Here is a 144,179-nt window from a genome sequence, read left to right as displayed (position 1 = left end):
TCTTGTCAATGGAGCTATCAAGAGGGTCGGTTTCTGTCCTCACAAGTGAGGTGGAGTTTGATCACTTAGTTAAGGTGGTGTCTGCCTAGTTTTTCCACTCTGAAGTCACTATTTTTCCCTTTATAATTAATCAGTATCTTGTAAGAAGATACCTTGATTATTGTATAGGTTTCCTATTCTTCATCGAACTTTTACCCACTAGCTTAGCATCCATTGATGATTCTTGCCCAAGTCTGTAATTACTGTGATCATTGCCAAACAATATATCTTATGACTTTTGAACAGAAAGAAACTTCTGGAATTGGATTATGTCAGTCAAAGGAGGTAGAGAGCTTTAGAAAAATAAGTAGCAAGGATCAAACAAAAAAGCATAAAAAACCACTTAATTTTCAGAGCAGCCTCATGATGTCGTTTATTTATTTATTTATTTATTTAGTAATCTCTACACTCAACGTGGGACTCGAACTCACAACCCCGAGATCAAGTCTCACGCTCTACTGTCTGAACCAGCCAAGACATCCCACGATATAGTTGAATCAGAGAGCTTTCTTAGGAGATTATGGGCATTAAGACTGGCAGTTTGGATGAAGGTGGTGGTGGGAGGAGCGATGGTCAGGGGTCACGTGGCACCCAGGACCTCATGCAGAAAGAGGTGGGCTTTGAGGGAAGTAAGTCTAGAAGCAGGGCTGGAGCCTGTGGGAGGTGCTGGGCAGGAAAGGGCTGCAGAAAAGAGACTTCCTCACCCCCTCCCCCTGACCCAGGGCAAACCTTGGAAGTCCAGGGGTGCATCGTACATACACTGATCTTGAAGGCTTTATTGTATAATTAAATTTCCTCCGGAAGATGCAGCTCCTCTAATCACCTTTAATGTTCACAGCAACACAGAAGCCATTAACAAAGGGGGCAGTGGATGGGGTGCCAGTCTCAAAGAGCGAGCAGAGGCCAGCAACCCCTCTGTCAGAAACTGGGCAGCATCTGGCTCAAGTGGGCTGGGCCGTGGGTACAGACGCGGTCTAGCAGTCAGCGCTCAGAGGCAGTGCCTCTAGGCCCTCCCACTGTTTCTCCTCCATCTTCTTTTACGTTCTCCTCATCTAGAAGGCAAAGGTTACCTGAGTCAGTTGGATACCACCATGACGTGAGTGTGTCTGGAAGAGGGCTTGCCCGGTAGGCTGGATTCTGGTTTCAGAGCTGTGGGTGGAGGCTTTGGTCCAGGCTCACCTGCTTCTTCTGGCTCAGGACCTGGGTTTTTCTCCTTCTTGGAGACAAGGCTCTGCCCATTCCATCCCTTCTCGCTTTGTCTCTTCTCTACGTACCAGAGATTTTCTTCTATTCTCGTATTGGGCTCCGCCATACCCCCACCTGGAAACCAGCTGTCCTAACAGCAACATCCTCACCCAGGGCCTCCCCCGGCCGCAGGACCTCCACTTCTAAGAGACTCAGTTTTCCTAGTCTCCGTTACTCACCTCCACCTCCAGAAATGTCCAGAATATATACATACATATGGGTGAGTAAAACGGTAAGCTTTAAAAAAATCAAGCCTGTGTTACCAGCAAAAAAAGAGTGACTTTAGCACAAATCCTTATTAATAAAGGGAATTATTAAAGAAAAAAGAAAAATCATAAAAACCCTTTCAGGCTACAAAAATCTTTCATAAAATACTGTTTATGCACAAATTACCACAAAGCAGAATTTCTTGAACTGCTCATCAAATATTAATAGATGTTACGTGGAAAAACTTGTCATGGTTAAATTATCTGGGGGATCTTGAGATGATCCCAGCCTCAGAGGTTCCAAATAGCACAGTGATGTTGCTGTGGGTCTTTAGGAAGGGGCCCAAGTATGCGCGTGTCCTAACTCATGGACCCAGGGGATGCATGTGCTGAGAAAGGCACTTGGGACCAGCTGTCAGAGAGAACACAGCTGCATGTGATCATGGAGAGCCCTCACTGACACCTGGTGTGAGCAGGGAGATGCATCAGAGGAAGAACCCCGGGACTGTGCTGCTGCTTTGCCCACCACCACAGACATGACAGCAAAATAGTTTAAACCGTGAGCATGAACAAAGTGCCCATGGATGTTTGGACCCCTTTCCCAGTATGAAAACAAACCCAGCCTTCTTCCCAGAGATCTATGTCAGTCCATTTTGACAGAATTGTCCCTCAGAACTTTTCACGATGAGCCAGTCCCCTGGGGTCTCGCTATGGCCATCACCTCTCATTCATACCCTACCCTTGCAGTCCCGCCTTGTTTCTGTTCACCGAGTACTTGTCATGGACCAGAAAGAAGCTGTGTGCTGAATACAATTCCCCCAAACAGCTGTCTTGTGAAGACACAGATTTGGATGTTTGTGTCAAGTCGATCATGATTTTACATTCTGGTTACATTCTTTAACTGCACTGACCAATGTTGTGTCGTTTTTATGAACATTATGTATGTAGTTTGGTAACCGCCTTGGATGTTGTCTCTCAGTCTGTGCTGCCTTGGAATGAATTCTGCTCCAAAGCCGACTTCTGTTTTTTGCCCTGGTAAGGGGCAGGGCAGCTGAGCCCTCCCAGTTCTCTGGAGAGCCAGCCTGATAAGATGATTTGGTTATTACCACCACTATGAGAAGGAAAGTATTTCAGAGGAATCTATAGATTCTAACTATGTGGAAAGAGGTGTTGGTGTGCTTTATTTTTTTATTTGTTTGGGGTTTTTTAAATGATTTTATTTATTTATTTGAGAGAGAGAGAGAGAGAGAGCAAGAGCATGAGTTGGGTGGGGGCAGAGGGAGAGGGAGAAGCAGGCTCCCTACTGAGCAGGAGCCTGATGTGGGGCTCTAATCCAGGACCCCGAGATCATGACCTGAGCTGAAGACAGATGCTTAACCGACTGAGCCACCCAGGCACCCCTGTTGGTGTGCTTTAATATGAGCCCCATTGACTTGTCTTCACAGAGTAGTTCATACCAACAAGCTAGTGATAGCTGAAGTGTTAGGGGGGACCTCCATGGCCTCACTGTGCTCATTTTCCGTTACTCACCTCCACCTCCAGAAATGTTCAGAAAATGCAAAGGATTCCTACAGGTCACTCAGTAAAATCTCAACCACCCTCTAAAGGTAGAGTTCATTCCAGGGTGGATTTATGACTTTCTCTGACTTGGGTGTGTCTTTTTGTTGATCTAAATAGTTTATGTGTGCCTGTTCCTCTGAAGTCCTGTTTATTTTGATTCGCTATTGTTAAGCTCTGAGGATACCACTATCCTAAACATACAGTGTCCTATGAAATATAATATTTGGTTCTTACTTAAGGATTCTTCAGATCTGATTGTAGATAAGATTCCAAGTTATAAGAGAAAAAATTCACATTAATTTAGAATTTGAGAGTATATGTATTTGCCTTACCACCCAATGGGAGAGTTTTGATTAAAAGGTATGATGATGAGCCTGAATTGCTCATCTACATGACCCAAGAATATCAGAAGAAGTCCTTTGTGATTGCTGGGTAGACTACACTGTAATTCGATTCTGTTTGCTCATCCATAAAGTGAGTCACATCTAGCTCATCCAGGTCCTGTGAAGGCCGGCAAGTGACTCAGTTTTCCTAGTCTCTGCATAAAGCAATGGTAGGAGGGGAAGAGGTGGGAAAGAGGAACTAAAGCCCAACTAATACTTTAGGTACACAAGATATTGAGAATATTTTTATGTGGTTTAGTTCACACTGACATACAACTTTATGTCTTTCTTTTCACGTGTTTCCCTTTCCCTCCATCTTCACCTGAACAATTTTTACCCATCTTTCAAGGACCAGTTCAAATGCCACCTCATCAAAAATTCACTAAAGCTTCTTTAGAGTCATGGCATCTCTTAAGTCCTTAGCATCCTATGAAAGGTCACCTCTAGCTCTGTTGACACTTGTCACTTTATACTTTTCTTCTACTATTGTTGTTTATCTACATGGAGTTCCTACACCGGAAGGCGAGTTCCTGATGGAGGATCCAGGCCTGTTTCTTCTGTCTTGATTTTGTGTGTTGTTACTCTCAGCACTAAGCATGGTGCATAAAAGCAGCAGGTCCTGAGAGCGAGTTTGCCAAATGAAGAGTTAGTGTGGCAGGAGAGGCTCTGTTGGAACCCAGAGAAGCAGTATTTTGCTTTGGTTCAGCAGTATTTTGCTTTTGGTTTGCTATGAACTACCTATGAACTACCACCAGCTAGCAGTAGTTGTTCTGGGTTGAATTGTGTCCTCCAAAAGATGTTGAAGTCCTTATCTCCAGTGCCCATGGGTGTGACATTTTTTGGAAACAGGATCTTTGCAGGTCATCAAGTTAAGAGAGGTCATTAGGGTGGGCCTCAATTCAGTGTGACTCTGTCCTTATAAAAAAAAGGAAAATATGAACCCAGATAGCCACGCTTGCACACAGGGGGAATGCCATGTAAAGATGAAGCCAAGGATTGCCAAATGTTGCCAGGAAACCAGCAGAAGCTAGGAGAGAGGCATCCCACACACTGTTCCTCACAGCCTCAGAAGGAATCAAGCCTGTCAACACCTTGATCTTGGACTTCTGACCCCCGGACCCAAGAGACAGCAGATTTCTGCTGTTTAGGAACCTAATTTGTGGGACCTTGTTACAGCAGTCCTCGCAAAAGTATCTAGTTTATGAGTCCCTACCCTGCTTTAGGAGCTGGGCAAGTCACTTATAGACATCATGTATGTAGTTTTCACAGCAATGTTTGAGACCCATGCTGTTTCCTGTGTCTTACATGTGATGAGAATGATGTCAGAGAGGAGTTACAAGCAGTTTTCAAGATCACGTGGATCATTTGCTCACACCTTGTGGATAACAGAAGCAAAATTTGACTTTAAGTTTAATTAGCCAAGCCTATGGCCTTCCTGCTGCACCCTACTGCCTCTTTCCCTCTCCTTCCTTCCTAGATTCTTCTGTAGCTTTAGTGTCAAGATTTGACCATCTGGTAGCAATGAGTATCTATGTAGCTCTTGCTACACTTAGCTAAAGCACAGATATTTAGGACCCCTGTATTCACAACATGGGAACTGCAGACATATTCAGGCTCAGTCCTAATATTTGTGGGACCATTTGCGAGTGGCCTAAATAATACGTATCTAACATGTCTAGTCTATATAAAAACCAGTGACAGATAAAATATGATCTATCCTCTTACCTTGAAAAATAAACCTTTATATTAGTCAGGATGCTTCAGAGAAACAGAATCAGTATCATATAATATGAGAGCAAGAGAGATTTTAGGGAATCAGCTCATGCAATTATGGAGGATAGCAAGTCCCAAATTAGCAGGGCTGGCCAGTAGGCTGGAAGCCAGGGAGGAGCTGATGTTGCAGCTTAAGTTCAAAGGCAGTATAGGAACAGAATTCCTTTCTCAGGGCGCCACAGTCTTTGCCGTTACGGCCTTCAACTGCTTGGATGAGGCCCACCCACATCTCGGAGGGTAATCTGCTTTAATCAAAGTCAACTGATCGAAACTTTCATCTCATCTTAAAAATGCCTTCAGAGCAACATCTACACGGGTGTCTGACCAGATATCTGGGTACATGGGCTAGCAAAGTTGACACATGAGACTAGCCATCACAACCTTCAGAAGGACTTGGAAAGTTAGAATCAGAGTGTGGCAGTACCAGGGCTGGCTGAAGGCCCTTCCTGTGCACTGCCACCCACCCTCTGCCTCTCACTCTGAGCAGCCTTGCCTGCAGGAGTGTGGCCCTCCTAACCCACATGTCCAAATACCATCTGCATCTCTGCAGACACCGGTCTCTTGGCCACCTCTCCACATAGGGTGATGCATGCTACCATCCTCTGTTCTCTGGGGGAGGAGACCTGAACATCTGGTCTGCCCAGGGACACTTGAGCAGGGACTCTGTGGTACTTCAACATGGGTTGGGAGGGGCACAGGCTCCAGGAGGGCATGAACTCACAGTCTCCTCTCTGGAGGGGCATAATGTGCCAGGGACAGGGCCTCTACCATGTGGGGCATCAGGCCAGGCTCTCTTCTTGCCTGGCTCCAAGAAATAGGCATAGGTTTCTTCTGCTGGGTGTGAGGGCCTGCGATTCAGAGAGCTTCCATGATATGCCTCAGGGAGTCAACTCATTCGATTCATGGCAAACACTACTAGCTGTATATCCTAATTCCCTTGAGAGCTTGTTTGGAGGTTCTAGCAGGGGAGTGCAGCTATTCATATGCCCTTCACTGAAGAACGGTCCTCCTCTATCAGGGAAGGTCGTCCTCTTCGACTGAGCGTGCAGCTTCAGGAGGGATGCACATGGAGTGGTGAGGGAGGAAGAGGACACCCGCCTAGCCAGCCAGATCAGCCGAATCAACCTTGGCGATCAATGGGGTGACAGATGTCACAGCCAGATCACCCTCACATCCAGTGTATCCTAATTCCCAACAAGTACAATATACATTATTCCACTCAGCATTCCACTCTAGACACTGGAGTTAGTTTCATCCCAAATGGATTGTTTGGGAGATCCCTATAAGCTGCCCTCAGGTATGTTATGAAACCACCTTATAGCTAAATGTATATCAAGGGAGAATCTTTCTTTTTAAAGATTTTATTTATTTATTTATTTATTTATTTATTTATTTATTTGAGACAGAGAGAGAGCACAAGCAGGCAGAGGGGCAGAGGGAGAGGGAGAAACAGACTCCCTGCTGAGCAGGGAACCCAATGAGGGACTCAATCCCAGGACGCTGAAATCATGACTTGAGCCAAAGGCAGACACTCAGCCGACTGAGCCACCCAGGCGCCCCAAGGGAGAGTCTAATATTCCCATGACCACTGCTCTTGAATAAAATATTGGGTTTGACTATATGAAACTGCCATTTTTACAGATTCAAAAATGGTTGTATATTGGCAATTTTACATGGTTCAACATATTACAAAATTATTAATATCTTTATTAATCCTAAATATCTTAGTATCTGTGATATCTTTATTACAAATATAGACTAGTCTTTCAGTAAACTCCACAGAGATAAAACAAAAAACAAAAACAAAATCTTGATACAATCAAAGACTGGAATTACTACCTAACTTCTCTGGGAACTTAGTGAGTGCAAAAATAACTTTGAACGAATAGCAATGGGGTCAGGCACACAGAAACACAACTTCTTCCTTAAATTATCCTCTTCTTATTCTCCTCTTTGTGGTTTTTGGAAGGTAGACAGATGGATTTTGTTTAAGTGGTTGGAATGCTTGAGCTGGAAAGAAACAAGGAGTAAGCTAACAGTCATGATCATATTGGGGTGAAAGAAACATAATAATAATATTTTACATATTATTTTAGAATGCATTGTTTCATTCAACCTAAAAACAGAGAGAGAGGAAAACCATAAGATACTCTTAACTCTAGTAAATAAACTAAGTGTTACTGAGGGGAGGTTGGGGGGGTGGGAATGGGGTAACTGCATGATGGGCATTAAGAAGGGCACTAAACGTAATGAGCATTGGGTGTTATATGCAACTGATGAATCACTGACCTCTACCTCTGAAACTAATAATACACTATATGTTAACTAACTTGAATTTTTTTTTAAAAAGTCTTAGAGGTACAGAGGGTAGATGTGATTACTACCTCTGTTTATCATCAACAGGGAAAAGGAAAGGTAAGTAACAATTATTGAGTTCAAAGTACGTTGCATGTATTATTACATCATTTAGCCCTCAAATTCGCCCTGGTTGCTCTGACCCTTATTCTACAAATGAAGGAAGCATGACACGGAAAAATTAAGAGACTTTCTCCAAGTCATGTAGCTTGTGAGTGGGAGGCTGGGACTCAACTCAGGTCTTCTGAGCCAGAACCAGGTGCATTCCATTGCTCTCCATGATCCACTGGTCTTCAGTGACCCCCCCTTACCTGTCCATTCCCTGCCTCAATGCAGATGGACCCTGAGCTTTCTTCAATCGAGGACAGTGTTTTCCACACCTTTCCATCCCTGTGCCTAGTGCAATGCCAGACACGTGAAGCTGCTTAATGAGTATTTGTTAGATATGAGTTTTCCAGTGTATTAAAAATGAATTTTATAAACAAAATAATTTTGTGTTTTTATGCATTAATAAAGCCTAAGTTCTCTGGGATTTAAGCTGGTGATAAAAATAACCTTTCTTTGGGTGCCTGGGTGGCTCAGTTGGTTAAGCGGCTGCCTTTGGCTCAGGTCATGATCCTGGGGTCCTGGGATTGAGCCTCACATCAGAATCCCTGTTCACTGGGGAGTCTGCTTCTCCCTCTGCCCCTACCCCCCTGCTAGTGCACTCTCTTTTTCTCTCTCTTTCATAAATAAATTTTTAAATCTTTAAAAAAAATAACCTTTCTTTGAGAGAAAACACTGCATAGAAATTATAAGATCTCTGTTTCAGTTCTGGCTTCACCGTTCATTAGCTATGAAACCTTGGTTTCGGGGCGCCTGGGTGGCTCAGTTGTTAAGTGTCTGCCTTCGGCTCAGGGCGTGATCCCAGAATCCTGGGATCAAGCCCCACGTCAGGCTCCTCTGCAGTCTGCTGGAAGACTGCTTCTTCCTCTCCCACTCCCCCTGCTTGTGTTCCCTCTCTCACTGGCTGTCTGTCTCTCTGTCATATAAATAAATAAAATCTTAAAAAAAAAAAAAGAAACCTTGGTTTCCTCACTTTTAAGCTTAGAGGCTGGTCTGCATGGCATCTATAAGAACTTCCAGGTTTCAGAGTTTATGTTTCTGACAGTAAGACGTGGTGGGAGGACTTCTGTTGCCTGTTCAGGGGATTTTACCCCAGACGATAATTCACGGGACCTGGAGCAATTACATGAGCAGTATAAAGCACCATTTTTGCTTTGGCCAATCGGAAGCACCTTTTTGTTTTAGTAGGAAAATAATTTGAGGGGCATCTGCATGCAAAAGAGGTGGTAAGAAGATTGCTTGTAGTAGGGAGATTAAACCTTCACCAACTATTATGAGCTCTTACAAACCAGTCCAACTAGATGCTTCTGTTAAATGGAAACAAAGAGAACCTTACAGGGCGACTGAGAAGCTAAGGCTGCATCTTCTAAGGTTCATTTACATGTGAATGTTTTTGTGATCTGAACTTGAAAGTTTAGAACACTGCTCAAGTACACGGTTTGATTAGGGCACATCCCCGAGAGAACACAAATGGTCGTGCTTAATGTTTACTTATTCCTCTGGCAGTGCCTGGCTTTCAGCCCTAAGAGAAGGGGCCTCCAAAGAAATGGGCTCTGGATTGAGAATGATTGGGAACCAGTCAAGCTAGAGCCGTCAAAGACGTTAGGCTAACATAACAGACAGATGTGGGGGGGATTCAAATTTTAGGACAATTTATTAAATGAGGTTGAAGAGACTGTAATTGTATATCTGTGTACGTGTGTGTATGGCCTGTATTATGACCTATGTGTGGTATAAGACTGGAAAAAGGAATAAGAAATATCCCCCATCTCCTATCCCCCAACCCCACCCCCCAACACCGAGAGGGGGCTCCATGGGAAGCGGCCAGAAGATCCAGCAGGTCTGAAGTCCAAGACCTTCATTGGCACAGCTCTGTCAGGAAGTGGGAAATTCAGGGGCGCCTGGGTGGCACAGCGGTTAAGCGTCTGCCTTCGCCTCAGGGCGTGATCCCGGCGTTATGGGATCGAGGCCCCACATCAGGCTCCTCCGCTATGAGCCTGCTCCTTCCTCTCCCACTCCCCCTGCTTGTGTTCCCTCTCTCGCTGGCTGTCTCTATCTCTGTCGAATAAATAAATATAATCTTTTAAAAAAAAAAGGAAGTGGGAAATTCAAAGATGTGATGAGATTTCTGAAAACTGGATTCTGTTTCCAGCTTTTCTTCTTTTTTAAAGATTTTATTTATTTGAGAGACAGAAAGAGAGAGAGTGTGGGTGTGTGTATGCAGAGAGCGAGAGGGTGAAGCAGACTCCCTGCTGAGCAGGGAGCCCCATGTGGGGCTCAATCCCCGGACGCTGGTATCACGACGTGACCTGAGCCGAAGGCAGCCGCTTAACTGACTGAGCCACCCAAGCGCCCCGTTTCCAGCTTTTCAATCAATGTGTACGTCTTGCACACCTCGCATTACACTAACCAGGGCACAGTGGCCCAGCTCACGTAAGCGAGGCTGATTAGTTATAGGATTAGTGATGGCGTGGATGTACAAGCCCCAACTATCATTCACTCTCGCTGCGTGTGATCGTTCTGCATTTGCCACACACGCTCTCTCAGGCACCTCTTAGATGCCACCTATTTTTCATACATGCTTCATTTGTAGAAAACTATGATCCATCTTGGGGAATACCGCCATTCTTCTTACAGGCTGAAAGCACCTATATACGCTGATGATACTACTTATTTTCTCTCCCAATAAAAATCTGTCAGGTTTTTTGTTATTTTTCCCTCAAATATTGAGTAAAGAGTCAGAGAGTAGGAAGTATCAGGAAAGGGAACCCGGTAGCTGCCTACCAATGGCCAGCAGTGTGCAAGGGGCTTCACATGCTCATTTGTGTTTCATCTCATCCTAAGAAAACTGAGAGGCAGAAAAGAGAAAGTCCTTGTCCGATATCAAACTAGGAAATTGGTGGTTCTGGATGGAACACAGGCTTTTTGACTCCAGAGCTTGCTGGTCATCCCACTCACCATGATTACTTTGTTTTCATTATGTGCTAAGCAGGACACGTGCTGGCTGATGTTTTATTTACTTCTCATAACAATGATATGCTGTTGGTATTGTTAATCCCTAGGTTGTAGAGGAGGAAAGTAAGGCTCAGAGAAGCTAAGTAACTAGTCCACTATCACAGAGCCAGTAAATGTCAGAAAGAATAATTATCAGTCTTGCAGTACTTATGTATAGATATGTTAATATCTATAGTTAAATGTTTAATTAAGCTCAACTAATTGCATGTTTATCTTTTGGGTTAGATTGATGATTATAACTTTTTGATATGAAATAAGATGCTTAAGATATTTGAGGGCATTTGTAAAAAAACAAATACAATTCAATTTGTTAATGTTTACTAAGGGTCATTCTAGCCAAAGAAACTCCAAAGTTTATTCTTTAAGTAAAACCTAAATAATAACTTACTAATTTCTTAACTGCTCATCCTGTTTAAATGTATTAGCTGACTTTTATTCTATGCTAGTGAATCCTGAACCATTTTCATTGGTGGCCCACAGTCTACTGTCTACTTGATCTGATGATTCTGTCACCACTCCATTGGGAAGAAATGTAAAATCATTTCAAAGTAGATGTGGGAACTCTGTAGAAAACAGCATGTTAGCAAAACAAAATTAAATTATATCTCCTTTAGCCTTTCAGAGAAGTCCCTTATTTCCCAGTAAAAGAAAAAGAAAAAAAAATTGCCAATACTAAGCACATGGCAAAAGTAAAAGTAAGGGTAGAAAAAGTACAAATGAGAAAACATAAATAGAAAGGGGATTTGTGCTCTTAAAAAAAAGTCTGTTTTGCAGAGATGTTATCAAACACAACAGTCCTTCCAGAGCATCTTTACAACTCTTTCTTTTTGTATACAATTGCAACTATCATTATAGCATGTTTTAGAATTTGGTTAAAATTGGGTTGCCTTTGTGTCTCATGCAGAGCCAGAAAAAAAAAAATAAGGAAAGAAAAGAAAAGAAAAAAAGAAAAACTTAGAAGCATTGGAAAAACTGCATGGTGCCTGCAGGATGTCCTGTTACATTTATCTGTTTAGACAGACCCATGACTCACTATAAAACTTGACACATCGGAAATGGTTTTATTGTGCATAGTACTTTTCTCCTCATAAATATTAACGCGTAGATTTGAGGATAACAAAGTATATTTGTCCTAATATAAAAGTATCTACTCTCATTCTTTTAAAAATGAAGGAAATTTAACCTCAGACATATAGTTGCTGAGAACCCAGAATGTGCAAGCAGCATGAAGTCAAGCCTTTTATCTGAACTCTCAAAAACTCTAGTAGTTCTACCTCTGTGAGTGGTTGATAGTAAATGGTCTGAGGAAGATACCTCTTGATGGAATCTCTGTGTTTTACCTTCGCTTTGCAAAGCCAGGATAGCACTTGCTCTACTGAAAATCTTCTTAGCTCTGGAACCATACAAAGGTGACCTGTTGCAAAAACTCGCCAGTAATTGAATAAGAAGAGCAGCCTCACATCATAAGGGCTGGCAACATTTTCTCACTGTAATAAAGAAGAGCAAATTCCATATTCTATTCAGCCATCAAAAAGAATGAAATCTTGCCATTAGCAATGACGTGGATGGAGCTAGAGAGTATTATACTAAGCAAAATAAGTCAGTCAGAGAAAGACAAAATACCACGTGATTTCACTCATATGTGGAATTTAAGAGACAAAATGGATGAACATTTGGGTGGGGGAAAAAGAGAGAGAAAGACGTAAACGAATCACGGGAGACTCTTAACTATAAAGAACAAACTGGGGGTTGCTGGAGAGGAGGTGGGCGGGAACATAGGTATTAAGAAGGTCACTTGTGAGGATGAGCACTGGGGGTTATATGAAAGTGTTGAACCACTGGACTCTACTCCTGAAACCAATATTGAACTGTAGGTCAACTAACTAGAATTTAAATTTAAAAAATAATAATAAAATAAAATTTAAAATTTTTAAAGATTTTATTTATTCATTTAGTTGTGAGAGAAAGACTGGGCGGAGGAATAGAGGAAGAAGGACAAGCAGACTCTGTCCTAAGCCTGGAGCCCAATATGGGTCTTGATCCCACGACCCTGAGATCATGACCTGAGCCAAAATCAAGAGTCAGACGTTTAACCGACTGAGCCACCCAGGCACCCCAAAATAAAATTTTAAATAAAAAAAATGCATTCCATAATCTTTTAAAAAAGCAAAACAAAATGAAGACACACAACGGTGTCTACTTCTTCCTCTTTTTTTAAATGTAGTTACTTACACCATCTTACTTAGGTGGCCTAAAATGTCTCTTCTGCACAAAAACTTCTTGACTACATTACCTGAAATGATCTTTCTTCTCTTAGGATATATTAATTGCCAAATAACACTGTTAAAAAAATTTAACAAAGAGAGAAGATTGCCTTTAGTCCCATCATTGGAAATTTAAAATGGTAACACGTAGCCTTAGTTTCTTCCACTTTCATCCATATTCAGATCGTGGCTGAGTGATTGCGTGTGTCAGGTGTGCATCTGTGTGCAAGTATCTGTGTGTCTATAGAGTATGTATTTAGGGGTGTGTGTATGTGAATGGTATTTGTATGTGTGTAAGGGTGTGTATATGCAAGGGAATGTGTGTGTATAAGGGTATGCATGTACATAGATGAGTGTGCAGGGTGTGAGTATGTGTAAAGACATTTGTATGAGTAGGATGTCTGTTTGTGCTCAGGGGTGTGTGGGTAAGGATGTGTATGTAGGAGCGTGTTGTAAGGATGTCTGTATGTTTATGCAGGAGTGTGGGTATGCAAGGATGTGTGTGTACGGTGTGTTATATTGCATGTGTATATGTTTGTGTGCATGCAGACGGGCTTGTGTGTGTGTGTGCATGTGTGTGGAGTATCATGTCTGGGGAAGAAATTTTGAAATGTGAGTCAGCCATGGGGAGGCACTGAGCGAAGTTTGAAAAAGAAAGAAGACAGGATGGTTGAGGTCTGATTGAGCTCTCTTGAATACTAACGCAAGGAGTTGTGACTTCATTTAGTGAACAGCAGAGTCACTGACCATTGCTAGGAAGGCAGGGAGGGGACCACATGAAGCTGTTTTGGGAATTACTGCAGTCCTGCTGCCTCTTGTGGATCGAGGTGTGAGAATTTGATGGCGGGGCTGGGAAGCTTGGGTGAAGGAAGGTGGACACTGCTCATCTGCATCTGAGTGATCACATCATGGGGGACCAGGGGCTCGGTTGTGTCTCAGCCAGAATTGAAGCTCGGGAACCTTGGAACGCACTAAACTCCAGTTTCTGATTTTTAAAATGGGAAGACTATGACATCGATGAGACTCAACTTGTAAAGGATTTGGTGTAGCTTGGCTCATGGGAAATTCTCAGTAGACGATCTCAAAAGAGAAGGAGAAGAGGTGGAAGAGGAAGAAGAAATTTCAGGGAAATGCAAGGAATGCTTTATTTTGGTATCGAAAGAGGAACGATTCTGTTTTTGACTTTTCAAACTCTTTCTGCTGTGTCTAATTCAGAGTCAAGGGATGAATGCCTCCAGACTGCAGGGAGGAAAACTTAAAGCATAATTCAGATACGAGTTGCCGGTGTAGGGTAGGAGAACAATGCCGGGGGGAATTTCGCGCACTTTTATTCACGTGGGAAGGTGCACGGTGGCCATCCCGGGGGAGTGTGTCCCCCAAACTGCTTCCTACTGCTGTGGCAGGGGAGATGTGACTCAGGGGATTTCGGAGGAATTGCAAATGCATCTCCAGGATGAAAAGCTGGGTCTGAAGACTGGATGTCCGTCCAGAGTGCAAAATGGAATAAAAGAAAAGTGTGATGGTTTGTGTAATCTACCATATCAATATAAAGATACAGGATGGTTTATCTAAAGAAAATGAGTGACAGTTCCCCTAATTTTTGACTTACCTTCTTCCACACCAATTACTTAATCCTTCATCCTATAGATCTACTGAGAGAAATAATTAAACTTGCCATTTATCTCTCTTTTTTTACTGCCTTTTTTCTCGATTCTTCTCTTGGGCTAAGGAGCACTGTTGCAGAGGGTTTTGCACACGTTATCTCTTTTCAATTCTCACATTTGTTCAACATTGTTATTGTTGAGCATTTTCCGTGTGCAAGGAGCCCTATTGATAGTGGCGATGATCCCATTTTACAGCAGAGGAAACTGACTCTCAGCAAGATCAAGAGTCTTTTCCCAAATGGCGCAGCTGGAAGGTGGTGGAGCTGGGCTCTGCTGCCTGAGCCATGATACTGAGCATGCATCCTCCCCGAGCTTGTTCAATAGAGCCTGATGCAGAGAAGCTCTGTGAAAATCCCTCGTGACAAACATACATTACCGTTGGCCAGAGGAAGATCAGATAACACCCTTGTGATATCCAGCATAAAATGCACGTGGGTGTGGGGACTCCTCCAGACAGTCAGCCCCCTTGGTCACCCTTATTTCACACCCTCCATGCCAAACACTGTCTGGTTAGAAAACTGAAACCCAAATGGGAGGGAATATTCTCTGGTCTTTTTCAAACATCGTGCCACATGAAGGAAAAAAGAGACTGGGAAAGAAAAGGAACAAACGATGTGGTTAACCAGAAAATCAAGTTTTAAATTCATTGTAAGATGAAATTACTTTTTTCCTAAAAATCACGTTCTGGTTGACTTTGAGGTTGCTGGCATGTTTCAGATTAATGAATACTAATTTGTGAAAAAAGTAAGATGGAAGTAAGTGGAGAAGAAATCTGTTTCTGTTCTAAACCAGTTTAGATGTTAAGAAAAAAAAGGGGATCTTCTGGTTAAATGTAGAACTGATGATACTAAAGGAAAGAATGGAATTTTTGAGAATAGAAATGTTTTGATGCTGTTTTTACTTAGCTTGAGGGTCGGTCTTAAAAAAATGGCTTTTTAAAAAATCAATGAACTCTAAAAGGACATTTTTTTCAGGACATTACAAGTAAAATTAAAATTAAAAATTGAATATAACTGCACTACAGATATTATGGAGAATAGAGCCCCCACAGACCTATGGGAAGTGCCTAGAAGGAAAGGTCTTTAACTGAAGGTAGTCGTGGCCCATTGCAATTTAGACAGTCTTTCCACTAAAGAAGGGGAATTATGATTTTTAAAAAATCTTCATTACTGTTTGTTTTGTTTGAGCTTGACTTCTCCCGATTTAGAACATACAGACCTTTGCCAAGTTGCACGCTGATTTTTCTGGTAAATTAACTATTATAGGCTAAATTGTATCCCCTCCCTCCCAAACTCATATGTTGAATCCCAAACTCTGAGTACCTCAGAACGTGACTGTATTTGGAGATAGGGTCTTTAAAGAGGTATTTAAGTTAAAATGAAGTCATGTGGGTGGGCCCTCATCTGATATGACTGGTGTCTTTATAAGAGGAGATTAGGACACAGACATGCACAGAGGGACGACCATGTGAAGACATAGGAGAAGGCGACCATCTTCTAGCCAAGAAGAGAGGTCTTGGGAGAAACCAGACCTGCTGACACCTTGATCTCAGACTTTCATCCTCTACAACTGTGAGAAAATAAATTGCTGTTGTATAAACCACCCAGTCTGTGGTATTTTGTTATGGTAGCCCAAACAGGTTAATATACCAACCAACCAATACACAAACGAAAACCAGGAAAGAACCGAACTCTCGGGATCCCATACCTGTTGGCAGCATCCACCCTATCATATCCTTGTCCAAAGATAGAACCACACGTTAGAGAGATATGGATAGAGAAATAATTTATAAACAGTGTGTGTGTGTGTGTGTGTGTGCACATATGTGTACACGTGCACATAGGTACAGCAATGCTTCCTATTCTGCTCACCAAGATGGCCGGGGAGCAGCAACACCCTCATAAAAATGAACACATCCAGTGCTAAGATTTTTACTTCTAAATACCATCACCCTCTGAAAAGATATGTGACTGCTTGGAGAAATGGTCAGCTCCTGGGCTGGGGCAAGGAAAGTACAAGACAAGGCTGGAACATCTTGTTGAGAGAGCAAGCCAGGAAGTACTTTACAAAATTATGGGGGCATGGCAAATGGATATTGGGGCCACTTTTTAGAAGCACACACTTGCTAAATCTGGGTCAATCTGAACATAAAAGGAATAATGAGAGTCACGAGTTATAATGGACTGTAGGTATAGATTATAACCTACTGAGTAAAATAGAAAGGAAGAGTTTATGCAGATACATAAATGGGAAGTTTGATGAGGAACAGGGTATTTACATAGTTTCAAAGTTTTTTTTCTCCACAAAATACTGATTAATTATAAAGGATAGGAGTAACTGTTCCATGGAAAAGCCTGGCAGATACCCATTTCTTCAAATGATCCAAGTCACCGGGCGAGCTGAGGCTGTGGTGACCCTGCTGGGACACGCTGAGGACGTGGAATCATTTCTGTGATATTTCACCAAAGATTCAGAGCCTGAGTCTAATCATGAGAACAAACAGCTGATGGCTCCAGTGGAGGGACTGCCTACAAAATAACTGGCCTGTAATCTTCTAAAAGGTCAAAGTCATGAAAGCCAAGGAAAGACTGAGGAACTGTTGTGGTCTAAATGATACTAAAGAGGCCTGATAACTCAATGTGATGTCTGATTCTGGTCTGGATCCTTCGGCTCTAAAGGACACGATTGGGATAACTGGCAAAACTCAAAAGGAGTCTGAAGGTTAGATGGTAGTAATGTTATCAGTGTTCAGTTCCAAATTTTAAGAGTTGTTTTCAGGGCACCTGGGTGGATCAGTCAGTTAAGCATCTGCCTTTGGCTCAGATCATGATCACAAGGTCCTGGGATGGAGCAAGACAACAGGTTCCCTGATCAGCAGGGAGTCTGCTTCTCCCTCTGCCCCTCCCCCACTCGTGCACGCACCCGCTCTCTCTCACTTGCTCTGTCTCTCAATAAATAAAATCTTTTAAAATAAAAGAGTTGTTTTGTAGTTATATAGGAATTATACATGAAGTATTCACAGATTATTGTGGTTTAATAGGTTTTATTATTATTATTTAAATATGGTAACAGTAACAGATCAGGAAATGACTTGTCAAAGAAAAGATATTTTGTTACCGTTTGGGGGGGGCGCCACACCACACAGGCCCACAGGGGAAGCACTCCAGGCTATAAGGAGGCAGAGGGAGCAAAGGGAAAATGTCAACAAGAGCTTTTATTGTGGTTTCCATGGGAAGAACAGGCAAGGCAGGGCAAGCAGATGTGGGATTGGCTATTTTGAATTATTTCAGTGGGCTCTAGGGAATAGGACCTGTCCTTGCATGTCTGGACCTGCCTTGGGGTGATTAGGGTAGGTGTCTAGTGGCCCAGAGTGCAAGAGTTGTGGGTGTGGACTCTGGGTTGGTTGGTTTGCACTGAAAAGCACGTTCGATGGCAAGTTGTTTGTTTTCTTGAGAAAGGGGGCTACCCTGTTAGGGCCAGTCCCTCCAGGGTCAGCAAGACCCCAGCTGTCAAAGCATCACAATATAGAAAATAAGAGACATGGTTATTATAAATGGGACAACAGATCAGCAACTTAGTGTAAACCGATGGAAGAAAAATGTCTTCCTATGGTACATGCAACATTTCTGTAAGTTTCTGATTATTTTGAAATTAAAAGAAAAAACAGAGAAAGAGAGAGAGAGAGAGAGAGTGAATGATATATGGATGTGTCCACCCTCTCTACAGTGAACTTCTGGAGGACAAAAGGGATGCTTATTCACTTTGCATTCCCAAGGTGTCCAGAACACTCTAGCAGTCAGCAAGTGTTCAACAAGAGTGGATGCACTAGGGGCGCCTGGGTGGCACAGCCGTTAAGCGTCTGCCTTCGGCTCAGGGCGTGATCCCAGCGTTATGGGTTCGAGCCCCACATCAGGCTCCTCTGCTAGGAGCCTGCTTCTTCCTCTCCCACTCCCCCTGCTTGTGTTCCCTCTCTCGCTAGCTGTCTCTATCTCTGTCAAATAAATACATTAAAAAAAATCTTAAAAAAAAAAAAAAAGAGTGGATGCACTAATGAAGGAAACAAAAAGGTCTTGCTGCTTCCCTTTGTGTGTTCCCTCCTCTGATGCTTCCATTAAAGAATCTGTCCCTTCCATTTAGGTGGAGGACAGTTTAATGTTATAGATTGTGCTTCCCTCCAAAATCGAAGTCTGCTGCTTTCTCAAGATTCTCAAGCAAGTACGAGAAGTCCAATGTAAAATCATTGCACCTTAACTTTGTTACTCCCTCCTTCTTCTTTTGCTGCTTGACATCTACTTAGACCCTAACAAGTACAAAATCAGAGTTACTTTTACAGGTGCTACTAACAGGCTTCCATTGTTTTCTGTACTAGACAAGTGTTCATATTTTCTCAAAGGGGAGTTAGGTCTTGGCAAACAAAGTTTTAAATTAGAACTTTCTGGAAAATCAGGTCATTGTATTTACATGAAACGGAAACAGTTTTCTGGCATGAGTTATAGAACAGCCATTGTGGGGAAAGGGACATGAGGGCCAGAGATGCTGTGATGTGCCAGCTTTGAGGCTGAGAGAAGGCAGAAGGGAAGGTGATTGGTGGAGGGTCATCCATCTTCCCTTTGCACTGACCTCCCCTCTACTTAGGTCCTGAGGATAGGCATGGGCTCAGAGAGGAGGGGGAGAAGGAGGAAGAGACACTCCAAGGTGCTGAGAAGAGAAAGGAAAGGAAGTCCTGTGGTTGTGGAGCCACCGGATCTGGGCCCCACTCCCCAGTCTGCTACTGTTTAAAGATGATGATGGGTTAGGACCTGGAAGTCAGAGGCCACCAGAGCTAATAGGGGACCATAGTGCTACCTCTGGAGATACCAGGGGCGACAGAAACCAATGAACAGAGTGTCCTTTTCTGTGAGGTGAGGGATATGAATAGATGATTTTCTCACTGTAGGTACATTCGTGGGAGATAAAACTGTAATGAGATATGTAGGAAATTAGAGTTTTGGGGTGGGTGATTTTTTGAAGGTGACACCAAAGCTGCTGGATTATTCAATAGACAGACTATGTGGGTGCACAGGGCACCAGCAAAAGGGGGGCGGGATCAAGAAAGAAGGAAGAAAGATAGGGAGGGAGGAAGGGATGGAGAGGGAGGGAGAGAGGAAGGAAGGGAGGAAAAATTACCTCAAATTTCACAATAGAGAAATTTAGAATGGAAAAATTTTGTTTTAGCATATATGTACTTCTGTATTGTATGGCCTACTTATCTCTCATTGCTGTTTTGCATGACATATGAAATGTGAGCTGAACTTTTCGGTGCCGTGGGGCATGGAGACAAGAGGAGGTGAATGACAGAGCCCATCATGGCATGACCAGTGATGCAAAGTCAGACATCCCACCAGTGTGACCAAGTGAGGCACAGCTTATGTGGACAAAGATAACTCTGGCCTTTCAAGCATTTTGAATAAAAACCCTCCCACTTGGGAGAAAGGTTTGAAAAGGTCTGAAAGCTTCGCTTTCCTCAAGCCTTTGGAAAATGAAAGTTACTTGCCGTGTGCTGTCATTCTTGTCCAGTTTGTCTTGAACCACCATTCCCGGGCCTGTCTACTCACATACTATTAATATGAGACTATTCCTTTTTTTTTTTTTTTAAGATTTTATTTATTTATTTATTTGATGGAGAGAGAGACAGCCAGCGAGAGAGGGAACACAGGCAGGGGGAGTGGGAGAGGAAGAAGCAGGCTCTCAGCAGAGGAGCCTGATGTGGGGCTCGATCCCAGGACCCCGGGGTCACGCCCTGAGAGACTTTTCCTGGAAACAATTGTTTGGGAAAAGATACAGTCGTCTGGTCCTGAAAATAGACAGCAAGGCAATGTGTCCCAGTTTCCCAGACACAGGGACAACGGAGGCCTGGCCAAGGCCCAGCGGACATCTGCCACTGTGGAGGTCCCTCAGCTTCATCCCTCAGAGGTGCCTGGAATCCCTGGACCTCTGAGCCCTTCCCTCGCCATCAGCTTGGGGCATTCGGGGACCTCTGGCGTGTCCCATGGCCGTGCTGGAATTCTGTGCTCTCCACGTATGACCAACTGAAGCTTCTCCCAGAACCTCAACAGAGAGTTTGCTCTGTGCTGCGCTCCTGAAATAACGCTCGTGGCCGCTCGGAAGGGAGATGGCCGGTTATCAGGAGCCATCCGTGTGTGGGTGTTGCCATCCATTTCCTCAAACATCTGGAATCAGGAACTGCCCCCCCCCCCCGCCCCGTGCTGCACTATCAGTGGTTGGTGTAAATCTAGTATCCTCCAGCCTTCTCTGATAACTCGACCACTTTCATAAATCTACAGCTGTCTTTATACCAGGCCCATACATTTGAAAGAATAGTTAAAACCCTTCACCTGTGCGTCAGATTTTTTGGCGTAATAACACCAACCATTTGGATGTTCTTAGGTTCCAGCTGTTCGGCACCACGCAGATGCCTTCTGCGATCTTGTTATTTCCGTCTGTCTTTCATCACTTACCAGGTAGTGTAACCCCTACAAGGTAGGGAAAGTCTCATCCCGTGGGAAAGAGGATTGCTCTTTATAAGCATCAAAACAATGTGAAGTCCATTTTCCTCTTTTGTAGGCACAGAGGAATGTGAAACAGGTAGAAATCTAGACAAGATTCGAGCCAAGATACCTGGTGATTGGAATCCGTGTTTCTTTCCCTCTGCTCTGGGGTGCTGGGCAAGCCACGGTCTCCAGCTGTCAGGTTATTCCGTGAGATCTGTGATTCTTCCAGGCAGATACTGTTGGATGCAAAGACTGTCTCAGAAAATTGGGGCTCCTACCTGTTTAGTAATAAATACCCATCCTGGATGTTACATCACCTTTGGAAAAGACCTGAGATGGATGTGGGGTTACGATGGAGGGAGATATTATAATTCTCGTGGTAAGGCCTGAGATTATTATTGAACAGTGAAGTTGACTTGAAGGGGCAAGTCCATTCTCCTCGTTATAGGAGAGGGTCCTATCTGACCACGATGGGCTGTTTGGTTGACTGTGGATGATGTAGGTGACTGTTTCAGACTGAAGAGCAGAATTGAATGGGAGGAATATGGGAGGTGAGAGGCACAGAGAACTTTTGTCCTGGATTGGTCCCAGGAAGTAAGCAAGTCCCCTGGAGAAGGCTCCCGCGAAGCAGGAGATGAGGCCATTATTTGAGAAGCCACATCCAATGGAAATATTACGGTAGTCACAAGCATCATCGTGAATGTTCTAATAGCCACTTTAAAGAAGGCAAAAAGAAATAGGTGAAATTAATTTTGACCATATTTTTTGCTTCTCTCCAAATATCCATAATGTTATCATTAAACATGTAACCAATATAAAAAAGTATTCATATATTTTGGATTCTTTTTTGGTACTAAGTGTTTTGAAATCACGTGTGTGTTTTCCACTTAGAGTTCTGACCACTCACATTTTCTCGTTGACCTTAGCCATGTACGTACGGGACAGGGAAGCTTGGCAGACTTGCACAAGACTGAGTCAGTAACCCTGGGACCCCGAGCTTGTCCTCTGGAAGCAGAGGCTATATCATCGCCACTATTGGCAACCTGTTTTTTTGGTTTGGTTTGGTTTGGTTTGGGTTTTGGGTTTTTTTTTTTTTTAAGTTATTCCTTCTTTGGTCGCCCTTCCCCCATTGTTTTCGAAATGCCAGGCTGCTGTGCTATACTAAGTAGAATTCTGAAAATTCATGTGTTTGAGTCCCCAGTGGGAATACTTAGATAATGTAAAGAGAAGGAAAGAGAAACGGCTTTGAGCTGGGGACCACGGGTGAGGAGGGAGTCACAGAGAGAGATGCCCTGCTGTCCCTGGGCACTCAGAGCTCTTCCAGCATGTTCTGCGGCTGTGGCCGGGACAGTAACAGAACTGGTGCCTTCCTAGGGCTCAGTTAAGTGGGGTCTGGAAAGGGATGAAGATGGCGGGAAGAGAGCCTGAAACAAATGGTCACAGATGGGAGATAACAGATACAGAAACATCAAGCTGTGGTTTGTGACTCAAAGGCTACAGAAGCCACATACCGGGACTGCCCTGCCTGTGGCACGAATGACAGGGTGTGTTGTAAACTTTTGAGAAGTAAGGAGAAGGACAGATCAATAATTACAATAGAAGATCCCCCTCCTGGGCCAGCGCAGGTGGTAGCAGCCCCTGCCCTTTGATCCGTCGTTCAGCATGAGTGCATCTGGGGTGGCCTGGAAATTAAAGCACGAAGGATTATCATCGCCAGTAATAAAGGGAATAATTACACAACTCAGTTGGTTTGGGGCCAGACTTTTGGCATGCCTCTGGTAATCAAAAATAGTAGCACAGACAATTTAATGGATAAAATAAAAACAATGACAAAATATAATCCCATTGAAAAAGATAATCCTTTTCATCCAAACTTCCCTGCAGCCAGGTAATTTTTTTTTAAAGATTTTATTTATTTATTTGACAGAGAGAGACAACCAGCGAGAGAGGGAACACAAGCAGGGGGAGTGGGAGAGGAAGAAGCAGGCTCTTAGCAGAGGAGCCTGATGTGGGGTTCGATCCCAAAACGCTGCGATCACGCCCTGAGCCGAAGGCAGATGCTTAATGACTGCGCCACCCAGGCGCCCCAACAGCCAGGTAATTTTTAAAAAACGTCCTGAACCGCTTAAACAGTCATTTAAAGTGCTCCTGGGGACAGGAGTTGGGACTAGAACGTTTCTTAGCAAACCAGCAATTTTGAGCTGAGGCTCCTCGCTGAGAAATTCCATTCCAGCAAAAAGCCCTCCTCCGGCTGCTGGTGCTCGGAGGCCTGCGGACAGGTGTGTGTCAGGTAGTGTGCGGCATGGCATTTCTGAGAAGCCAGGGAAGGGTCGAAGATTCCAGTGATGCCCTGCCCTTGGCATGGAGAAGGGCCCCTGGCTGTGCCGAGTCCTCTCGCATTCATGGGGAACAACAGAGCCGTGTTGGGCACGTTATAATGGGAAGCTTGTAGGGATGACAGGGATACTGTGACACCCCATGGGGGTTTCCCTTTGAAATCCCTCTAGGGTCTGAGTCCAAAAGTGAAACAGCAAGATCTCGGGGGGAGGGGTCGTTTAGGTGGGGGCATGGGGATGCCACAGGGGAGGCATTCAGAAACCCATGCTTATCTTCACTGGCCTCCACCCTCTCCCTGGAAGCCTGTCTGAGTGGCAGTTGGAGCCACTGTCTTTCCGCATACTATCTCTCCACCCCTGCCCCGGATTCCTCTCCACTCAGCCTGAGGCTGTGAGATTAACACTTCAAACTGTGCCATTACCCCTTTCTTCAAGTGCATTTCTGCATATTTCAGATATGTGTGCAGAGAGAGGTTTACTGAGCTGGACAGAGTATTCCCCTTCTCTCTACATAGAATAGTCGGCATCCACGCAGGACGGTCATGCAGACAGATGCTGAGTGGGAAGGCATATGGTAGCTTTTTTTTTGGTTTTTTATTTTTAATAATGCCCCCCCCCGCCACTTTCCTTCCCAACCTTACTTCGCACAGAAATCTTGCTCCGACTTCATTCATTCGGCAGCCTTTCGTGAGCCCGACTTTGTTGGAGGTACTGTGCCTGTGCTAGGCTCTGGGGACACAAAGACAGCCGCTAGCTCTCCCTGGAGGGGAGCCAGCTCTTCATCAAAATGAGGTCTCCATGAATTACAGGGCTCAAGGTGCCTGTGAGTTACGGTAGAAATGCAGTCCGCGTGCTGCCCTATTACAGATGTGCATAATAGCTGTGCGACATGTGTTTGGTGGGTGACTAGGTTAGGAAAATAAGAGTAGAACACTAATTATGGAACAGAGTGGAAGCTTTTAACTGGAAGTTGAACAGTGTTGGACTTTTATTTTTAAGAAACTTGCAAGGCACATAATATCAGGTCCTAGAGACGGAAGCCTGCAATCGAAGAGGTAATTTAATGATAAATGAAATGCCTTCATCCAAATTAGGAACAAGCCCAAACAAGACAAGACTGGGGGAGGGGCCATGAGTGTGGTATTCCCCGCAGAGTGAGAGCGTCGGAGCCCTCCTGGAGCTCCCGTCCGTTCAGCATTGCTGGCATTTTGCATCCCCTGGAGCAGGGAGGGCATTGGCATTAGGTCTTCTCAGCACCTTGGGCGGCTCTGAGGTCTTTCTCATTCCAGGACCTGGGGCAGAGATCTAATTTTCTTTCATTGTCCGAAATAGTTCACTAATATTTGGAGGAACTCCAAAATCTCATCCACCAGCATGTAAATCCTTCCTTGCTCCACGTGTTCAGCAGCTTCTAGCTGTCTGCTTACGGTGTCTGTGACCGGGGAAATCTTGCGGCCTTGCAGAAAGGCTGGACAGACCCCCAAGAGCCAGGGGCCCGGGAGCCCAGAGATAGAGTATTGTTAAGTCCTCTAACACCTCCTGCCTGGAGGGCCTTATCAGGGCTACAGAGAAAGGGCCAGCTGTTAGCCAGCTGGTCACCCAGGAGGAAGCCCAGGGAATGGAGAAGTGAGAAGTTTCAGCCCTGTAACTAAGGGCACAGCTCCTCTGACCGTGGCCGGAAACCACGAATGGAAAAAGAAAAACTGCCCTGAGAAAACTTTGAGAACTTGCATGAAGTGCACAATATCAGTGCCTGCACTTGATTTCCTCATCCGAATTCAAACAGGCAACTACACACTTTTCTTTTGGACTGCGGAGACCCCTCTGCCTGGCTAGTCCAAGCTTCTGAATCGTCTGACAACGGGCTTCGATGAGAAAGACTGGACTCGTGGGTCCTCCCCAGTCCGGTTTCCAGGAAGGCCTCTAGGAGTTCCCTGCTGGCAGCTTCACCGAGGCCCAGACTGGGACCCTCCAGCTGTGCCCTGGAGTGCGACTGCCTTTCCAGGCCCCCATCCCCCGGTTCTGTGTGACCTGCCAAGTTAGGGGCCGACTCCGTCCAGGCTCAGTTTCCTCGTCAGCGAAGTGTAGCCACTGGGGGCGCCTCTGTCCCAGGCTGCTGTGATGAGTGCAGGAGATGAGATCCAAGAAAATCATTTTGGAAAGCCTTAAAGCACGATTTCAATCTTTGGGTTAACTATTAACTAAACGAATCACTCACATAGAAATGTCAGTGTCTACCCCAAACTAACTTTCCCCCACTCTTTTCTCACTTCTTCTTTTTCATAGAATCGTTACACATTTTGCTATTAGGTGAAGTCAGTAAACATCTAGTGAGTTCTACAAGGACACTGGGCTATATAGGTTTGGGTTGAAGTGCCCCCAAGAACCTTACTGTCTAGTTGGGGAAAAAACAAAGCACACTAGAAGTTTTAAATGGTACTCATGACATATAAAAACAGGTAAAATGTAAAAAATATATAAAAATTATATTAAAAAACTCCCTAACGCACCATGAATTACTGTATTAGTTTGCTAGGGCTGTCATAGCCAAGTGCCACACACTGGGTGCTTGGAGACAACAGAGATTAATTTTCTCATGGTGTCAGAGGCTAGAAGTCCAAGATTAAGCTGTTGGCATTTCTTCTGAGGCCTCTCTCCTTGGCTTGTAGATGGCCTTCTTCTCCCTGTGTTCCCCTGTGTCCTCACCTACTCTGTCATCTGTGTGTGTCTAAACCCTAATCTTTCATATAAAGACACTAGTCTTTTGGGATTAGGGCCCACCCTAATGACCTCATTGTTACTTAATTACCACTTTAAAGACCCTATCTCCAAATACAGTCACTGTCTGAGGTACTGGGGACTAGTACTTCAACATAACATTTGTGGGGACACGGTTTAGCTTGTAACAATAACCGAGTAAACGGTGTAGAGGAGGGATCCAGATGTTACCAGGGGAGTCTTGATGAGCCACAAACGGACTTGCGACAGCAAGCACAGACAGACCCAAATGCAAAAATCCTTCTTTGGTTCTCTTGGTGATAGGTTGCCTGCAAATTAGTGCTATTTAAATAAATTACTATCTTCTAGTTAAATATGTTCAATAAAATTCCTAATGTAGTTTTATCTCTACAGGCTATTGTATCAAATATTCAAATCCAAGAAGAAAGTTCAAATAATCATTTGAATAAATGACTTTGTGTGCGGAAAACGGTAAATAAGTTTATTGCAATAAAATTACTTTTGTCTCTCCCCTCTCTCTCCCTTATTCCTTTTTAAAAAAAAGATTTATTTATTTATTTTAGAAAGAGAGAGAAAGAGTGAGCATGGGGGGGGAGGGGCAGAGGGAGAGAGAATCTCAAGCAGACTCCCTGGGGAGTGTGGAGCCTGATATGGGGGCTCTATCTCAGACCCTGAGATCATGACCTGAGCTGAAATCAAGAGTCAGATGTCTGCTTAACCGACTGGGACACCCAGGTGACCCTCTCCCTTATTCCTTGGAAATGAGGGTGGTCCACAGGCTGTGGAGACTTTACTAGAAGCAGGCCATAGTTACAAAAGAGGTGGGCAGCAAAGCCAACATGGGGCAGGAGAGATCTTGGGAAACTCGGTGTTGTGGAGCCTCCATATCTAGGAGGTGGCCCTGAAACTGGGGACTGGAGTGTGCCCCTATATCAGTAGATCTAGTTTCACCAGCTTGTCATAGGGCTGCACAGAACTTCTCAACGGAGTTTTACAGACTGCTTCCACAATAGTTCTGCATGGTTCTAAACTGTGTTTTTCTATGTGTATGCACCACAGTCTATTTAAAAATTCACTCTTTAAAAATTTTTTTGATATCTACACTGTTTTCAACTGTTTACTCAAAAGAGCACTGCAGTGAACATCTACATGATGAGTTTTATTTGGATTTAAATTCTTACTCTCTTGTAGCCGGACTTTTTTTTTAGTACAAGCAAAGTTTTGGCTCTCTGGACCTATGATGGCTTGCTTCTGGTACTTAGTCATCAGGGTTATACTCAGTTACTGAGCTGGTGTGGCTATCACACCCTTTCTTTCCTCACACACACACACACACACACACACACACACACTTCACTGACTGCTTTCTTCTGTAGGGGGACACAAGGCAGAAGGAAGGAACAGCAAAATCAGAGGCTAAAGCCACCCCAGAAACTGGAACACTTCAGTAAGCCCCAGGAGGCTTGTAAAGGAAAGGCTGTGAAATTCTAGGTTGGATATAGTCAACGATAAGGCCTGTCTTGCCACCAAAGTAAAGTAGAGAATTAAGGGAATTATTTCAACAGTTGCTAAAATCTTGAATAATTTAGCCAAAGCCCCCAATTTCATCCTCTACAGTATCCATCTCAGATTAATGTCTATTCTAGACCAATTGTTTTGTTTGTTTGTTTTGCATAAGTATTTCAGAGACCACCATGGGATAGCAAGTGCTTATTTGACACTTGGTTTAGAGAATAAAGATTAAATACAATACTTTTTGACATGCTTTTCCCCTTTGTTCAAGTCAATTCCTAAATATTTATAGATTAAATTCTGGAATTAATTTTTAACTTCTAGCACTACTGGCAAATCAGAATTTATCATAGTAAAAGGCAAGTATTTCTTGTTTTATTTATTAATCTATCTTTGTTCAACTAAAAGGTAGTGGGAACTTCCCAACTAATAGTGGAGCTCTGCCTCTGGGGTGTGAAAAGCTCTCATAAACAATATGTAAATGAATGGGTTGTGTTCCAATAAAACTTTATTTATAGACACTGCAATTTGAATTTCATTTCATTTTCATTTCTCATGAAATAGAATACTCTTCTCCTTTAAAAGCGTATTGATAAATGTAAAAATCATTCTTCTCTGACAAGCCTTACAAAAAAAGGTGCTGGGCCAGATTTGGCCAGTGGACCATAGTTTGCTGACCCCTGACCTAGAAGAACTGAGAAATTGCGAATATTCACCACTATCCTTTGGTTAGTTACAGGAAATTGAATTGCTGTAAGATAAGTGAGATAAGGTGTAGGAGCCAAGGAGTGAAGTTTTCTTGCTTTAAGTACTTCTAGAGAAGCTAGAGCCCTAATAAGTCTGCAATTGTCGTGTCCCTCCCAGGTTGCACTGGTGACTTGTTGCACGGTGGCTTTTAACAAGGGCCACAACATGTTTTGAATGAAAAAACACCTGCTTATAATGCTAACCAGACTCAAAGGCAGAAAGCATAGCAAATGAAATCTTTCCATCCAAGCAGGCTTTTCCGGTAGTGAAACTAAAAATGCAGCAGCACATACTGGTGAATCTGTTTTCACATTTGTACTTGAGGGCACGACGTGGTGACCCCACCTGGGAACTCTGCTACTCTGAGTGGCTGTGGCAGCAGAAACCACCAGACTTCCCAAACAGGGAAGCTAGCTCAAGAATGTTTCATGTAGTGGGCCCGTAAGTGCCTCTAACCTTGAATCCTTTTTTTTTTCCCAGTCGTGTTACTACAGGAAGTAACAGAAATGATAAGCTGTATTTTCTTAGCGCCTTTACAACATTACAGCGTCATTTCATCAACATCCCCATCATAGTTCTGATGTTTTGAGGCAAAGTGTTTCTGGAACAGCTGTGTGCTAAGCCCTACATCACCTATGAGAACCTCTCAAGCAAAGGGGCTTCATTAAGACCCTGGGCTGTAAACACAGGTGCAAATGACTCTATGACCTTTAGCCTCTCTGTGACACCGTCTCTTCCTTTCTTCTCCCAATTATTTTGTGCACCGGCAACTGTCATTTCCATTTTAAAATGCAAAGGGTCAGGGATGCTGAATCACTTGCCCAAACTGGATCACATTACCGTCTTATGACCTCAAGCCCAATACTGAGGCTTCTTTCTGACTAAAACAATGTGATCAGGAAGGTGAGGGTTTTAGGTTCAAAAACGAGAAGACCTAATGACCCTAATGTTCACACCTCGAACTTTACTCATTTGCAAAAAGAAGAAAATTTAAATTTACAAAATTCTTAAGAAGGTAGTTTTTATGTAACAAAAATAAAAGTTTCTCATCAACATTCTGACAACCATTTTTTATATTGAGATATAACTGACATGTAACATTATATTAGGTGGACAGCATGATGATTTGGCAGATGTATATATTGCGAAACTATCACCACAGTGAGTTTCATCATGGATACAACTCCTGTTTCTAGTGATGAAACTTAAGATCTACACTCTAAACAACTTTTTAAAAAATATTTTGTTCTTTTTTTAAAATGAGATTTAATTGTTTTAACACATGATATTTGTTTCAGGTACACAATGTAATGATTTGATATTTGTATGCATTGTGCAGCGATCACCACAATGAGTCTAGTTAACATGTCACCATTGTTACAAACATTTTTTTCTTGTAATGAACACTTTCAAGATTTACTCTCTTAGCAGTTTTCATATATGCAATATGATATTGTTAACGATAGTCAATATGCTGTACATTATTATATCTCTGGGACTTCTTTATCTTACAACTGGAAGTTTGTACCTTTTGACCATTTGCCCACCCCCTATCTCTGGCACCATCTGTTTTCTGCATCTATGAGTTTGGTTTATCTTTAGATTGCACATATAAGTGAGATCATATAGTTTTGTCTTTCTCTGTCTAATTTCACTTAGCATAATGTCCTCAAGGTCCATCCATATTGCCACAAATGGCAGGATTTCCTTCTTTTTATGGCTAAATCATATTCCATTATCTCTATATCTATCTATCTATCTATCTATCTATCTATCTGTCCATCATCTATCTATCTCACATTTTCTTCATCCATTTATCTGTTGATGGACACTTAGGTTGTCTCCAACCTTGGATTGATTCCAATCTTAGGTTGTTTTCAACTCTTGGCTATTGTGACTAATACTGCAATGAACAGAGGGTGCAGATAACTTTTCCATGTAGTGATCTTGTTTCCTTTAGATAAATTCCCAGAAGTGGAATGGCTGGATCATATATTAGTTCTATTCTAAAATTTCGGAGGAATCTCCATATTGTTTTCGAGTGGTTGCATCAATTTACATTCGCACCAATGGTGCACAAGTATTCCCTTTATCCAAATCCTCACAGACACTTGTTAATCCTTGACTTTTTGATAATAGCCATTCTAATAGGTGTGAGATGGTATCTCATTGTGGTTTTGATTTGCATTTCCCTGATGATTAGTGATGTTGAGCACAATTTCATGTACCTGTTGGCCATTTGGATGTCTTCTTTGGAAAAGTATCTATTCAGATTCTCTGCCCATTTTTTAATTGGATTTTTTCTTTGAGCTGTATGAATTCTTTATATATTTGCATATTGAGCACTTACCAGAGATACAATTTGCAAATATTTTCTCCCATTCAGTAGTTTGCCTTTCCATTTTGTTGGTTTCCTTTGCTGTGCAGCTTTTTGGTTTGTTGTAGTCCTTTCTGTTTATTTTTACTTTTGATATCAGGTACAAAAAATCATTGCCAAGACCTGTCGAGGAGCTTATCCCTATGTTTGCATCTGTTCTTACGGTTTCAGGTTTTATGTTTAGATCTTTAATCCATTTTGAGTTGATTTTTGTGTATGAGGTAAGAAAGTGGTCTGGTTTCATTTTTTTTCTGCATGTGGCTATCAAGTTTTCCCAGTCAAGCTTTCCCTTTGATTGAAGACATTGTCCTTTCCCCAGTGTATGTTCTTGGCTCCTTTGTTATAAATCAATCAACCCTGTATGTGTGGACTTCTTTCTGGGCTCTTATGCTGTTCCATTGATCTATGTATCTGTTTTTATGCCAACACCATACTGTTTTGACTAATATAACTTTGTAATATAGTTTGAAACCACAATGTATGATGCTTCCAGCTCAGTTCTTCATTCTCAAGATGGCTTTTGCTATTCAGGGTCTTTTGTTGTTCTATCAAATTTTAGGATTGTTTGTTCTATTTCTGGAGAAAATGCCATTGAAATTTTGATAGGGATTGCATTCAATCTATATATTGCTTTGAATATTATGGACATTTTAACAGTATTAATTCGAGTATAGAATATTTTTCCTTTTATTTGTGCCTTCTTCATTTTCTTTCATTTCGATAGTTCATTATTGGTGTATAGAAATGAAACTGCTTTTTGAATATTGGTTTTGTATCTTACAACTTTACAAATTTATTAGTTCTAACAGTTTTTGGTAGGGTTTTGGGGGTTTTCTATATATGATATCATGATATCTACAAATAGAGACAGTTTCATTTCCTCCTTTCTGATTTGGATGCCTTTTATTTATTCTTGTCTAAATGCTCTGCTTGGATTTCCAGTACTATGTTGAATAAAAGTGGCAAGAGTGGGCATCCTTGTCGTGTTCTTGATCTTAGAGGAAAAGCTTTCAGCTTTTCATTGTTGAGTATGATGTTACCTGTGGGCTCATTATATATGACCTTTATTTTGTTGAGGTACACTGCTTGTATACCCAGTCTGTTGAGAGTTTTTATCATGACAACCATCTTTGATTCCTAATTTTTCCTTAAGAACAGTGACTAATACTAGATAGTCCTTACCACATGCCAGACATACACAGCACTTTACAAAGTCATGTCCATTAACTCATGTAATCTTCATGACCACTCTATGAGATAGATGTCATTATTATCTGTTTTTCAGATGGAGAAACCAAGGCACAGAGAGAGAAGTTCCATTTCTAGATGTATTTCTGTAGCCTTATAGGTCTGGGGCATAGAGAGATCCCCAGTTTGTTAAGTTTCATTTGGGCAGAAGAGTACAATAATTCTGGAGACAGAGTACCTGGGTTCGAATCCCAGCCCTTGTTTACTAGCTCTCTGAACTTGGGATAAGTTACTAAGTCTTCCACTACTTTAGTTTCTTGATCTACAAAGTGAGCAAAATACTACCTATTTCATAGAGTTCTTATATGTGTTAATGAGTTAATATATATAGAGTTTTTAGAAAGCTGAAATCATCAAAACAGTATGATACTGGCACAAAAACAGACACATGGATCAATGGGACAGAATAGAGAACTAAGAAATGGACCCTCAATTCTATAGGCAACTAATCTTTGACAAAGCAGAAAAGAATATCCAATGGAAAAAAGACAGTCTCTTCAACAGATGGTGTTGGGAAAATTGGACAGCCACATGCAGGAGAATGAAACCAGACCATTTTCTTACACCATACACAAAGATAGACTCAAAATGTATGAAAGAGCTAAATATGAGACAGGAATCCATCAAAATCCTAGGGGAAAACACAGACAGCAGCCCCTTTGACCTTGGCTGTAGCAACTTCTTGCTAGATACATCTTCAAAGGCAAGGGAAACAAAAGCAAAAATGAACTATTGGGACTTCATCAAGATAAAAAGCTCTTGCACAGCAAAGGAAATAGTAGAAAAACCAAAGGACAACCTATTGAATGGGAGAAGATATTTGCAAATGTCTTCTCAGGAAAAGGGCTAGTGTCCAAAATCTATAAAGAACTTATCAATCTCAACACCCAAAAAACAAATAATCCAGTCAAGAAATGGGCAGAGACATGAACAGACATTTTTCCAGAGAAGACATATAAATGACCGATAGACACATGAAAAAATGCTCAACATCACTTGGCATCAGGGAAATACAAATCAAAACCACAATGAGATAGCACCTCACACCAGTTGGAATGGCTAAAATTAATGAGTCAGGAAATGACAGCTGTTGGCGAGGATGCAGAGAAAGGGGAACCCTCTTACATTGCTGGTGGGAATGCAAGCTGGTAAAGCCACTCTGGAAAACAGCATGGAGGTTCCCCAAAAAGTTAAAAATAGAACTATCCTATGACCCAGCATTGCACTACTAGGTATTTATGCAAAGAATACAAACATAGTGATCTGAAGGAGCACCTGCACCCCAATGTTCATAGTAATAATGTCCATAATAGCCAAACTATGAAAAGAGCCCAGATGTCCATTGACAGATGAGTGGATAAAGAAGATGTGGTATATATATGCAATGGAATATTATTCAGCCATCAAAAAATGAAATCTTACATTTGCAACCACGTGGATGGAACTAGAGGGTATTATGCTAAGCAAAATAAGTCAATCAGAGAAAGACAATTATCCTATGACTTCACTCATATGTGGAATTTCAGAAACAAAACACAGGATCATAGAGGAAGTGAGGGAAAAATAAAATAAGAAAAAAATAAGAGGGGGGGACAAACCATAAGAGACTCTTAACTATAGTGAACACACTGATTGTTGCTGGGGGGGTGGGGTGGGTGGGGGGATTGGGGTAATTGGGTAATGAGCCTTAAGGAGGGCCCTTGATATAATGAGCACTGGGTGTTATATACAACTGATGAACCACTAAATTCTACCTCTGAAACTAATAATACAATATATGTTAATTGCATTTAAATAATAATAATAATAATATGGGCTGCCTGGGTGGCTCGGTTGGTTAAGCAACTGCCTTTGGCTCAGGTCATGATCTCTGGGTCCTGAGATAGAGCTTCGAGTCAGGGTCCCTGCTCAGCCAGGGAGCCTGCTTCTCCCTCTCGCTCTGCCTGCCGCTCCCTCTGTTTGTGCTCTCTTTCTCTCTTTCAAATAAATAAATAAATAAATAAAATCTTTAAAAAATATATATACACAGAGCTTTTGGAGCAGTCTCCACCCATGGTGAGCACTGTATTATTTCCTTTACCACAGTAGGGATTGGCTCTGTGGAGCTGTTTCCCAGCCCTGAAGATGACTTGTGCTGATGTCACCCATTTCGAATCTACTCTCTGGAATGAGCAAGGGTTGGGCAGGCAAATAGCTTAATGAGGAAGTGAGACAGATAAAGCCACATTAAAAATGATAGTTATATAATTATGTAACAAATACTACATATTGATGTATACATAATTATGTAATAAATACTACATATTGATGTATGCTACACACACACACACACACACACACACACACTCTTTCCCTTTTTTTATTGTGGTAAAGTATCCATAAAATTTACTATTTAAAATGTGCAGTTCAGTGGCATTAAGTACATTCACATTGTTGAGTAATCAACACAACTGTCCATCTCCAGTTTTTTCCATTATCTCCATCATAAATACTGTACCCATTGAACAATAACTCTCCAATCCTCCCTTCCCCGAGCCCCCAGTACCCACCATTCTACTTCGTGTCTCTATGAATTTGACAGTTCTAAGTACCTCACGTAAGTGGAGTCATACAGTATTTTACGCTTAGACATATAGACTGAGCACCAAGAACTGTGTACATGAATTAGAGGTTATCCATATGCCACACACCCATTATTTTCCCTTCTTCTTTTTCTTTCTCTTCTTCATTTTAAAAATAAACAATCTTTCTTTTTTTTCATGTGGACAAATTTCCCCCAAATCTGGCGAGGAGGCACATAGACTTTGGGGCAGGGAAAGAGTGGCACAGAAGGATGAGCCTCATAAGAGAGGAAGAACAGGAAATCATTAAGACAGGAAAATTATCCCTCTAAAAAGAGTAGTAACTCTCTTACTTTAGAGTCTTACCTTCCTGCTGATTGAAGTGACTTAGACTGTGTGTCCACTTCTAATCCAGTTGTTGTGACAGGGCAGATGTGACTACACTGATTTGCTTTGGCTCCTCTCAGCCCACCCTTGGAACAAAGGCTGGTGACCATCCTCCTAAATCCCATGACAAGGAAATTCAGGATCCTTTCAGAATGACTGGTACGTTGGTAACCATTAATAATATCCTCTATGATAATGCATGGGTTATTAACACGAAACAATGTGTATTATACTTCATAGGGCAATTAAGGGAGTATTAAGTCAGAGCTTAAAATACTCCAAGTCCAACTGGCCTTGTTTTGATTCAAGCCCTGACTTGAGAGCCTTGCCCCCTGGCTATGATGTGACTCTGATAATTGAGTGTTAGATCTTGGTTTTAAAAGATACACATTGTGGCTCTAGCTCTTAATAACAAATCCACTCCTAGAACCATGCCATAGGCCCTAAGCTTTAGACGCACCACATATCATCAACACCAAAAGGTGCACAGTATGTGGACCTCCACTGTACTCTTGGCCTGGGTCCTGCAAATGGTAAGTGGGGCAGGCCATGGATTCATTGAAACTCTCTCGATCTCTGCTCATGGGCAAGACAGGGATGATGGTTGTCACACATCATCCTGGGGTGTCAGGCAGACTGAGGTAGTAGCTATCTAGAGGTACATGCTGAACTCTGAAAGTACTGTACGTAGATATGAATTGCTACAACATACAGTTGTTGCTCTATTCGCTGGAAGGATATAGATTGGTTTATAGGTTTTGTTTTTTCCAAGTGCCCAAATATTTAGTTTTGATTACAGATTTTTTTTTAATGATTTATAGCTCACTTTTTCAACTGTAGTAGGTTGCAATTTTTAAAACTGGTCACATTGCAGGCTTCCAAATTAAAAAACTAAAAAAATAATTTAAGAAAGAAATTTAAAAAGTTTAATGTAAATTTATAAGCATTTAAAAAGCAGTAAATAGTAAAATTTCATCTTTAAAACTGTCCTTTCACGTACAAACAGTAAAAAATCTGGCAGAGCTAGGCTAGAAATTAACTTAAAATTAGTACTTTAATATCGATCACATGGTGATGTGAAAATCTCACTAATTTTTTTTATTGTTTTCATCAATAAAATAGAAAAAGTAAGTTTATCATTCAGATAAACTTGAATGGATATGAGTTTTCCAGTTAATGGTAAAAATATTTATGTAAAGACTTCTCTGGCCAGATGTATTTGGGGCATATGTAGTGTTTTGTAATGCTGGCTGGGTGTTGCCTTTCTCGTAGGCAGAAAGGAGAAGTCAATGGATTTGTGAGCATGAGTAGAGAGAGGAAGTGTTCGTAAGAGCTCAGGGCAGAAGTCAGAGATTCAAGAATTGTGTGTGCTGTTCTTGATTTTGAAACTAACCAATCACGTGATTGTGGGTCAGTCTGCATTTCTATAAATGGAAAGATTAGATGATGTTACAAATCCTTACCATATATTGGATGGGGTAATTTGTAAGAAGAATTTTTTGTCATCTTCCCACAAAAGTAAAAGGACAATGACAACCTAACTATTTTAGCTGAGGGCACAAAAGGCTGTGATGAATACAGGGTTTTTTTTACATTTTAGCAGAGATTTTCTCCTCAATGCTTCAACTCGAAGAAGGGGTCCAAAATCTGTGCGAGGACACTGTGAGGGGTCTGCAGGTGAGTAGGGCAGAGAGTCACAGGAGCTCAGGGAAGGGACTGGTCCACAGAGGGTGGCAAGAGGGGACTGGACGGCAAGGCAGTGATAAGGGAGGCCTCTGAGCTCGGAGAGCTAGGCTGAGTTGGTTTCAGTCAGATGACCACGGTGTGTTGGGGGAATGTCCTAGCCGAGGAAATGACCTGTACAAAAGCTGGAACTGAACAGTAGGATCAGGGCTGGATGGTAGGATGAGTGCAGAGTGAGTGGTGTGGCTGCGAGATGAGCAGGAGTGGGCTGGCTGTGCTGGCCATTAGGCCATGGGAAGGCTTTACGAGGGCAGCATAAGAGAGGGTTCAGGAGTGATACTCAGGGTTTTCCCTTGGATGGAATAGCCATTAAAGAATTTTAAGTTGGGAGAAATGTGATCAGATTTGGAATTTAGAAAGCCTTGTTCTGGCTGCAGAGTTAGAAGACCGATTGATGGGAACAGCCCTGGAACCAGAAAGAACAGTTAGGAGGCCTTGTAGAAATTCATGCTAGAGGTGGCCCGAACTAGGATATTATCTGTGAGAAACAGTAGAGAAAAGATGATTCATTAGTTATTTAGAAATTTGAAATTCTTGCTTATAAGCTATGAACAAAAAGTCAAAATGTATTTTGTCAACCACGTGGCCATAGTAGACTTCATTGCTCGGTTAGTGTGTTAGTATCTATAGCCATGTAACTATTATCCCCAAATTCAGCAGGTTAAACCAACATACATATTTACCTCACAGTTTCTGTTGCCTGGGAACCTGAGTGTAGCTTAGCTGGCTGTCTCTGATTCAAGGTGTCTCCTGAGATTGCAGTTAAGCCTTTGGCTATGGCTGTGGTCTCATCAGAAGGCTCCACTGGGGAGGGAAGTGCTTCCGAGCTCACTCATGTACTTGTTGACAGGCGTCAGTGGCTTGCCACACTGCCTCTCAACATGGCCTCTGGTTTCTCTCTGGGTGAGCAAACCGTGTGAAAAACAGTGCCCAAATGGAAGCTACAGTCTTTTTGTAACCTAATCTTAGAATCAGATTCTTTCACTTCTGCCAAATTCTATTTGTTTGTCCCCTCACACTAAAGGGGAGTGTATTTACACAAGGGTGTGAATACCAGGCAGGGATCACTGGGAGGCCATCATAGAGGCTGCTTACTAGTTAACAATTATACTTTACATTAAAGACATCATTTTAGGGGTGCCTGGGTGGCTCAGTCAGTTAAACGTCTGCCTTCGGCTCAGGTCATGACCCCAGGGTCCTGGGATCCAGTCCAGCATCAGGCTCCCTGCTCAGCAGGAAGCCTGCTTCTCCCTCTCCCTCTGCCCCTCCTCCCTGCTTGTTCTCTCTCTCTCTAATAAATAGATAAAATTAAAAAAAAATGAAGACATAATTTTAGGTTGCCCAACAGTAAAAATTTTACAAGGTACTACTGTAAAATGATGGAAAATTCCAAAGGGAAGGAATTCTGAAGATGCACGTCTGTTTTTAATGTCTCATTATTGGTGTTATTAAGAAGCACTAATGATTATCTGACGACAGTGCAAAGATCTACCTCTCACATCCTTTGTAGATTTTATCCATCTTTTCTATGTCTTTTCCCGCTACACTGCTTGCCTGATTTATTATCATATGCTACAGTATAAAATCTCAAAACAGATGATGTCTCAACTGTTAATAGTTGTCTGGTAAAATGCAACTAGAAACAATTTCTCTCTAGAGAGAACACTGATACCAAATGGTGAGACTGTCAGTAGAATGTGATGAGCAATTTAAAAAAAATTAAAAACTTTTTTTGTGCAATTTAATTCTGGGGAAGTGAGCCATAATGGCTTCAAACTGTGCTTTACACTTTCTCCAAGAGAAGGGCATGGGACTATTCCAAGGAATGCTGTCTTCTCTAGCCCAGGTGTTAATTTTGTGGGCATAAATCAATACACGCAATGATTCCATGCAGTGGGGCACAGAGAGAACAAATGGCCCGAGGGGCTGCAGTCCCAAACGGTAGAGCTTGAAATACCCTTTACAGCCCACTCTCAGTTATCCAGGGCTCCCCAGTGTTTGTCTTGAGGCTGAACCAGAACAGAGCAGGACAACATATTTGTGCTGGCCCCTGCAAGCCTGAGCAGACGGGGCTCACAGGATCTGCTCTGATCAATGGAGAGGGGGTAGGAACACCTAAGAAGGGGGACTCAAAGTGCACTGCTTTTTGTTAGAGAGTATGCTGTGGAGATTCTCTTGAGCTGTAAATGCATTTATGTGCTTTCATAGTCTTAATAGTCACAGTGTAAAAAACCATTTCTCTTTAGAGAATATTTGGGTTGTTCTCAAAATTTTCCTTAGATGCAATGAACATCTTCATGTATATGCCCCCCCCCCGCCCTTAAGTATTTATTTCCGTAGAGTAGGTCCTCAAGAGTCAGGTAAGTGACAGAGGGAGTATATTTGGACTCGACTGAGGGCTGAAGATGAAGAGGCCAGGATGGATCAAAGCCATGTCTAGAGGTGAAATGTAAAGGAACTGCTGTGAGGCCAGTCCAGTCAATGCATCTGGAGGAGCAGCAGAATCCGGGGATAAGCTGTTAGACCCGAGGGACATGAGACAAGAAACTGTGTATTTGGACCTGGAGGTACCTGTTGGAACTTAAAGTCTGAAGCTGTAGTCACCAGCTTGGGTTGACAGTGAGCGCTAAAGGATTCTGAGCCATCTCATATTCCATTCCATTGCTTTTGCAAAAGGTGCTAATGATGGACAGCTCCTGAATGAGTGAAGTATTTATCATAACAAGTTAGCATGGGATGCTACCACTTTTAAACTGCTAATTGATGAGATAAAATCTGTTTCTAAAGGTTGTTTTAACTGGTATTGTGAATTCCCAACATCTAGCTGTGCCCGCGTACTTATTTGTTTAATAAATGATTATTCAGGAGAAGTACATTTCTTGTGTTTGCATACAATTTGCATTTCCTCATGTACATTAATGTTTAGATGCTTTTTTCCTATTTATTTACTAGAAAGGTAGTTTAAAGAAAATGAATTTGAATAAAGGGAGCATACGTCTTAAAACTTAGAGTAAAATGCTTCTTCTGTCTCTTGCTGTGGTGCAGGTTAAGAAGGAATTCCCCAGAATGGCAAATTCCCCAGAGTTCTCGTGGAGCCCGAGCTATTCATTGGCTCCCAGAGAGAGGCTATCAGGCCTAAAAGAATTAAAGCAAATTCATCTGAGATCCATAGCTCGTCTAGGCTCAGAGACAAGTCACTGTAACAGTTATAACAAAAGCCTTCAGCATATGTGTTCACTATTTTTAATCTCAGTTTTATTATTGCTAATTATTTAAAGGATTAAAATCATGATTATACTTCATTTGGGACAATTAAACTGTCATAACCTTAATGTAGGACTTTCTAAGCTCTTATTTGAAATACTTTAAAAGAATCTCCATACTTCTAGTTGTAAAGAGGAAGACCTGTGCACTATTTCATCCTATGTTATAAATTGCAAATCTGGTCATTTCCCTTTCCAGCTTCAATTACTATGTCTCCTTATCAGCTGAGGATGAAATCTGAATTCCTAAGCATTTGGGATTTAATTACAAGATACCAAAGCCTCAAAATTAAAGTGTACTTTTTTATTCTCTAGAAATCTAGATCCACAGTCATCAGCAACTGGCCTCATGTAGGTACTGAACACAAGAAGTGTAGCTGGTACCAATGAGATGTACCGTAAGTTTAAAATACACACCAGATACCGGAAAATTAAGGGAGAAAATAAAATATCTCATTAATAAGGGTTTATATCATTTACATGTTGAAATAATATTTTCAATATAGTTACACGTATTATTAAACTAATTTCACTTGTTTATTTCTACCTTTAAATGTGGCCACTAGAAACTTTAAAATTACGTTTGTGGCTCATGTGATAGTTCTATTGGACAGTGCTGATTTAGATGATCCCCATTAATACTCTTCACTATTTCCACAGGGCATCTTGCTTAATTACAGAATGCCTTCCCCATTCAAAGCTGGAGAATGAACCCACTCTTCTGTTGCAGAAAGGAGAGTTTTGTCTTACAGAGTCTCCAGGAACTGAGTGTCTCCTAGGAAAGTAGGGAATTGCCCATGGGGCTGATACTGGCTTGCCTCTCTCGTGCAAGCTCTAAACCTCTCTTAGATCCGCCTCTGCCTTTGATCCTCCCTGCCGCACACACATCACTGATGTGGATGAGGGCCTCCTCCTTGCCTCCGGTTCCTGGTCAGGCTCATTCCTGAGTCTGAGAGCTCTCTCGAAGGGAGTTCATCTGGAGCCTGTGGTCGCCACAGGGATCAGGGCTGGAACTCAGGCAGTCTGTGAACGTGCATGGCATACACAAAAACAAGATCCTAGAGGTACCTGTGCTCTGGACCAATAGACATTTTACGTTTTCATGTAATATTCCAGTTGTTGCTGCTTTCTTGAAATACCATTTACAGGTCTATTTGGAAACCCCAGTAGCTGGAAGATCCTCCAGCGGATTTTATTTAATGTGTTGATTTAAAAAAAAAGCTACACTGTGTTCAGGATGTAGTGGGTACTCCTAAGCCCAGCATGTTTATTCTTCAACAACTTCACCATGGGTTTGACATTTACTGGATGCCCAAACACACTCTGCATGCTTTTACCTTTGTGCCTTCTAAATGCTGTTTCCATTCTTGGGGTCTCTTGTCCTGATTTGTTAACCTGTGATAACCTACCACGCTACTCAAAGGGCAGCCTTTTCATGGTACACATGTCACACTTCTTGGCTCCTTGAGGGGACAGTGTGGGTCTTTATCATTTGCCATCCATCCTATTGTTCTCAAAGTGTGGTATCTAACATTGTTTTTGTTAATAAATGGATGAACATTTTTTATTTTTATTTTTTTAAAAGATTTTCTTTATTTATTCAACAGAGATAGAGACAGCCAGCGAGAGAGGGAACACAAGCAGGGGGAGTGGGAGAGGAAGAAGCAGGCTCACAGCAGAGGAGCCCGATGTGGGGCTCAATCCCATAACGCCGGGATCACGCCGAGCTGAAGGCAGACGCTTAACCGTTGTGCCACCTAGGCGCCCCTGGATGAACATTTTTTAAATCTTAGTATACAAGTATTAAAAGGGAGAGTGATTTTTCGTTTATGGCAATATTTGAAATTGTTTTTCATATACATTTTAAGAAAATTAGCTGAGTTAAAAAACAAAACAACTAACCCTACACATTGACATGTTAGACATTATGATGGTAGCAGACAACTGCCTGAAGTCTGGGCAGCCCTGGCCTGGCTCATGTCTTGCTTCTGTCTGGTTAGGCTGTCATCTCAGTGGCTGAGGGCTTGAGGAATGTTTCATGTTTTCTCTTAGACCCTCTGTTATTGTCTCCAGGATTCACCCAGGTCTATTTCTGAATAGTAGCCTGAGATTAGACATTAACCTTTGGAAAATGAGTGACCTGTACACACACCACACAATTTTTTTAAAATTTTTTTAAAGATTTTATTTATTTGACAGAGAGAAAGAAAGTGAGCACAGGCAGGGGGAGTGGCAGGCAGAGGGTGAGGGAGAAGAAGGCTCCTATTAAGCAAAGAGCCTGATGCAGGACGGGATCCCAGGACACCACGATCATGATGTGAGCTGAAGGCAGACACTTAACTGACTGAGCCACCCAGATGCCCCCAACAGAAAAATTTTTAATGCTAGTTTTTCAATCTTTTTATGACAGAAATTGTCAAAAAAAGTTAAACAAAGCAAGTGCAAGAACATTATCATATGAAAATGTATAACTATATATCAATAAACCAAAATCTAAGTGAATGAGTATTTCCTAGGAAATTATAAATTATTAAAAAAAGACTTAAGAAAGAATTAAAAAAAACTGAAGAGGATTTAAAAAAATGATACAATGAATATCTCTCTTGAAAAAGTATCAGGCCCAGTTTTCCTGGAGTTCTAACCAAGGGTTCAATGAACCAATAATGCTAATGTTATTTAGGATTCAGAAAAAAATGGAAGCATTTCCAAAGCATTCTGCTGGAATAGCCTAACTCTGATACCAAAACTAGGTAAGGTGAACAGAACAAAAACCAAACATAAACAGAGCAAACTTACCAAGTAAAATCCAGTAGTGGACTAAATAATACATTATAATAAAGTAGGATTTAATGACAAATGCACATATGGTTGAATAATTTGAAATTTTAAGAGTAATTTACTACTTTATTAGGTTAAATAAGGACCAAAAAAACCCCCTAGGATAAAGCACTATCTCTAATTTTAAAGGCACGCTCTAACATTTAATAGAAATGCTTCTAACTTTTCACTGCAAAATAAAAAGCAAGGATAAGTGCCATTAGCACAACTTTCCTGGCAGTTCTAACCAGTATAATAGGAAAAGAATAAGAATTAAAAGTCGTACATACTTAAAAAAAAAAGGCATACATATTGGCAAAGAGAAAAACTCTTACATGGATGTCATGACTGCCAATTTAGGAAATTAAAGTGAATCAGTTAATAGAACTATTAAAAAGAGCTCAGTGAGGTGACTGGAAATAAGAAAGTAAAAGCATTGTTACATGCAAACAATACATCCAAAGGAAATGTAACAACAAAAAAGATCCCCATTCAAAATCAAACAGTAAGTGTGAAATACCAAGCAATAGACTTGGCAAAAATATGCAAGATTTATACAACTAAAATAATGAAGGCTTACAGAAAGACGCAGATCAGAAAGGGACATACAGTTTAAGTCTTTGTATAGAAAGATTCAATGTTGTGACATCATTCTTCCTAAACTGAAAATTTAAAATCCTAAAGGGGATTTTAAAAATAGAACTGACAAATTCAAGCTCATCTGAAAAAGTAAAAAAATGCTCAGGAAGGGCCAAGAAAAATCTGAAAGACTAATGATAGGGCTATTTGCAACTATTAACATGTACATTGAAAACTATAGTAATCAAAACATGGCACAGGAATGGACAAGTGATCGATGAACAAAAAGAATTTCAGACACGGAATTACACACACACACACACACACACGATTGATTTCAAATTAATGGAGAAAGGTTAGTTCATTTACTAGAAAATGGTGAAAAAAATTAGATGCCTAACAACACATGCATTTGAATAATAATTATATATATGAAAAACTGCTCATACCTCTCTGGTAATCAGGACATGCCAATTAAGATAACTTTATTGATCAGTTTGGCAACAATAGGAAGTGAAAACATGCCATGTTTTTGAAAGTCTGGGAAGTGGCCCCTTTCATGCACAGTTGATAAGAATACATAGTTTTCTACGGCAACTTGATAACTTGACCAAATATAAAAATAAGCATGACTTTTAACCTAAAAATTTCACTTCTAGGATCCTACCCTACTTAGAAATATGCACTGCAGTATCATCTGTAGTTGCAAAAACTGGGAACAATTTCAATGTTCATAGTAGGGTAATGGTTAAAGAAATTCTCAGATCTGTACTATGTGATGGTTAAAAATGATTGTGCAAATGTGTATGTATGCATGTGGAAAGATCTGTAACGCATATTAAATGAAAAACAAAGTCAGGTGGCAAAATAATATAATCCCATCCCATCCCAGCGTGTGTGTGCAAGTGTTTATTAGATAGGGAAACGTCTTGAAGCACACATATCGAGGTGCTGACGATGGTTGACTTTGGGAAGTGGAATGGAAACGTGGGAGAGGAGGCGCTCCAGACAGAAGGTGAGGGTAGGGGTGTCACTTATTGAGTTGTTCACTTTGTTTTGAAATTGACAATACATACTCATTTTTTACAAAAATGTCTTTTAAGAAGTTTAGCAATTTGGGGCGCCTGGGTGGCACAGCGGTTAAGCGTCTGCCTTTGGCTCAGGGCGTGATCCCGGCGTTGTGGGATCGAGCCCCACATCAGGCTCTTCCGCTATGAGCCTGCTTCTTCCTCTCCCACTCTCCCTGCTTGTGTTCCCTCTCTCGCTGGCTGTCTCTATCTCTATCAAATAAATAAATAAATCTTTAAAAAAAAAAAAGTAGTTTAGCAATTTAACCAACGAAAAAAAAAGAGTTGGATTAGAACAAGGGTTTCCTCACTTGTCTTATCTGAAGCAGCTCCAGCAGCTTTACTTTTTACCCATGTTATGTATATTTGGCTTTTTGGTGAGACTTTATTTGAACACAAGGGCTGCACAACAAAGTTCTTTTGAGCACTGATAATCTCTGAACAAGTCTATAAATGTTGTATCTGTGTGTGATTAGTGGAGAGAAACACTTTAATCTTGGTTAGGGCTCCTTTTCTACTCATTTAAGGTTATGTATGTTCAGAAGGATAAATTAATTTTAATATTAACAATACATAAATAAGAAAATATATTGTGGGGGCGCCTGGGTGGCTCAGTTAAGCGTCTGCCTTCGGCCCATGGCGTGGTCCCAGGGTCCTGGGACTGAGCCCCACATCGGGCCCCCTGCTCCGCTGGGAGCCTGCTTCTCCCTCTCCCACTCCCTCTGCTTGTGTTCCCTCTCTCACTGGCTGTGTCTCTCTCTATCAAATAAATAAATAGAATTGCATGAAAGGTTAAGGGACACTAACAAACAACTGGTGATTTTGGAAATCTGCTTTTACTCCTCCACCTCCTTCCTCAGTGGCTAAGTCACGTTCTAGTTCTAAAGGCCACGTTTACGACCAATGTTGCCTGCCATTAATTTAAAAACGATGACAAATTCATGACACATACACTAATGTTCCATAATGGCAAAGTATAAAAACAAAGAGCGCTGACAGATTTTGATGCTGCAAATCAATAAAAAACTAACCTTTCACAACTGGCTCTATTGCTTCTACAGTGCAGGATAATCACACACATTGTAAAGTTTAAAGAGACAGCAGTTAGCACTGCTTCTCCGTTCTTCAACAAAGTTGTTTTTATTTAATAGTTATTCTTTCCAGGACTTACTGAAAATTCCCCCAATTTATTTCAATTCCCCAGCTCCATCCCAGCCCAAACCATGTTTTGTTTAATGTTTAACATGCTCACGATATTAAAAGATAAAGGCCCCAGATCCCTGCCGGCCAGAGTCCTATGTCCCTGTCTTTTTATCTACCTATAACTAACCAAACATACTTTTTTAGACGAATCATTAAGCACCACACATTCTTCCTTTCATTGCCATTTTAATAGAAAAAGAATATAAATCCCAATGTTACAAAATATATTGCATATTGTTCTTGTAATGGAGATTAAAAAAAAACCACACTAACTTTATAAGAGGATGTTAAAAAGCAAATTCCAGATGCAGCAAAGACACAGAAACAGTAAAATTCTAGAAAAAAGCCTGAAAAATTGTATTTGTATTCTGCCAATGCAAAAGCTCTTTCAAAAAACCATAAACCCAGAAGCAACAGAGAAAAAGACTGGTAAGTCTGACTACTTGAAACTTAAAAACTTATGAATGGCAAGTAAAAGTCACTAAACAAGCAAAGGCCAATAACAAACTGGAAATACATATTTGCAACACCTACTGAAGACAAAAGGCTCTTTAATTTATGAAGAATTCATGAATATTAATAAGAAAAATAATCCAAAAGGAAAATTGATAAGATAGGGCAGTCAGTTTAAAAGGGGAAAACTATTGTAAGACCAAAATATATGAAAATTATGTTCAAATCTCATTCATAATTAAGGAGTACTTACAAACACTAAGATACCATTTTTCTGACACGAGATAACAAAATATAAAATGCCTGATGATGCCCACAATAGTTGATAGTTGCAAAAAACTGAAAACAGCCCAAGTGTCCATCACCAGGGGACTGGTTAAATTAATTAATTCCATCTTCTAGATGGAATACAAGATAGCCATGCAAGGTATGAGGTAGATCTCTATATATGTAAGCACATGGAAAGGTCTTCAAGATTTATTCATAAAATGGACATAGTTTAAAAAAAGATTAAGTAAAAAAAAAAGGAAGGAGTATTGAACAGTGAGTGCATCAACTAGAGGGAAAAAAGTATATTAAAGTATACTGCAGTTCCTTTTCTGTTCTCTAAGGGAATTATAAAATACTGTTGGCTGTAGTTATCTTTAGATAAATGAATAAAGGGTAGGGCCAGGGGGTGAGAGAATTTTACTTTTTATTTTGTACCCTTCTGTACTGTTTATGTTTCTACCCTTAAAGGTTTAACATTATTTATTTCAGCAGGGGTCAAATGGGCAGACAGACTATGGCTCACTCATTGTTTTCTTATATCTCTGTTAGAAAAAACACAGTAATTATTTTTTATATACACTTACAAAGATGTTATACCAAAACATATGCAATTATAAAAAAAAACCAGACAGACACACACACATAAATATACATTGTCTGACAGTAAGCACAGGAGAAATCTACCTTTTCCATTTCAGATACTTACTATCCTAATGTATAATGTACAGTTAATATTATCCAAAGATGTCAAAGAACTTCATTAATATTCCTTAATCTACCATAAGTTTCCATTTCATATGGTGATATAAGATGGTGGGTACAAAGTATTAGTGAATACAGAAAGAAATTCCAAGGGTCTCATCTGAATAATGTTCTGACCACACATGAACTTTCTGTCCTTGTACCACCTCACAGTTATGATTCAGAGGCTGATCTTCGAATCAGGTCCCCAAAATAAGCAGTGATTGTTTTCAATTTATTATTAAGAAAGTTTTGTTCTATTTCCACTTGCCCTCCAGGCCCAGCTAAGGACGCCACCTAAAAAAAGGAATGGAAGAAAGTTACACATAACATAAACATGATTTCAAAATAAATCTTTTACTTATATGCTTTATCAAATAATAAGACTCTGGCTTTTCATTTAAGTTTTTCAAATAATGAGGCATCTCAAATGTTCACTGTTACTTTCCAGGCAAGCATTAATGCAGTTGTTTGGTGGAGGAAATACTTGTTTCAAACACTTTCGATAATATGGGTAAGGCCATTGTGCTATGTTATTTGCACAGGAGCTAATTTCTCCAATGCCAGAAGCTAAAGAACTCAGAGGAAGAGAAAATGAACGTATTTTCCCCAAACATCAGTTTTATTTATTAAGATAGAAACTTAAAGAATAACTTTCTTCCCTGAAAACTTTTGTCCTCTTCACCTTACCATCTCACTCATCGAACAATATTATTTACCGAGCACCTGCTACATGATGCTAGGAATACATCAAAGAGGCTAGACAGACATGATCCCACTCTCCTGTGAGAGTTCTAGTCTCTATTATATACTTTTTCCTTCTCTAACTGGTCTCTTATGCTGGTGTCCCAACCAGAACCACTTCATCTGTTGCTCTTGTGTGTGTATTTTTAAGTCCCCCTACTTTTTGAGGTCTACTAGAATACAGTGACCAACATTTATTATTTTTTTAAAAGATTTATTTATTTTAGAGAGAGCACATGGAGGGGAGGGGCAGAGGGAGAGAGAGTCTTAAGCAGACTCTGCGCTGAGTGCAGGGCCTGATGCGGGGCACGGGGCTCGATCTCTCGACCCTGAGATCACAGCCTGAGCTGAAACCAAGAGTCAGACACTTAACCGATCGTGCCACCCAGGCGCCCCAAACCAACCTTTTTATTAGGAAGCTAAAAGTATCACCTCCTTTCCATCTCCACACAGTTAACATCAAAAGGATGCTTCAAGCTTGCAATGCTTTCCCCTAAGTTCTTATACAGATAAAAGTTTTGTTTTCATCCAACAGCTTTTCATGTGACCTCTCAGGTCTATTAACTAGCAAATGTTACCTTCTAACCCCATGATTATATTACCAGAGATAAGCTTCATCTTGGTAGCAGTGAGAATGATTATGGGGAAGGACATTGCATCAGGAAAGCCCTGGGAGTCTGATAACTGAAGACGCGCAGTGATGGAAAGAGGGATACCTAAAATGTCAGAGGTAGGTTCCAACAAGAGGAGATGTGTAGTTTTGTTTTGTTTTTTTTTTTGAGAGAGAGCGAAAGAGGGTGAGCAGGAGTTGGGGTGAGGGGGAGAGGGAAAAAAAGAATCTTAAAAGGGCTCCATAGGGCTCGATTGCACGAACCTGACATAACTTGAGCCGAAATCAAGAGTAGGATGCTTTACCACCTGAGCCACCCCGGTGCCCCAAGACATGTAGTTTCTGTAACTCATTCTGTGATCATAATTGGCAAAACTGTGTATTTTGCAAAGAAAGGTGCTGTTGATTTATTTTGGTCTGAAGGTTCAGAGATCTAATCTCAGTGGTATTATACATGCTACACCAGCATCTGGCTGAGGGGAAGATTTATTGTGCATCACCAATGAGGATGTATTTTAAAGCATTTCAACTTCCTCTTAGAAAGAAAGTCACTGATACAGAAATAGGGAAGAAACCACAGGTCATTCTAAAAGAAGCTGTCAGTAGCACTGTCAATATCAACCCCCATCTGCAAAAGAGACACAAAGAGATGGCTGTGTTTTTATCAACAGGAATAGTTGACGACTGGAGTCAAACAGTACTTGTCATAATGATAAAAAGCACATGTGTATCCACTATTCACTAATAAGGAATATATTAAAGCAAAACTTTTGAAATTAAAAGTATCCAGCTAGTCTCAGAGTGGCAATTATAGGAATAATTGTTTTATTTTCTATTTTGGTATCTTTATGCCAGTCTGATTTTTTTTTTCTTTTCTTTTATAGTGGGCTCCACATCTAAAGTGGGGCTTGAACTCACAACCCCGAGACTAAGAGTCACACGCTCCACCGCCTGAGCCAGCCAGGTGCTCCTGCCAGTCTGACTTTTCATAAGAAAGGGCAAAATGAAAAATTTTGTCTTTAACCAATAAAAGGCATTCTGACTGGTACATCTAAAATATAATTATTTCACAGTAATTTTTCTAGGAGTTAGATATAACTCGGGTGCAGTATTTCTCCTGTTCCTTTAAATAGTGATTTATTTAGAGGAAGTAACATTGGCAGCAAAAGCTCTAGTTTTCTCTGGGGGAATAGTGTTGGTTGGGGAGGACAGAGAAGGAGAGGGGAGGAGAGAAGAGGGCAGGTTAAGAGAACCAAAGCAGAGCTGAAACCATAGCAAAAATCTGCTAGGATAGGTCTAGCAGAAAACCAAAAGCAAAGTCAGAGGCATATCTTAATACCGGTTCGACCATCAATTTAGAAAGATCTGAAAAACAGGAATACTACCTATCTCCCTAAATGGTATATTTTGTGAGCCATAAATAGAATTACATTAAAACAAATATCTGAGAAGGTGGGGTACTTTCTTTTCCCTTTTCCCCCACTTTTTAAAGGGTTGCCTGGACTTGGGTGCTTTGGATTGAGAAAGGAGTTGAGATGTCCTCAACGTGCGGGGTTTTCCCCAGGTCTGTTGCAAAACAGTTAATGAATTATTTATTATTTTATTCAACAACTATTTACTGAGCACTTAGAGGTTTTTGTCCCAGGCAGCTGATAATCTCTGCCTTCATGAAGGCTGGAGAGTCAGATGACAAACTAATAAAACAAGTGTGCACCGTTCCTGATATTGGAGGAAAAGGTGAATCTATGTCAAAATACAATGAGAAAACTTGTTTCTACTCAGTGTTTAGACAGAAAATTAAAAAAAAACAACCCAACTTAATATGTTACTTTCACATGTTCTAATTAAAAACATTTTGTAACTTTAGCTTTTTGTACTTTAAAAGGTTAGCATTCTGAGGTTGAAAAGACTATAAAGATTATGTAGTTCAAATCAGTAATGCTTTGCTTCTAACTTAATGCCATTAACTTCCAGCTGTCTTTATTTTTCACTAGCAGGCTTAACTGGCAAAATACTATTTGATTCCTTACCCTTTCTTAAAGTTTAATAAATTGAGAGAGACAATGAGGAAAGGAGGGGGTGAGACTGAGGGGAGGGAGAGAAAAACATAGGTAGGAAAATATAAAGGTTAACAACGGCTCTGGATTACACTCTTATGTTTTTGGCATACTACCCAAGTATACTAACTAGATTCACCAAAGAAATCCCAATTATTTTGGATTGGAACTAGAACTAAGGCTGAAACTCTCATCAACTAGATTTTGTAGTAGTTGTTCCTTGGGGACTAGGAAAGGAGAAACGGGTAAACATCATGGTAAAGGTGAAAAGTTTAGTAAAAATGAAAGGCTTCTAAGATTTAAAAGCCAACTAAACATTTAAAAGTGCATTTCTTTCTTTCTTTTTAAAAGTAAACTCTACACCCAATATGGGGCTTGAACTCACGACTGACCCTGAGATCAAGAGTTGCATGCTCTACCGACTGAGCTAGCCAGGCACCCCTGCATTTTTTTTCCCTTGCAAACTGATTTGAAGTAAAAATGTATGGCAGCTGAACAAATGAGAGAGAGTAACTACCAAACTGGATCCTAATGGAAAAACATAATCAATATCAAGGACAGGAACACTTTATTTCAAGAAAGATACAGAAATATTAGAGCACTGAAAACAGTCCTATTATTACACTGGAGAAGGGTTTATATCTGCAATATGCAAAAACTTGCTTAGACACAAATTACATCAGGTGAAAATGAAGAGCATTTTTTATGGGGGTCTATAGATTTCTGTCAATTAGTGACCAGAACAGCAAGCACCTGAACGATTATTGTTTGTGATTAGAAACCTCGTGTCCAACAGGTAAGTACCTATCTATGGTTCCTTTTGCCTTCATGTTCTTTTTCTGACATCCCATTAATAATTATACACAAGTGAAAGTAAGTTGGGTAAAATATTTCTGATGGACGGTTGTCCAGGAGACAAAAGGAAATATTTTTTATCAGTAGAAAACCAGGCAATACTCAAAACCTGTAGATATTTATTAAGATTAGTTCTATTTAATAGCACATGGTAAACAGAAATGAGATTTTTATGCTTAAGTGAATGAATCTTAATTTTCTGCTAATAGTTTTTCAGATAACTTGAATGCTACCTCAGGTTCTCACACATCATTTCCTGTTTCTTTCCTTTTTCAATATTTACTTGTTGATTAAAACAAGTATGATTTTTAAAAGCCACCGTTATTAACAGAAGGGCAGTGGTGATACGTCAAAAAAATTCTCCTGGGCATTAAAAGTTTACCTGCTTTAGTCTCTTAGGAGAAGACTACCAAAAATCAGTTCACTAAGCTTTACTTCTTACCTGTTCCCAGAGCTGGAACCTGGAAACACGAAGACTTCTCAAATTTAACTAGTTACATAAAGCACAACAGACCGGAGAATCAGGAAGTCCCCAGCTATTAGCACAGGACTTGTTCGTAGCACTATGCGTGGTATCCTCTATTTATCTACATCATTTACTGAAAAATTTACCCAAAGGGATGAAGGAAATATAAGCTTATGTTCAGAAGCATTTGTGCCTTTCCTAATTCCACTTACGAGGCCAGGTGCACAGCCCCTGTGGAGAATGAGAATATATGGAGTACAAGAACGAAAAACACTGCTCTATTGTCCAACAGCAAACTTCACAAGGGAAAAGCCAGCTAATAAACATGAGAAGCTGGTCAACTATGTACTTAACTGCAACATGTGTACTAAGCAGTGGGGTTCGCTAGGAACACAGGTGGTCTAGGAACCTGGGTAGCAGTTACTAGATGAGATAAGAGAATACCTGTAGCAGACAAAGCTCAGCAGCAAGTGCCTTCTAGTTTGTGGTGAATTTTTAGCCTTCTTTTGCTTTTCTCACCAATCAAGAATGGAACAGAACTGATTCAGCAGAAATTCTTCATAATTTCTTTTGCTTCTCTTGTCACCTCAACTTCTATTCATTGCTCCCAATTTCAGGGTGGGCTAACTCAGTGATAAGAGATGGATCTGTTCCTTTTGGTAATGAATCCCTTGTCAGTGGGAGAGAGTAAGGCACTGCCATTGTGAAACAGAATGACCAGGCAAATCACTGAACTCCCCTAGTTCACTTTTCTATAAACTTTAGGCGGATAACCTGACCTTCTACTTTAGCTGCTGTGATAATCCAATGAAATGTGCAGGGGAAGCCCCAAACTCTTCAGTATGACATCCAGACAAGAAACATTTATTAAACATTTATAATTAACAATTGTGTTGTACACAAATGCAGGGTACCGGTCCTTTGTAGTATGAATGTACTTTTGAGTGTTCGGAGTCTTAGAGGCTGGTTATTTTCAGGTTCAACAGTTTGAGTTTACTATTCCTACACATACCAGAAACCCAATCCAGTTCTTGGCCCTCCTTCTATTCTCTCATGCTTCTGGTATCTACACCTGGACTAAGGGTCCTCCACTTGTTGGGATGACTTCATTGTATTTACCACCTGGATACCGTTTTGGCTATCTGACGGTGCTGCCCTTAGACCAGATTTCTACTATGGAAATTTCATTTAGAAGAATCTGACACAAATTTCTTATCACTCTTAATATTCAGAAACCAGTAAGGCCCTAATTTTTCATTTATTAAATAAATAGATACTATAATAGCTTATAACTAATATTTGCAAAGAAATTAGTGGTAAATTTTTATTGTACTCAGCTAAAAACAAATACTAAAAAATGTTAATGAACTGAATTATATTTAAAATATTTTCCCAAATAACATTACTTAATAGTTTCCATATTTATAAATAACTTTAATTATTCAATTGCATAGCTGTATTCTTCTATGTGGTTTTAGAAATGTTACCTATAAATAAGTACTCCTTTCCTTCCTTTCTCCTTTCCTGCCTGCCTACCTACCTAATGAAATAAACTATTAGAAGTGTGATGACTGCTCTAATTAGGAACCTGCCCCTTCCTAGACACGACATACTGGCTCCAGTGGGAGCTTCAAGAACTCTGCCCACTAGAAAGAGCCCTCTTGATTAAATCTCATAATTTCTGTACTTAAGGATACAACTTAAACAACTGCAGGTTAAGTTTTACCTATGGTATTAGGTCAGTTTGCAAGTATTTTCCTGTTTTATCAGGAAATAAAATAGGTGGGGTCTGGCTTACTTGTTATCATGATGTCTGTGTGAGGGAAGTAATGGAAGGGTGGAGCATGGCTACTAGACAAGTGCCAGGAGTTACACGATATAGGGCCACCTCCCAGTTCACTTACCAACACAATTCTTAGGGATGCTGCTCAATGTTGCCCTGCTTTCTATACTGGTTTAAACAAATTATAAAGGGAAGAGCTTTAAATTAATTTGACCTGAAATGCATAAATGCTATCACTTTTCTGAGGCCAGACATTTTGAGAGAGAAGGATAAGGAGGTGCTGTATCACCCCAAACAGCAGCCACTCCTCCCCTCATTCCAGTGTCTGCCTAGGAGACAGGGCTCCTCCTGGTTTGAGCTTCTGCTCACAGGGACTTCACACAAACATTCTACTCTGCTCAGAGACCTCTATCCATATTGTGTATGTTTACTTTTTAAAACAGAAGTTTTCCATATTTGGAATGCCTGGTGGATTCAAAGCTAGTATTGGCTGCAACTGGATGACTGTCAAAGGAAAGAAATGAAAGAAAACACAGCAAGAAAGAGGCATCCAGTAGATAAATACATATATTCTGGGCCACTGAACTGAAGCCAATCAGTTCCAAAGTTTCACTTGTGATTTCCCTCAAGAGCCTAGCACAAAAAGACTTTCTACATTAGTTCTTGTGTTGGATAGTGAGAGTTTGGGTAACAAGAGAATTCGTGTCCTGGAGTAACCCCTACACGGAAAAAGGGAATAAATGACTGAGATAATAGGGGACCTAGAAAAATATTTTGCTAGATACAGAAAACAACTGGCCTCATCTCCCATGTGGAGAGACTACAGGACAAGCTGTATCTGTATTGGGCCCATACTCAGTTTAGTTACCCTAAATATAAATATAGTCCAGGGTATAAGTCTCCCTGGATGGGAAATTAACTGCTCTTTATAGACATTTCTATGGGAAAAATGAAGTCTGAGTTTCCAACAGCCAACTCATAAACTTGGGGAATCCAGCCCATTTGTAAGTTCAGGTTGCTGTGACATTCTAAATGTTCCTTAATAGAAAAGCTGACTTCTCTGTAATGCTGCTTTCTCTCATTCTTGCAGTACTGCAAGTTTTCTCATTTAAAAAATCCTACATATGGATAGATTTTCCTCATTTTAAAAATACCAAACAATATAATATACTTGAAATCTCATTTCCTTTTTGACTTCTATTATTCTTCAGTGTCATTACTCCCTCTACAGGTAGAAAATGTGAATGAACTACCAACCATGATTCTAGCAGGTTTCTGAAGTAAACCAAAAATCCAAGTTAAGGAAAAAAGTTAACTTTCTCCTTGGAAAAGTGTTAATTTAACTAGAAAAAATGTACTCATTGTAACTTTTGCAATAAGTAGTAAATTTCCTATTGTAATTCAAGTATCCAAGTAAGCTCATCTAATATTTAATTTTAGGATATATAACCTCTTACGAGACTAGTTAGAGAGCATAATTTTTACATGGGCAAATAAGAATTATGGAATCAACAGGCTCAACCCTATCTGGGAGTCTAGGATGCAGATCAGAGTCACATGAGTAGCAGATACGGTTTAATAACAAATCTGATATAAAAAATGCAGTGAGCAAGGGGACGGTGCTTTTTCTTGTAACTGGTACAGCATATAGCACACGGTGTCTGGGAGGTCTAATGTTTAAACAGAGCAGCTCATAAATAGATGACAGGCGACAAGATCTAATTTCCTTTCCTTCTAACCCACACAGTAACAGCTCAGGGTTGTTCATTTTATTTATCCTTCTCTTAACCCAGAGAATCTCAGCTCTGGCCGCACATTACAATCATTTGGGGCCTTCTAAAAAATTTATGCGTGGGCCTCATCCAGAAAATAAATCAGAGAGAATCTTTCCCAGGGGACCAGGGTACTGGTAGTTTTAAAAAGCTAGTCAGCTAAAATGATAAAACTCTCAGAAGAAAACACAGGCAAGAATTTCATGACATTGGATTTGGCAACAATTTCTTGAATATTACACCAAAAGCACAGGCAATACACAGAAAAAACAGCTAAGTTGAACTTCATCAAAATTAAAACTTTGTGCAGCAAAGAACACTGTCAAGATAGTAAAAATGCAACCCGCTGAATGGGGAAAAATATGGGCAAAGCATATACCGATAAGGGATTAATATCCAGAATAAACGTATGTGAATAGATGGTCAACATCACTAATCATCGGGGAAATGCAAATCAAAACTACAATGAGATACCATTTCATACCTGTTAGGATGGCTATTATTACAAAACAAAAACAAACAGAAAAAACAAATGTTAGCGAGAATGAGGAGAAACTGCAACTCTTAAAGAACTGCTGGTAGGAATGTAAACTGGTTCAGCTGCCATGAAAACTGTACGGTGGATCCTCAAGAAACTAAACAGAATTACTCTATGATTAAGCAGTTTCAATTCTGGCTATATACCCCAAACAACTGAAAGCAGGAATAGATACTGTGTGCCCAAAGAAGCATTATTCACATCAGCCAGGTGAAAATAACCCAAAATGTCCACAGATGAATGGATTAACAAAATGTAGCATATACATACAATGGAATATTATTCGGCTTTAAAAAGGAAGGAAATTCTGACACATGTTGAAACATGGATGAACTTTTAGGACATTTCGCTCAGTGGAAAGAGCTAGATACAAAAGGACATATACTGTATGATTCTACTTATTTAAGGTTCCTAGAATGTCAAATTCATGGAGACAGTAGAATGGCAGTTGCCAGGTAATGGGGAGTCAGTGTTTATAGAGTTTCAGTTTGGGAAGATGAAGAAGTTCTGAGATGGATGGTGGGGATGGTTGCACAACAACGTGAATGTATGTAATGCCGTTAAACTGTATGTTTACAAATAGTTTATGGTAAGTTTTGTTATGTGTATCTTACCACGATTTGAAAAAAAGCCACTCAGGCAATTCCAATTAGCATCCAGAGCTGAGGGCCAATGTTCCAAAGACCAAGGAAATAAGCCAAGATTGGGAGAGTGTGACAAACTGACACAAGAGTATGTCCTTTCAAGTGAGTGTACGTCTCTGATAAAAGAGAAAAACATATGATCTGGGAAATGTGTTTATAAATTAAATTCTATCATTTCACAAATATAAAACCTTCTATTCTATCTTCTAGAGAAAAGATGTTATCTTTCTGTACTGGCCCTCCTCAAAGTGTTAGTAACATCTACATTCTTCTCACAAAAACTTTGTAACAGGATCTTCTGAATCACATACACAAGACTTTATTGAGAGTTTACCTCAGAACCACTGCCACACAGACTAAACTAGGTCTGTGTGACTCTTAATCTCTCTCTCTCTCTTGTTTTGAGCCCATTAACTGAACATTATCCACACATGCTCACTTCCATGTCATTGGTGCTTTTGCCACCTTCTCAACTCCTACAATCGAAGCTTCTTTAAAGTCCAGTTTACATCCTAGATCAGAACCTTGAAGTCATCCAATGAGAGACGGGGCATTTAATCTCCACCTTCTTAATGAGAAGGTTGCACTGTTATTTATGTCCCAATGACCAAAGCCCTAGGAAGATGCTGAGCTAGCATGAATGTTGGCTACTGCAAGACAGCCCTAGAGACACAAGAGAGGGAAACCACCAAACAAAAGAAACCTCTGGAGACTCAGGATGGTCTGAATGTGTGTGTGTAGGATGGAGGGGAGTGCCTCTGGCCTGGGGAAGGAAGGAAGTGCTTGTGCTTGTGAGAACCTAAGACAGTAAGAAAGAAAACAAGAACTTAGAAATTCTGCTCTCAGGGCACCTGAGTGGCTCAGCTGGTTAAGCGGCCAACTCTTGATTTCAGCTCAGGTCATGATCTCAGGATTGTGAGATCGAGCCCCGCACTGGGCTCTGCACTCAGAGAGGAGTCTACTTGCAATTCTCGCTCCCTCTCCCCACACTTGTGTTCTGTCTCTCTAAAATAAATAAAAAAATTAAAAGATATTCTGCTCTTGGTGCTCCCTCCCAATCACCCTGTATTTGGTATAAGCTGCCTCACTTACAGGAACTGGGAACTCTGGTCTATGTTCAGGAGTAAAGTTAGGGCAGTGTGCAAAGAAACCCTGCTGTGAAGAGCTGAGAGGAACAGGTGGGAATTAATCCCTGAAAGTCACTGTCTCACTCTTCCCTCTCCATGCCAGTGAACTGATGAATGACACTAGAAGATTAAAGAGTATAGCCTTTAAATCTGGTTTTGTCCAACTCCTCCCCAAAGCTGAGGAGCTGTATTCTGAGATGGTGTTTGGTAATAACTAATTGCAGTCTTCTGGTGCCTGGGTTGGCAACCCCATAGCTTACCCACTTTCATCCCTTGAGGTTATCAGTGGGGCTAATACAGACTTCAGCAGTGGTTCTCAACCCAGGCTACATATTAGAATGATCTGGCAGCTTTAAAAAACAGGTTAGGTCAATTTCTGAGGTGAGGCTTAGATAGTTACAGTTTTTACAAGGGTCCCCAGGGACCCTAAAGCACAGCCTGTATCCTTCTGCATTACTTGAGAACAGCCAATACACAGTAAGACAAGATATTTGAGGATCACAAGTACTTCATGGAAGAAAAACAAAATGGATTCTAAATTATAGGAAATACAGAAAGGATAGACCAGATTAGGAATTTAAACTTCTTAAAATAACACTAAGAGATATTATTATTAGGGTGTAAAAGAAGAAAACAAAGAACAGTGCAGAAATATTAAGTATAATAGTTGAACTAAAAAATACAATAGATGAGATAGATAATAGAACACATATACCTGAGAATGAGCTAGTTGGAAGACCAGATCTCCCAGAAGAAAAAGGATGAGAAAAAGCACGAGGAAATATAGTTATGAAAGATTAATGTCCACATAAGTGATGCCCCAGAAAAAGGAACAAAGGTGGTGAGAAATTTAGTTGAATAGCTAACGGGAGATAATTTCTTCAGAACAAGATGAAAAAGGTCAGAATGATAGGGTCAGCTCTCAGAATCAAACAGGAGAGAATGGAAAACCTCAGAGCTAGTAACACTACAGTAAAATTCAAAATATAAGAAGACAAAAGATTTTCAACAGAATACTTATCACACATTAGATATGTAGTGTTTATAGAAAGCAAATTAACAAAAACATGAAGAAAAGACATCATTTAATCTCTAGGACGCAGTTATGCCAAATCCAAATTCTACAAGAGAAAAAAATAACATTATTAAATAAGTGTTTATGGGAAGAATGGAATAAGGACATTAAACTATTAGTCAAGTGTCCTACATTCCAAGACTACAGTTAAAATTGCTTCTGGCCAAATTAAGGTTTCATCTGTCTGTATGTTTCTATTTAGGCTTCTTTTGAGGAATACCTAAAACCTCTACTCTCAAAGTAGGTCTCAATAAAGACAGATCTTGGCTAGTTTAGGTATGCGCATTTGAAACACAACACATGCAGTTATATGTTCCTTTCAGAACATATAACTAAAAGACCAAAGGGTTCTATTTATGTGTATGTCCTCCAGGAGATGTGGAGATGAAGTGGATGAAACAAGCAAGGATTTAACTGCCAAACACCTCCAGTTTTCCAATTAATAGTCAAAAAGCCATAGACTTCTTATAAATACATTCTCAAAGGAAGGCCTTGTACCTTTTTTTATGCCCATTTTTTGTAAGTTATGCCGGAGGCTCATAGGAGTTCTTTAGTAGTGCCTTACCTGGTCAATATCAGCATTTCTTGGAAGAAAATAAACAATATTATTAGTGATCTTCTGGGAAAGCCTGAAGATTTCAAAGGTGGACAACAGTTAAGGAATGGTAATAAAAAGAGCAGCTAATTTCTGATCAGAGATATGTTCTTATGTCATAACCCAAATGTATTTTGATACATAACTTTGAGACACACATTTAGATCCTCTAATGGAACGTAAAAGAGAATTAAGCAGCAGATTCTGTAATTCAGATGGGTCAGAGATTAGAAGTTGAGCCTATTCATTTGATTATCCTTGTGGAAAGCAGCCAAGAGTCAGAAATACACTTTCTCTTTCTGCTATTTCCTAATTATTACGAAAACAGAACAGGAAAGCATAATACCACCTCTTTACAGTAAAGAATAAAGACAAATAAATCTGGTCGTTGTGGTTTACATTCTAAATTTTAATTAGCAATTTAGAAACATGCTTCCTGTTAGAGTCAAACAGTTGATTCCTCTGGGGAGGAGAGATAAAGAAAGGGACAAATAATAAATGCTATTCTTTATGAAAGAAGGGTTTGCTTCAGTTATTTTGGAAGAGGGACAGGAAACATTTGAAGATGCAAAGAGAATTAGCACAAGTCAGAGTAAGTCGAGGAAAAGTTTCTGGTCACCCAGAGTCTACTGACAGGTATTGAGGAAACTCCCAATTTCTAAGACAATAATTTCAAGTAATTAATATTTCCTAGTTCTTGTATTATAATGATAAAATTGGATGGTACCCGAAGGAAATATGACTTCACATCTGCCATTCCTCTTGGAAATCAACCACCACTTAATTTTTACATACTGGCTTTTTATGCAAAATAAACTGGAATCTATCAAGTGCTATTAGTATTTCCCCACTTCACTAATCTCTCTTTCTGAAACACACACACATACAACACACACACCATTCTCTCCATAACCACTGTTTGAGTAAACCCTCAGCCTTCCAAAGGATATCCATCAGGAGACATCATGGTCCTGATGTCAAAGGTCTCTGCAGTAGCGTAGTCTGGTCCTCCCCAAGGTGGGCTAAGAAATACAACATCAGCCTTTAAATGTGAAGCCAGCAGGAGGAAATCTCCACAGATGAACTCTATCTTGTCTGCTATTCCATAAACTTCTGCATTATTGCGAGCAAGATCAATCTTCACAGGATCAATATCAATGGCAATCACTAGAAGTGGGAAAAGAAGAGTCAAATGACACCGACCTATAGAAGAGTTCATCTTCTGAGCAGTCTGATTTTTTTCTCTGTGTAAGAACTTTTTTTTTAAAGACTTGAGGGAGTTTGGTACATATACCAGAGATAAAGAACTTAATTAAAGATTTTAATCTAAATTAGAAAGATTAACTTGTGTAATACCAATAAATTGTGACTGAAGGACCTGGCTTTCAAAGTTGTGTCACTCAGCCAGCTTTGCCACAGCAAGTACCGACAGTTGCCACACAGTATCTACTGAGAGGTAAACATGTGCTCAGCACTGTGCTCTGAATGGCCTGGGCAGCAAACACTTGGAAGGGTCACTGCATGACAGGCCTGTAAGACTAGGATTTCAGAAACGACCAATTTCTTAAAATGAGACACAGCTTCCAAAGACAAATCTGACAACTACAGAAAAGCAAATTTAAACATATTTTGACAAACCCATATAGCCAGCTTACAAAGAAGAAATGTAAAAACATCTGCTGATAATGTTCAATGAGACATCTTAGGAAGAGGGAACCGACAATGTTATGTTTTCATCGAATGGGCTTTCATTTAATTTATTGCAATTTCATAATTAGCAATGCAAACATAAGTTAATTTTAGCTTACTCCTATCTGGCAGTCAATAACTCAAGTGCACCTGTATGTGCACCAGTATGCTGGTGTCAATATTTTATATTTGGAAGGGCTAAGTGGAACCCTGATGCATACACCATGGTTGTCATGGAAACATAGCTGGTTTTCTAGAAAATGCCAGTTTCAAAATCTGTTAACACTTTTGAGAAATAATACACTAAATAAATCACTCAAACAATGAATACAAGCTCCAATTACGTGTTGAAATCATGCATTTACAATGCTATTTTTTTCTGTTCTAAATAAACTAACATTCATAAGAGAAAAGATGAAAATGTCCTTTTCAGCTGTTCAATCTGCTCCATTTGTAGTACAGAGACAGATGGAAAGATATGCTGACACCACCAAAAACTCAATGGTAAAAATGATTTTTAACATCAAATATATTCAGTCAATCCTGATGTTTTTATCTTCATTTCTCCTAGAGGCTGCTTTGTTTTTAGGCCTAACAGATTATAAGCACTCAGTCTATCATGTAAATGAAATGCCGGCAAATGTTGGATGACATTATACAGAACTGCACTGTCCAATAATGGTAGCTACTAGCCATACGTGGTTATTAACTTTAAACTGATTAAAATGAAATAAAGAATTTAGATCCTCAGTCACACTGACAAATTTTTTAAAGATTTTATTTATCTGCAAGACAGTATGTGTGCGTACATGTGAGCTGGGGGAGGGGCAGAGGGGGAGGGAGAGAAAATTCTCAAGCAGATTCTCCACTGAGCGTGGAGTCTGACACAGGGCTCCATCCCAGGACCCTGAGATCACGGCCTGAGCTGAAATTAAGAGTTGGCTGTTTAACCCACTGAGCTACCCAGACACCCCCACACTGCCACATTTCAAATGCCCAACAGCCACATACGGCTAGTGGCTATCATACTGGACAGTGCAGATACACAACATTTCCATTATCACAGAAAATTCTACTGGATAGCAGTAATACTGAAGTACACAGAAAGGGAAAAAATCTTTAACATCAAAATGCAAAACTTTGTGGATTCTCTAACCATTCAGTTGAGTATATGCCTAGACAACAACTGGGTCTGGGAGAACATGGCAGAAGTAGCCTTCCTTTAGCTTGGGACCCATACTAGACATTTTTCTTTACCAAATGTGTACTAAGCTACAAAAAGCCTTGGCAAGAGACCTATATTCAAAGAAATATAAATCTACAATACAGATGGTTTCCATATTTTGAAAAAATTTCCAGATCTATTTGCTGCTTTATCAGAGGACAGATATTTTAATTGTCATGTTATGATACAATGTCAAAATGAAGACAAATTTGAAAATTTTTGAGGAAAGATCATTTCCATGCAATAAACACTGATATGAGCTCACAGGACTGGCTTATTTGGCAAGCACAAAGGAAAACTTTTAAGAGTAAATAATTTAAGGAAACAAGAAAATAACTCCTATTCCAGTAAATGTGAAGACAACTTTCATTCTGGCTACTAGGAGACCATATGAGGTGAGACCTGTCATGCCCTGGAGCATGATTTAATAAAGGTCACAGTTCATCAGCATGGGTCTGGGTCTTCAATGTTAAGTTTTCCTTCACCATTTTCTAGCTTCCATATTATGCTTCCAGAATCATACTTTCCTAATTAACATTAAAAACTTTATATGAATTAATGAGACTTAACTACAATTCACTGAAATGGAAGCTACATGTATAATACAAAGATGTTGGGGGAAAAAGCATCTTCACGGTATGACTTAACAACTGACATCTTTAAAATGTCACATTACACTACACTTTCAAAAGAATTTAGAAAGAACAAGGATATCAGAAAAAACTGAGTAAAAATCCTGGGTTCATGACTCAGCTATGCCCATTTGGGCAGACAGGTCCAATTTATAAAGTTTTCTTTTCTCTGAGAAAAAGCACACATACAACCTACTTGACATAGCTCCTGGCACATTTATAGTGACAGAGGGTTTCTTTTTCATGATTCCAAAGTCAAACCACCAGGAGAATGATCTAATACTTAGAAGATTTTTAGAGTTTTACAATGCACAAGCTGAAAGGTATTACAGAAGTTATCTCAATTTAAGGTCTCCTTTAAATTGAGGTTAAACGATGTCCAAAGTCATAAAGGTGGCAAATCTGGAACTCCCTGTCAACGCTTCTTCTAAAGAATGGTTCCCCATTTTAATATTTTTAGTTTTATATACTATTATAATCTTGGCTTCACCAAACTGTGTCTGTGTAATCCTGGACAAGTTATCTCATCTCTTTATTTCCCAGTTTATCTGTGAAACGCAGACAGTAAAAGATAACACCTCACAAGATTGCTGACTAATAAATTAATACATATTAAGCACTTAGACCAGTATGTGATACAAAGTGTATGCTTACTATAGGCTAGTTATCATTATTTTAAATATTTAGCATTAAATTACTAATTATATATTAAATCTCAGGCAAGACAGGCTAAAGCAAAATGAAACACTTGCTGAATAAACTAAAAAGAAATTACTTTTCTTCCTTTGATGGCTAATTACCTCTCTTTCCTGTTAAGGCAAATTGAATAGTATTTCCTCCAACTCCACAAAATGCATCTACTACAATGTCACACTTGAAGGACTGGCTGACCCGGCCAGCAATGTGCTCAGCAATCTTCTCAGGAGTAACTGAAAACCAGCCCTCTGTGAAGGGAAGAGCATTTCTGTTAAGATGTTGTTTCAAGAAGCCAACCCAAGCATAAACACAGCTAAACATTATTATATATTATACCTACTTAAGCAAAACTTAGTTTCTCTTTTCCAAAAATTATAAATTACTTAGTTTTTAAAAAGTTCCACAAAGCTTGTTTAAAAATGCTCCACAAAGGAGCAGTTCCATTCCCATTCCCAATTTCCACCAAAGCAACTGCCTCAATTCTTGCCTGATTCTTTTGTAATATACTTCCAATGACTGAATGCAATTTTAGTTTTTCTGAAGTATCAACTACTGACAATTATGGAAAATGGAAAGTTAGCTATTCAACTAGCCAACTCCCCAAACTCCACTGAGTTTCCTGATTATTTCATTTCTAATGGGGAAGCAAACTGACCTTCTTTCCCAATAGAAGAAATTAACATTTTTTTCAGAGAGCTATTTCTCTGAACAAAATGATACACCAATTTTCCTGTTCCCTTTCCTTATCAAAACTTTAAATGGCTCCTCATTGCTGGAAGAATAAAAATATAAATTCCTTTTATAGAATTAAAAAGATTTTATTCAATCTTATTTCTCCAAACTCCTATGCACTTTCTTCACTACACAACATTTTGTAAATTATTATAACAGGTTCACAGAACCCAAAATTCTAAACCCAGATCAAGCCTCCTAATTTTGACAGTTAATAAAGACCAATGTTTAAGTATCCCCAATATGAAAATAAGCATCAATTTACAGAACTGAATTAAGGAAGGTGTTCAAGACATAGCAGGAGCACTCACAGAAGAACTTGGTTTCCAGTCTTAATTCATTAAATCGCATCTTTCTGCACTAGGTATTTTGTCATCAGATGTTCTGCTTAATAATCTATTGATTCCTTTAGTTATCTACCCTAAAATATAGATTAAGTATAGATTAAACCTGAATGTGAAGTTTTAAAAAACACATATATATCCAAATTGAGAGACACTGTAGAAAATAACTGGGTGCTTTTTCTTTGGAAAATGTCAAAGTCATGAAAGACAAAAAGGCTAAGAAACTATTCCAGATGAAAGGAAACTAAAGAAACATGAAAACTAAATGCAATACATGATCCTCTACTGGAAGGGAAAAAATGCCAAAAAGGACATGATTAGGATAGCAGATTAAACTAGAGTCTGGACTGTAGATGATAATATTGCAGCAATGCTAAATTCATAATTTTATCATTGTTACATAAGTATCCTTGTTCTTAGAAAATACACACACCAAGAGTTAAGGGGTAGAAGGAACTGGATCAGAAACACAGATGGAATGATAAAACAAATGTGACAAATGTTAAAAATAGCCAAATCTGAGTAAAGGGCATTATGAAAAATTTTTTACTATTCCTGCCACTTCTCTGTTAAGTCTGAAATTATTTCAAAATAATGTTAAACATTATATATGTATTTTACCTCTGTCCAATTTAATCCCATCATCAAAACGGGAGAAGAGCCTGTATCTCTGGGCCCAGTATTTTGCCAGCTCAGGAACAGCAGCTATCTCAGGAGGCAGACCAATTACCTTTTTGTTCTTGTTTTTCTTCTTCTTCTTCTTCTTTTTACTTTCAGCTAAAAGAATATAAATACAGATGCTCACTATGACAAAAGGCAATCATAGATGAATTTATCTAAAAAGTGTAGCCACATTCAGTATTTACAACTTGGGAAGGCACTTCAGGAGAAGCAGGAAGGCACACTGCGAACAGCACTGACTTTAGATTACAGCCTCTATTTTGCTATTTATAAGCTCCCTGAGCTTGGAATGGTAACCCAGACTCTTCTAAGATCTAATTTTTAATTCCTCAAAAGGAATGAATGAATAGTATTTTACCTACTTACTTCACAGGATTGTTAGGACATACACAGATACACTACATAGGTATAAAAGTTACTACTGTTAGAGAATACACTGCTTTAGTTGGTCAAATATGGAAATCCAAACATTTCTTTAAAACAAAATCTCCCAAGAACTGATTAAGCCCCTAACTTTCAGCTTGGTCAATCCTCTGAATCCAGAAGTGACCTGAAGGTCGTATGGCCTCCAGGAAATTAAAACAGGTCACTGCTTTAATGTTTAGAGAAAAGGATCTCACTCATTCAGAGATTGACCTTTTCTGAGATAAACAATTTTTATTAATTTGGTTACGTGGTTTAAGTTCTGAGCAGATTAGAAACAGCAATTTAGAAAGACTGCTGTCACAGCTAAGTATAATGACCAGAACTGAAGTTAACAAAACTATTACATTTAAATGATCCTCAAGGATAGGACTATGTCTTAATATGGCCATCTGATCACTGCAAACAGCACAAGGTGTCATCAACAGCAAAGTGTAGTAAGAATTTTTTTAGGAGTGGGGACACTAACATTTTGAGTGAATAGCTCTTTTCTGTGCCAAGACCATCCTGTACACGACATAACGTTAAGCAACCCAAAGTACTGAATGACAGTACCCCCAGGTCATTCTAACAGCAAATGTCTTCCAAATGACCCTGAGATGGTGGTATCACCCCAGGTGAGAACTACCAGCACTATGAGGTAAGGTAATTAAGGAAGTCGGGAAGGGCGGGAAAATGGGACTAATCAGACAACATGGTATTGAGTCCTAGCTATGCCACCGACTGGCTCTGCGATCTCAGGCAAATTTCTTAGTTTCTCTGAGCTTTACTTTCTGTATGTTTAGAATGAGGATAATCCCACCTACCTCACTGGGTGATTTCATAGAGTAAATGGAAATAAGGCACGTGAAGGCATTTTAGAAATCTGTAAGTACCACACGAACATCAGTGGTACATGACAATAAAAAAAATTAATCTACCCTGAGTATGCTTTTTAGAAAGAGAAAGAAATATGTGATAGAAGAACACAGCTACACACACACACACACACACACACACACACACACACACACAGGATAAAAAAAATTAAGAATCAAATGAGGTATTTTCCTCACTACTAAATTAAGAGAAAGACCATCACAATATAAATTGTTTCATTAGAACAAGTCTAAAATCATTCATCAATAAAAATGACTACACGTCAAATCAAAATTTTTACCTCATAAAAGACTCGATGTTCTACTGAATACAATTATAAATTATAAAAGAATATTTACTGTAGAATACATTCAAACAGTATAAAAGGGCATAAAGTGAAAATGTGACTCCCTTCTGCATTCATTACAGGCAACTACTATAAATACCTTATGTCAGCGTACCATCCAAACACCAAACTACCACTACCCAGCCATTACCACAAAAGCCAAAAAAGAAAAAAAAAAAAAGAATTATAAAAAGGAAAACCAGGGCAATACCAAATTTCAAGAGGGATAAAAGGGACTGCCAGTCACTTTTAGCCCAGGGAAGAGGGTAGTGGCACGGACCAATCTTCATGGCCTAGACAGAGGTACTCAGTTTTCCCCCATGTTTGACCTTTCATTTTATCATGCTTGCTCAGCCAAGAATGTAGTGTTCTGGTGCCAAATCATAGCCACTAGCACATTTACACTTGCTATGTCTTCTCTCCACTTAAAAATAAACAGCAGTGAATCCTTAGTTATAGACGATTCATAAGTGAAGACTAGGGAAGCACATTATCTAAATTCATCAGCAAGTTGAAGCATACTTAGTCTTACCTTCAGTTTCTACCTGAAGAGGACCTGGCGTAATCTGAGTAACACCATCTTCCTTATCTGTAATAGCTACTACTGCACTGTCTCCTTCATTTTTTTCTGTTTCAAGTTCACCAGCTAAAGACATGGCAGGACACTTTTCAGGCTCTGGATTACTTGTCTCCAATGGGTCATCACCTTTTTTAACAGACATTTCTTGTTCCTCTGAATCACTGCTTGTGCAGGTGTCTTGCACATTGTCATGAGAAACTGACTCCTGTGATGCTTCCTCATCCATTGGTTCATTAATCCATTTTAGGAATTTTTCTACCTGAAATTGTAAGTCATCACAAGCATGAATGAATTCCAAATGTACACAGAACATTCCCACCTGTTTTACCATTTGGACTTCGCTGAGAAGCTGTTGTAATTATTAGCTCTAATAAGTACGCTATATCATACAAGCTAATTATACATAAGTAGTTCTGAGCTAACTACACTTTTGTATCTGGACATACCATGACCTCATTACAGATTTCTTTAAAAGGAAGAAAATACCAGATTAAACACATAATGATGACCTTCCTGTGATCAATTAACACTAAGAGGATAAAGCTGTCCCAGTAGCTTTCCACAAAAGCTTCTAACAATATAACCATACTATGTGATGTTACCATTACAAATGTACCTACTTATTGTTGAGTCATTATTACTAGCTTTTCAAATTATACAGACCTTTCTTCAATGGCCCAGGCTACGTTAAATTGTACTTACATCAAAGATAAACTCTAAAAAGGTCTAGTGCCCATCTATCTGTAAAAAAAAGAGCAGTGCTATCTTAGAATGCAAGCTGCCCGTTAATGGAGTAGAGCCAGTAAAATGATTCCTAAAAACTGGGTTTTTTAGAAATGTTAACAAGGTGTTTACAGATGATATGTACTTCCTGGAAACTTCTGTAACAAGAACATTCTTCATAATAAATCTTCGTAACCTTCCTATGAGTCAGGAAATTGGAAGATGAGGATAGACAGCAACCCAGAATCTTCAAAGGGACGGTGCCTATACATCAGTCAGATATCTAAGGACACAACAGCCATGTTTCTTTTCTCCTTGGCAATACTTAGCAGTTATGTTTCTGCTCTTTGTCTATAGATGGATGTATGGGGACTATCACAACCAACATGTAAAAAGTTCTTTAAGACTGATTGGTCGGATACTGGGAAATGTGTTCCAGATATAACCAGGGCCACTAAAATACTAAAATATCACCAGCAACCAACCAATCTAAAATATAACAAAAATAAAGCCAGCTACAAATCCGTGGCATGTTTTGGAAGAATGCTGAAGTTGGGAAGGATAATGTATCCTAAGGGTAAAACAAAGTCATCACGGGGTCTGAGATTTTGTTTTGTTGCCTGAAGGAGCTGCTGGAGAGGTAACTGATACAAAGGTTTTGCTCTCTAAAGGTGTTTTTGTTTTTTTCTCCTATAATGGATAAGTATCACTCATCAAACCAAGCAAAAACAATTCTAATTACCCATGTTTTTCAGGTGCTTGGACAGCAGGCATAGCAGAGTCCAAGAGAGGGGACATGAATATTCTAGTTAGCAGTGTAAATCACTAAATTAGCATGAGACTATTAGGATGAACTGGTTAGGGCAACGTTTGATTGATCACCTCTAGATGACCTCAAAATTAAGGCTTACAATAAATGCTGGACCAAAAATTGACTTCCAGGATCCTACTTAGCCTGAGGTAGATGAGAAATTCTCATTGTTACTATGTATACGAAGCAATTTTATCTATTTATCTTCCCAGACACTGATACTAGCTTTCAAAACATCCCCTTTTCATACTACTCCCAACTTACTTTATTTCAAATTTGGTTCACATGATATATGCCTTTAGGAAGCAAGGGGAAGAGAATTTTAGGTACCCTTATATCTGATAGAAATTTCCACTTAAAGAGTCAAGCTCACAAAATGAAATTTTATCTGTAAATAAAGAACAAAATTTATACATACCTTAGTCAAAGTTTTGCTTTTTTTGAATGTTTTTTCTGACTCTTCAGTAAAGAAAATGTGTTTGTTTTTCATATTTATTTGTCTTCTCATGTCCAAGAACTTTGACTTATATTTCACATTCTTCTGTAGGTATCTGACCCGCCGATGACTGAAATTTGAAATTCCACCGTATCTGTGACCAAACCAAAGAAAGCTGACTCAAACCTTAAGTTCTATGAGTTTGTTTTCTTATATGAAAAGAGAATAAAACCAACAATTTTCACTATTTTTCTACTAGCGAGCCACCATTTTAATCTTATTTTTCTAAATTATAAAAATTATGAAATAAAGTTCGAATGTAGAGGAGTTTAAGGTCTTGGTCATATGCTAATTTTCAAGTAGATGTGAAACACCAGTTGGGGATATCAACATACCTTACATATAAAAGAAAGCAGATATTACATAGAAAAATGTAACAAAGAAATAGCAGAAAAATATAACCCCATTGCACGTTAGGGAAATATAATTTTTTCTCATGGTGAGATGATACCAAAACGCTTTAATATATATTTTGGTACATTTGAATTACTTTATCTTTTAAATTTTTATTTAAATTCCAGTTAGTTAACATACAGTGCAAAATCAGTTTCAGGAGCAGAAGTCAGTGATTCATCACTTACATACAACCCCCAGCGCTCATCACAGGGTGCCCACTGCTAACAAACCCTCAGTTTGTTCTCTATCATTAAGAGTCTCTTACGGTTTGTTTCTCTCTCTTTTCTCCACCTTCCCATATGGTCATCTGTTTTGTTTCTTAAATTCCACATGAGTCAAGTCATATGGTATTTGTTTTTCTCTGACTTATTTTGCTTAGCAAAATACACTCTTAGCTCCATTCACATGGTACTTGAAGGCAGTTGCAAATTGCAAGACTTCATTCTTTCGGATGGCTGAGCAATATTCCGTTGTATATATATACCACATCTTCTTTATCCATTCATCAGTCGATGGACATTTGGGCTCTCTCCATAGTTTGGCTATAGTTGATATGAATTATTTTAAAAGTGGTCACTAACTTTTTAACCTAAATTAATCAGAGCTTACCAAAGAAGCAAACTCCTATTATCAAAATAATTAGAGAATATCTGCTGATCTAACTATATGAATTTTTCCAGTCCTAAATCATACAGATCTGCTACAAAGACTTCTCTGACCATATCTCATTTAAGTACCTCTTCCACAGTCCCACAGACTATTAGAAACTTAAAGTGTAATATACAATTTAGCACTTATAAACTCCCGAACAGTTTAGTGTTAAATGTCAGGTGTTATCTTCTAGCCATATTATAAACTTCTTTATAAAAAGTCTATTTTATGTTTTTTTAAAAATATTTATTTATTTTATAGACAGAGCATGCACACACAGTGGAGAGGGGCAGAGGGAGAGGGAGAAGCTTTAGCACGCTCAGTGCTGAACACGGAGGCCTGCCCCATGACCCTGAGATCATGACTTGAGCTGAAACCAAGAGTTGGACATTCAATTGACTTTGCCACCCACAGGCCCAGATGTTATCCTTTTAAGTAGAACTGGGAATCCCAAATGGAAGAAAAGTTAAATTCCAGGTAACAGAATAAATCTCCACAAATGTACTAGAGCAAGAGCCACCCAAGTAATTTCTCAATAAAACTATATGTGCATAGAAATAAATTCTGCCAGAAATTTAAACATCGCAATATTAGGAAAACATTTTATATTACTAATCTTTATAATCTTTAGCTTTAAATGCTTATATGAGCTGCAACTGCCTTCAAGAACCATAAAAGAGAGACAACTGATACTTTAAAATATGTTCATAGTATTATAATTATGAGCGTGTATTTCTGTACTAATTTGGATTCAATTTATAAGTCAATTTTGAGATCTATGTCCTTTTCTTGCTGACTTCGTAATATACAGGTATCAGTTAAAATTTTACAACTAACAAAATAAGTCTCACCCCTTAGAAATATCAAAGACCTTAATCTTGGTTTAAATCACAGGTGCAAGCTGACATAAATGGTAGGGCTTTAGTGTGCCTTAACTACTCAGTTCAGTCCTCATGGTATATGCAATATACCTCATGGTATATGCAATAGACCCTTCAGTTTTCTTTTATTTTCTTCAGTTTCAGATTTCTTATAAATCTCAGATTTGTACTTTCTGCATACAAATGTTCATAGCAGCTTTATTTGTAACAGCAAAATATCGCACACAATCCAAACGTCTCTGCATAGATGAATGGTTAAAACTGTGATATACCCATACAGTGAATACTATTCAGCAGTAAGTAGGAATGAACCGTTGGTAAACACAGTAACTTGTGGGGAACTGCAAGGGCATATGCCAAGATCTTAGTAACACCTAGGAGTACACACAGGGTGGCCAATTAAACACACAAGATAAATGTGCATGTACTGATAAGTCAAGATGTTCATAGTACACTGTTGAGGGGAAAAAGCAAGCAGCAGAACATGTATAATATGATTCTATTTTTGTGTTTTATAAAAAGGGAGTAACCTGTTTATAGGTATGTGAACATAAAAACACACATGAGTAAATTAGGAAGGATATATGCCAAACACTGTCTACCTCTGAGGAATGACTTGAAAGATTTTTACTCTTTGTTACTTCTGTTTTGAGTTTTAATGTTTTCATAATAAAAGAGAAAAAAGGCTACTGCAGATTTCAACTTTTCATGACATGCTCGCTATACATGTCAGATGTATACAAAGGTAGACATGTGAGATGCAAAGACTCAAGAACTTGGCCTGAATCTTTGATGTGATCCTGACCAAGTCATACTCCCGCGGGCTGCAGTTGCATTATCCATGAAATTGTAATAATGATGTTAGAGTGCTATGAAGTACAACTCAGTAACACATGTGAATATATCAAACATGTAGCAATCTCTCTACGAGAGGTTAGTGTTTTAACTGTAATATCTCAAATTCAATCAAATCTCTAACCATCGTTAGCTATTTGAATATCAGAGAACTTGAAGATAGCTGACGTGTTACGATTTCAGGAAGACAACAGTATTTATGTTATATTTATGCATAATTACTTTTGTCCTGAGCCATGTTTGAATCCTAGAAGGGAACCACTGTCATCAAGGTCCGAATCTGGGTTTTCATCAACGTCCAGTTCATGGCTAAACAAATAAACAAAAGGTAAACAGTGATAAGCCATTACATCCAGAGCCCACCAGAGCAGGCAAATATCAAAAGAGACAGTCAACCTACACACACTTTCCTATTCCAACAATCAACCACAGCTCACAAATCCGGGAAGACAGGAAAGAGTAGTTTAATCAGATTTTCCAAATATGATAAAGTACCCAGCAGTGTTTGGAACACAGCAATAAGTACTCAAATTCTAATTACCTCTATTTTTGAACATGACACTAATACAGATCTCTCCATTTGCCTTTGGAAAGATTGTTTTGAAAAAGACTGCCTTTGAAAAAGATTGCCTTAAACTAATCTCCTTAGAGTGCTATTTTTAGTTTTCCTTAAAAATGAAGTCAGAAACATTTGAGATGTATCAATGCAACCAAAACAATTACAAAAAAATATATTAAGAAGAATAAGGTTGTGATACAAGTGATAATAAGTAACCCATGATCATCGATCTATTGGGGATGCCTTCTAGTGATCCCTACTACCTGGTAAGAGTACCAAATAAGAGAAAATGGTGAGAAATAATTCTTACAAATTAAGTTAAGGTCACTGAACATTTATGGTGGACCTAGTAGGTTCCAGAAATATAAGTACACCACACATAGTCTCTGCCTCCAGGAACTGAAGCAGGAATTAATGAGCATTGTATACCATGTAGAAAGAACACAATGGAGGCATGCTTTTATGTATATACTAAGTTAATGAGCCTCCAAAGCTTGCATAGTTTTTTTAGAATGGAACATAAAAGTCTTATGTGGAACACTTCATATCCTGTCAAAGAAATGTTATTAGCTAATATCTAAGTTCTGCAATTTCCACCCTTTCCTTGTATTTTACAGAATTAGCATTTGACCATATCCTATCTATATTACTTGCTACTTGTTTATGTATCAACAGTATACTAGCACTGCTTCCAGAAGAGTTGGTCTAGGTATTAGACTTGGAGCTGCCACTGTTTTGCTGTGTAACTCTGAGCAAGGCATTTAACCCCGTTTCGTCTTAATATTCCCATCTATAGATTAAGAGCATTAGATTACATACTTCTGGAGGTCGATTTTAGCAATAAAATTCTGTGATAATATACACTCAGACTTTTGGAAAAAAAAATGAACTTCTGTGAGAGAAACCATATCAACTTATATATTAGTTAAAAGCTGTCATCCATTGATAGCTACTGTCGGATATATTACATGCTAGTTTTTGTCTCCCCAATGAGCTCATAAAAAAAGCATCAGTTTCATTTTAGAAACAAGAAATTGTGGCAGAGAAAGAGTTGGGATTTGCTGGGTGTTCCAAGGTGCAATGTCTTGCTAGCATGTCTTGTCTTTTCTCCTCACAGGAATAACGGTACTGCAATATAACAAGCACTTTATAGCCCCTCCCTCACAGACAGCAGTGCTTATGCTACCACACTGTGGAGAGAGAGGTAACATGCAACTTGCCTCCTCTTGAGTTTGCTTGGCTTACGTTCAGGTGGCTCTTCTTCACTCTCATCTCCATCAATGCTGTTGGGATGTGGTCTTTCTTTGATTGTGTTTGCTTCTGAAGAGTCCTGTGAATCTAAAGAGGCAGAGATATTGCAGTGGATTTCCGTTTTAGTTTGACAACTCTTCTGCCTTTTGCAAAGGCTATCAAAATACTTTTGTTACTTTCTGCAATGAGCTGTACATGCATTATCAGGCACAGTGCCAGACCACATCTACCTATTTTGTGTATCTACACTCAGAGTCTGAGCATAAAAAAACTATAGCTATGTCTATTAAAGTTTAAAAGTTTCCATGACTTAACTACTTAAAAAGCAAACTAAAAACTACTTTTTCCTCATAGCTATCCAAATCTACACAAAGTAATCCCAGTTACCTTTGTGATAGCTGAAGAGTTATCATATTTTGATGGAACTTTAATTAATTTTAGAGGGAGAGAGAGATAGAGAATCTCAAGCAGACTCTGCTAAGCATAAAGCCTGATGCGGGGCTCAATCTCATGACCTGAGATCATGACCTGAGAAGAAATCTAGAGTCAGATGCTTAACTGAGAGCCACTCAGGCACCCCACATTTTGATGGAATTTTAACTTAAATCACTCTAAAAACAGCATAATACATTGATTAAAAATGATTTCTCCTTATTAAGAAGCAAATACATTTAATTATCTCTAATATAGCTCTAAATTAAAAGTAACAGCAAGGTAAGCACCACCATTTAGAAAAAATATTTTTAACTTGTGGTAGCTCCAACTGAGGCACCTGTCTGTCTTTCTTCACACTGGCACAGGCACTGGAAATGGATAACTGACTGCAGTGTAGACAGTGAGAGGCTTTGATTGTATGGGCACAGACTATTTCAGGAGAACACCCAACCACAAACAGTAGAAAACATATTTATATAAAAATGCAATATATACTTTGTGTGAGTGTTTTTTAAAATTTTATTTATTTATTTGAGAGCAACAGAGAGCACAACTGGGGGCAGAGGGAGAGGGAGAAGCAGACTCCTTGCTGAGCAGGGAGCCAAATGCGGGGCTTGATCCCAGCACACTGTGATCATGACTTGAGCCAAAGGCAGACACTTAACTGACTGAGCTACCCAGGCGCCCTACACCTTGTGTTTTGATCTCAAGGCAGGATCTAAAACAAATCAAAACCAGAATTCTCAGATTTATCCTGATGGCACTCACCCTGGGACTAATTAAAGAAATGGACAATCTATACATATAAGTTAGGAAACAGGCAACAGAAGGCGCAGACTATGAGGTTTGCTATGTTCGACAAAGGGAAAAATAGGAAGATAAGGGAGGATGATCATAGGAATAGCATGAAGGAGTAAGACAAGGGAAAATACATTGGCCAGTATACATATTTCAACTTTTATGGTCAAAATCAGCACAGAAAGTAATCAGGAAAGTATAGAGTATCAAAAGACCAATATAAAATAACCACATTATTTAAAAAATATGAAAATAACACCAAAACAGAAAGGAATGAGAATACCTAAGTAAGTTCCATTGGAAGAGCACAGAGATGAAAGAAATTTAAAAGTAGGTAGAGTCCTTTAGTGACTGTCTAAAGGAAACTCTCAGTTAGATGAAGATCAGCAATCTGAGGAGCAATGCAAATCCAACTGTTAGATAAAAGGCCAGAAACCTTTTGATTCATATAGGAATGAGGCTGAGAAGAAAGTCCTATATTATAAACCAGACTTTTCTAGCACCAAACATCAAGGATGCCAAGAAGACCACTTAGTGGCCTTCTGGAAATTCAGAAGTTATAAAAACTTTCTCCTCTCTCATTTTCCTAGTGCCATCAGTTAGAATTCTCCTTCCCAGCAAGAGCATTCTTACCAACCTCTGACTTTTCTTAACACACCTCTCACTGGCTTTCTTTAGTTCTTTAGACACCAGTTTGCCAGACAGGTTTTGTTTTCTTTTGTTTTAAATCACTTAGGCTGGAGCCAACCAAGTTCCTTATCCTGGGTATTTTACGAGAATTCTGAAGTCAACCCTTCCAGTTATAAATTAATATCATGCCGCTGAGATTCCCTACAGAGCAAGACTTCATTTGTTCTGAAATAAATTCCAGTATGACTTACAATCAAACTTGCCTGATGTCCACTGTGTACTCTGAACAATTCTCTAATATGCCTTCTATATATTCATGTGCTCCACAGAAACTTTGAAGTTCCACACCCACTCTATTAAATTTCTCAAGGGAGTTCCAAGTTTTAATTCACTGGCCACCAAGGTTTAAGTGGAAGGAATGATACTTTTGAGAACCCTAAACAAATATTCTTTTTATTTACATGAAAAGGTAACAGACAACTTGTGACATATGGATTAAATCGTATGACACTATAAAATGCAGCTGGCATGTGTAACCCTACCATAAAGGATAGGTGTTAATTATTTTGCTCAGTAGGTTAATTTTCCTGTTATTTAGTAGGATAAATCTTGGCCAATCTTACCCTGAGCTGGTTGGTTTGTGCTTCTGTTTCCAGATAAGCTGCTGTCCTTGGTTCCTCCATTACATGGTTCGCTCTGGCCAGAAGCAGGGCATTCTCTGCTGCTGCTGACTTCACTTAGCCACTGCCGTCCATCACAACTTACTGAAGAATCTAACTGGCTCTGTTCCACTTCCTCTGAATTCAAACTTATATTACTAATTCCACCAAGGATTTCATTATACTCTTTATCACTTGAATTAGAGCATTCACTCTCAATTTTAATAGATGGAGATGGAAAAGACATTAAGTCTGCTTTCATGAAATTTTCGTCTTTTTCATTGTCAACTTCTATTTTAGACCCACAAGTATCTGTTTCACAGGTTTGTGAGGTATCAAAAGTCCAACCCTGAGCTTCCCAATACTGAAATTGTTCCAAATAATACCAATAAAGTTGACTATAATGTTGTTCCCATTCCTCCTTTGTATCAGCAATGTTCCAAGGTTCAGAACACAGTGTCTGATCTGAATGTTTTTCTTGCCAGCTTTGCCATAATAGTCCTCCACCATATTCATTCCAATACTTTTCCCATTTTTCTGTGATTTCTAGCTTTGGAGATAATGTATTTTCAACAGGAAGATTTTCAGTTTCAATGTCTTTTTTGGTTTGAAGTTTACATGTCTTGGTGCTCTCATACTGTTCAACTGAAGATGGATCGTCTGAAGCCAAAATGTCATCTTCTTCATATTCTTGTCTCCAAGATTCTCTCATAATTTCATCTAAGTATTTCTTTTGATGTTTTTTCTTTTTCTTTTTTATTTTAACTTTATTTCTAGTATTCATAGACACCTACATAAAGTAAATAACTTGAGTTTGAAATCACCTCATAAACTATAAGAGAAACAGAATCCAAGTCTATTTTAAACATTAAATTAAATAATATACCATCAAACTCCCATCCTGGGTTTTTGGTTATACAAACAAGTTAATCTTACTATTTATGTTTCCAGGAGGAGGAAAAATGACACATGGACATATATCAAAACTTGCAGTTTTAATGAATTTATAAATATGTACATTTAAAAAGAGGTGGAATGCACTAATTTATGAATATGTTAGATTTGCAATAAAAAATTCTTTGTAGTATCTTCTGAAGAAAATTAAGAAATAGAAATATAAGTAACTTACCTCAAAATTCTTATGTGCAGATATCCCACCAAACTGAAGTGGTAGTCCCATACTTCTCATGAGTTCAGCCTCAGAATCAAGTTCACTTTCATCTAGGCCTAAGCCTTTACTGTCATGTGACTCTGCAGTGCCACCTTCCTCCTCTTCTGTAGCTTGGTCTCCTACAGACAGCATTTGTTAGCTTCATCTTAGAGACAATGCAGATGCAGGTTTTATCATTCTCATTTTATTTTTTAAAGCTTTATTTATTAATTTATTTAATTATTTATTTATTTATCTGAGAGAGAGTGAGAGAGCAAGCACACATGTGTACAAGCCCACGAGAACAGGGGGAGGAACAGAGGAAGAGGGAGACAGGCAGAATCCCCTCTGAGCAGGGAGCCCAACACAGGGCTAGATCCCAGGACCCTGAGATCATGACCTGAGCCAAAATCAAGAGCTGGATGATCAAACAACTGAGCCACCCAGGCGCCCCTCATCCTCATTTTAAAGAGGAACCTGAGACCCAGAGTTTTGCGAATGTTACCACTTTTAAGGGGTAATACACACTAGTGAAAAAGTAGCCAATTAAGAATCAGGAGACAACTTCTAGTCTGGCTCTGCCTGCCACCAGCTGCCCGTTCAACTTACACTTACTGAGCATCTCCACTGAGCTGTGTACCGTGCAAAGTACCGTGCAAAGAGGAAACATGGCAGAATAACCACAGGGAAAACACTTACATTTTCACATTCTTTATATGCAGTATTACTAAACTAGATCAGTGAATTTAAAATGATGATTTATGAAGTTACTTTAGGAGCTAGTAATAATAAGAGAGGTGAAAAGTGTGTCTTTAGGCCCCTCATGGATATTTCAATCACAACTGGGATTTATATTCTGTGACTCTGTGAGAGAGATGATTTAATGAAAGTGTTCTACTATTAAAAGTCTGAAAACCACTGAACTGGAAGATCCTTTCAAACTCCGATTCTCGCAGAAAATCTGTTTTATTATAACAAAACAAGTTTACCTTTATACTAATACAGTTATATAAAAGTGTATCACACCATTAATTGGACAAATGCCATTCAAATGCTCCATTAACCATTTAAAATGTGAGATAAATATCACTTTATACATTAGCATACTCAATTAGGGCTGAGCTGCACTCCAGCTAAATGATCATAGGCCATACAAGAGTGAATCTTACAAAGCAAAAATGGGGACTGTAAAGAAGAGGAATCTTCTGTGTATAAATTTTAAAACGAAGAGGGGGAAAAAGATATCTACCTAAATAATAAAGGGGATTCCACTCACCTCTCCATTCAATGAACTTATGAAAGTTCAGGAGAGAGCAAATAGGAAAAATAAATGTGCTAAGTTTTATGTTCCTTTCATGGTATGCATACTTTATGTTCAATAGGAGTCTGGTGTCCAAAGAAACCTTATTTGTACATTGCACGGAAATATAAACCAAACATTTCATTCAGTGATCAACTGAAGAAACAGTGATTTGTTCGAACTCATGCTAGTTTTCCCTCTATCTAGAGCAACAAAAAAGATCTGTGTGGAAAGAACAAGTGGGGTCATAGAGGGAAGTCTGAGAGAGAGCAAGACAGTTTTCAGGTAACCAGGTGAGACTCAAAGTACATAACAAATTCTATTTGTTATTTGGAAAGTTAACCCAGATTGTGGCCTCTTTACTTGAGGCAGAAGATTACGGATGTTCACTTGGCATTTATCCTGAATAATTTATCTATATAATTGTTAAAGTATCTAAATAAGGAGGTCATTAGACTGAGGTGGCTTGAAGGCCTTTGAGCCAGAATCAAACCACTCAAAGCTAAGAAAATAACACTTAAGAACAACTAATCACAAACAGCTAACTAGGCTTCCCCAAATGAGGTCACTGCTTTAGGCACAGCCAATCAATTTCCTTGCTTTGCTTCTACATCTTCTCTATAAAAACCCCTCCCCTAACTCCTGTCCTGGAGTGGTGCTCCTGTCTAGGGAGCTGGCACTGCCCGAGTTGCATAGATGTAAGCTCAAATAAACTCCTGAAAAATTTAATTTGCCTCTGTTTATCTTCCAACACAATGAAATTATGCGAAAAAACCATATGCTCTCTACTTTTCAAAGCTTCAAATTTCAGCTTGCTCCTATCTAATGGCAACAACTCAGGAAGGAATGCTATACAGAGCAAAAGAGGCTACCTCAAGTCCATACAGGAGCTAGCTACAGAAAAAGAAACTGTGCTTTGATAGTGATTCTAAAGCCATGTTATAATAAAAAATAAGGAATGTCTATGATTACTGGTTGTCATTTATAATATTTTATGCCAACAAATACAGTATTATAACAAATTATATTTAAAATCAATACACTATTAGTTACTTTGAGTAAAAAAAAGGGCCGTATCGTTTTATACTGTATTACCTGCATTATCGCCATTGCCTTTGACATAGTAGCCTTTTAATCCCAAATTGCACAATTTCCGATCCCTACAAAACAAACAGTCAATATTGAAATAAATTATAAACTTGAGAAAAAAAACAAGTTTGGGGCAGCACAGATTAATTAAAACGGTTAAGGAACAGAAAAGCAATCTGCTAATACATTTTCCTCATCTATAATGTACAGGTAATAATACATACCTCATTAAGTTGTTATAAGGACAGTATATGTAAAATATTTAATATATATCACATGGGAAGGATTTACAACTACTAATTATTAAAATTAAATGGCAGCTCTGGTATGGGGGAAGAATCGATCTTATAATACATGAACAATGAAGTGTTCTCTAAATTTGCCGTAAGAAGTGAGCATAAAAGTGGGAAGATTTATCTTACACATATATAAGTCCACACACAGATCCTACTCCATTTGCAAACAGGCCAAGTTATCATTGCCTAGTAGACAAGATATTTATGGTCTAAGAAAGGCCGTTTTGAAGACAAACCCCAAAGAAGTTCTTATTTAAATATTTATCAAACTGAAACATAAGTCAAAACAATTCAGCCTCAACAATTTTAAATTTTATCTATCTCTATCTATCTATCTATCTATCTATCTATCTATCTATCTATCTATCTAAGCTCTAAGCCCAACATGGGGCTTAAACTCATGACCCTAAGATGGCAGAGTCGTATGCTCCACCGAGTGAGCCAGCCAGCCATTCCAGTCTCAACAATTTTTTAAAAAAGTGAATGATTAAACTTTTTTTTACATATCTACTTCTACATATTTTCTCTATCTGCTAAGATTGGAAATTACTTAGCCCAAATAAACTTGACACTTAAAAAAAGAAAATTTTGCTATTATCTTTCTACCATTAAATTCAGCTGTAATAAACTCCATCAGAAGTGCCATAATAAGGCTATCTTCAAGTGTTACCTAATACTATTTTTCTAATGGAGCCACAATAAATTCAACAAAATAAAATTCTTGTATACTTGATATATTTCACTATCCTGTTTATTTTTTGATACTTTATAAAACATTAAGTAGGTGATGACTCATAGCAGGATAGTTAACAGGCCAGCAGATAAAGTGCAAATGTGTTTGGCAGCGTGCTCACTGACCCCCCAAAAAACTGGACAATAGAGAGGTGGTTGGGGTGGTGGGGGGATCAGCAGCTGCACAGAGGACATCAGTGGTGTGCCCACCAGCACCCACGGATATGGGGCAGTAGGTGTCATTAAGGCTGCAAGACTGGTTACATTGAGCAAATAAGTAAATATATTGAGGATGATGATAGCCAAGATTTTCTACACACATACATGTATTTATGTATGCATGTAAAATAAAGATATATCCTGACTGTGTCTGCTGAGAGAGTGTAGAGGCAATGAAAACTCAGGAGCAATGAACATAATGAGCACCCAAGTCTTGGTTTCGGAACACTATACTCTGCTAAAAGGAACTAAGGTACCTTGGAGAAATGGCAGCTCCAGGTTAAGAGCGAACTGTAAACGATAAGCCTGGGTCACCTTCTGCGCCAGAAGGTTAGTTAGGAGGATGTCAAAGAATGCCAGGGACACGTCAAAATGATACACAAGCCTCCTCAAGGGGCCCATACCAGCTAAAACTGAGATAATTACGAACATCAAAATGAGAGAAATAAAACAGAACTTATTAATAAACAAATAATCCAGAGTCCATGTTAATGTAAATAAAGGAGTAAACAAATACATGGGGAGAGAAGGGAAGGTGCTCCACACCGAATGCCAACTAATAAAAGTAGAATGACAGAGACAGAGAATCTCTCTTTAGTAACCTTCAGAGGCAACTGATTCAGGCAGGAACAGGGTACTAGTAACACTGGAGTACTTTCCCCCCAAATATTAATACATACAAAGGGAACCACTGTGACTTTACAGAGGAGACAGCTATGAGACTGCAATATGATTAGGTAACGGAGGTCAATGTCACCAGCGGTGGAATGGGTCCACAGCAAGTGACTGAAATGATGCAGAGCCAAATACAGGATCATTTCTGTGGCATTCCTGCCAAGAAGGCATGGCTCAGCTCTGTTCCTATTGAAATGTCAGATAGACCCAGGTTGAGGAAGGTCAGCACCAAAGGTAAAGTCTGCATTTTTTAAAATGTTGAGGCCATTGTAGGGAGGGAAAGGGTGAGGAAATTTTCCAGAGGAGGAATTGACAAGTCATAAGTAAACATAAGAGGAACTATGTGGAACTCTGGATCAGAAAGAAAAGAGACACTGCTGGGAAAGTTGGGGAAATGTGAACCCACTACAGTGGCTAGGAAAGACAATACACTTGTTTTAGGGAAATACACAATGGAGTATTTAGGAGTCATGGGGAATCATATGTGTAGCTTGCTCTCAAATGGTTCAGAAAAAGACTAAATATTGTTTCCAGGGGAGGAGGGGGGCACACACGTGTGTCTGCGTGTATGCAGAGGGAGAGATGGATCAAATGCAATTAACTGTTAACACTAGGTGAATCAGGAAGAGGGAAATATGAGAGTTCTTTGACTTATTTTTGTTTGTTTTTAAGTTTGAACCCATTCTTTACTCCTCTCCTGACCTATTTTTTCAAGTATGAAATTATTTTAAAATGATTTACTAAAAAGAAAAAGCAAAAAAAACCCACAAAAAAATTAAATAAAGCCTGTTATTTATAGCACAAACAACTTTATAACAAAAATCTACTACTCCATCATTTCAGTATTTTCCTATGTTCTATTCTAGGCTTTATACATAATAACACAAAATTTTATGTAACTATAATCATAGTGTAGGTATTTTATATTCAGATGTTAATTAACACAAAGTGTTTTTTCATGTTACTACTGAACCATTATAAAAATTATTTTTAAGAGCTCCATTAAATCATGATTACATGTTTTCTTCATATATGTAATATATAGAAAACTGAATGTGCAGATGAAATAGAATTATTATTCTAGAGCTGATACAACAGTATGTTAATATAATTTCCTCAGATAATAAAAATGAGTTATGATATTAGGTTCTATTTCCTGCCTTTGAGGAGAGGTGTACAATAACCTTACTCAGTATGAAAATCAATTCAATACTGAGAAGGTATTAGGCACCTATGCTAATGCTCATTTTCTGTTTCTGCTACATGGACTATTTTTTCAGTTTAATAATTATTCTAGAATTTTGCTATCAATCAATCTGTTTTAAGACTGTGAAACAAACAAGACTGTGAAACAGACCTTTTCTCTACCTGCAAAGTAGGGTCATACTAACAAGCCTCTGAAATTCCAGCATGTCTCCAAGTCACAAAGACTCTCAAATGACTACTGGAAATAATTCCAAGATGGCATTCTTTTCATTCTAAAGGGTTATAATTTGCCTGAGCATTAAATGATCTAAAGGAAAAAGCCACTCTTTTCTCTTTACCTATTTTGGCTCTAAGTTTTAAGAATATGTATGAAATTATCTGAAATTTAAAGGATGAATGTTTTAGTTCAAAAAGACTAAGTTCAAAGTAATTGGTGATTTATACGGCAATTAAATTGTGCTTTAAATAAAGCTGCTTTAATTGAAATCTAGTAGCAAGCATATTGTTTTGTGGGGGTCTGGCATGACAATTTTTCTCAACTTTTTCTATTCTATTTTATTTTTTAAAAGATTTTATTTATTTATTTGACAGAGAGAGAGAGATAGCCAGCAAGAGGGGAAACCAAGCAGAGGGAGTGGGAGAGGAAGAAGCAGGCTCCCAGAGGAGGAGCCTGATGTGGGGCTCGATACCAGGACCCCGGGATAATGTCCTGAGCCGAAGGCAAACGCTTAACGAAGGCAAACGTAACAACTGAGCCACCCAGGTGCCCCAACTTTTTCCATTTTATAACATATATTCTCCTTCTCTTCTTTTTGGAAAAGAGGCTTCATGAAGACAGCCCCAAAACTCAACCCAGCTTCAGGCTAAGAACTAAGTATGTAGCCTTGGCTTTCTTTTGCTTTTTATACAGTGCTGCTTGTCGCTCCCTCCAGCTCAAATTTACCCAAGTTTACTTCCACTCTTTAGACCTCTTTTCAAATACTACTTCCTCCAAGAAATCTCTGTGATCTGTGGAGAAAGGTTAGGTTTTGCTATCATATGTAACTGTACTTCTCTAATACTTACAACTGTAATTAGCTAAACAGCTGCATAACAATTGTCTTAATATTGATCTCCTTTGCTAGAAAGTAAACTCAAAGGGTGTAGGGACGGGCTGTGTCTCGTACCCCAGTGCCTACCAGCGTAGCTAACACAAGGAAGCACAATAAGCATTTGCTGAATGCATACATGCATGCATCTATACAAAGATGACAATACTTTTTAAATTAAAGTGTTTAATTTCCTTTTGGATTGCTTTTCCGATTACTCCACAAAAACACAATGACAAACAGTAAGAACTGCTTCAAACTTAAACTCTACTACAGTAACCTATATTACAAGTCTAGCACATAATCAGCCTGTGAGACAACTGGGGTAGATATACCTGTTTTAGGGATGAAAAAAAGATTCAAGTGGCTAACCCCACACAGCTAATATAGAGAAAGCCATCCCTAGAGTCCAATTCTCTGGTCAGTTTTTTCCTACCCACTGGCTATCTTCCACGCAGGGCAATGTTCACGCCAAACACATATATTCCAAAAATACAGCTCAAAAACTGATGCAATTAGAGTTAAGTCTTTTATCTCAGGTAACTAGAAATTCTATTTAAGCGCATCTGCGCTTTAATAAAACTTAAAGTTTTCAAAAATGTTAACCCACCGGTTACTCATCTGAAAGTCTTCAACCTGTGATGTCACAGCCACTAAGAAGATTTCATTTTACATTTCACTTCCCCCGATTTTTAAATGTCCCCTCATTAAAACGAAATAAATCAGCTACCACATTTTTTCACAACAGCCTAAAGTACATTTGCCCTTTTACTTAAAGGCAATCGGCGACCTCTCCGTGAAGCCCGACTTTTTTTTCTGAAACATCACCCTGCCCAAGAGTCTTACACTCCGGCCGTGGATCCCAATTTCAAGTAGTTTGCAAGGCCTACAATTCTGGGAAATAACTGTGCTAGAGATGAAGCACACGTTTTTACTTACTCCACAAATGCCCTGGAGCAGAGGCAAAGGATCTTATAATCCTCCTCTAGGTCTTCAATGAAGAGAAACATTTCGGCCACGCGGCTCCACTTCTCGCAGCACATTTTACTACCTCAGTGCAGGAAGCTCTGCGGGAAACGGCACGGAACAGGGCTTCCCGGCCTCTGCTCGGTTCCTGGAGACCGAAAGAATGTCTCGCCGGCGCGCCGCTGGGCACATCAAGGGTTAGGAACGGGCCCGGGGCCGCTCGAGCCTGTAGCGGGCTGAGGAGCCCCCGCCGGAAGTGGCTCCGGGAGCCAACGGGAAGGGGCGGGGCGATGGCAGGTGTCACACTCAAGGCCGTCCGGCCTGCAGCCGCTGTTTGTCTTTTTCTTCCCAGGTTGCTCGGGGGTGAAATCGGTGGCTGAAATTTCTCCTCTTCCCTCAGTCGCTGAGCCATCGAAGAGCTCCCGCCGCTGCTCGAGGGTGAGGGCGAGCCGTTTCTGCCCCTCCCGCCCGAGGTGCGTCGGTTCTTATCTTGGCCTCCTCGAGCTCCTCCCCGCCGGGCGCACCGCTCCGCGTCAGTCGCGCGGGGCTCAGAGCGGCCAAGGCCGCACGTCTAGTGTCCGTGGGGCAGCCCGGGAGTCCACGGCGCGGGCGGGCGGGCTGGGCTTCCCGCCGCACTCGGTGTAAGCTCGCGCACCGGCGTGGCTGGGATGGGTGATCCTGCCTGGGTCACAACGAGTCCATTCACTCCGCCGCGCATCCCCCCTCGTGCTCAGAAACCTCGTTTCGTCTCAACTTGGGCGGCGGGGCGAGGTGTCAGAACCTCGGCAGAGGCCTCTGGGCTTGCCCGGTGACCTCTCTTTCCAGGATCGGAATCGAGCCTCAAGTACTCGGGCGGCCGCAGGATAAGTGGCCAAGAAGGCTTCCAGACAAGTCACGCTTGGAATCCGGGTTTGATGCTCCTTTGCTACCTGTGTGATCCGGGCAAGCGACTTAACCCTTCTGAGGCACCTGGTGATCCTCTGTGAAATAGGAATGATGAATAGTCCCTGCTTCCTAGGGCTGCTGGAAGGACTAAATGAAACTGTGTATATCAGATCTCTGTTATGCTATTAATAGTTTTAGTGGGTACCTGCTTTGTACGCGGCAGACAAGGCGTTGGTCCTTGGGGTTGGCAGCTTACAGGTCTCTGTCCTCAAGCAGGTCTCTGTCCTCAAGCTGCTGATGCGTGAGAAAAATACGTGTGCAGTTAGCCGGGATCCCGAAAACTGGAACACCACGGCTAGATTTGAGAAAGGCAGTTCGTATTTGGTGTGTGGTAGTCGTTGAGACTGTCCAGGCAGCTTCCTCAAAAAAGCAAGTTCCAAGTTGAAGGCGGTTGGAGCATTTCAGTACTTGGTTGTGCTATTAATGCCCAAATGGCATTGTTATTTCTTTAGAAGGTACAACAACTGAGGTGAAATCCGGATATTTTAGACAGTCCCTAATATTTCGGTCGCGTTTACTATTGGATGGAAATAGAAGACTAATTTTCAAATGAAATGTTTATTTCCACATCCTTACTGCTGTCTTACTTTGATGTCCGAGATATGCTCATTTTAGTGACTCAAGGTAAGAGTGTTGCAAAGTTGCAGATACCCCAGTATAGATGTGCCACATTTGGATGATGAGGATAGGTTAAGAAAAAAAGGTGGAAAGTAATCATCAGAGTGGAAGATTTTAGCTAGAAGTCGAAGGACATTCTGGGGTTTAAAAAAAACTTAAAAAGTAGCTCATAATAGAACCTAAAGTGTAAAGCTTGAAATCTAAAAGGTATTTTTTTAAAGATAAAATGATAGGTTTGCCAGATATGTTTATTTAATTTCTATTAGATAAACTACATTTGAAGTAGAATGCTTATTCGCTAAAACTGAGTCCTAACCCCCTGTTAAACAATTACTAAAAATGCAGAACGGAAAAAAGAAAATTAATTTTATTTCCGTGAGCATTTAATTTAATTGGTATTTTCAATGTATCTTCAGTATGGCTTATATACTAAAAGTAAAAATGGATCTGCTGCCATCCATGGCACTAAAAGTCCTAATGATGGGTGTTTAAAAATAGATTTATTTCCTTAAGGTTTTCTAGAAAACAAAAAAATCCTCTGTTCTGCTTTATTAGTTTTTGAAATACCCTTATTTTAAAATGTATAAAGTCAATTACAGTAAATGTTCCTCATCATCAATATCAGCATGGTGATATTTTTTTTATATGTGATGCACAGGACTGTGTTTAATTGTAGATTTTTTTTTTTTTGATAAGAAGTGACCTGGAGTTTTGGTAATTAAAATATTGTACCTCCCCCAAAACATCTTTTAACAATTATAATTTTTAATTGGATTAAAATAAATTGGTAAGGAGTCAAATATAGCCTATGGTAAATTGGAGGGGGAGAAGGGCTGGGCAGAAGTAGAAGGAAGAGAGAGATTGCAATCTTAATATTTTCAGCCTTTCTGTGAGAGAGAGAGAGAGGGAGGGAGATAGTAAAGAAAGTGTAATGAAAACCAGAGTAGGAAGTAGGAGAACTGGGTTTTAATTTTGGCCCTTGGTTCTTCACTGAATTTAGTAACTTTGGGCAAATCAACTTGGCTTTCTCTTTTTAACTGGTTTCTGCAAAATTAAGAGATTGCATTCATTAAATTCTAAAGCCATGCTCTCATATTATCAAAAGTATTTTGTTAACTGATGGGGCGCCTGGGTGGCACAGCGGTTAAGCGTCTGCCTTCAGCTCGGGGCGTGATCCCGGCGTTGTGGGATCGAGCCCCACGTCAGGCTCCTCAGCTGTGAGCCTGCTTCTTCCTCTCCCACTCCCCCTGCTTGTGTTCCCTCTCTCGCTGGCTGTCTCTATCTCTGTCTAATAAATAAATAAAAAATCTTTAAAAAAAAAAAAAAAAAAAAAAAAAAAAAAAAAAGTATTTTGTTAACTGAAAATCTTGTTATTCAGACTCTTCCCATAGTTCTTTAGTGGCAAGTTCTAGGGCACTGCCTTGGTCCACATCTTTTGTCAAAGATTTGAATGAACACAGATAAGGTCTATCTTTATGTAGCTTGTAATTTGTTAGGTGCCTACTATGTGCCAGACATTATTATTCTAAGTGCTTCACATATGTTTTCTCATATGATTTTATTTACCGATGTATCCCTAGGTGTTTAGAATAGTGTCAAGCACAAATTGTTTGCTTAGTAAACATGTGGAGTAAATGAATTAATAACCCAATGATTTAAGTCTTGTCTGAGCCCTGCCCTTTCTTATACACTGTATTCTGTCCCCTCTGGCCTAGTCAAGGACTGGTCCCAACAATTATTCCTCTTCTTCATTATCTGTTTCTTACCTCCCACTGACGCAGTACCATTGGTATTCAAGACTGCTATGTTTTCTTTCATCTTAAAACAATAACAAACTTGGCCTGCATTCCTCCCTAGATACTCACCCATTTCTCTGTTCCTTTTTGCATCAGCATTCCACTGAAGAGTGTCCAAATTTGCTGTTTCCAATTCATTTCCTCTCACTTTTTCATGAATTTACTCTATCTGACTTTCATCCCCACTGTATCAAAATAGTTCGTATTTATCAGGGTTTGTCATTGTCTCTGTGTTGTAAAACCCAGTGATCCATGATCATTTCTTAGACCTCTCTGCATCATTTTAAACAGCTGAATACTCATTTCTTCTTGAACACTTTGTTACTTTGACGTACAGGGTGCCACTCCTGGAAGGGAAATGCTGGTTCCTCATTGTTTTCCCAATTTCTACAATGTTGAATGCCCCAAGGCTCAGTCCTGGGGACTCTTTTTTATTTTATATTTCTTCTCTGGAAGGATGTTTTTAGTTTCATGGTTTTCATACAATCTATATGTTGCCAATTCCCAGATATATTTTTCCAAACCTGATATTCCTGCTAATCTCTATGACCAGCTGCCTATATTTAAGGTCTTCATTTGGATGTCTACTAGAATCTTAACATGTTCAGAACTGAATTCCTGATCTCTATCCCACTCCCAAACCTGTTCTTCCTGTAACTCCCATCTTTTCACAAGAAGCTAATAATGATGACAATGCTAGCAATACTTACTTAGTGCTTATATAGTGGTGGGTACTCTTCCAAGGTTTTTTTTAAAAACATATGTTCTTCACAACAGTCTTAGTAAACGGGTACTGTTATTATCCCCACTTTACAGATGGAGAGACTGAGGCAGACTTGATAAGTAACTTGCCTAGGTCACAGTAACTGGCAGAGTCTCCTGTAATACAGACCCACCTTGCCAAAAAACCGTGTAGTCAACCCAGACTTCTTTCTCTCACTTGCATTCTACATCCATTCATCAACAGTTCTTTTTGGCTTTATCTTCACAGTGTATCCAGAAATTGATCATCTCTTACAGATCTTCACTCTGTCACCCTTGTCCAAGCCACTTTCATCACTCATTTTCAATTATTGCCTGAACTTCCGATTTGTTCCCTGTGCAGTGTATTCTCAACACAGCAGTCATTTAAAACCCAAGTTAGGCAGTTTCACTCTTCTGGTGCCTTCTTCATCTCACTTAAGATAAAAATAGCCTACAAAGTTCTACAGTGCTACCCCTCTGCCCATTTCTGACAGCTCTCCCTATCGCTCTTCCTCGGCCTGCTTCCTTGCTGCTCTCAGACCTCACCAAGCACACACCCTTTGTATTTACTTTTGTTTTAGCCAGGAGTTCTCTCCAAATACCCACATAGTTTGTTTCTCACTTCCTCAGGTCTCTGCTCAAGTGTACCTTTCAAAGAGTCCTTCCCAGGCTACTGCATATAGCATAGCAACCCCCCTCCTACCCTCTTGCCTGCTATAGACCTCCGTTTTCCTCTTACCCTGCTGTGTATTTTTCTCCATAGTACCTATCATCATCTAATGTAGTATATATACTATTATATCCCAGTTTTACAGATCTTAGCGAGTTGAGGTACAGGTGAGTTACCGTACATGCTCCTTTCAATATCAAACAAACAGAGTCAGTCATGGGGAATGACCTGAGTGGTGAAAGGTTATGAAACTAGGGTCTGAGGAGTGGTTGAAGGAATTAAGGATTCTGACCAGAAAAATGGGATTTTGCAGCTCATCATCCCTTTGTTGAAACTTAAGAGTTTGTCTAATGGAAGAGGTTCTGTGGTATAGAACTAGGTCTGGTAGGGAAAAGTTACAGTGAGGTAAGTATGTGGAAGATCTTTTTAGTAGTTCGATGGATGGTTTTGAAGGTGGAGTCGGACACCTTTTGAGTTTTCTGTTCTGGAAAGTTTTAAATCACAATTGAGGATGCCCATTTTGGAGGAGGTTCTTGCATGCAGCAGTGGGCCACTGTTCAGGAACTACTTATGAAGATATCCATGTAACCCCACTGACTGGATGCCTCCCTATGCACTATCCCTCTTTGCTGTACTGTGTTTGTATTGTGTTTGTTTGATAAATCAGAGTGTAATTGAGGATAAGAAGTATAGTTCTATTACCGATTGGAGTGGGGGGAAAGTATTAGAGGTTTTTAAATCTCAAGGTGTTATGATTGTATTAAAATCAGAAATGAGACTAGATTATTATGGCAATTGTATAAGCAGTAGGGTCAGATCATCAAAATGATTGCTTTTTTAGGCCTAGGAAAAGCTCCTGTTAACATATTTGAGAGGCTGTCATAAATTTTAATTTATTAACAATATTTAAAATCTCTTTTTCTGTTGAGGTGTAATTCACCATAACACTGACCATTTTAAAATGTTCAACTTCGTGGTTTTTAGGGTATTCCCAAGGTTGTACAACCATCACTACTATCTAATTCTGGAACCTTTTCATTATTCGCAAAAGACACCTCTGTTTCCGTTAGCAGTCGCTTGTCATTGTCCCCTCCCCCAGTCCCTGGCAGCCACTTACCTTTCTGTCTCTATTGATTTAGCCTACTCTGGGTATTTCATATAAATGGAATCATACAGAATGTGGCCTTTAGTGTCTGGCTTTTTTTATCTAGTATGTTTTCAAGGTTCATGCCTATTGTAGCATGAACCATTACCTCTTTCCTTTTTATGGCTGAATAATATTCTGTTGTAGGGGTGGAGCACATTTTGTTTATCCATTCATCAGTTGATGAATATTTGTGTTGTTTTCACTTTTTGGCCCTTACGAGTAGTTTCATTATCAACATTCGTACACAAATTTTTGTGTGAATGCATGTTTTCAGTTTTCTGGGATATATACCTAATACTAGAATTGTTGGGTCATAAGGTAACTCTGTGTTTACCTTTTTGAGGAACCACCAAACGTATTTCTACAGTGGTTGCACATTTTACATTCCCACCAGCAATGTGTAAAGGTTCTAATTTTTCCACATCACTTATTTTCCATTTTTGTGATTCCAGCCATCCCAGTGGGGGAAGCTCTCATTTTAAAAATAGTAAGTTTCGCTATGTTTATGTTGCCTTGTAATTATTCAAACCCTGATACATTATAGGGGTTCAAGTCTTTAGATGGATTGATGAGAATATGAGATAAAGCCCACATCATTGTGTGGTGACAGATTGCAGCTACACTTGTGGTGAGCACAGCATAACATGTAGAATTGTCAAATCACTATGTTGTACACCTGTAATGAACTTGGCATTGTGTGTCAACTATACTTCAGTAAAAAAAATAAACAAAGCCTAGACTGTGGACTTAATGTGTGTTGTGTTTACCTTCTGTTACCATAGCAGTCTTACATTTCTCACAAGTAAATGCTGTTGGTTACAAGGAAATTAAATTAGACTGAATCTTCCGTCCCTGGAGAACTAAGTGAAAGCGTATGCTCTGTTACTAAGTCAGTCAGCAGGACAGTCTTGGCGTAAAGACAACATATAACTGCTCTTGTATATCTGTCTCTCCCTCTCCCTCCATCCCTTTCTTTATTTACTCATTTCCTGTCTATAAAGGGTTTGAGATGGTTTTCATAAAGATTATGTAGCATGGAATAATGACAAAATATCTCTAAGAATAGAATCAGAACCAGGGAAGATAGGAATGAAAAGGAAATCTTGTGTAGGAGAACATGATCATAAGAGCTAACGTAATTATATCCTTGAATATCATATTGACATAGCTTATTATCTGGCAAAGTTACTGAAAAGGGACATGGTCAGTTACACATTTTACCTTCATACTTTTTCTCCAAAGAAGCAAAGGTTTTTATAGCTCTGAATTTTAAAAAACGTCTCAGGTGGGGCTTTATGTAATGGAAACAAATGGTGTATAGAGCTGTCCTCATTAAAGCATTGGTAACAGTATAATTTTAAACTGTGATACACTAGTGTGGGGGTATAATATTTGTCACATATTTGTGAATGCCTCTTCCTATTAATTTTATGGAAACTTTAGGTATTAATAATTAATTTTTTTAATCATATTTTTCTTCCATTTGTATACTGTTTTCCAGAACATATGCACTGAAGCTTGGAACAAGATATTTATCTAATTTCTGGTAAGTTAAGTGACCGGTTTAGAGATAAATGATATGAAATAATTGCATGGCTATAGTTTCAGTCATTGATCACTTCAGAGAAATTGTAGTGACTAAGATAAAATGACAGTGATAAATTTTTATTATTGCGTAGTGTTAAAAGGATAGCGGATTTTTTTGTAAACCTGCTTGTAAAAGCTAGTAGCCAAAAATGTATATCATCATTTCCTAAAGAATTGGGTTACTTTTATTGAATTAAATATTGATGTTTTCTTTTGTGAAAAACAGTTATCTCAACATAACCTAGTTTAAGATAGAAACATTCAGTATGATCCACTTAAGATGTAAGTCAGATTATTAAGATAAATCCGAAACTTCATTCTTCATCACTTTTATTTTTCTCTTTCAATTATAGCTTGTGAGTTATTTCAAAAGCTAAACCTGACATGCTTCATGAGCATGCAAATGAAACCTTATAATTTTCACATTGAAGTCTGCAACAAAGTTAACCGTTAACAATCTACTCATTTTTGGTATTAAGAAATGATTCTGTGTAGTGTTTATGTAGACCAAAACATTTAACTTTTCAGCTGTGAAGAGAATAACATTGGATTATTTTTCCTTCTAGTGGCCAAATTAAAGACCTACCATGACAATGAAGAAAGAGACTGAATTTGTCATTTTCACCTAAAGAAAAATGCTAGACAAAAATCAAACCTGTGGTGCAGGACAGGATTCTATGCCCTATATGACTTGTCTGATTCACATACTTGAAGAATGGTTTGGTGTGGAGCAGTTGGAGGACTATTTGAATTTTGCAAACTATCTCTTGTGGGTTTTTACACCACTAATACTTTTAATACTTCCTTACTTTACTATCTTTCTTCTCTATCTTACTATTATTTTCTTACACATCTATAAGAGGAAGAATGTATTAAAAGAAGCCTACTCTCATAATTTATGGGATGGCGCAAGGAAGACGGTGGCAACTCTCTGGGATGGACATGCAGCCGTTTGGCATGGTAAGCAAGATTACTTTGTGTGTGGCTGTTCAGGTGTGTGGCACTGCAACTATATCACCATCCCATTTTATTGATTGATAGTGAAAAATGTAAGGGATATTTACTATTTCCTTTTATCTCTTTGCATGCATTGTGTATATATATGTCTTTCTTAAAATGAGTTTTCCAAACACATTAGTTTCCATTAAACAAAGAACCATGCAACAGTGTAGCCTCTTACTATAACCTAAAATATTAAAGTTTATATGTGAGACATCTGAAAGACTAAGAAACTGATTAAAACTGTATAGAAACCTATTTTTAAAATGCTTTAACAATTTAGTATTTAATTCCATTTTGTTCAAAATAAGTTTGACTTTTCTGTGTAGAGATTTTTAGGAAAATGAATATTAACTAATAATATTAAATATAATTTGTACACCATAATTTACCCATTTTCTGTTTGATTCATTTCAAAGGTCACATGTCTCTTGAATAAATGAGATAGCAACAAGTATCTTTCCAGGATATTCATTCTTTTCTTTATCATTTGAGAGATTGTGTTGTTCTACATTTAATGATTGGTGGTTCTTTGGCTAACATGAAAATTGCCCTCTTGTGGCCTATTATCAAGGACTTGGTGTCTTTCTCTACCAATTTTTATCTTACTTGTTGGTCATTTTTGTGTTGGGAATATAAAAATACAGAGAGTTCAGTAGGTATGTAACAAAGATGTACTTTCTGTTTCATTTTGAGCATCAAAGTGGCTTCACAGAAAGACACAGAAGCACAGATTTTGAAATAGATACCAGAGGATATATACCATGGGAATACAAGGCTGCTATTAGCAAAGATCACCAGTGACATGCTTATTAGACCAATGTGTCATCATTTTAATACTACATGCAGTCTTATAAGTCTTTTTTTGAGCACTTCTTATGCCATACACTGTTCAGTGTTTAACATCCACTCTTTTAAAACTTAGAATAAATTTGACATATTATCTCCATTTTACAGTTTTCCTGGGAGGAAGTTAAGGAACAGAGAGATTGTTACTTGCCCAAGACACACTAGGAAGCTAGGAAGTAGAGCCAGGATACAATCTCAGATATCAGGTTCTAAAGCCTGTCCTCTTGTGATCTGTGCTGTGTGGTCAGTTTGTCCGAGGTTGGGGATTCAGGGTCAAAAGTAGTGGTATTCAGCAGGTTTGCAAACAGGAGCCATATGCCTTTGATGTAGTGAATTCTGAATATTACTCATTAATACTAGTGCTCTTGCCAGTCAGTCATTACAACTCTCATATCCTTTTATGGTTGTTTTACATGAGACAAGATGATACTTCCTCATGTCACATGCGTACATCTGCAGAGACTGCATCTTTGTTGGCTTCTGTTGGTTCATTGTCTTTAATACAGTCACACACAATTTAAGTAATTTTGTTTCCAATACTGGTTGGGAATATGTATCCTCCCAAATATACACCCCCTATATTTCAGGATAATATATATCGTAAGGAATTCAGTTTATTTGTATTTTAGGAGACATGATTTAATTTAGATAACTTCAAGCACTAAGTTTATTTTGTAGTAGAATTTATAATTTTGAGGTGTTTTTATCTTTCTGAGGTATTTTTAAATATGCATTTATGGCTCAGAGAAGTAGGATATATAGTTCTTAGCCTGTTTTAATTTTTTTCATAGTAACTTGACATTAGATTTTATTAGGATAAGTGATACTCTTTTAAAAGTGATTTTTCCTTATTCAGCCATAAAAAACGAGGAAATCCTGCCATTTACAACAACACGGATGGACCTTGAAGGCATGCTAAGTGAGATAAGTCAGACAGAGAAAGACAAATACTGTATCACTTCACTTATATGTGGCATCTAAAAAAAAGAGAAAACCCAAACTCATTGAAAAAGAGGTCAGACTTATGGTTATCAGAGGCAGAGAATGGGAAAGGGGGATTGGAGGAGGGCGGTCAAAGGTACAAACTTCAGTTATTAGGTAAATAAGTTCTAGGGATGTAATGTACAACATGACTATAGCTAACACTGCTGTACAATATATAGTAAAGTTTTTAAGAGTAAATCCTTAGAGTTCTTATCACAAGGAGAAAACATTTTTTTCTTTACTCTTCTTTTATCTATATGAGATGATGAATGTTAGCTGAACCTGCTGTGGTAATCATTTCACAATATATGTAATTCAAACCATCATGCTGTATGCCTTTAGCTTACACAGTGATACATACCAATTGTTTTTCAATAAAACTGGAAAAAGTAATCTTCTTTGCCCTGTTGTTTAGTGACGACATATATAAAAAGCATTTGTGTGCATATTTGGATTTTGTATTTGTATCAAATCAGTTTTAATTCATGCTTTTTTAAGAATCTTCAGAGGAATTTTTCAACTAATAAAATGTTCATTGTAAAAAAATGTGGCAAAAAAACATAAGGATAATGATGGTCACCTAAAATTTACTCTTGCAATCGCTGGTGTGTTTATAATTTTTTATATGTGTCGCCAACTAGTATTTTTCATGTCACTAAGCCTTAGTGACTTCTAATGACTACGTGGAACTCTGTGAATCTTATAATGAATTTAGTCAGTTATCTGTTGAACCAGCATTTACTTATAATTTGTTCACTGTATCTTTGTATAAGAATCTATCCAGCATTTTCTGTTTTGAAGTTGTATTTTATGTCATACCGTATATAATTTAAGTGCTCTGTCATTTTTCAAAAAATTCTGTGATTCTTATTTGCTGCATAACATAATGCCTAGTATAAATCAGGAAATATTAATTTGATGTTTCTTAAATATCTACATTTCTAGGCAGTTTGCTTGGTGGTAGGTCAATGAAATCCCTACCCTCAAGTTAGCTTTTAAAATATTAAAAATTTTGGGGCGCCTGGGTGGCATAGCGGTTAAGCGTCTGCCTTCGGCTCAGGGCGTGATCCCGGCGTTATGGGATCGAGCCCCACGTCAGGCTCCTCTGCTGTGAGCCTGCTTCTTCCTCTCCCACTCCCCTGCTTGTGTTCCCTCTCTTGCTGGCTGTCTCTATCTCTGTCGAATAAATAAATAAATAAAATCTTCAAAAAAAAATAAAATAAAATATTAAAAATTTTGACTTATTTTTCAAAAAACATTATTCCTAGAAAATATGAATATTTTTAAAAGCTGGACTCATAATATTTAATATTTCCCCTGAAAATTAATAGAGTCAGGGAGAGTCCTCAGTAAGATACCTAGATAATTTTGAGAAAAGTAAAAACTATGTATTTTAGCACAACTGTGAAGATAATGAAGACTGTAACTTTCACCTTAGGGAGGTAAGGAATATTTCATTTTGGGGCTTTAGTGTAGTTTGTTTGTTTTTTTTTTAAAGATTTTATTTATTTATTTGACAGAGATAGAGACAGCCAGTGAGAGAGGGAACACAAGCAGGGGGAGTGGGAGAGGAAGAAGCAGGCTCCCAGTGGAGGAGCCTGACGTGGGGCTCGATCCCATAACGCCGGGATCACGCCCTGAGCCAAAGGCAGACGCTTAACCGCTGTGCCACCCAGGCGCCCCTGTTTGTTTTTTTTTAAAGATTTTATTTATTTCTTTGAGAGAGAGAGAGAGCACGATCAGGGAGGAGGGACAGGGAGAGGCAGACCTCTGCACTGAGCAGGGAGCCCAATGTGGGGCTCAATCCTAGGACACTGAGATCACAACCTGAGCCGAAGGCAGACACTTAACTGACTGAGTCAGCTGGGCGCCTCTTAGTTGTTTGTTTTATCTTGTTTTATTTTGTGTTTGTTTTACAAGGGAGATTTCCTTCCTTGTCTGAAAATGTGTATGCTTACCTAATGCCATCTTTAAATTCATTGGCAGTACAAAATTTTTGAAAAATACAATGGTTTGATTAAGTAGGCTGATCATATGGTTTATTATTTATGTTATATGAGTTACTGAGTTTTTTTTTTTAAATGGGCCATAATAGCACAAACTCAACTTTCTTTTACTTTATATTTTATTATTATTTCATAAAGAAATGGATACATTTTATTCACTAAAATGGTCCTATAAATTAAATGGTATGTGGCAATGGAAAATTAAATTGAGGTGTTAAGAGACATTCCCTCTCTACTTCAGTTGGAAAAGCATTTCCTTTAACCTCTTCTGTCTTCTGTTGAGTGAGGGACTGCCTGAGCTTAAAACCAGGTTCTCTCCAAGGCTGGTGGCCTTGACAAGTTACCTAACTTCTTTTTCCACTTCCCCCTCTCCTTTCTCCTCCCTGCCTTTTGCAACAATTATGATTATTTTTAAACTTCTTTTTTTTTTAAATTTAGAATTACAGAGTAATTTTATAATTAAACAGTACCAAGATTCCTGCTTATTTTTCACCCAGCTGCCCCAAATGTTAACATCTTACATAACCATTTCTACAGTTACTGACTTAATAGTGGTAGAATACCGTTAACTAAACTACAGGTCTTACTCAAATCTTACCAGTTTTATCACCAGTGTCCTTGTACCAGAGTCCCATGCTGCCTTTGGTTGCCATGTCTCCTCCAGTCTATGGTGGTTATTTAGTTAGGTGTTCTGTTTTGTTTTGCTTTGTTGTGTGTGTCTTTTATGACCTTCACAGTTTTGAAGAGGACTGTTCAATTATTTGGTAGACTCTCAATTTAGATCTGATGTTTTCCATAATGAGACTGAAGTTATGCATATTTATGCCTATTTGACAAGAATACCACAAAATGATGATGTGTCCTTCTCAGTGCATTTTTAGAGGTTCATGATGTTGATATGTCTTATTACTGGTGATACCAACTTTGATTATGTGGCTAAGGAGATGTCTCTGGGTTTCTCCACCATAAAGTTGCTATTTTTTACTTTGTAATTGATAAATATCTTGGGGGAACCACTTAAAACTATGTAAGTAGTATCTTGAAACAAGATACTTAATGTTTTTGAACCTCATTTTTCTCTTCTAGAAAATCAGTTGTTGTAAGGATTCAGTGAAATTTCATGTAAAGTAGTATTTAGCATAATTTCTATTACAAACTACATGTTTAATGTTAGCTATCATAATTGTAGAGCATCTTTTTTTTTAAGATGTATTTATTTATCTTAGCAAGAGCACATGCAAGCAGGGGGAGGGGCAGTGGCAGAGAGAGAGAGTAGGAGAGAATCTCAAGCAGACTTCCCACTGAGTGTGGAGCCCGACTCAGGACTCCATCTCACGACCCCGAGATCATGAGCTGAGCTGAAAACAAGAGTTGAACGCTTAACCAGTTGAGCCACCCAGGCACCCAGAGAGCATCTTTCTCCAATAATTTGGAAGGCACCAAAATACATTGTATCTTGATCATTACTAAATTCAACTTAACATACCTACTATGTTCAGAGTCCCTAGTATTTTCAAGATATTTTTAGGCCATCAAATTTTTTACTATTATTTCTAGTAAGAAATGCATTTTGCTACCCAGTATACACACAAATGTATATATATACTAGTTCATTAATAGTATATGTACTTTCTACAGTGATCTGTTTTATTTTCTATTCTACTTTCTTATTTAGAAAGAAAAGTGTTCATAACTTGTGAGTTCATAACTCACTAAAGTGATTTCAAAACTCACTAATAGATTGCAACCAGCTTTTGCAAATCACAGATGTAGCTTAGCATGGACGTATCCGTAGTACAAGTTGTGGTATGGGGCGAGAGCACAGACTGGAGTTAGACAGATGTGGGTTTACACCTTGGCCCCACCACTGTGTGACATGGGCCCAGGGCCCAAATACTCAAAATCTGCTCCCCTCTCCCTGGATAGTGGTTGGATGGAGAGTGACAATTAATTGCCCTTTTGATTACTTTCTCTGAGCTTGTATTGCTCATCAGATCCCCTAAGATTGGTATACTCTAAGCAGGAGATGATAGGACTGCACTTTGAAACTAACATTGGGAAGAGGGAGTGATAGATTTAAGAGGGTTTGGAGGTAAAACGTAGAGGACTTGGTGACTGGTAAATATGGCGTTTTGAGGGAGGAAGAGCTAAAGTGCCCTAAAATTTCTACTTTTTTTTTTTTTTAAAAGATTTACTTATTTATATGGGAGAGAGAGCGCGGGGCGGGGGGGGGGGGAAGCAGAAGGAGAGAAACCCAAGTGGACTCCATGTTGAGTGCAGAGCCCGGCTCCGGGCTCCATCCTATGACCCTGAAATCATGACCCAAGCCGAAATCAAGAGTCGGATGCTCAACCAACTGGGCCACCCAGGCACCCCTAAAGTTTCTACTTCTGCTAGACAGGGAAACATTGGACAGGAAGCATTCCATTTAGAGGCAGTCACATGCATGGAAGCACAAAGATGGGAAAGTATTTTTAGGGAGTCACCATTTGTCCATATATTTTATGAAAGAATCTGACTAATAACACATGATAGGCAATTGGGCTTTAAAGGCCTTGAAAAGTTTTGAACTGGAGTGTCTACTATGCTTTCTGAGCAGTGACTGGTATATTACATCTGTGTTTTAAGAGTGACTGTGTTAAATAATATTTGGACTTCATGTTTATTGCCACTGTGGAAAACCATAGTTTTTGTCAGTAATTGAATTAACTGAATGTTTCTGCTTTCAGCCAGATGGTTTGGTGTTACATAAGTACAATTATTTAATTTTTTTTTTAATATTCTGGAAGGCAAGAAGGAACCTCAGGAATATTCTGTGTAGTGTCCCTCAAACAAGTATTTTTTATTTCTCAAAAAATTTATCTGATGAGACAGTTGATTCTTTTGGTAACTTGAGACCACCTCAGTGATTGTTCTGTAGAGCTTAAAAGTAAATCCAATTACTTGAATTAGAACTACGTAATTGGAAAGAAATGTTGAAAGTATACATAATGTCGAAATACCATTAAATTCAATTTTTAAAAACATTCTTTTAAGTCCATTTGAGATATTACCAAGTACTTTCTTCTTTCAATACTAGAATCCCAGTTACCACACTCATTTTCATCTGTTTGGTGAAGACATTATAAACTACTTCAAAAAGGAATTTCCTGCTCTAAAATTTATACTAAAGTTTTTATTATTCAAGTTTGTTTCTTAGCAAATCAAATGGGGATACACTTAAGAAAAGAAACAGATAGTTTCGGATTTTCATATTCTGGACTTTCCTTTTTCTCTTACATATGAACGGTGGGCTTCTTAGCACAGCTGTTCTGTGTGAGGCAGTATGGCTTTTCGGGCTTCCTTTTCTTTTCTGCTCTAGTCATTGAGATTTCCTTGTTCTTAGCTTCCTTTTACTTTGATCCTACCTCTGCCCTTGGCCTCTAAATATGTGTTTTTTCCCTCTTGTTTTGGGGGTGTTTTTTGGAGAAAGATTTCTACATTTTTATTTAATTGAGTGAGTTGGAGTATAAACCAAAGTTGGTATTTCTTTTATAGCATGAAAAAATAGTAATAGCAAAAACAATTTCTGTATCACTTTATGATTTTCTTCCTTTTTAAAAACTGAGATATAATTAACATATTTCAGGTGTACAACATAGTGATTTCGTATTTGTATATATGTGAAATAATCACAATAAGTAGCTAAAATACATCATCATACATAGTGACAGAAATTTTTTTTTCTTATGATGAGGACTTTTAAGATTTATTCTCTGAGCAACCTTTAAATATACAAAACAGTATTTTACTATAGTCACCATACTGTACATTATATTACCAGTGACTTATTTATTTTATAACTAAAGTTTATGTCTTTTGACCCCCATTTTGCCCACCCCCATCTCCTGCCTCTGGTGACCTCCAGTCCGTTCTCTGTATCTTGTTTTTTTGTTTTTTTTTTAAAGTCCTCATATAAGTGAGATCATATGGTATTTATCTTTTTCTTTCTGACTTATTTTATTTAGCATATGCCCTCAAGGTCCATCCATGTCCCAGATGGTGTAAGATACTGTTTTTTTTTAATAGGTGGATGGTATTCCATTGTATGTTTATGGCTGTATCTTTATCTGTTCATCCATTCATGGACACTTAGGTAATGTTTTTGTATCTTGGCTATTGGAAATAATGCTTTAGAGTGAACATGGGGCTGCAGATCTCTTTCTGAATTAGTGTTTTTGTTTTCTTTGGGTAAATACCCAGAAGTGGAATTGGTCAATGGTGTGGATAGTTCTTTTTTTAACTTTCTGAGGATCCTGCATAGTAGTTGCACTAATTTACGTTCACACCAACTGTGCACGGGGGTTCCCTTTTCTCCGTACCCTTGCCCACACTTGTTATTTTTTGACTTTTTGATAATAACCATTGTAACAGGTATGAGGTGATAGCTCATTGTGGTTTTGATTTGCACTTCCCTGATGATTGGTGATGGTGAGCATCTTTCACATACTGGTTGGCCATCTGTGTATCTTTGGAAAAATGTCTCGATTCTCTGTCCGTTTTTTAAATGGATTGTTTGGTTTTTTGCTATTTTTGAGTTGTAGGAGTTCTTTGTGTTTTGCATATTAACTGTTTATCAGCTCTGTCATTTGCAAATATCTTCTCCCTTTCAGTAGGTTGCCTTTTCATTTTGTTGATGGTTTCCTTTGCTGTGCAGAACCTTTTAGTTTGATACAGTCCCATTTGTATATCTTAGTTTTTGTTGCCTTTGCTTTTGGAATCAGATTTTAAAAAACCATTCCCAAGTCTGATGTCTGGAAGCTTATTGCCCATGTTTTCTAGGAGTTCTGTGGTTTCAGGTCTTAACATTAAAATCTTTAATCCATTTTGAGTAAATTTTTGTGTATGAGGAGGAGGATAGTAGTCTAGTTTTACTCTTTTGAATGTGACCATCCAGTTTTCCCAACACTGTTTACTGAAGACACTGTTCTTTCCCCATTGCATATTCTTGGCTCTATTGTCAAAAATTAATTGACCATATATGTGTGTGTTAATTTCTGGGCTTTTTGTTCTGTCCTGTTGATCTGTGTGTCTGTTTTTTTTTTTGTTTGTTTGTTTGTTTTTTTTGTTTTTTTTTTAAGATTTTATTTATTTATTCAACAGAGATAGAGACAGCCAGCAAGAGAGGGAACACAAGCAGGGGGAGTGGGAGAAGAAGAAGCAGGCTCATAGGAGGAGCCTGATGTGGGGCTCAATCCCATAACGTCGGGATCACGCCCTGAGCCGAAGGCAGACGCTTAACCACTGTGCCACCCAGGCGCCCCTGTGTGTCTGTTTTTATTTCAATACCATACTGTTTTGATTACTATAGCTTTGTAATATAGTTTGAAATCAGGGAACGTGATGCCTGCAGCTTTTTTCTTTCTCATGATTGCTTTGGCTCTTTGGGATCTTGTGTGGTTTCATACAAATATTTAGGATTGCTTGTTCCTATTCTGTGAAAAATGCCATTGAAATTTTGATAGGAATTGTATTGAATCTGTAGATTGCTTTGGCTGGTATGGACATTTTAACAATAGTAATTCTTCCAGTCCATGAGCATAGAATATCATTCCATTTATTTGTATCTTCTTCAGTTTCTTTCATTAATATCTTATAGTTTTTAGTATATAGGTCTTTTACCTCCTGGTTAAATTTATTCCAGATATTTTATTTTTCATGCAATCTTATCTGAGATTATTTTCTTAATCTCTCTTTTTGATAGTTATTAGTGTACAGAAACATAACAGATTTCTGTATATTGATTTTGTGTCCTGCAACTTCAGTGAATTTGTTTATTCTAACAGTTTTTTGATGGAGTCTTTAGGGTTTTTTGTGTAGAATATCATGTCGTCTGTAAATACTTACAGTTTTACTCCTTCCTTTCCAATTTGGATGCCTTTTATTTCTTTCTCTTGCCTAAGAAAAAGTACTTCCAGTACTACGTTGAATAAAAGTGGTGAGAGTGGGTATCCTTGTCTTGTTTCTGATCTTAGAGGAAAAGGTTTCAGTTTTTCAACATTGAGTATGATGTTAGCTGTGGGCTTGTCATATATGGCCTTTATTATGTTGAGGTATGTTGCCTGTATACTTTGTTGAGAGTTTTTATCATAAATGGATATTGAACTCTGTCAAATGCTTTTTCTGGATCTATTGAGATGATCATATAATTTTTATTCTTCATTTTGTTAATGTGGTGTATCACACTGATTTGCAAATGTTGAACCATTTTTACATCCTTATAATAAATTCCACTTGATCGTGGTATATGATTTTTTTAATGCATTGCTGAATTTGGCTTGCTAATACTTTGTTGAGGATTTTTACATCTGTGTTCATCAAGGATATTAGCCTATAATTTTCTTTTCTTGTGTCCTTGTCTGGTTTTGGTATCAGGGTAATGTTGGCCTTGTAAAATGAGTTTGGAAGAGTTCTGTCCTCTTCTGTTTTTTGGAAGAGTTTGAGAAGAATTGGATTAATTCCTCTTTGAACGGTTGGTAGAATTCACTAGTGAAGCCATCTAATCCTGTACTTTTTTTGTTGGGAGGTTTTTGATTACTTATTCAATCTCCTTACTAGTTTGGTCTGTTCAGATTTTCTGTTTTTTCAGATTCAGTCTGGAAGGTTGAATTTATCCATTTCTTGTAGGTTGTCCAGTTTCTTGGCATATATTATTCATAGTAGACTCTCATCCTTTGTGTTTCTGTGGTATCAGTTGTAAGGTCCCCTCTCTGAGTTCTGATTTAATTTTTTGAGTACTCTCTTTTTCTTGTGAGTCTAGCTAATGGTTTGTCAGTTTCATTTATCTTTTCAAAGAACCATCTCTTGCTTTTTTAAAAAAGATTTTATTTATTTATTTGAAAGGGAGATAGAGAGTGTGAGAGAGAGAGCATGAACAGGGGGAGGGGCAGAGGGAGAAGCAGACTGCCTGCTGAGCAGGGAACTTGATGTGGGGCTTCATCCTGGAACTCTGGGATCATGACTGGAGCCAAAGGCAAAGGTTTAGCCAACTGAGCCACCCAGGCGCCCCATCTCTTGGTTTCATTGATCTTTTGTATTGTCTTTTAGTCTTTATTTTGCTTATTTCCCCTCTAATCTTTGTTATTGCCTTCCTTCTACTAATTTTATTCTTTTTATAGTTTCTTGAGGTGTAGTTAGGTTGTTTATTTGAGACTTTTCTTATTTTCCTAAGACAAGCATTTATCACTGTGAACTTCACTCTTAGAACCGTTTTTGCTGTATCCCCCAAGTTCTGTTATGGTATATTTCCATTTTCATTTGTCTTAAGGTACTGTTTACTCTCTTTTGATTTCTTCATTGACTCATTGGTTGTTCAGTAGGCTTTTTTGTTTTTGCTGGGACTGGCTGAGGCTGAGGTGTGTATGGCACCTGACAGCAGTGTGAGAGGAAGGAAAAACAGATCTTATGACTAGAGCTATGATCACATTTCATCTGCTACTCAGAGTATAAGTTCCAACTCTTGTAATAAAATATACAGGGTATTTTCCTCTGAAGCATTGGTGGAGCTTACTTAAATCTTTTACATTCCCCGCAAACACCAGTAGCACAGGATTGCCATGAAAAATGCGTTGATAGCAGTGTAAAGGGCAGTAAGCAGGTTAATCTCTATCTGGCAGAGGAGAAAAAAACGTATGGACAGGAAGCCAATGTAAACTGGGTCATGTTAGAAGGAAGCCTCCAGAGATCATCCCCCTCCCCATCTCCACCAGCCTTGTTCCCCTTACGATGACTTGGAGTAGGGTTAACAATGTGGCAGGAAGGAGAGATAAGGGGTGGTGCGAGTCTTTAATTTCACTTGTAGTACAGGAGAGATTTTCTTGACATGTAGTTGAAATTTCTCATCACAGTTTTTTCCATGCATGTAGTAGTTAGATTCTATGAAATCATTTTTGGTTTTGATGAATAAAATGGGGGGAATTTCTAAAGTACAATTTATATGTTTGTGAATGAAACAAAAGTTTATAACATTAGTAAGTTACCCAGTGGTATATAATAGTTTAAATGATGTTTTATTTTGCATTGGGTCAAGAGTTTCTTAAGAGTTTTCTTATTTTTATCAATGAATTATTTTAGTATATGTGGTGCCAAAGCAGGCCCTCAATGAATTATTTTATGACTAACTTTTAAATTTTACTCTAGATTGTATTATCCCAGGGGAGCTATAACTTACTTGATGTTTCCTACCCTGATCCTCTTCACTAGTCCCCTTTATCTGTTCATTCCCCCTTTTACTACCTGCTGGTAATAAGTAGAATCACATACTCCTGTGAAACGACTGTGTATCAAGCTTACACAGAAGGGTCCAGATTGTGTTTTCGAAACTAGTGGATTCAGTAAAGTATGCTTGTTGTTTCACAGATGTGTGACTCCTTGAATAGCCTTGATTAACAATCAGAGATAGTCTTAAGTTTTAATATTGTCTGTTAGGTTGGAACCCAAAGGTTAGCTTTGTTTTATAGATTCTATGATTCTAAGATCTTAAATGGTTTTTCCTTAGAAAGCAATAATGACTATTGCTTTTATTCATAGACTTTTTAAAAATTAATATTCCAAGTATTGTGCAAAGAACTTATCTTCTAAATCATTTGACTGTGAGTGCCTACATTACCTACCCTCTCTTTAAAATACGCTTTTAGTGTATATTTCCTACAAGCAAGGATGTTCTCTTATTTAACATCAATAAAACCATTAAAATCAGGAAGTTAACATGGATATGTTCCTAATCTTTAGATCTCATTCAAGTGTCTGGCTTTCCATTTGACTCATTGTTTTTATAATTTCCTTCTATCTGCTGAAATTTATTTCTTTTCTTTTTTTGAAAGATATATCTATTTATTTTAGAGAGAGTGCATGTGCAGTGGGGAGGGGCCGAGGGAGAGGGAGAGAGGGTCTTAAGCAGACTCCATTCTGAATGTGGAACCTGACGTGGGGCTCGATTTCACAACCCTGAGATCATGACCTGAGCCAAAACGAAGAGTGGGATGCTCACCCCACTGTGCCACCCTGGTGCCCATATCTGCTAAAATTTCTAATCTGATTATATATGTGCTCACTTTTTCACTAAGTCCTTTAACATATTAACCATGGTTATTTTAAAGTTATTAGCTGATAGTTTAAACATTTGGGTCTGGTTCTTTTGATTAAACAATCTCTTGACAATGGTGTTGCTGTTTTGTATGTTTCATAATTTCTTTTTATTGAATTCTGGGCATTGTTTGTAAAAGAACAGGAGAGAATGAGGTAACTAGTATCCACAACTGAAAATTAACCTTTTTCTGTCAGGCCATTAGTGAGTGGGGTGGACTTTAATTCAGCCTACTCTCAAGTTAAACTGGGTTTGGGTTTTGTTGTAGCTCTAGGTACCTTAGTTCAGCACAGACTACTAAATCCTGCTACCTTGTGCATTAGTACAGGGCACGGAGTGCCAGAGGGTTTTTCTCCATCTTCGTCTTCCATCCTCAATCCAGTATGCCTGTGCTACAGAGGGGGTCTCTCTTTGCCTTTGCTTATAATTCCACATGAGGCTTGTGATGGGACGGGGATGACAGGGGCAACTCTTCAATATTCTTGGTTTAGCCAGAATTGTACACAGACCCTGTATGCCTGAGGCTCCGGTGTGAGACTTTATCAATGTCCCTTTGCCTCTTCCCAGTGGGAGGCAAACTCTGCCCCTGTGTAAGTGGGAGTTTGGGGTTGGCAGCAAGTTTCTTACTCTTCCTCCAAATGGTAGCAGATCTCTGCTTGCTGTCATTTCAGAACCTGGGCCTACTCTCTACCTCCCAGAGGCAGATGCTTGTCTTCTACCCTTTCCTAGCAGTGGTAGACTTCTGCCTAAGAGTGGGATGGTAGGGTGAGGCAAGGGTGAGAGGAGGGGGAGTGAGTTCTGTCCTTTCCAGCATCAGATGCTTTTCTTAGAAGGGATGGAGGAGTTTCCTGCACCTCTCCCACTGTCAGGTTTTGCTTTTCTAAGAGAAGCTTCTGAGAAGCAAGTGGGTTTTGTTCTCTGTACCATTTTCAGGGCTCTCTTGTGTCTCTTCCCTGCCGTGCCCCTGCTTTTTCTTATAAGTGCCCACTGAGGCCTGTGGAGGAATGTTGGTGAGTGTGGATTCTTGTTTGTATCTGGGATTCCCGGGGGTTCTACACTCAATGGTCACCAGCACATGGCCTTTAAATTTGTTAACATTTCAGTTATTTACTTCTTGCCTACTTTTAGGGCACCTACGTCTTCCTCCCATACTCAGTTTGTCTCTCATTAGAGAGGCTTGTCACCCATTGGAGCTGTCAGTTCATCTATTTGAGAGAGCGATCTCAACTTTCTGACATAATGCTTTTTCTTTTAGGGTAGGAGTGAGGTTCTCTTACAGCTCGAGTCTGTTCTAGTTTTCTCCTTTTCTGTTCTTGTAGCTACCTTCTCCAACAGTGAAGAACCAGGCTCATATTATCCTTAATGTGTAGATTCATTTGACCAACCCCCCCCCACCCCCGTGTGTAACTAACCTCTGATCACTGCCACCATCCCCTGCCACTCACGGATACCGTCTTACTCCACTTGGGCTGATACGCCATACTAGGTCCTTGAAGTGTCTGGATGCTATCCTCTAACCCTCACGCCTAATCTCACCCCTGGGTCCCCTCCTTTTCCCCACTCAGGTCCCAGCACCCTGTCCTAGACTCTCCTCCTGTGGGGGTGCACTCACAACTGTGCTTGGGGTTTGACTCCCCACTCTGGGCCACCTCATGTGGATGCCCTCCTCATCCCTCCTGGGCTCCAGCATGCACACCAGGCCACCCCTCCACCCCAGACTTTGCTCTGGCCCACGTAATGGCTGTAGGACTGATTTGTGTGAGAAGGGAAGGAGAAAGAGGAAGGCTCATGTGCTTCTATAAAAAAACACTGAGTTTCTGAGTTAGTAAACATCCTTTAGTGAAAATAAACTATAAATATATTTTAACCATCTGTATTTTGTCTTTCTAACAGGTTATGAAGTTCATGGGATGGAAAAAATACCAGAAGAAGGACCAGCACTTATAATTTTTTATCATGGAGCTATTCCTATAGATTTTTACTACTTCATGGCTAAAATTTTTATCCATAAAGGCAGAACTTGCCGTGTAGTAGCTGATCACTTTGTCTTTAAAATTCCAGGTAAACTTTGACTGTAGATAGTGATATAAAAATGTTTAATTAACATGATCAAATTATGTTAAATTTTGTGTCCTTGAGCTCTCTAGTATCATTTGGAAAAGCTTTTTGCCTTTTTAGGGTAACACACTTAGCTCTAATTTGGGAGTATCTAATTATGCTATTTAGCTAATATATCTAAATATAAAAATATTATGGTCAAAATGTTATCTAAATTTTTTCTTTATTAACAGGTATTTAGTCATTATTTTTCTAAGTTAAATGCTGAACTTCCACTTTAAAAAAATAAGTTGTAACTTTTGCCACATAATTAATTTATATTTTGGTATAGAAGGTGATTTTTCAGATGATGAATTTTTCAATGAGATATTGATTTTTGGAGTTAAACTTCATAGTAGTTAAAGTCTGATTACTATCAGTATTATAGCAAATCAGAATTATTTAAAAAAATGAGCCAAGATATATTTTGTCTTCATATAATAATATTGCTTCAGAAATCCTATCTTAAAGAGTCTATATGTCTTTATTATACTTGACTTGCCTGCTAGACTTACAGCTCTTAAAATTAAGTGCTATATTCTTCTTAATCTGTTCATAAAGGCTTTATACCTTTTTAAAAAGATTAATTAAACAAGTGGTTTCAAACAGTTTTTAAAAAGTCATTCTAAAATAAACTCATTGGTAATAAATCTTATTTTCTTTTGTCATTGAATCACCAGAAATAAGCCAAATAAGCCAACAAAGCTTATAGTATGTCCTCTAGAATTATAAAAGCCAAAGCCACCCATCAACAAGAGAGACAAAAATCAAGCAGTGAATTAAATAACAGTTTAGTCAGTGCCTTTCATAGACATGGTTAATGTTTTGGGTATCTTTGTGTCTGTATAAACTAAATTGGCTAGAAAAGGTGTTTCTTTAGAAAGCAGTATGATCACTTATAATCTTACCACCTGAACATAACCAGTTATTGTTTTTATTTATTATACTTCATTTTTAATTTGCATATTTTTTACATGTTATGCAAACTCTTTTGTGTTCTTTTTTAAAAAAATGTAATGTTAGCATTAACATTTTACCATGCTTTATAAAGAATGATTTTAATGTATGGCTAAAATATTTACTTAACTAGTTTTCTCTTACAGATTATTAGGTTGCTTACATTTTTTTCTTTTTATACATAATATAATGTATTTTTATTTAGCTTTTAAAAAGATTTCCCCTTTATGATCTTGTAATTTATGAAACCTATTATGAAAATGCATCCAGTTAAATCAGTGAGCTTTTAATGTAATATGGGGTGAATATTATTTCAGTCTTAATAATATTTATAATCTTGCTTCAATTCCTTAAACCTATGAGAAGTTTGGTTAGTCTGCACAGTTTTCACTACTCATATTTTCCATTCTCAGGAATAATGTATTGCACTAACATTAGTCCTCCAAAGTTCCAGTTTAGGATTTGGTTAAAATAGTTAATTACTGATAGGATTATTTCTTTCATCCATAAATAGTTGTGCTTTGAAAAACTGTATAATACTAAGACCTGGAATTGGCTGTTACTGAATTAAATACTCACTTTATTAAAAACTCTTCATGATTTTGCTATTATTATTGATTTAAAAAATTTACTTGTGGGGTTAACATCATCTAACTTTTAATTTCAACAGATTTGGTTATGGCTTGCCAATTTTGGTAGGGCTAAGTATAGTCAGATTTACATTCTCTTGAGTGATTCTTTTTCTTATAGGGTTAAAGGAAGATTAGATTTGTGATTGCTGATGGGATATCATTTCTGATTGCTCTAATAAATACTGTAGACAGTGTTTGGCCCTGAGATGCAGTGGAAGGAGCTTTGGACTAAACATACCTGGACTGGAATCTCTGTCCTGCCATTTGCTAGGTGTGTGACTTTGAGCAAGATACTTATCCCTGAGCCAAATTTCTTTGTCTGTAAAATGGGGATCAGAATCCCTGTTTTCCAAGGTTTTTGTGAGTTTTAATTCAGAGTTTGAATATGTACTGTAACCCAAGTAGTAGGTGATCACTGAGGAAATGATCAATAAGAGGTGGTCAATGAGACATAGCTATTACTTTACCAGCAGTATTAATCTTATGTAAACCTTAGGAGTTCTTGTTGATTTAAAAAAAAGTAAGAAAAGGAGTTTACTCATTTAAGTATAGATACCTATTTATGTAGGTTGTAAAGATTTTTGTCTTGAATTGGACAAGAAGTACTTAAGATATATCTTCATGCTGATGTTTCTTACAGGGTTTAGTTTATTACTTGATGTATTTTGTGCTCTACATGGACCAAGAGAAAAATGTGTTGAAATTCTGAGGAGTGGTCACTTGTTAGCTATTTCACCAGGTGGAGTTCGAGAAGCCCTAATTAGTGATGAAACCTACAACATCATTTGGGGTAATCGTAAAGGCTTCGCTCAGGTTGCAATTGATGCAAAAGTGGTGAGTTGTATAAAACTAATTATTAAAGTAAAGCTAGGTTGAATTTTAAATAAATGTTTATGTAGTGGGCCAGAATATATAAGAATTTAGATACTTTCATTGCACTACTTAAAAATTAGTGTACATAACTCTTTGTAAGGTTAATGATAGAGAAATATTCTTTGTGCTTGGGACACCATCTTAAAAAAAATCAATCTGGAAATTTGGCAAATATCCATCCAAGTTTTATTTTACATTTCAAAATCCAGCTTCTTTTAATTAGATTTGTAAAATTTTTTGCATTCCTTCAGTTACACCTTTTTCAAAAGTATAATCATTTCAGTTCTATGTATTTTAAGCCTTTGGTATGATTGAGTTGGCATATTTCAGTGATGGTTGTTGGTTGGTTTCATTGCAATGCTTTTATCTGTGACCAATTTGTATAATAATAGGACTTGCATAATATGTAACTCCTATTATTTTTTATCAGCAAATGTGATCAGCTATCTGATAGTATGAATAAAGATGAGAAATAGATATTAGTGTAATTTAGATCTTTTAAAAAGATTTTATAAAAGAATTAGTCAGGAAAATTAAGTGTTCCTCAGGGATCCATGGTAATTATTCTACTTCGTAGACTAGAGAATGTGAAAGCCATTTTGTCCTTTTCTTTTGCATTGGAAAGTAATTCTCAACTTTTTGGTCTCCATATTGTACTTTATCCTATAAAACACTTATTTATTACTTACGGAATGTTTCTTCTTTGTTTTCTGTTTTCATTTTAGATTGTCTGTCAGAAAAAGAAATGGTAATACCTTTGACAGGATGGTGTTCTTTTTCTAGGCTAATTAGTTAGAGACTGTTGCCAATACTTTCGTTCTCAGTTTTTTTTGTGTACTCATTGCTGCTACATAGAGATCAGTATGCACCCTTAGCTTGCCTGTTCATCTTGTAAATACAGGATTAAAAAGGAAGAGTTTTTGGATGCCTCATTCTAACCAAAGACCAGTATTTGGAGAAAACCGGAAATTTTCTTTTTTTTAACTGCAGAGTTAAAATAAAATGTGTTGAGCTTTATTCTGTCCTGTACACATGTACATGTAACTACTAGAAGTTATTGCTGTAGTGCTTTAGTAATGGGGTCCCAGAGTAAGAGTTAATGTACTTGCCCAAGTGTTTAATAAAAGGCAACATAAAAATTTAAACATTATTGTCTTACAGTAGATTATAAGCTCCCTAAGGACAAGATCATCTTTTTATATCCTGAGTCCTTAGTACAATGACTAGCACTTAGTAGACTATTTGAATTAAACTGAATTGAATTGATTTTAACACAGTATTAAGCACTACTAGAAAGGGACATTTGGATTTTAACTTTACATTAATAGTATGGTGATACAGAAAATTAATTCATAGCACATTTTATTTCCCAAAAAGTCTTAAGCACTGATGTATAAAACAAAATCTTAGAATATATGAAAAATATAAAGTACAAAAGGATATATGCACCATTGTAGAAAAATTAGGGGTAACGAAAGTAATGTTTATTAAAGCAGTGATAAACACTAAAACCCCAATCAAAGTAGTTTAATTTCCAAGTTTATATTTTGAAAGGATTATTTCTTAAAAGTTTTAGGATAAAAATGACAAAAATAGATTTAGAATTATATAAATTGATCATGATATTCTAATTTTTCATCCTTAACTTCACAGATTTAAGGAACATTGCCTGGAAGAAGGCTGGAAAGAAAGAAATTACAGAGAGAAAGGAACTATTTTTTTCGATCTTTGGTAGAGTTTCTAGATAATTAAGATAATCTAGATAATTTAAGGTTTTTGTATAAAACTTGAGAACATTTTATAAACATCTTTTTGTAAGTTTAAAGCCAGGAATCTTTAACATTATTGATTTACAGATAGCATTGTACATTTGATAACTGTCGTACCACCCCAACTTTTGTAGTGCTTTTAAAGGCTTTCCGTCGGTATTCCTGTACAGTAAGTAGGTGACATATATAATTATTCCAATGTTACAGATGAGGAAACTCAGGCACAGAGAAATGAAGGGATGGAGGGATTGGGTCATACAGCAAGGCAGAAGCAGAGCAGAGCATACAGTTCAGGACTGCAGGCAACTGGGGCTGTTGCCATCCTGACTGCATTTCACAGTGAGTCTGCTGACCTTGAGATTAGAGGGACCCTCCAGATACATGATGAAACTCTTTCAACCATATATGGAGATAGTTGTAAATGGTACAAGTGTTCCATCTGAGAAACTCCTTCATGGTCCTCATAGAATTATCATAAACTTTGAGTAAAAATTTAAGACTGTTGGTGGAATAACTACATTTAAATTGTGACATAGTAACAAATTAAATGAAAAAAATCTAGATTGTCAATGCAAGTTCACACGATATTGGTAAAAAATGTTGAAGATTCATCTCAAAGTTACAGGCTTTCTAATATAATTTAAGTCACTCTTATTTTGTGAAATTCCTGAGAATTTCTAGGTAACTTCATATCTAAATAAGTTGGAAAAATTTTAGGCCATTTACTCAAGTTGGAAAACAACTGATGTAAAAGAAAATAACATTTGTTTTAATAAAATTGTTTATATATATTCTATCGCTCCATAAAATAACCTTTGAGATGGTTTAATTAATATTATTTCCACTTTATGTATGAAGAGCCTGAAGCATAGACATGGTAAGTAACTTGCTCAGTGGTGCTCACTTATTTTTAGGGGCAAGTTTAAACTCTAAGACCGTATTAAACTAATTCCCCAAGAACAGTTTTAACAAAATACACATTCTCTTTCTCTTGCAAACGTGTACACACACATACATGAGGAGACCATATGTATACATGCAATCAATTTAATTCTTGGTTACTTATTCTAATACCTTGTATGCAAAAGGTGTACAAGGAAAGGAATGAATAATTGTACTACAGTATCACGTTGTAATAAAGTATTGCTTATAGCCTTAAGACTGTTAGCTTGAATGCAAATTTAGAAACCATATGCCCAGACTGTAGCCTGAAATACTGAGCCTGCCAGGGTCATCATTTTCCTATATAGTAGGTTCTAGATACATCGAGCTTCTGGAGAGTAAGCTATTTAAAGGGTGGTATGTACCCTGAAGAGTCTTTATAAAGTGCATGCTTCAGTATGAACCTGGGGTTCATGCCAGTCAGTAGACATAAATCCAGAAATGCTGGTCAAAGAAGACAAAGGGTGTATATTTGAGCCAAAAAGTTTCGGTTCCTTTTTGGGCATTTTATGTTCTCAACTCTGAAGACATTTTATAACTCTTTAAAACATTAGGATGTCAGCAGTAACTATTTCACAAAACTAGTGGTGGTTTCCTAGATCATAATCTGAATTCTGTATAAAAGGGTCAGTGTACTTTGTTTTATGTTTTAGCTTTGGGAATTAACACCATGAAATTTTAAATTCTTCCGTCAGAGTGCCTTTCTTTACCTGACTTCTTTTTTCCCAACTGGTTTTAAGATTGCTGCTGCCTGTTTCCGACACTATATTCAGAGAATCCAAACTACTTCACTCTGTGCATTGTCTCTCTGTCCTGTGTCTTCATTCCTTCTTTGATTTATCCATCATACTTTGTTTTAGCACCAAGTCTGTTCCAGGCACTATTCCAGGTGCTGGGGATACAGCGGTAAACAAAACAATGTCTCTGCTGTTAGGGGTCTTCTTCTGGTAAGGGGAGAAATACAGTAAATAAATGATCAGTAGTTCTATGTGAGGTAATAAGTTTTATGAAGAGAGCTATACCTGTAGTCCCTTTCCTTCAGTCCACCATATTTAATGTTTTCCACAGCTGAGTAAGAATGGCTTTTTAAATGTCAGCTTATTTAAATATCTCAAACCCTGTTCACTAAGGCAGGTAACTCTGTATTAGGCAAATACTGACAGTAGAATGTAAGTAGTGATACTCAGTTTTTAAAATTCTAAAATATCGTTTGATTCAGTGTATTTTGTGTGCATTTTAAAAAGTGTTTCAGTTCAATTTTTTATCTACTTCAGTTTCACCATGTTGGAACCTCCTGACATGATCCTTTGCTACTTTGTCATTGCTTTAGGACATTTAATTAAGGTCTCCATTTAGAAAATCATACTTAATCACAGATATTCATGGAATAATAAAAACCATGAACTTGTGAGCAGAAATCCTCTAATATTTGCTTCTCCTTTTTTCTGTTTTTTTTTGCAGTGAGTCTTATACTTTTCATTGATGTTCAACATTTTTAGATTTAATAATCTCACAAAAAAATAGTGTTTTGATAGTTCTATGACAGCATCTTGCCAAAACCTGTCATTTAAATTTATATAAATTTTCCCATAGAGGGAATATCAACTTTTTCTCCAGTGAGCATACTATTCAATGGATCACTGAAATCAATTAATTTACCTCATTAATTTTGTTTAATGAAATTAATAATTACTGCAATCTTTATTTTGAGTTTCAAGAGTTTATGTGGAAGGATAGGAAAGTTGGTAAATGAAATATTATATATTACCACTAGAGGGTAGTGTTTCCAATTTTTGTTTTTACAAATCATAAATTTAGTCTGATAAAAGTATACCTTTATTTTAAAAATACCTCATTTTCATTATCTTGAATAGGCCCCCGAAAGATTGCATTATTGACTCAATGGAGATATTGAATGGATCAATATATTTACTTTTTAATTCAAATTCTCTCTTTAGCCCATTATTCCTATGTTTACACAAAATATTCGAGAAGGATTTAGATCACTTGGAGGAACAAGTAAGTTCTGATTCATACGGTTTTTCTAATTATAATGTAATATTTAGAATATAATCCTTGAAATTCTTGGGCTTTTGAACCCTATAAGAAATTCTTTTGACTTAATACTTTAGATAATGGGGGGCATCTGGGTGGCTTAGGGGCGCCTGGGTGGCTTAGTCATTAAGCCATTAAGCGTCTGCCTTCAGCTCAGGGTGTGATCCCAGGATCCTGGGATCGAGCCCCGCATCAGGCTCCTCTGCTGGGAGCCTGCTTCTTCCTCTCCCACTCCCCCTGCTTGTGTTCCCTCTCTCGCTGGCTGTCTCTCTCTGTCAAATAAATAAATAAAATCTTAAAAAAAAATACTTTAGATAATGGATATATTATTTAGATGTCTTTCTATTTAAAGTCTAAATGATAACTGCTTCTAAGCGATGGCAGTTCTTAGATGTTAGATTTTTGTTAAGAGTCTCATATACATATTGAAGCTTGTTTGTTGTGTGGGCTTCTTAAAATTACAGAGTAAGTTATCTAGTTTCCTTGGTTGAATCACGCTGTTGAGGTTTAGAACAAATGTGCCTGTTACCCAGACTATCTTCCTAACTCACCGCTGAAGAAGTTACAGCTTCAAAATGGATGACAATATGATATTAAATTAAGATTAACAACCTAAGGATGTATCATGTCCTTTGGTTCATTTCTGTTACTTCCTGTTTTTTGCTTTTTAAAATATTTTGAACTGTGGTACGTTTATATTGTAAAGTTCTTTTTGCCTAACTTTAATTTATGGGTAACAGAATAAGCTCTGAGTGTAGTTATAGGAGTGATAATGATTAGAAGTGCTTTTTCTTTGCAGTTTTTCTGTTGTTTTCTTTTTATTTTGAAATTTTCAGTTTTTTATACCTTATGGTTTATACATTATGTTTGATTATATTTCATTTTATATCCCTAGCACTATATTGTTCCTATCCACATGCAAATCTCCTCCTAAAGAACTTTAAACTTCTGTTGTTTCTTTTATGTGTAATATTGGTATGTTGTTGATATTCTATTACGTTTTTTAGGTGTTAACATCCCCCCCCCTTTTTTTCAAATTTAAGGTGGAAAGGCAGATTGATATGATGTTTAGTTGTTGCTGTAGACTTATTTCTTCTAATTTTCTCTCAGGTCATTTCTTCAGAATTTAAGTTGCATACCAGAAATTAGTCCTAATTTTGTTTCTTTAACTATGAAGGGGTTTAAAAATTACTATTGACTGCTTTTTGACTTTCTTTTTTATTTAATCCCCCAGTTTATTTTACATTATTACCACTTTTAATCTTGCTAAATTTCATACTTGGTCATTAGCATTAGTAATTCTTTGCTACTCTTTGCGTTTTTCTTAATTTACAGTAATGGTTTTTTTTCTTTACCTCTTTATTGGTACATTTTAGTTTCATGTTTATGTGAATTTATCTTATGCTTTTATTTTTTTCTTTTATTCATATAAGCCTGTATTTGTGAGTCTCTAGACTTTTCATCTTCTAGCTTTTAGTTGCAGTCTTTACCCTTGGTTTTGTAATAATAGTAATTGGTTTGCCTTTTAAAATTCTTGTATTTTTGAAAGCTTACTTTTAAAAAATTAATAAACCTTTGGGGGCCATTTTTAGGTTTACAGAAAAATTGAGCGGAAGCGCAAGGAGTACTCATAAAGCTTCTCACCACCCTCCAGTTTCTCCTGTTGTTAACGTCTTACATTAATGTGCTGCATTTGTTACAATTGATGAAAAGCTCATCTTTAAAAAAATCTACATATTGTATTAATTGCCAGGAGGTGATACTGTTTGCTACCTTCTTCTAAGTCTTACATTATTAATTTAAAACTTTACAGTTACTTGCTCAGAATATTTAACCAATTAAAATAATTTTGTTTACTTTAAAACAGGGTTATTTAGGTGGCTTTATGAAAAGTTCCGCTATCCATTTGCTCCAATGTATGGCGGTTTTCCAGTGAAATTACGCACCTATTTAGGTGATCCTATTCCCTATGATCCAAAGATAACAGCAGAAGAATTAGCTGAAAAGGTAAATTATTCTTTCTTTATTAATCTTTGAACAGATTTTTACTTTCAATTATTGTATTAAAAATGAATTCATTAATTCTACAGACATTTCTAGATCAGTGGTGCTCTTTCCCCCAGGGGACATTTGGCAGTGTCTCAAGACATTTAGTTATTGTCATGACAGGCAGGTCCTGGGAGGTGGTGGAGCTATGGACATGTAGTGAGTAGAGGCCAGGGATGCTGGTGAACTTCCTACTATGCATAGGACGGCCCCCTACAACAAAGAACCACTAATTTTAAAATGTCGCAAGTGCTGAGGTTGGGGCTCTTGGCACTGGTAATTAAAAAGTTTCATAAGTGATGTCCAGAAGAAAGAGTTGACCTCCATAAAAAGAAAGTATTATTCTTGTTTGATAGCAATATCCTGGCAGGAAAATGGGAATAGTTTTTAAGAGAGTGGGTTATGAAATCAGATCGTTCCTACCTCCGCCATTTGTGTGCTGTGTGACCTTAGGGAGTCCACAGCTTACTCTGTTAGTCTGCAGAACAGGGAAGAGAAGAGTACCCACTCACAGTTATCCCTGAGGATTACGTGAGATTGTATGTGTTCATTGTTTGGAACAGTGAGTGGCATATAGTAAGTGCTCCATGAATGCTTGATTAACATTATTAATAGTAGTGAATACTGTCATTCTAGGAACTTGCAGTCCAGTGGGGGAGATGAATAACTAAATCAGCGTTTATATGGTGATGCATTAACCACAATAGTGTGCTTAAGGCAAGGTTTCTTAACCTGGGTACTATTGACATTTTGTTTTAGAGGCCTGGCCTGTGCACTGTAGGATGCTTACCACCATCTCTGGCCTCTACTCACTAGATGCCAGTAGCACTCCCCATCCTCACCCCTCACTCATTGTGATAATAAAAAGTGCCTCTAGACCTTTCCATATAACCCCCAGGGGGGCAAAATCCCACCTGGTTGAGAACTGCTATCTTAGGCTGTTACGGAAGCACAAAGGAAAGATATCTAAATGAGATCAGGGATGCCTCCTTGAGAGAGGTGATGGTTGAATTCAGTTTGGAAAGATAAGGAATTAGCAGGGCGAAGAGTAATAAGGTAGAGGAAACTGAATGTATAAATGGATGGCAATATGACATAGCATAAAATCTTGGGGGAGTTGAGAGTAGTCTTGTATAGCTAGAAGAGAGATATATATTATGGGAGATGAGGCTAGAAATGCAGGACGGGTCTGGACTATGATGGCCTACAATTGATTTTGTTTCCGGAAAGTCTGGGCAGGGGCGGGGTGTGGTACTCTTGAAAATAGGTGAATGGTGTTATAGGTTTGCAATTGCAAAGGTCACTGGAAGCAATATGGAGGCTGAATTTGAGTGAGACAGTAGAAGCTCAAAGGGAAAAAAGACTAGCAGTCTGTGTAGGAAAAAAGACTAGCAGTTTGTGTAGGAAAAAATAGGAAGAGCTTTCTGGAATGAGGGCATTTGTGGTGGGTCTTGGAAGAAGGATGTGACTTGGACGTGTGGACTTGGGGTTGGAGGGGGAGTATGAACAAAGAAATGGTGGTAGGAAAGTTGACCATATACAAACGGTGTTGAGGAGTCTGAGGGGGTTAAAACAGCAAGGTTGGGAAAGACTGCCTGATCAGTTCTCTTCCAGGAATTTTGCAAAACACATTAACATATTAAAGGTTCTAAGAAGCCCTGCAACAAAGAGGTCTATTTAACTTTGCTTCAAAGCGCATTTCCCATTCTCACCTGACTGAAAAACCTTTTCCTTGAATAGCACTTAATAACAGCTGTGGAATAAACTTGGGGCTTCACTAGCTTAGTGGGTAGGGTTTGGTTGAGATAAAACTGGAAAAGTAAGTAGGAGCTATATTTTTAGGCCCTTAGCTATCAGACTAGGGAATTTGTCTACCAGATATCTTTCAATTAGGCTAGGCCTCTGGGAGTGGCTCATATCAGTTTCATTCACATTATTTGGCCGAAGCAAGCAGATGTATAATCCGTTTCTCTATAATTGTTTGTGAAGATGGCCCTAGCAATTGTGATTACTTAGATACATATAAATGTAAGTGTGCTCTGTAAGAGCAGAGGTTATGCTCTGAATTCTGTGTCTCCAGTTCCCAGCACAGGGTTCAGTATTTAATTAGATCTCAATAAATGTTTGATGAAGGAATGAATTACATAATGATCTTTTCATCTACTTGAAAAGGAGAGCAAGGCGCAGATTCGAGAGATTTTACAGAGATAGAAAATACCAGACTTGAAACTTAATTCTGTAGTTACCTGCAGGATATGTGTATATATATTTATATGAATAGGGTTGTGGTTTATTTTAAGATTTTATTTATTTATTTGAGGGAGAGAGAGAGAGCACAAGTGAGGGAGAGGAAGAAGCTCCAGGGAGCCCGGCACAGGGTATGACCTGAGCCGAAGGCAGGCGTTTAACCGACTGAGCCACTCAAGCGCCCCTGCATAGGTTTTAAAAAATATTGCACTGGCGTTTGGAAGAAAGGTCAGAATTGATGATGAAGACTTAGAACTTACCTGCATGAGACAGTTACTGAAGTCATGAGCTTCACAAAGCAGCTTACAGAAAGAAGGAAGAGGACATAGGACAGACTGGAGGACAAGTAACATGTAAGGGGTGTGCGAAGGAAAACACCCAAAGATGACAGAAAGGGAAGTGGCAGAGAGGTGCAGAACAAGTAAATTTGTGTGAGAGAAGTCAGCAGGTGAGGATGTTTAAAAAGTAGGAGTGATCAGTAATATTCATCCCTGCAAAGTCATCAAGGGAGAAAAGACCACTCAGCTTGTAGTTATACCTTCAGAGAGTATAAAACTAGATAAAAGCCGTAAATGTCATATTATTGAATCACCTGGAAAATGAAATGAATGTGTTTTGATTATAATTTTATACCAGCCTTTTGTATGCATACTGTGATTTTTTTAAGTTTTAAAATTGTGGTAAAAAACATAAAATTTATCACTTAACCATTTTTAAGTGTATATTTTATTAGTACTAAATATATTCACATTGTTGTGAAACCAGTCTCTAGAACATTCTCATTTTGCTAAATTGAATCTCTTTACCCACTGAACACCAACTACCTATTTTTTCTCTCTCATATATATATATATATATATATATATATCCATCAACATTTTATTCTGGTTTCTTTATGGGCTATGCAAGATTCTTTTTCTCCCCTAGCTTTATCGAGATATAATTGACATATAACACTGTAAAAGTTTAATGTGCAAGGTGAAAATTTGATACATGTGTATATTGTGAAATGATTCTCATAGTAAAGTTAGACAACACTTCCATCACCTCATAATTACCGTTTTGCATGTGTGGTGGGAATATTTATGATGTTTTCTCTTAGCAACTTTCTAATACATAATACAGTATTATTAACTGTAAGTCACAATGCTGCACATTAGATCCTCAGAACTACTCATCTTAGAACTGTAAGTTTGTACTCTTGACCAATATCTCCCCGTTCCCCCACACCCTGGCAACCCCCATTCTATTCTGTGTTTCCAAGAATTCATCTTTTTTAGATTTTACATATGAGTGGAATCATATACCACTCACCACTTCTTCCTGCAGCCCCTGGCAACCACCATTCTGCTTTCTGGTACTATGAGTTGGATTACTGTAGAGAAGTGGAATCATAGTGACTGGCTTATTTCACGTAGCATGTCTTTCAGGTCTGTCCGTATTATAGCATGTGACAGCATTTCCTTCTTTTTTTAAAGCTGGATAATATTCCATTGTGTGTAGATACCACATTTTATTTACCCATTCATTCGTTGTTGGACATTTGGGTTGCTTTAATTTTCTTGGCTGTTGTGAATGATGCTGCAGTGAAAATCGATGCACAAATATGTCTTCAAGATCCTGTTTTGAATAATTTTGGATATATACCCAGAAGTGAGATTGTTGATCATATGTGGAAAGAAAAAACTCAGCTTTTTCCCTCCTATAGGGAAAAGCCTAGTTCTTTCATACTATGTCTTTCTTTTACTTGTGAATCTCCTTTATTTTTACACACAGCATGACTTCTGACACTTCTGGTCACCAGATGTGTGGAGGTTTTCCCCCCACTAAGCAATTCTCTGATACCAGCTGGGTGTCCTGTAATTTAACTCAGTTTGGACCTATCTACCTGGAAATAGTGTGGATTCCACAGGTTAAGGGCTCAGTCCCACAAGGCTATTCCCACCCCACTCTAGATGCTAATCATAAGTACTAGGTCCCCAGGTAACCCACAACTTCTCTCTGAGTTGGGTACAAATTGGAGATTCCCATGACCCCTCCCCAGGTTCAGTTGATTTGCTGGAATGTCTCACAGAACTCAGGAATACACTTACTTTTATCAGTTTATTAAATGATAGAGGATATAGCTGAATGGCCAGATAAAGAGATACATAGTGCAAAGAATGGGAGGGCCCCAAGTGCAGGGCCCCTGTGGAGTTAGGGTCCATCACCCTCCTGGTGTGGATGTGTTCACCCACCTGGAAGCCCCCTAAACTCTGTGCTTTTGGGATTTTATGGGGAATGATGGAATCGAGCTGAACATTCCAAGCTTCTGATGATGGTTTGCTCTTTCTGGTGACCAGCCCTTATCCAGAAGCCATCCACGAGTCCAGTAGAACAAAAGACACTTTTATCACCCAGGAAATGATAAGAATTTTAAGAGTGCTGCATCAGGAACTGGAGTCAGAAACCAGGTATTAGAACAAAAGATGCTTCTAGTGCCATTTTCACTTAGGAAATTGTAAGAGTTTCAGGAGCTCTGTGCCAGGAGCCAGGGGCAGAGACCAATATGTATTTTTTATTATCTCACACTATGATAATTCTATTTTTAATTTTTCAAGGAGCCACGTTCATACAGTTTTCTTTCTTTTTTTTTTTTTTAAAGATTTTATTTATTTATTCGATAGAGATAGAGACAGCCAGCAAGAGAGGGAACACAAGCAGGGGGAGTGGGAGAGGAAGAAGCAGGCTCATAGCGGAGGAGCCTGATGTGGGGCTCGATCCCATAATGCCGGGATCACGCCCTGAGCCGAAGGCAGACGCTTAGCGGCTGTGCCACCCAGGCGCCCCCGTCCGTACAGTTTTCTATAGTTGGCCATACCATTTTGCATCCCTATCAACAGTGCACAAGGGTTCCAATTTCTCTGCATCCTTGCCAACACTTGCTATTTTCTATTTTGTTCATGGTAGCCATCCTAATGGGTGTGAGGTAGTATCTCATTGTAGTTTTGATTTGCATTTCTCTAATGATTACTGATGTTGAGCATCATTTCATATGCTTGTTGGCCATTTGTATATCTTCCTTGGAGAAATGTGTGTTCAAGGTGTTGGCTCATATTTTTAATCGTATTATTTGGGTTTTTTGTTGTTGAATTATAGAAGTTCTTTATATATTCTGGATATTAACTCCTTATTAGTTATATGATTTGCAAATATTTTTTCTCATTCCATATGTTCCTTTTCACCCTGTTGATTATTTCTTCTGATGTATAGAAGTTTTTGAATTTGATATAGTCCCATTTGTCTATTTTTCCTTTGTTGCCTGTGCTTTTCGTGTCATATTCCAGAAATTATTGCCAAATCCAGTGTCATGAAGCTTTTCTCCTCATATTCTTCTAGGAGTTTTATAGTTTTAGGTCTTATGTTTAGCTCTTTAATCCAATTTGAGATAATTTTTGCATATGATGTAAGATAATGTTCAACTTCATTCTTTTATAATGTGGATATCTGGTTTTCCCACCACCATTTGTTAAAGAGACTGCCTTTTCCCCATTATATGGTCTTGGCACCCTTGTCAAAGATCATTTGCCATACATGCAAATGTTTATTTCTGGGTTGTCTATTCTATTCCATTGGTCTATATGTTTGTCTTTATGCCCGTATCACACTGTTTTGATTTCTGTAGCTTTGTCATATGTTCTGAAATTGAGAAGTATGAAGCCTGCAACTTTCTTCTTTGTTTGTCTATTTAGAGTTCTTTGAAATTGCAAATGAATTTTAGGATTTTTTTTTTCTATTTCTGCAAAAAATGCTGTTGGGATTTTGATAGGGATTGTCTTGAATGTGTAGATCGCCTTGGATAGAATGGACAGCTTAATGATATTAAATCTTTTAATCCATGAACACAGATATCTATTTATTTGTGTCTTTAATTTCTTTCAGCAGCGTTTTATAATTTTAAATGTGTAAGACTTTCTCCCCCTTGGTTACATTTTTTCCTCAGTATTTTATTCTTTTTTTTTTTTTTAAAGATTTTATTTATTTATTCGACAGAGATAGAGACAGCCAACGAGAGAGGGAACACAAGCAGGGGGAGTGGGAGAGGAAGAAGCAGCCTCATAGCGGAGGAGCCTGATGTGGGGCTTGATCCCACAAAGCCTGGATCACGCCCTGAGCCGAAGGCAGGCACTTAACCGCTGTGCCACCCAGGCGCCCCCCTCAGTATTTTATTCTTTTTGATGCTATTGTAAATGGGATTGTTTTTTGTTTTTTGTTTCGTTTTCAGATGTTCATTGTTAGTGTATACAAACACAACTGAGTTTTGTGTGTGGATTTTATATCCTGCCACTTTGCTGAATTCGTTTATTAGTTCTAATTGTTCTTTTATGGAATCTTTTGGGTTTTCTATGTATAAAATCATGTCATCTGTGAACAGAGATAATTTCACTTTTTCTTTCTATGCAAAGTCTCATTTAATCCTGTAGGGTAGACCTTATTATTGCTGTTTTACACATAAGAATGTGTAATGGATGATTTAGTCGATTTTGCTAGGGTGTGCCGCAGTAACAAATAACCAGTCTCAGAGGCTTAGGACAGTAAAGCTTACTTCTTGTTCATGTTATATTTCCCCTGAAGTCCATGTCTTCTTTCTCCTGGTTTCAGGCTGATCATGTGGGATGTTGCCATGGTAAAAAGAAAATGTCAGGAGTGGAACCTTTTAAAGCTTCTGTTTGGAAGTGGCTCTCTTGCTCCCACTGATATTTTACTGGCCAAAGCAGTCACACAGCCACACTGGACTTTACTGGGGCAGGATCTCTTATTCCTCCCATAGGATGGCCCAGAAGAGAAGGGCTGGTAGGCAGACGGAATGAATCACTGTAATCTATTATACCATACTGGGACTCAGCAAGACCAGACACTTAGAAAAGGATATGCAGCTGAAACAGCTATAATGTCATATTAGAAGAGACCATTTGAATCAGGCAGCTGATAGGAAGTTTCACAAAGGGAACAGTAAAGAAACATTATGTGCCTTGTCTATGAACTTCATTCTTAGAAAACTTACCTCCAGTTATGCTGCTGGTCCATTAAGTATACTCACAGTTTATTGCCCTCCTGCATCCTGAAAACAAAACTCTGTGACACTGGTTTTTAGGGTCAGAACATGCTCTTCTGCGTAGCAAGATGCTTCTGTCATCCCAAAGTGATAGGGCTTCAGGAGCCTTACACCAGGGTGAGACCTTACCCAGCGATGTTGCTTCTACCCACATGTACTTTGCTATTAATATAACACATTTCCTTGCTGCCCCTGAACAGTGCATTCTCCTGTAGGATATATCCAAATTCTTTTTTGTTCTTGTAAATTTTTTTCCTCTCTATCTGTTAGGATTTAAGTGGGTCAGAGCTACTTAGGAACACTTTTTAGAAAAACCATATATTTTAATGGGCAAAACAGAAGATAATGGAGAAGGAGGGGAAAAAGCCTGGTGCGGAAGTTTAGGGATCTGGGTTATAATCCTCACACCACCACTAGGCAGCGGTGTCACTTCGGATAAATATGTTCTTCTCTAGGTCCCAGTTTCCTTATTTGTAGGGTGGAGAAATTGAACTAGATGATCTCAGATGTTTCTTTCAGGTCTCCTAAAGAATGCTGATCCCTTATTTTCCTCAGTTATGGAAAATATATTACTGATAGTTAAATTCCAGTGCCTTGATTTCTCATATGAGGGTTTTTCATATGAGAGGAAAATTTACTCACATTCATGTCACTGGTAGAATTAGAAATTTTATGTATTAAAATATATAAACATTGTACAAACTTACCAGTTTAAACTAAGTAAGAAAGAAGGCCTTTCCGAATCCTTGAAATACCTGAGTTACCATCTCCAGTTACTTTATGTACTTTATTATCAGTACCTAAAGTAACAAGTAGTCTACCAAAGCATAATAGAATTTCTTGGGGGAATTTATTTAAATACGGAGTTGCCATATTCATATTTTTGATTGCAAGTTGTCATTATTGAACTAAAGTATACTTGAAATGAAGAATACTCGAAATTTTCCTTTTGTGAATATATTGTCATGATTTTCCAATCTTCATTGTTAATAATATAAGCATAAACTATAAGGTAATGATCCCTGGATTATCACAAACTCAAAATTATTAGCATCCAAATTAATGTAGAAATGAAATCTCATTTAAAAAATGGGTGATATGGGGTGCCTGGGTGGCGCAGTCGTTAAGCGTCTGCCTTCTGCTCAGGGTGTGATCCCAGTGTTCTGGGATCGAGCCCCACATCAGGGTCTTCTGCTGGGGGCCTGCTTCTTCCTCTCCCACTCCCCCTGCTGTGTTCCCTCTCTCGCTGGTTGTCTCTGTCTCTGTCAAATAAATAAATAAAATCTTTTAAAAAAAATGGGTGATAGATTGTTCAGGCATTTGATTGTGGAAAACCATTTTGTAAGCACTATCTAAATCTAAATTAAAATATAGTGTGCTAACACTGAATAGGGCACTTGGGACATTTCCTGAAAGTTCTCTCAGTCTTAATCTATTGTTTCGTCTCTGCGTTTACAGTGTCTGTTTTTGTCTCTTTAACCCTCTCTCTACAGTCTCACCCACACAGCCACACACATATAAATACAGGTTTATTTATATATGCATGTATATATCATATACATGTATTGTTAGGATGGAAAGAAGATGGAGAGTAGTGGATAGATGTGAGTGGTATTTGGGAGGTGAAACGAATGGATGTTGCCAATGGATTAGCCATTGTGAGTGAGAAGCAGGAGTTGTTAAGGATGATTCCTAGGTTTTGGCTTACTTGGCTAGGTTCATGGTATTGCCATTTGCTAAAATAGAGAAGGAACTAAGAAAAGGACAAAGTATAAGGGAAAGAATGTTAGGTTAATCTTAAGCATATTGAATTTGAGGTGCCTTTAAAACATTCATATCGAATATTCCTATATGCAGCTGAGTGGGCTGGAGATACAGATTCAGGAGTCATCAGCAAATGAAAAGTAATTAAAATTGCCTGAACCTTTGAAGAATAAGTCAGTGCCTGATTTTGGGATTATAAATCTGCAAAGAAGATTGCAAAGGAGCAGCCTGAAAGCTAGAAGAAGATCTACCTTTTCCTCAGTATAGAATTTCAGGAGCAAGATCAATGGTGATTGAGAGGTCAAGAGTAAAAGGAAGTTACTGGGCTTGGTGACAGAAGGGTGTCATTGGTGATTTTGCAAGTGTTGTATTTTCTTAATGCATTGCCTTGATACTTCTTCACCCAAAACCCTTTCTTGACACCTCAATTCATATTAAATAAAGTCTTTACTTTTTCACTTAGCGTTTAATGCCTTTCATGATTTAATTGAATTCTAATTTTAGAGCCTTGTACACCCAGCTTCTGAACACATACCTGAGACTCCAGCCAAACTCCCTAACTCCCCATTCCTTAGGCAGTTGTTTTCCTGTGGGCTTTTTCCTCCTGCTCTTGCCTGGAGACCCAGACCAAACAGTACCTCATTCATGGGTCCTTCCCTGTCATTGCCCACCAAATGGCCTCTCAAGTCTGAACTTCCAAATGCTTTCTTTCACATCTCGGGTGATAGATATATCTTACAAACTATCTTATATTTTTATTACTTTGTACTTGATCCATTTATTAAATTATGAGCTTGAGATTAGAGACTTGTTTCACTAATGTTATAGCTTCCAAAGCATCTAAATAAATGAATAAAATTTAAAGAATATACTTTGCAGAAAAACAACCTATATTAGCCACTTTTAGTCTCTGTGCCGAGTACCTGAAGACATGGTTGCAATTTCATTTAATACTTACAATAAGTGTATGAAATAGGTCTCCTTTCACAGATGTGAAAAGTTGTGGTTTAGAGAGCATATTTTTAAAATACATCTTTGGGCAAGGGTTTATTAATTATATTTTAAAAGAGATGCGACTCAGACTCTTAACTGTAGAGAATGAATGGATCCTTACTGGAAGGGAGGTAGTTGGGGGGATGGGTGAGATAGATGATGGGGATTAAGGAGGGCACTTGTGTATGGACTCTGGGAAACAAACAGGGCTTCAGAGGGGAGGGGGTAGGGAATTGGGATAGGCCAGTGATGGGTATTAAGGAGGGCACATATTGCATGGAGCACTGGGTGTTATATGCAAATAATGAATCATGGGAACTCTACATCAAAAACTAAGGATGGTGACTAACATAACATAATAAAAAATTATTAAAAAAAAAAAGAGGGCACTTGTGATGAGCACCGGGTGATGTATAGATGTGGCGAATCACTAAATTGTACGCCTGAAATTAATATTACACTTTATGTTAACTAACTGGAATTTAAATACAAACTTAAAAAAATGGTGAAGGCTCAAGATTTATAAAAAGAAGGCTGTTGAAAGGCTAGCGTCTAAAATGAAGTGTGTTTGCGTGCATACACATGCATTACGTGCATGAACTGAAATTTTTTTAGATGGCCACAAACTGGTCTAAAAGTAAAAATTATTGAAATTTGTCATGAATTTAACTGGAAACAAATAGTTTTAGGAGTTTTCTTGTTATATCCTAATTGACTTTTCCATTGCTGTGACCTAATTTAAATTCCTGTTAAACTGTCTAGAAGTTGACCTAGTGAACTAAAAAGTATATCATCTCATTCATAGTTTTCCTCACTTTCTCCCCTTGCACTGCTTGGTGTAGTTGTTGGGGTATGTAGTGATGAAAGAAAAATACACAAAAGTTTATTCGTGAATAGAAGGAGTAAAACTTCCTTTCCCATTTGCCCACTAGAAAACTTCCTACTACTTTTTTCCTTCTGATTTTTCTCCTTGAATTCCCTGTAGTGTTTATTGTATGCAGAACATTGCTGTGCTCAGTGCTGGAGAAATACAAAGCTAAGTCTTAAGGAACTTGCAGTCTGGTGTAGAAAATAGCTATGTAACATTAACTGTGCTTCCAGCATCATAAAATCAGTATGAGGACTACACTACACTGTGGGTGTGCTGAGAAGGAAATGACTCATTTTGAGGAGAGATTGGTGCTAAATTAAGGAGCACTTTTTTGGAAGTAGTATATTAAAATCTTAACAAAATAAATGATCTATTTTGAGAACTAAAAGAATAATGACTTTTCTTTTGTTTTCTTAATAGACAAAGAATGCTGTTCAAGCTTTGATTGATAAGCACCAAAGAATACCAGGAAATATTATGAGCGCTTTGCTGGAACGTTTTCATAAAAAACAAAAGACCAACTAGAAGACGATTTAATACATTTATATTAGTATGTTGTGTCTGTGGTATGTCCTCTAAATTTTGTAGGCTCTATAATTAGTATTTTTTAAAAAAATGTTAATAAGAAGCATCTTAGACTGAACTTGTTTGTTTAAAATTTGTATTGGTGATTCTGTTTTTGCACTCAGTTGTGTCAAATTTAAATAGTAACTCATTACATGCCTAATAATTCAGAAAATATGTTTCTTTTTATAAATTCCTGATAATGTAAAATAAACATATAGATTTTAAAAATTAATGTCATTAATAACAACAATTTAGGTTAAACAAGCATTCCTAAAATAATGCATCTAATTTCTGTATCTCTTGCACTGAGCTAATTTTGCAAGATGGCAGAGTTCAGTACAGACACTGAAGTTAGAGAAGAAATACTCTTTCATCTGCTCCTCATTCCTTTCATGACCTTGGGTGAATCATGTAATGTTTTTGTGCCTCAACAATTCACTTTTTAAAAACATGCTAACACTGTTGAGGAATATTATTTTAAATTCTTTTTTTAAATTTTAAATTCTTTATAGTTGCGGTGATTGATAACTGTATAACTGAAATTGTAACTGAATCAAATAATACCAAGAATTTTTAGAAGTTTGTGTATATATTTGATCCACACGGTGTTTAAATTATTTCTTTAGGTATGATGTCAAGTTGCCAAGCACAATGGAAAAGATAACACTGTTTTTCAAATTGAATAAAAAAAAATTAAGAAAAGTAAAATTTCTAATAATTATTATTATTTTTAGTATTATATTTTTGAACAAGAATCTGTAGACACCCCCTATAGGGTGTGCTGTGCATTGTCAGCTATGTAATATGGCATTTAATAGTATAAGGTTAAAAACCACTGTTGTGCTCTGCATTTTGTATGTTAGAAGTTGATTCTAGGCTGGTAAAAGCAGAGATAAAGAAAGCTCAATACCATGGCTTATTCAGTTTGACTTTGCAACCAGTCAAATGGTTTATTGTTTCAATAAAAATATACTTGAATGATAAATTTATGTGAACACAAAGCTTTCTGAAAAATTAATGGCTTTCGACTTGTTGTCTCCTTGAAATCTGAATTTTAAAAGTATTTAAATGGAAAAATACCAGAAATCAAATGCAGTATCTTTTTCTCTTTTTCTTCCTTTTTTAGATATTAAATTGGATTTTTGTATAGATTTTTGTAAAACAAGTATATATGTATGCTACGTGTAATGTATATAAAATTAAGCAACATAAAATAAAAGTAAAGCTGAATTGCAATTCATTTTCTTGTGAAATTGCATATGTGACATTTTCTTATTTTAAACTAATTTTTTTGTTTTACTGTTTATTCATTTTTCACCCACATAACATATTCATCTATCTCAGCCACGAAGAGTAAACCTTACTTTCTCATGTAATAAATACATTTTAATTTCACTTTCAATGAAAAGAGTCAATTAATGATTATTTGCAGCTTTCCCCCCCTCTGTAGCAGTGAGCAGTATTTGTTTGAAATCGATAAATATTTCCAGAATGAATGAATAAATGATTATAAAACAATGAGAATAATGTTTTGGGACAACTATTGGTTTTAAAAAATGGAAGAAAGAACAATATTCATTGCTAATGTAGCAAAAGCTATTACTTTTTTTTTTTACAGTATTTAAGTTTTACTGCTTTACTTAAAACCTTGTTTTGTTCTCTGATACTCGGATTAACTGGAAGCCATCCTGTCTCGCTCAATGCAAGATCTTTATCTTTGCTATTTGAATTTAAGTGCCGTTTAGAAGAATGAGGGAATATGATCAAATATAGAAATACAAGTGATATTGAAAAGGGGATGTTTTTAACCCTTTCTGAAGGGAGTGTTCACAAGTCTGATGAAAGCTAGGGACTCTCCAGACAATGAACATGGGCTACATCTATGGGAAATCTTTCATATCCTTTAAAAAAAGAACAAAAACTTTAACTTTGAAACAATATCAGATTTACAGAAAGTTGCATAGTAGTACGTAGTACTCCCATATAGTCTTCACCCAGATTGACTGTTATGTCACATTTGTTGTTTTCACCCACCCCTCCTACTATCTCTCTCTCTCTCTCTCTATATATATATATATAAACAATTTCTTCTTTTAAAATTTTTTCTTCTGAATCAACTGATAGTAAATTGCTGATAGTATGCCCCCTACCCTTGATTATAAGGCCATCCACTCATAGCACCACAGAGCAATGATCAAAATCAGGATATTTATCGTTGATATCTAGTATTACCTGATCTTAAGGCCAGATTTAAATTTCAACAATTGTCTTAATATCCTTTATATCAGTTTCTCTTCTTGATGCATGGTTCACAGCAGGATCACATATTGCATTTACTTTTCATATCTCTTTAGTCACCTTTAATCTGAGTGATTCCCTAGCCCTTCTTTGTCTTTAATGATATGGACATTTTTGGAGAAGACAGACTATTTGTTTTGAAGATACCCTTCACTCTGTTTTTGCATGATTTGATTCAGGTTATGCATTATTCCAGAAATACTACATAAATGATGCTGTGCTCTTTCAAGTGTTTCATGTCAGGAGGCACATAATGTTGGTTTGTGCCATTAGCAATGGTTGTAACTTTGATCACTTGGTTAAAATGGTGCCCACCAGGTTTCTTCCCTGTAAATTTTTCCTTCGTATTAAGTTTATGGAGAAATACTTTGAGACTATGTAAATATCTGTTTCTCATCAAACTTTTACCCTCCAGTTTTAGCATCCTTGAATTATTTCCTGAAATAATTACTGCTATGATTTTTTCAGAAGTGTGATTTTCTAACTCTATTATTCTACATTTATTGGTCAGCATTCTATAAGAAAGAATTTTCCAGTTTCTGCTCTCCCCACATACTTGATGTTATCATTGTGGACTCTGAGATTCATGTTTTGTTCAAAGGAGTATACTTATACTTTTAAGTGATTTAAATATGAGACCCTCTGTAGTTTATAGCATTTATGAACCTTTGAAATAATAGATATTTACAAGGGTAAGTGGGGTATGTTTTTGTATTTGTATATGATTACTATTTTTAAAATATGTTTTTGTTACCTTTTATCATAAAATGTACATAACAAAATTTATCATTTTAGCCCTTTTTAAGTATACAATTCATTGGCATTAAATATATTTACAGTATTGTAGAACCATCACTACTGCTCATTTCCAGAACTATTTCATCATCCCCAAGAGCAATTCTGTAGCTTTTAAATAATAACTCTCCATTCCCTGCTTTCCCTAGCCCTTGGTAACATCTTTTTCACTTTCTGTCTCGATGAATTTGCCTAATCTCTGTATTTTGTGTAAGTGGAATCACAATATTTATTCTTTTGTGTCTGGCTTATTTCACTTAATAAAATTATTTGGTGTCTTCTATGACACCAGATAACATAGTTACATTGCCAATTCTCCAATCTCTGACATCAACCAGATTTCCTACAGTTCCATTCAATTCTGATACTAACTATTGGAGTGATTTAACAAAGACCTTAAAAGGTAGGGCCTCAGTCCCATAAGGCTGTCCCCACTTCAGGTGCCTGTCGCAAATAGGGCCTCCAGGCTACCCCCACTTCTGCATCTGCCTGGCCTACTACAAATTTGGAGGTTTCCATAACCTCCTCCCATCTTCCCCCACTCAGGTTGGATGATTAGTGAATAACTCACAGAACTCAGGAAAATGCCATACTTACAGTTTTATTTTAAAGGCTACAACTCAGGAACAACCAAATGGAAGACGGAAAGGTATGGTAGTAGGGGGCGGGTCAAAGCTTCCATGTTCTCTCTGAGTGTACCACCTTCCCAGCATATGATATGTTCACCAACCCAGAAGCTTTCCTCACACCTCATTCTGGCATAATTGGAGTAATGTTGCTATGAACATTGGTGTAAAAGTATCTGTTGGAGTTCTTGCTTTCAATTCTTTTTGATATATACCTAAGAGTGGAATTGCTGGATCATGGTAATTCCATGTTTAACTTTTTGAGGAACGACCAAACTAATTTCCACAGACTACCATTTTACATTCTTGATAGCAATGTACCAGGATTCCATTTTCTCCATATCCTCACCAACACTTGTTATTTTCAATTTTTTTGATAATAACTATCCTAATGGGTATGAAGTGGTATCTTATTGTGGTTTTGATTTGCATTTCCCTAATGACATGTTTTAACATCTTTTTATGTGCTTGTTGGCCATTTGCATATTATCTTCAGAGAAATGTCTATTCAAGTCCTGTTTTTGTTCTTAGAGTTCTTTATATATTCTGGATATTAATCCCTTATCGGTTATGATGTGCGAATGTTTGATCCCATTCTGTGGGTTGTATTTTTACTTCCTTGATAGTGTCCTTTGTTAAACAAAAGTTTTTAATTTTGTTGAGATCTAGGGGCACCTGGGTGGCTCAGTCATTTGGGCCTCTGGCTCCTGATTTAGGCTCATGTCATGATCTCGGGGTCATGGGATTGGGCCCCACGTTGGGCTCCCCACTCAGCAGGGAGTCTGCCTGGGATTCCCTTTCTCCCTCTCCCCCTGCCCCTCCCCTACTCTCTAGAATGGCTAATAAATCTTTAAAAAATTTTTTGTTGAGATCTGATTTATCTACTTTTTCTTTGGTTGTATTTGCTTTTGGTGTCATATCTAAGAAATCATCGCCAAATCCAATATGAAGATTCCCCCTATTTTTTCTTACAAGTGTTTCATGATTTTAGTTCTTAAGTTTAGATCTTTGATCCATTTTAAGCTAATTTTTGTTTCTGGTATAAAATTTATACTTTTGCATGTGGATGTCCAGTTTTCCAGAACCATTTGTTGAAAAGACTGTCCTTTCCATGTGTGGTCATGGCACCCTTCTCAAAAATCAAATGATCATAAATGCAAGTGTTTATTTCTGTACTCTCTATTCTGTTCTGTTGGTCTATATGTCTCTCCATATGCCAGTACCACTGCTTTGATTACTGTAACTTATTGTAAGCTTTGAAATCTAGAAGTATGAGCCCTCTTTGTTCTTTTTAAAGATTGGTTATTTGGAGTCCATTGAGATTTCCATATGAATTTTAGGATGGGTTTTCCTATTTATGAGAAACAAAACTATTGGGATTTTGATAAAGATTGTATTTAATCCATACATTCTTTTGGGTAGTAGTATCACCTTCACAACACTAAGTATCGAATGAACAGGATACTTTCCATTTATTTATATCACCTTAGATTTCTTTGAGCGATGTTTTATAGTTTTGAGTGTCCAAGTCTTTGCATTTTATTCTTTTATTCTGTTTTAAACAATTGCTTTCTTAACTTACTTTTCAGTTGTTAATTGTTAATGTATAGAAATACAAGTGCTGGGGCGCCTGGGTAGCACAGTCATTAGGCGTCTGCCTTCGGCTCAGGGCGTGATTCCTGCGTTTCCGAATCGAGTCCCACATCGGGCTCCTCCGCTGGGAGCCTGTTTCTTCCTCTCCCATTCCTCCTGCTGTGTTCCCTCTCTCTCTGGCTATCTCTGTCAAATAAATAAATAAAAAATGTTTAAAAAAAACCCAAAGAAATACAAGTGCTTTCTGTGTGTTAATTTTGTTTCATCAACTTTGCTGACTTCATCTATTATCCTTAACAGGTTTTTTTTGGTGGAATCTTTTTATTTTTAAGATTTTATTTATTTGTCAGAGAGAGAGAGAAGAGAAAGCACACAAGCAGGGGGAGTGGCAGGCAGAGGGAGAAGCAGGCACCCCACTGAGCAAGGAGCCAGATGCAGGAATCTATCCCAGGACTTGGGATCATGACTTGAGCCGAAGGCAGACACTTAACCAACTGAGCCACCCAGGTGTCCCTTTTTTGGAGGAATCTTAACAGTTACCTGTATATAAATTTTTATCATCTGCAAACAGAGATAATTTTACATCCTGCTTTCCAATTTGGATATCTTTTATTTCTTTTTCTTGCCTAATTACTCTGATTAGAACTTCTGACAGTATGCTGAACACATGTGATGAAAGTGCACATTTTTGGGGCACCTGGGTGGCGCAGTCGTTAAACGGATGCTTTAGGCTCAGGGCGTGATCCCAGCATTCTGGGATTGAGCCCCGCATCAGGTCCTTGGCTGGGAGCCTGCTTCTTCCTCTCCCACTCCGCCTGCTTGTGTTCCCTCTCTCGCTGGCTGTCTCTCTCTCTGTCAAATAAATAAAATCTTTAAAAAAAAAAAAGAAAGTGTACATTTTTGTCTTTATATGATTATTTTTCATGTTCAACGATGAAAGAATAGATGTTATTCTTATATCTCTTCCATGATGTTTGTTGATTTCTAAACAGGCTGGTTTGTGGTATTAGGGTTATTTTGAATTCTAGGTGGCTTTATGATCATAATTCAATATCTGTGAAACATTTGTTCTGTCTTGGTCATCCCATTTAATTTACCCTATAGAAGCTATTTACTTGTCCTATTCTTATCTCTTCTCTAATATGTGTCATCATCCAGCAGTATTGAAAACCAAGTATTCATTATTTATTCAAAACCTTTATTTAAATTCCACATTTAACATTATTTTCCCCTTTAGGACTATTGTTTTATAGGTAAAAGAACACATTCATCAACTGGTGGGCAAAATCAAATTCCAAGCAGAACTCTCACTTTTAATATTTGGCTATCTAAATATTATCTTATACAAATAAAAAATGACCCTAAACTCTGTAAATCTAAATCAGAAGAAACTATTTTTTCAAAAAGTGATGTATTATTGTTTGCCTCTCTCAAAAATTCTGTAACACAAAACTGTCTTTGGCTTATTCTGGTGAATAAAGGAAGAAAAAGGATTCTCAACAAAATGTATATTGAGCTCCATATGTATGGAGCTCCAAAATGTATAAAAGCTCCATAATTTTCTGCCACTGAAATTGTGTTTTGTCTTGGTATCTATTACATTGTGGAAGTAAAAACATACTCATATTTTTTAAAATCTAATTTTCATTTATATCAAAGTAGTACATGCGCTGAATAAACTTATAAGGAAAAGTAGCAGTCTTCTATCCTCTCTTTTCCCCCATTCTCCATCTCCATCTCTAGACACAAACACTTTCAGTTCTTTTAGCTACTTTTGGTAATTACTTCAAATAACATGCTCTTATACCACGACTTCTAGATTGATCTGCTGATTTTCCTATGGATTTCTTACTAAGAAGGCTGGTGATTTAATCCATTTACATCCGCTGCTTCCCATACCTCTCCTATTCCCATTCCTCCAGTAGAGTTATCACAACTGGATGAAATTAGTATCGCCTGTGATTTGCAACAATGCAAATATGTTTCCAGCTTAGCCATATAGTGTACTAGGATTGAATTTCCTTTTTTGAAGAGCCTTCTCACTTCCCCTGCTGAATTAGTAATTCTCTCGCTTTCCGTTTGGTTAATTTTCTGCGGGCCCTAATAGTTCTTCCCCAAGCTGTTCTACAAAACTGCTAACAGTCAAAACAGTTTGGCGGAAGCCCATCAGCCAGGCTCTTGGCGGCACTCTACGTCTGCTGGAGCTGTCTGGACACATGTTGGGTGAGGTCTTGCATAGTTTCTCTCTCACCAGGCTGTGGCATCCTAGCGACTCTTCTGACGTTTCTCTTTTGGATTCCTGCTTTCTGGATCCCATTCTTCATTTTTCTTGGCTTAAGCCCACTTTTGGTGGGACACGTCTGCCGGCAGTTTCCTGAGAAGGGCTGCGTGAGACACACATGTTGAAGCTTTTGAGCAGCTTCACACTTGTTTGGTAGATGACCTGGGAGTAGAATTCTCTGATGGAAATCACTCTCAGATTTTTCTTCTTTTTTTTTTTTTAATGTGAGGCTTAAATTCACAACCCTGAGATCAAGACCTGAGCTGAGATCAAGAGTCAGACACTCAACTCACTGGGCCACCCAGCTGCCTCTGTTCTCAGAATTTTTGAATCATTTCCTATTCTCTTCTAGTATCTATTGTTGCTCCTATAAGATACTTCATGGCATTTTAGTTGTGTTTTCTGTGGGACCTGTTTTTCTCTCTGGTAGTTTGGTTTTATCCCAAGTCTCCTGAAATTTGTTGATTCTTGTTTAGCTCTTTATTGTTTGAGCTGGATATTTGATGGGTTCATTTTTCTTCCTTCCTTCCTTCCTTCCTTCCTTCCTTCCTTCCTTCCTTCCTTCCTTCCTTCCTTCCTTCCTTCTTCTATGAGAACTTTAAAGATTTACCCTCTTAGAAACTTTCAAATGTGCAGTACAGTATTGTTAATTCTAGTACATTATATTCCCAGGGTTTATTTATTTTATAATTGGAAGTTTGTACCCTTTGATGCCCTTTGACTTTTCTCTGGAAACCACCAATATGTTCTCTGTAACTATGAACTTGCTTTTGTTTGTTTTTTGTTTTTTAAATTACACATAAAAGTGAAATCTTAGGGTATTTCTCTTTCTCTGACTAATTTCACTTAGCATAATGCCCTCAGGGTCATCCATGTTGTCACAAGTGGCAAGATTTTATTCTTTTTTTATGACTGAGTAATATTACACACACACACACCCCATGTCTTCTTTATCCATTCATTTGTTAGTAGACAGTTATGTTGTTTACATATTTGGGCTTTTACAAATAATGCTGCAATGTACACCAGGGTGCAGATATCTTTTTGAATTAGTATTTTTGTTTTATTCAGATAGATATCCAGAAGTGGAATTGCTGGGTCATATGGTAGTTCAATTTTTAATTTTTGAAAGAATGCCCATAGTGTTTTCCGTAGGGCTGCATCAGTTTACATGCCCACCAACAGCGCACAACAGTTCCTTCTTCTCCACATCCTCGCCAGGATTTGTTACCTCTTGTCCTTTTGATAATAGCCATTCTAACAGGTGTGAGGTGATATCTTATTGTGGTTTTTGTTGAGCATCTTTTTATACCTGTTGGATATCTGTGTGTCTTCTTTGAAAAAAGTGGCTATTAAAATCCTCTGCCCAGTTTCAATCGGACTATTTTTAAAATTTTTTTTGCTATTGAATTATACGAGTTCTTTATATGTTTTGGATATTAACCCCTCTATGAGATACGTGATTTGCAAATATTTTCTCCCATTCAGTAGGTTGCCCTTTCATTTTGTTGATGGTTTCCTTTGCTCTGCAGAAGCTGTCTAGTTTGATGAGCTCCACTTGTTTAGTTTTGCTTGTGTTGTCCTTGCTTTTGATGTCAGATCTGAAAAATCATTACTAAGACTGATGTCAGGGAGTTTACTGTTTTCTTCCAGGAGTTTAGTGGTTTCAGATCTTAAATTCAAGTCTTTCAATCATCTTGAGATAATTTTTGTGCATGGCATAAAATACTGGTCAGGTTTCATTCTTTTGCATGTGTCTGCCCATTTTTCCCATTGACACTTATTCAAAACACTGAGGGAGTTGTTAGTTTTTCTGTGGAAATCAAAGAAGGGGACCAAGATTTATGTCTGGGTGGGTTAGGGGCAGTGCCAAGAGAGTTCACTGGAGCCTTCTACACAATTCTTGAACTGGACAAATCCAGCAGAAGCTAGGGCCTGGAGACCATCATATCCAGGTAAACTTTAATGCTCCTGGGAACTTGCAGAATTTCATCTTTCTTGATTTTCCCAGCAACTCTGCACGGTAAGTATTATCAATACCCCTATTTTAAAGATGAGGAAACTGAGGTTTAGAGTTTATTCCACTTGCTGAAGTTCACACAGGAGGAAAATGGCAGAATTGGGATTTGAACCTGCCAAGTCCCCACTCTAATGGGGACTATTGCTATGCTTCCACATCCTCTATGATCTTTGTTTAATATTCCTCTTTACATGCAACATCTGGAGTTGATACCATGTCCCAGTATGACCAGAATTGAGTACAATAAGACTATTCCTTTTTTTAACCTGGCCACTCTTATCAAAGAACTCAAGATTAACCATCTGATATATTTACATTAACAGTGTGACCCATTTTGCTCATATTAAATTTATTACTAATACAAAAATCACAGCTCTTTTTCACAAGAACTGTTTTAAAGTCACAGATCACCTGAAAAAGGAGGGTGAGATGAGAATTTATTTCTCTGAACCAGACATTGTTGATTATCTACCCAGGATCCATTTGTCTAAGGGATGACCCAATTTGTCTAAGGATGATCTCATGCCCTTGATCTGTTCATAATTTTGACCTGGGAAATGGAAGTAAAAGTGAGTCAGGGACTTGGGAAAATTCTTCCTCGTTTTTCTGGGTGAGCTCCTGGAAATGACCCTTTCTCTCTTTGTCTGGATTTATTGTCTGGATCCAGTGAGTCTGTGGGGATCAAATGGTGTAACATGTGATTTCTTATATGCTAGTTTCTTTTCTCTCTAACACTGAGAGTCGCAATGTGTGATGGTGACATGTAAGAGTTTTGTGTTGCAAGGTTCTCAGTGTCCTTCCTCCTCCCAGTTAAATGACTTTAGGTAGAATTACTTACCCTCTCAAACCAAGTTCATCTCTATGAAAAGGAAGGGTAATAAAAACTCCTTATCTCGCAGGTTTGCTGAGAGGGTTAATGGAAATCATCCCTGTAAGGGGTTTAGTACTTTGTGGCATTTAGTTGCATAGTATTGAAAGCACAAAGGGTAAGGCCTGGCTTATGATAGGCACTTGGTGCTCAGTAAATATCTCCTATTATTATTTACTTTCCTAGTGTGTATGTGGGTGTATGTGCAATTTAACTGTGGGACCTTTATTAAATACTTCTTATGCATCCCTCTTAAATTTTATATTCTCTATTTCACCCTATCATTCCAAGTTGTAATGATCTCTCTGACTCTATCATCAACATACTGATATTTCTTTCGTTCTTTATATGTTATGCCTTTAATTCTGCCCCTAATGTTCTATAAATACGGATGAAACCAGGAGCTCAAAGAACTTAAGTAACATAACTTGCTAGCAAATTGCTGATCTGTCAGCAAAAGTCCTTGACTTTTCCACAACTACCACCGCTGCCTCTGGTCTCAGCCCTGCTCAGGGCCCAGGAGGGCTGTAGGCGATCTTCCTTGGTGTTATGGAGATCCAGCACCAGGCCAAGTATAGTGGGTGAAGTGAAGCATCCTCCTTCAGGACAGAGGTGATTTTCCCCCAGCTACTGAAGGCTCAGAGCTGGGTGTCTCTCCTGGCATTGCCCTCTGCTGAAAGGGCTGCAGCATTACCCAAAGGCACACCCCTCCCCAGGCACTAGTTCACCTCTAGTGACTAGTCCATTGTGGGAAGAAGATAGGCCTGGTCCCTGTTGCAATTCAGGACATCTCGAAAGGGCCACCCCAGCTCCAGACCTCCCCATGGAGCTGGCATCACTCTCTTGCAACTGCACTGTAATTCACCTTCTCCTGCCCATCCTGGACTTCATGGTCCAGAGACCATTGCCCTTTGTGTGCTAATATCCATCTCAGAAACCAACTGCACTGCTCAGTCAGCTCTGTGCATGTGCTCTATTTCTAGCTCTGACCAGGATCCTCAGACCCTAGTTCTGATCATGGATTTCTCAATTCTGAATTTTTTGTCATTTCTCATCTTCCACCCTGGGTACCTGTGAATCTTGTGTCTACCCACCTGCTGGAGCCATGAATATCGCCTGCTCCTAGGCTCCTGGATTTAATATATGGTTCTCCCAGATCTCTTGTTAAATTAACTTTCTCCAAAAAAGAATCAAGATTAGTGTGGTGTGACTTGTTCTTAGCAAATCAACACTGGTTTTAGCTGTTTTTCTCTTCCTTTTCTAAGTGATTACAAAACATCTGCTTGATCAACAGAGCTAGAATTGTCTTAGGCAGCATGTCTATGAGTTAAAACAATTCACTTGGCTTTCAATATCTGTATTTTCTTTCTTTATGGGCCTGGTATTCTCAGAATCCACCTCTGCCCCCTCCTGAAAATTAAAACATTCATTTTAGTTCCCCCTGAAAATTTCGGTCTCTATACTGCTGTCCAAAATTCCTTGGATATTAGTAATTATAAATTCTAATTCTTCTGGACCTGGAGATTTGAAAAATCAAAAACAATGAGGAATTGCCATGATTTGACCAACATATTTTAAGTATCAAGTCTTTTGAAGAAAGTTCATTTACACTTTTCTAGTTTTAAGATATTTTCTAATAAAGAAGACCAAATCTAAGTTAAAGGTGAGTGCTTTTGCTGTGCTATTAAATGTTTAGCTTTGTTATTAAATGTTTTTGATTTGTTACTTACCATTCTGTTAGGAAACAGTTCAATACTCACATCATAGGTACCAGCCACTTGCTAAATCCCTTACAGATATGACTTAATTCTACCAATCTTTGGAAGTAGAAATTATGATCTTTATTACAAAATATGTGAAAAGATCACATTTTGGGCACCTGGGTGGCTCAGTTAGTTAAACATCTGCCTTTGGCTCAGGTCATGATCCCAGGGTCCTGGGATGGAGTCCCGCACTGGGCTCCCTGCTCAGCAGGGAATATGCTTCTCCCTCTACTGCCCTCTCCCCGCCACCCCCCTCCCCCACTTGTGCTTGCTCTGTCAGATAAATAAATAAAATCTTAAAAAAAAAAAAAAGAAATGGCCACATATCTATGGATCAGGGAGCCGAACACAGGGCTAGATTCCAGGACAGTGGAATTATGACCTGAGCCCAAGGCAGACGCTTAACCTACTGAGCCACCCTGGTGCCTGAAGTGGTCACATTTCAAGGGAGAAACAGAAATGTAGGCTCCCTCAGAGATTAAGGAACATGCCCACGATCATGTCACAGTTGGGAACAGAAAGGAAAAACCCACCCCAGCCCTCCCCGTCTGCCCCAGAGCCTGCCCCTTTCCACTTCCACACACTGCCCCTCACTGGGCCACGGCCCCACGCCCCACGCCCCACACACGGGTCTGTCCCGCTCTTGGTACTATTAAAAGGCTCTCTCCTTGTCTGTGATGGTTAATTTTATGTGGCAACTGGGATACACGATGCCGGATACTTGGTAACATTATTCTGGGTGTCTGTGAGGGTGTGTCTGGAGATTAACATTGGAATTGGTAGACTGATTAAAGCAGATGGCCTTCTGTAATGTGGGTGGGTCTTATCCAATTGGTTGGAGGCCTGAAGAGAAAGAAAACAAGGTGGGGTAAGGCAGAATTTGCTCTCTCTGCCTGTTTTTGTGCCGAGACAAAGGTCTCCTGGCACTTACACAGGTGGCTTTCCTGGCTCTGCAGCTAGCAGGTGGCAGGTCACCTGACTCCTCACCCTCCAGAATCATAGGAACCAGTTTCTTAAACCTCCTTATATACATCTGTATCTCTTATTGGTTCTGTTTCTCGGAAGAACCCTAATCTATTGTTCTCATTTGCTGCTTCAGCCTGGAATGCCAATCTAGAATTTCATGTCATGCCATTTTGGAACTTGTTCTCGGACATTTGCCATTTCTTCCATCTTTCATAATTATCTATTAAAACTTGAGATCACCAGAGAGCAATTTGCATAACTGCAGGAATTTTGATGTGTACCTTCCATTTCTTCATCTTTTGGTCATCCATTTTTGGCCTCTCCTTCCTCTCAAGTTATTTTCCTTTTGTAGAATCTCCAGATATAGAAAGGTGGCTATTTTACTCTGAACTCAGAAGTGTCTGAGGAAGATTGGCAGGAGAAGAAAGGGATAAAGAAGCGGGGGAGTAATCAGAAGGGGGTATGAAGCATGAGAGACTATGGACTCTGAGAAACAAACTGAGGGCTTCAGAGGGGAGAGGGGTGGGGGAATGGGATAGGCTGGAATGGGATAGGGATGTACTGTATGGTGACTAACATAATATAATAAAAAATATTATTATTTAAAAAAAAATGAAGTGTCTGTGTTCAGAATTCCTTTGCTAGATTTTAAGGTATCATGGCTTTTTACCTTTCCAACCAGTTCTATTGTTCACAATTGAGATAGAATAACAATTTTTCGTATTCTTCTCTCCACTGAATGTAGGATGTAATTAACTTCAAAGCAAGTCAAGATTTACAGACTGCATTTTGTTTGTTTCTTTTTGGTCCAGTGAATTCCTCAGCAGCAGTTTTCATATTTCGCTGACTCCTATCCATTTTAGAAGGGAGTTGTGGGGTTTTTTTTGGTGGTGTTTTCCTCCTTTACTTGAATCTTCCTGCTTTCTAAAATCTCCTCTTTCATTCTCTATTACTTTTGAGCTCTTTTTTTTTTTTAATACTGCAAAGTGTACCTTTTTGTTTAAAAAAATAGCCCTAAATGCACAAGCTAAGTGAAAAATAAACCAGAGCACATTTCCTTCACGTTATCAAA

At 38.4% G+C, this 144,179-nt stretch overlaps 2 protein-coding genes and 1 long non-coding RNA gene across 9 annotated transcripts; 2 read left to right on the top strand and 1 right to left on the bottom strand.

The window, feature by feature from the left end:
• Positions 1-36,538: 36,538 nt before the first annotated feature.
• On the top strand, positions 36,539-49,851 carry LOC105239701. Its single transcript, XR_858600.3, has 3 exons — positions 36,539-36,723; positions 48,532-48,656; positions 49,421-49,851. It is a non-coding gene; the product is annotated as an uncharacterized LOC105239701 (long non-coding RNA).
• On the bottom strand, positions 45,888-85,843 carry TGS1 (trimethylguanosine synthase 1). Its single transcript, XM_002924110.4, has 13 exons — positions 85,494-85,843; positions 80,345-80,409; positions 77,929-78,089; positions 76,764-77,589; positions 74,247-74,364; positions 72,690-72,776; positions 69,607-69,778; positions 67,607-67,913; positions 65,388-65,543; positions 63,795-63,938; positions 60,399-60,615; positions 59,419-59,497; positions 45,888-47,479 (listed from the first exon to the last, which is right to left on the bottom strand). The coding sequence occupies exons 1-13, from the start codon at positions 85,595-85,597 to the stop codon at positions 47,357-47,359; spliced, it is 2,559 nt and encodes an 852-aa protein (XP_002924156.1). The 5' UTR covers positions 85,598-85,843; the 3' UTR covers positions 45,888-47,356.
• A 3-nt stretch (positions 85,844-85,846) lies between these two features.
• On the top strand, positions 85,847-131,133 carry TMEM68 (transmembrane protein 68). 7 transcript variants are annotated; one of them, XR_004627784.1, is made up of 9 exons: positions 85,847-85,993; positions 92,942-92,986; positions 93,594-93,987; positions 108,883-109,050; positions 111,316-111,509; positions 116,218-116,278; positions 118,182-118,321; positions 122,950-123,060; positions 129,751-129,863. XR_004627784.1 is itself a non-coding variant. In XM_034668083.1 (9 exons), exons 4-9 carry the CDS (start codon positions 93,663-93,665, stop codon positions 129,853-129,855), a joined length of 993 nt encoding a protein of 330 aa, XP_034523974.1. In that variant the 5' UTR covers positions 85,857-85,993; positions 91,893-91,927; positions 92,942-92,986; positions 93,594-93,662; the 3' UTR covers positions 129,856-131,133. The 7 variants fall into 7 exon arrangements, 5 of the variants coding, with proteins under 5 accessions (XP_034523975.1, XP_002924157.1, XP_034523974.1 ...); XM_034668083.1 differs by lacking the exon at positions 122,950-123,060 and adding an exon at positions 91,893-91,927 and having other exon boundaries at positions 85,857-85,993; positions 129,751-131,133; XM_019804729.2 differs by lacking the exons at positions 85,847-85,993; positions 122,950-123,060 and adding exons at positions 86,161-87,089; positions 91,893-91,927 and having other exon boundaries at positions 129,751-131,133.
• The last annotated feature ends 13,046 nt before the right edge of the window (positions 131,134-144,179 follow it).

This window comes from Ailuropoda melanoleuca, chromosome 9, assembly GCF_002007445.2.
Source record: "Ailuropoda melanoleuca isolate Jingjing chromosome 9, ASM200744v2, whole genome shotgun sequence".
Lineage (NCBI taxonomy): Eukaryota > Metazoa > Chordata > Mammalia > Carnivora > Ursidae > Ailuropoda > Ailuropoda melanoleuca.
The sequence above is the reverse complement of the archived record's forward strand: the minus strand, read 5'-3'. Positions and strand labels throughout refer to the sequence as shown.

Bases quoted from the DNA above. Each gene is read 5' to 3' on its own strand.
- TGS1 (XM_002924110.4), bottom strand. From the start codon at position 85,597: ATGTGCTGCGAGAAGTGGAGCCGCGTGGCCGAAATGTTTCTCTTCATT. The intron at 74,365-76,763 runs GTAAGATTGGCC...CTGCCTCTTTAG, and splicing joins CACAAACCAACCAGCTCAGG to ATTCACAGGACTCTTCAGAA. The intron at 60,616-63,794 runs GTAATTAGCCAT...TCCCACTTCTAG, and splicing joins TGCCTTAACAGGAAAGAGAG to TGATTGCCATTGATATTGAT.
- TMEM68 (XM_002924111.4), top strand. From the start codon at position 93,663: ATGCTAGACAAAAATCAAACCTGTGGTGCAGGACAGGATTCTATGCCC. The intron at 93,988-108,882 runs GTAAGCAAGATT...TCTTTCTAACAG, and splicing joins ACATGCAGCCGTTTGGCATG to GTTATGAAGTTCATGGGATG. The intron at 118,322-129,750 runs GTAAATTATTCT...TTTTCTTAATAG, and splicing joins CAGAAGAATTAGCTGAAAAG to ACAAAGAATGCTGTTCAAGC.